This window comes from Miniopterus natalensis, chromosome 10 (genome assembly GCF_054644295.1).
Source record: "Miniopterus natalensis isolate mMinNat1 chromosome 10, mMinNat1.hap1, whole genome shotgun sequence".
NCBI classification, from domain to species: Eukaryota; Metazoa; Chordata; class Mammalia; order Chiroptera; family Miniopteridae; genus Miniopterus; species Miniopterus natalensis.
In genome coordinates this window covers 15,921,170-16,040,086 of record NC_142090.1, presented here as the reverse complement: position 1 = coordinate 16,040,086, position 118,917 = coordinate 15,921,170, and the positions used below count along the sequence as shown (strand labels likewise).

General features: G+C 44.7%; 3 protein-coding genes and 1 non-coding gene across 6 annotated transcripts; 2 read left to right on the top strand and 2 right to left on the bottom strand.

The window, feature by feature from the left end:
- Positions 1-18,070: 18,070 nt before the first annotated feature.
- On the top strand, positions 18,071-37,601 carry CPA5 (carboxypeptidase A5). Its single transcript, XM_016213402.2, has 11 exons — positions 18,071-18,186; positions 19,368-19,449; positions 20,505-20,639; positions 28,160-28,258; positions 29,455-29,556; positions 31,291-31,392; positions 31,744-31,854; positions 32,273-32,363; positions 35,570-35,769; positions 36,057-36,141; positions 36,597-37,601. The coding sequence occupies exons 1-11, from the start codon at positions 18,071-18,073 to the stop codon at positions 36,785-36,787; spliced, it is 1,314 nt and encodes a 437-aa protein (XP_016068888.2). The 3' UTR covers positions 36,788-37,601.
- Positions 37,602-46,663: 9,062 nt separating this feature from the next.
- On the top strand, positions 46,664-53,225 carry CPA1 (carboxypeptidase A1). Its single transcript, XM_016213319.2, has 10 exons — positions 46,664-46,746; positions 47,199-47,280; positions 47,724-47,957; positions 48,195-48,296; positions 48,798-48,899; positions 49,094-49,204; positions 49,896-49,986; positions 50,095-50,294; positions 51,285-51,369; positions 52,979-53,225. Exons 1-10 carry the CDS (start codon positions 46,682-46,684, stop codon positions 53,164-53,166), a joined length of 1,260 nt encoding a protein of 419 aa, XP_016068805.2. The 5' UTR covers positions 46,664-46,681; the 3' UTR covers positions 53,167-53,225.
- A 7,154-nt stretch (positions 53,226-60,379) lies between these two features.
- CEP41 (centrosomal protein 41) lies at positions 60,380-103,098 on the bottom strand. Of its 3 annotated transcripts, XM_016213391.2 has the most exons (11): positions 103,014-103,098; positions 91,718-91,781; positions 79,012-79,059; positions 74,805-74,866; positions 73,766-73,835; positions 67,891-68,035; positions 66,086-66,237; positions 65,614-65,681; positions 64,270-64,384; positions 63,442-63,657; positions 60,380-62,829 (listed from the first exon to the last, which is right to left on the bottom strand). In XM_016213391.2, exons 1-11 carry the CDS (start codon positions 103,044-103,046, stop codon positions 62,681-62,683), a joined length of 1,122 nt encoding a protein of 373 aa, XP_016068877.1. In that variant the 5' UTR covers positions 103,047-103,098; the 3' UTR covers positions 60,380-62,680. The 3 variants fall into 3 exon arrangements, with proteins under 3 accessions (XP_016068877.1, XP_087677144.1, XP_087677143.1); XM_087821018.1 differs by lacking the exon at positions 91,718-91,781 and having other exon boundaries at positions 103,014-103,034; XM_087821017.1 differs by lacking the exons at positions 91,718-91,781; positions 103,014-103,098 and adding an exon at positions 79,293-79,347.
- LOC148092193 (U6 spliceosomal RNA) lies at positions 86,624-86,730 on the bottom strand. Its single transcript, XR_015715234.1, has one exon. It is a non-coding gene; the product is annotated as a U6 spliceosomal RNA (small nuclear RNA).
- Positions 103,099-118,917: the final 15,819 nt, after the last annotated feature.

Sequence of the window (118,917 nt, the reverse complement as noted above, 5' to 3'; positions counted from 1 at the left end):
TGCACTTATAGACAGGAGATACATATGACAATGTTCCTAGCAACACTGTTCATAATGCAAAAACCTAAAAATGACTCAAAAGTCCACCAATGGGAGAATGGGCGAATAACATATGGTATTTTCACATACTGAAATACTATACGACAGTCAAAATTTAGTACAATTTTTCTAGAAAGCTCCAAATAACTTAAAAAATGTATATACATACTTTTAAGGAAGACATACAAAATTTGATAAACTATATAAAAAGGGAAGTGAACCTGGCCGGGTGTGGCTCAGCGATCTAGACGATCGCGGTTCGATTCCCGGTCAGGGCACATGCCCGGGTTGTGGGCTTGATCCCCAGTCGGGGGCATGCAGGAGGCAGCCGATCAATGACTCTCTCATCATTGACATTTCTCTCTCTCTCCCCCTCTCCCTTCCTCTCTCTGAAATCAGTAAAGATATATTAAAAAAATTTTTTTAAAAAGGGGAAGCACAAAAAAAAAATAAATAAAAATAAAAAGCGGAAGCAAGATGTAGGAGAAGCGCCCAGAAGACCCCTTTGCCTGGTCAAGCGCACGGAGCCCTAGTTGCTATGAGTGTGGGCTGCCAGCAGCTCCAGGCTCCGTGCACCTCTGGAGAACTGCCCTCAGCCACACGGGGCTGCCTCACCCAGGCGGCTCTGCACCTGCTTTCTCTGTGTCACCTCCCCAAAGGTCGGTCAATGACTGACTCAGGGGTAGAAGGAGCTAGCCTTTTACCTTCAGGTGCGTCAGCGCTTCAGTGCAATGTGAGCTCCAGAGCTCTGAATCCAGTCTCCAGCTGATTCTACATCCTTGCCTAGCTTTTTCCCTGCACCACCCTGCTTCCCAAACTCCCCTTCTTTCTTTTTAAAATTTTACTCTTGTTTAAAATATTACAGATGTCCCTTTTTCTCCCCAATGACCCGTTCCACCCCGTTCCTTCCCCCTCCCCAGTCCCTCTCCCCACCATTGTCCCTGTCCTTGGGTTGTGCATATATGCATGTAAACTCTTTGGTTACTCTCTCCCCCTCCACCCACCCGCCCTCCTCCATCCCTCTGACATTCGTCAGTCTCATCTATGCTTCCATGTCACTGAATCTATTCTGTTCATAGTTTATTAAGTTCTTTAGGTTCCACATATAAGCGAGATCATGTGATGTTTGTCTTTCTCTCCAAACTCCCCTTCTTCTGAGCACTCCTTCCACAAATCACCTAAACGAGAATCCCATCATCTCAGGCTCTGCTTCTAGGGAAATGGACTTAAGACAATAAAAAACAAAAGACCACCCTGGCCGGTTTGGCTCAGTGGTTGGAGTGTCGGCCTTGCAGGCTGAAGGGTCCCGGGTTTGATTCCAGTCAAGGGCACGTGCCTTGGTTACTGGCTCAATCCCCATCTTGGGAGGCAATCAATCGAGATGTTTTTCTCTCTCTGTCTCTCCCCCTCCCTTCCACTCTTTCTAAAAAATCAACGGGAAAAAATATCTTCAAGTGAAGATTAAAAACAAAAAAGAAACAAAGAACCTAGGATTCTGAATGATGATTACCTCAGATGAGGACAGGGAGGGGGGATGAGACGGGGATCAGGGCCCTATGGTTAGATGAAGGACCCTCGCTTTTGTTTCAGGTTCTGTTCTTTCAGATTTTTATTACATGATTAAAAAAGCCCTAATTAAATAGCTAAATAAATAACAAAAGAGGGCTATGCAGGGATCAACGATGAGTGTGCCATTAACCAAGGATTATGATTAATCTATTTCTATGGACCTGAAATCCAATTTTAAGAATGTTTATAAAAATGCAAATTTTCACACAAAAAGGTGTTACTATTAAACAGGCCTTTATTGTGTGTCTAGTGTGTGCCAGGGACAGTTTTAAATGCTGGCAATGCAATGGCAAAAAAAGAAGACAAAATCTCTTCTTGCATGGAATTTCATTGTAGTTGGAGAGACAGGAAATACTCAAGTAAACAAATTAAAAAATTTAATTTGGATGATGAGAGCTGCTTTACATAAAAGAAAACTGGCAGCTATAAGGAGAGTGATGGGCGGTGGTGGGGCCTCTAGGTTGGGGAAGTTAGAAAAGATGGCATTTGGGCTTGTATTATAAAATTGTTCTTAATTTTCTTTGTATTTTTTATACTTCCCCAAACCACGTGGAGAAGGTGGGCTCGATGTTATTATCCACACTTTACAGGTGGAAAATTTCAAGAGCAATACGTTTCTTGCCCAAGACAAATAATATGTTCTATTTTCTAAGTGAAGGCCCCACTGAAAAAGAGAAAACCTGAGCCATCAACATTCATGGACATGACTTTTTCTGAAATGCACTGAAGTTCAAAAGGCTTTTGTATGAAATCAGTCTCTGGGATTTTCCCCTATTAAGGACACCAGGGAGCACTGAGTATAGGAAAAAGTATTTTGAATTCTCTCTCTCTCTCTTTTTTTTGCAGTTCTGGGGAGGGGGTTTGCTGAGCTATCTCCAGGCCTTATACCCAGTCCTGATGGGACCAAAAGAAGACCTTTGTGAAGTAGCCGAGGGTGAAGGATGTGGTCCCTGCTAGGTGTCATCCATGTGCCGCCCACTTAAAACGGGAGCCATTCATTGAACTGCCAGCCTACTGAACGGCAGATCGCACCCACTTCTGTTTTGGGGTTACAGATGGTGAGCAGAGCGGAGTAGCCCAACTCCTCTACTTAACCATGTGACCTTGGACTATGAAGTAACCTCTGGGAGCCCCAGTTCCTCATCTTTAAAATGAGAATGATGATATCTGCAATGGCTTACCGAGAGAATTTAGTAAGCTACTATGCTCAGCACCGTGCCTGGCAGTAGAAGCACTCAGCACATGTTAGCTGCAATTATTATTCTCACCGAATAGTGGACATTCGTTTATGGATGAGGTCAGTGGCATTTCCCATAACGGAAAGACTTATTTTTTAAAAATTTTTTGTGAAAGAAGGTAGCTTCCTAGAACAGCTCCAATATTGTAACTGGGTAATGCTTTCAAATTTTATGTTCTTTATATTTGCTTTTGAGTTCAAGTAATAAAAATTATGATTTTAAAAATTAAAAATAAGAATAAAAACTTTTCGTGAGACTTAATGACAAAGATCTCAACAGTTCCTAGAAAATCACTAGTGGGATGTTAAGTCATTTTTATTCTTTGGGTTTGGAAATATTGGGGTTCTTTCTCTGGGAGCTTTCCCATGTTAAACAGCAATGGATGCCCTTTACCGGAGTAATACAAAGACTCATTGCCCCAAACCTTCCCAGGTCCAGAGTCCAAACACAATTGTGTCAGGTCCGTGGGGTCATCTTTGATTTTTACAGGTGCCGGGAAGGCCCTGCTGTGTCTATGTGGGTGAACTTGGGGGCACTTTCCAGCTCTGGAATGTCCTGTGTAGCTCGCACTCCTTCACTATATGAAGACCAACTATGAAGAATCATTTTTCTCATCGCCCTTATCTTTCTGTTTGATGGATTCTGGAATTTCGCCAAAGCAGACAGCTTGTAAAAAGAAATTCTCCCCACCATTTGTACTGAGTCTTAAATCATGAACACCAGCTGTTTCTTGTATTTGAAGTAAAGCTCCAGGTGTATTGGGGGCATCCAGAGAGCACAGGCAGTTTCCCCCTCCTCTGGAATATATGGGTATTGGGGTTCAGCTGGGCAACTGGCTCCTTTAATGCAGAAAGTGAATCGCATCATTTTCTGTATTTCCTACAAGGCCAAGCTCAGCCACTAGTAAATATTTGTTGGTTCAACTTGCTGCAGGGCAGCAAATTAACAGTTGCGTAAGCCATACTCTTAACAAGTTAGGGCAGCAAGTGCTTTTCCAACAAGTATTATCAGGGGATTTCTGGAAAACAGATTGGAATGTATGTCCCTAAATTCTAAGAGAGGCAGAGCATAAATTAAACCTTCAGAGATAAGGAAGGCTTGATATTTGTTCAATTGCTTGCATTTTTGTGATGATTTATAGTTTTAAAATCCTTTTATGGATATTGGATAATTAAATTATCACAGCCACCTGAAGATATATGCAGACTAAGGAATCAGTGTCTTAAAGAGAAGTGATGCGCCCGAGCCGAGCGCACACGGATGGAAAGGGGGAAGCTGAGGCTCAGGACCGGCCCTGCAGAGGCCACCATTTCCTGGGCCTGGATTTTGAACTCGAACGCCTTTACAATGCAGCGTCCCTCCAGATCCTCTGCTTTCGCAGCCCTGTATTATTTGCCTGGCTTGGAAGCCTTTGAGCTTCCAGTTTTGCAGTGATGAGAGGGAATTCGGGGAGGAAACAGGAGCCAGGTCACCCTCTGGCTGCCAGCGCTGGCTGATGTCCCCACCAGCTGAGGGGCATTGTAGGATTCTTATGGGTTCGCACCCTCTTGCGCCTGGGCCTGAGATCATCATCTAGGGATAATCTGGGACAGTGTTTTAATTATTTTGATACATTCAGAATCAGACCAAAGACACTATTTCTATCCTTTGGGGACTCTATGCCCTTTCGTGGGGATGAGATAACCCGCAGAAGCACAACCCCCCCACTGTTAACTATTAGCCTCTCGAAACCTTGGTTGGCAAAATGTTCACTTCTCTCAACAGACAAATAGATATATTCTGTTTGCGTATTTAAACAGCTTGGCCTAACCTTAGAAAACCATTAACCCAGGTTTTGAGCTTGTAATTCCCTCAAGGACAGAGCCAAGGGTTTGTTGACTTTGGATCCCCAGCCCTGAGCAAGTGCTGATACCCCCTAATGGCGCATCACGCGGCCACTGAGTGAGCAGCTGCAGGGGTGCTGCTTTCCCACCTGGTCCAAAAGGAGCCCAGTGCCTTCCTCCCACTGAGCTAACTGGCCGAGGCGGTCTCCTTCCCCAGCTGCGAGCACCTTGCCCTGGAATTGTTTTCTTCTAATGGACGTGAGAAACACAGAGGTCAGGGAAAGCAAAGACCTTCTGCTCCAATTTCAGCAAATCTGGATTAGAAAGCTCAAGATGCCAGGCCCTGCGATGACCTGTCTCATCAGTGTGAAATGGTGTTTCTAAAACGCTTCCAGATGCAGCTGGTGGTGGACAGGTATTAACTTGTTTAGGAGGCATGTCAACGAGGGCATCAGGTCTTCCTCCCTCTTCTCCTCCCTCCCGCTCTAGGGACATCAATAGGATTAATATTTAACAGGCATGTTTCTCAATATCCTCTGGGCTCCTTGGTGCCTGGCAGGAGGTCTAGGAGCCTTCCAATTACTTTGGAAAACAAATACAGGACTTGTGGAGCCAGAAAGATATCCATTCAAACTGAAAAGTGGACAAATTGCTACGCTGGGGAAGACCTGGCAATGACTAGCACTGGCCCTGGAAGAGGGAGCTCCCCTCCAACTTGTGCCAGGGCGACAGGGTGGGAGGCTACAGGTGCCAGCTCTGCAGTCTCACAGGCCAAGGTAGCATGGCCTTTGGGATTTAGCCAGGAGGAGGTCGGGAGGAGGTGGTCCAGAGATGATTTCCCTTGGTTCCAATAGAAGGAGAAGCAGTAAGAAGTTGATTGGTGTTTTTCTGAGTTGCTCACACCTGACAGAGCTTTTGGCTCCAGCAATATCAGGATCTTACTTTTTATTTCCCTGACACTTGGATCCACATTTGTGGACACTCCCCCCACTGCTACCATCATCAACATTTGAGCCACGTAAGATTCAGAATAAAGTTGTTGCTTAGAACTTAATGGCCCTGGGTTCTAAGTCTCTGTTTTTCAACACCGTGAAATGTCTCTCCAATTTCCTATGATCTCAAAACTCGGGGTCCCAGGAGAGGATGAGCTTCACTCTTAGCAAGAACCGTCTTCCAGAGTCAGGGTGCCTTCTCCTTTCATACCTGATAAATTCCTGAACGTGTATGTTTATAAAGCCTGAACTATGAAGTCTAGCAGTGGACACAGATTGTCATGAGAAGTGTATTCCCAGTGGGCCAGAACCTTCTTACTCAAAGTGGAGTGAAAACATCAGGCTATACCAGAGAGCTTGTCAGAAACAGAATCTCTGGCCTTGCTCCGGACCTAACGAATCAGAATCTGCACTTAACATGATTCCCAGGTAATTCATGTGCCCAGCAAAGTTTGGGAAACAACGAGCTAATATATATAAACTAATTACACCTTACCTCATTACCTTAAAGACAGGTTCTCCACCCTGGCTATACATTAGAATCACCTGGGGGCTTTTGCAAACTATTGACGCTTGGCTTCCATCCCAGACCAATTAAAACAGAATCTCTGGACATTGGTTTTGTAAAGATCTGCTCAGGTGGTGTTAATGGACAGCCAAGGCCGAGAACCATTGTTTTAAACCCAATTTCCAGTGCTTTTTCCCCCAATGTTTTATACATTGGTTGGAGACAATGCTCCATGGACCTCTTCCATTTCTGCACATCCAGATTATTCCAGATTATTTTTTTCACAGATGTAGAACAACAAATAGCCCAGAAAGACAGAGATAATGTTTCCCTCTGGAGTGAAGGGCAGATTTATTTACTGTCCAGTATAATAAAAATAACCATCATATTCAAACTGCAGAAAAATACAGAGAAAATCTTGAAAGAAGCCAGAGGTGGGGAAAGACCACCTTACTTCTAGAGAAGCAAGAATTAGACTTGTAGAGGACTTCTTGTCAGAAACCATGCAAGCAAGAAGAGAGTGGAGGGAAACAGGATGTCCCAAGAAACATGTTCACACACTTGAGTGGCTGATAGCCCAACTGATGTTTCTTTCTTTTCAGCCAGACTAAGCTTTGAACAAAGGAAACTCATCCTAAAATGCTACTGGAAGTCTGAAAATGCAGTTGAAGTACAAACACTGCCTTAATAATTATTCAAAGTGTGTATACATTTTTTGGGGGGGACACAGAGTATTGCAAAAAATGTATATACACTTTAACAGTTGATAACTCACTTAATTTTCACTCCTTTTCAGGTTTAAGTGACTTGAAATAATGAGTGAAGCCATTCTAAGCTTTGAACAAAGAAAATTTATCCATTAGACTTTTTGATGAGGTTACATAAAAAATAAAGCTTATAGTACACAACCGGCAACAGTCAACGAATTGAAGGAGCACAAATCCCAAATGAAATGATTCTAATGTTCACGATTCCATTGCTTCGAGTTACCAGCAGTGCCCGGACCAGAACTGCCATCAGTCTGAAAACAGGCGTTAACCAAAAAAAAAAATTATTCATTTCTGTAGATTCTTTTAAATTTTGAAAAGGAACTGTATGTTAATAAACACTGACTTTATAATCATTCAAAGTGCGTATACATTTTTGGGGACACCCTATATTTAAAGAATTGGAAAAAAAACCCACCAACCTAGAATTCTTATCCTATGAGATCATTCTTTGAGGAAAGGAGAAAAGCTTTCTCAGACAAACAAAAAGCAAGGGAATTCATCACAAGCATAAAAAAGACATGCTCTTTAGAGAGTAGAAAAATTATATAGGTCAGAAATTTGTATCTACATAAAGAACGGGAAGGAGAAGAGATAAATGAAGGTAAAATAAAATATTTTATTTTTCTTATTCCTAACTAATCTAAAAGATAGTATTTAAGTAATAATAGTAACATTGCATTGTGTGATTATAGCTTATGGAGAAGTGAGATATATTTCAGCAATGTCATAAGGGATAGGCAGACGGATTGAGAAAACTCTGCTATAAAACTACTGAGGTAGTGACACAGTGTTATTTGAAGGTGGACATAGTTAAAAGTGTATATGGCAAACTCTAGGGCAATTACTAAAATAATTTTTTAAAAGTGTACTTCATATGCCAAGAGAGAAGATAAAATGTAATTGTAGGAAATGTTCAATTAAAACCAGAGAAGGCAGGAACCAAAGAAACAAAGAACAGGTATAATCAATAGAAAACAGTAACAAACACAGTAGATATTACTCTAAGTATATCAGTGATACATTTAAATGTGAATGGTCTAAATACACAAGTAAAAAACAGAGATTGTCAGACTAGACAAAGACACAAGAACTAACTATTAAGTTGTTTACAAGAAACCCACTTTATAAATATAAAGATTCAGATATGTTAAAAGAGAAGGGATGGAGCAAGCTACTCCATGCTAACACTAGTCAAAAAGAAAATTGTGGTAGCTAGCCTACTTTCAGATGAAACAGATGTCAGAAAAAGGGAAATTATTAGGGATAGCAACGGGCCCTATATAACAATGAAGGATTAATTCTCCAGGCTGATATAACAATTCTCAACATGTACACACTTAACGACAGTGTCACAACGCATGAGGCAAGAACTGACAGAAATGCAAGGAGAAACAGACAAATCTACTATCTGGTTGGAGACTTTAACACCCTTCTTTCAGTAATTTATAGGTCAAGCAGTCAGAAAATCAGTAAGAATATAGTTGGCCTGAGCAGCACCATCAATCAACTTGATCTAATTGACATTTATGGAACACTCCATCCAACCGCAGTGGGAGACTTCTCAAGCTCTCAGGGACCTTTCACTAAGGTTGACCACATCCTGGGCAAACAACAACAAACAAACAAACACCCCCCCAAACAGAACAACAAAACACCTAACAAATTTAAAAGGATGGAAATCATAGAAGGTTTCGGGTTCCTACACGCAGGGTTCCTCTCCTGCATGTTGACCTATTGCCCACGCAGGTGTCACCTGCCCTTCTCTGTGGACAGTGGGGCGCAGGGAACTGGCACAGATGCTGATATTGCCATTAGTAATAAAGTCCTTTGACTGTGACCCAGGAGTTTTGTGTCTTCTGCTGGTATCCATGAAGCTGTGGCAAGCTAATTTGTTACCTTGAAGTCAGGGTCAACTCTTCGACCTTTCAGAGTTCTTGACAACATCTTTTATAGTTTTCTTCTTTTTTGGGCCAGATCAATAACTAGTTACCTGGATTGATCCAAGGAATCTCCAAATGAGGCTAACTACTTGCTTCCAGAATGTTTATTTCCATCTTTATCTCAGTTGCATCAAATTTATCTCAATTGTTTAATCATGTGCACTAACAATTTTGGTTTTTCATTTTTACAAAATGTGGGGGAAAATGCACAGACACTGCTGCTTAGATGAAATCAAGGAAGTTCAGGAGTTAAATTGTCAGGCATTCCCCCCCGCCCAACTTCCACTGTTGCACAGAGTCTTGGTGTCCTATAAGAGACTGAGTTCGGCATAAACAGGTAATGTGACAATGTAATCAATGTACTTCAAGAAGGGCCTGAAGTAAACAGGGATCCTGCAGGACATACTCTTAAAATTCTTTTTTTCATTTTCTTTCTTTTATTTTTAATCCTTACCTGAGGATATTTTTTTTCATTGCTTTCCAGAGAGAGTGGAAAGGAGTGGGGTGGGGTGGGGGTGGGGGGTAAGGGGAAGAGAGAGAGAGAGAGAGAAACATTGATGTGAGAGACACATTGATCAGTTGCCTCCCGCATGTACCCCAACCGGAGCCTGGGGTCGAGCCTACAACCGAGGTATGTGCCCTTGGCCGGGATCAAACCCACTGAGCCAAACAGGCCAGGGCCATAGTCTTAAAATTCTTGGTCCCAAGGATCTGCCATGGGGAAGCTGGTTCTGACTCTACGTGACAAAAAGGAGCAGCAAAGTTTCAAAGTCCCAACCAGACATGGGCTTCCAAAGGCAGGACCTTGCTCATAGCAGTGCTTAAGTAGCTTTTTTTTTCTTCCCATAATACATTGTTGTTAAGGTTGGTAAAATTCTCCAGTATCTGTCAACATTGGTTTAAATAAATTTTAATTTAAAAAGTCAGATTCTGTGGCCCAGCACTGTGTACGAGAAGAGGCACCTGGATAGACAAAGGCATGACAATGCCCAGCTTTTCAAAATCAGTTGGTGCCAGATCATCAGGCCAGGTTTCTTCACGTTTTTTCCTCCTGCACCCCCACAATTAAAAAAATTTTAGCATGTCACACCCAGCACATGCAATTACGTATTTATAAATTCTGTATAAATATCATTGTACTCACATTAGGTATTTTATAAAACACAAACAAAACCTGAAATCAGAAGGATGAGGTGAACATATACAGTAGCAGTCTTAAGAATTCTTCCTTTATGCCTCCTAGGAGCGAATGCCTCACTCTGGAGATCACGGGATTTGACTGAAGCATGCTTCTAACCCCTGTCTCCCATTTCCCTTGAGCTCTCTAATAGTTTCTAGTAGTTTCATTCACCTGCCTCTTCAACTAGACCAAGGGTAGGCAAACTAGAGCCTACAGGCCAAGTCTAGCGTCCACCTATTTTTGTACAGCCTGAAAGCTAAGGCTGACTTTTATATTTTTCAATGTAAGAAAGACTATTCAGTGAGAACTCTTGCTCTAGCTTACCTCATGGACCCCCAAAGCCTAAAATATTTCCTATCTGGCCCTTTCCAGAAAGAATTTGCTGGCCCCTGGGTCACCTTTGTGTCTGGGTCACCTTTGCTTTTCCTCCAGCAGGGACTTCCCAGGGACCTCCCAGAGCTGTACAGGGCAGGCCCTGGGAGCAGCCACAGCCCTGGGCCTGTAGGCACCCTTCCTCCAAAGAGTAAGAAGTGGCCTCCTTGGTGGTGGCTGCCGACCCTCTGCCTCACTGGGAGCAGGCTCGTGGACTGTGGTTGTGGGCACCTCACAGAGTAGTGGTCCTGGGTAGCCAGACCCTCGGCCACAGGGTAGTGAGAGCTATGGGCTGAGAGCCAGGGCATGTCCCTGGGCAAACCCTCTTCTTTTCAGGGACTGGGTGGAGGTGGGCTGGAGCTGGGGCTCCCTTAGGAGGACCAGCTGGGCAGGGGGTGGGTTGCAGTTGAAAGGAGGTCAGCTGGGTGCTTAGGTGGAGGTAGCCACGTGGCAGAGGGTGACCTAAGAGCCTGTCATCAACTGCTGGGCCTAGGCTTGGGGTTGGACACCTGTCCTTGGGGAGGGGAAGGCAAGATCCTGGTGTTGGTGGACTGCACTTAAAGATGATGCCACTTGAGATCTCTGGCTGTGGGTGGTGAGAATGAGGTCCAGTAACTAAAAATGAGGAGTGGGACAGAGCAAAGATTTAGGAGACAAAGGTGAAGGCCTAGGAAGCAAGAGTTTGTTCCCTAAGCTTTAGGCAGTCATTTGAATGAGTGAATCCATCAATAAGCAGGTCCTGGGCAGTGGCCTGGCTGCATGCAGGGTTCCTAGGGTCACAGAGATGAATATAGCACAGCCCCAGACCATGAGGAGTTCGTTTCATGTTAGAAGGATGCTTATACAGGCTTAGAATCTATATAATGTGTGATGGTAGAGAGGCACACAGTGTGATTAGTTGAGATGTGGTTAGTAGGGCTTCTGGGTGGGGAGAGGCTTTTGAATGATTTTGAATGAAGAAGATCTGGAAACTCTAGTCTAGAGCATCACTAACCCGCCTTTTGGTGGGTCACTGTTTTCTTGGATTTTCATTACTCTATTTCCTTTGAAAGAACCTGTTTGGCATATTTCTGGAAGGTGGGATAGCCCATATTTTTGTTAATTAAGTGACATTTTGAGTGTACCGTGGGAGCTGGCTACATTAAGAAACTGCTAAATCCTTTTGCTAATCAAAAAATCCTTTCGCACTGTGAATGCTGACACTCCTGTTTTTCTGTGTGTGTGTGTGTGTGTGCTTTAAGATTACACTTGATATATTTATTCCCATGAAGCACCCAAAGGGGACTTGTGGACATTAAACATAATTTAGTTTGGGAGTTTTATTTGCAAATATTGGAGCACCTCATGCAATCTCTGGAGACCCTCGGGGTGGTTCCCAACCAGCAGGGGGAATGAATACCTTTAATAACGAAGGGGTGCAGGGCCAGAATCAGATTTCCTGTAACCCCCTCACCCTGCTTCAGCTAACTAACTACTTCATACTTCACCTAACTCAGCTCAAATGTCACTCTCTTTCTTTGGGCTTTAATTTTTGTGTGTGGCAAAGTATATGTAATATCAACTTTACCACTTTAATCATTTTAAGTGTACGGTTTAGTGATGGTAACCACGTTTGCGCTGATGTACAACCATCAGCACCACCCATCTCCAGGACTTTTCATTTCCCCACTGAACACTAATCCTCTTATGTGAAGTGGCCTTTCTGTCTTCCCCTCTCCCCACCAGCCCCGGGCCACCACCTAGGTATTAGGTGCCACTTTTTAAACTTCCCTTTTATTTTAATCAGTTATAAGGTTAAATAGTTTAAAGAGCCATGTATTTCCGCAAGACGTGATAAAAAGCAGCAGAGTCCTGCTCCCCTTCTTCTGTGCCTTGCTCTGCAGCAATAGCCATATTGCATTCTTTAGCTTTGACATTTGCATCCAGAAACCTAGATAAGGTGTTTCCATTGCTACTTCTTGATTCCTCAGGTTTAAAATCTATTGATTTTTCACTATGAAAAATAAGAATTTAGTTTTCCCATGTTTTCATATGTTTATAGATCATTCGTGAGTCTTCTTCTGTGAAATGGCCTTTCATGTTTTCTGCCCATTAAAAAATGAATTAACAGTTGTTCTGTATGTGTCATGCGTCTTCATTGTTGACCTGTTTTTATGCGTTGTAAATATGTCCTCTCAGTTTGAGGTCTGTCTTCTTCCCTCTGTCAAGGGTCTTAAGAACAGAAGTTCTTAATTTTAATGTAGTTGATTTCATCCATTTTTTCCTTTATGGGAAACTTTATGGGTTTTTTTTTTTCTTTTGTGTCTTTTTTAGAAAAATGATTCTCTATTCCAATGTCATAAAAATATTTTCTAAATATTGTCTTCTAAGCGTGTTACAGTTTTTTGCCTTTTTAAATATTTTAATCTACCTAGAATGAATTAATTTTGGTATGTGGTGTGATAAGGATTTAATTCCATTTTTCCATATAGATCTACAACTGTCCTGGCAACATTTATTGAATTGTCTAACTACTCCACAATGATCTGCTGTGTCAAGTTGGTACAAAATAAAGTTTCCAGTATGCTTGGGTTTGTTTCTGTGTATGTTCTATTTGTCTATTTGTGCCAATACTCTACTGTATCAGTTATTACAGCTTTATAATATGCCTTGCTGTCTGGTATAGAAATATCTCCCACTTAGTTATTCAGGATTGTCTTGACTCTTCTTAGGATCTTTATGTTTACATATATGTTTTTATCAACTTCTGAAGTTTTGTGGAACTGTTGGGCTTTTGACTGGCATTACATTGACTCTCTAGATTTATTTGGGGAGAATGGATAATTTTATGACATTGAATTTTATTATCCAAAAAAAAAATAAGAGAATGTCTTTAGATTTGTTTAGAACCTTAGCATTTTTCAATAAAGTTTTGTAATTATCTTCCAGAAATGTTGCGCATTATTTGTTAGAATTATTCTAGAATATTTTTATATGTTCACTATTCTTGGGAAATTATTATGTAGTGACCCACTTATTTCTGATAATGCCTTTGCCTTGAAGTTTATTTGATATTAATAAACCTCCAGATGCTGTTTTTTGGTTAGCATTTACCTGGAATACTCTTTTTCCGTCGCTGACCAAGTTTTCCTTTGTACTTATTCTTTAAGCATATCTCTTGTGAATGCATATAGGTAGGTTTTTTAAAAACTCTATTTTGATCATTTTTGTCTTTCACTGGAGAGCTAAAAACCCTTTTACATTTAGTTCGATTGAAAATAGATTTAGGTGACTTTCTTCTTTTTATGTCCTTTTGACTTGTCCTACTTTTAAAAATTCCTTTTTAAACCTTTCTCATTTTCTTTTGCTTTATTTCCCCCCCTTTTTTGTCATTTCATCTTTATCCTTTCTACCTGCTTGGAGTCGTTTAGTTCCTATTCTAGCAATTTGAACATTGCATACTCACCAAAGTCTAGAAAATTTTCAGTATCTGCCATTTCTCCCACCAACTCAAGGACCTTAAAACACTAACTCTGATTATCCACTTGCAAATAATATGCTATTATTGTCCAGGATTTACAATCTTGGTGATAGGTGATTGGGAAGAAAATATCCCCTGAGAATTCATAACAATGAGTAAGCCCCCCGCATGAGTTTGTGATCTAAATTTGTGCTAATTATGTGATCAAAAACTAACTAACTAACAAAACAACAACAACAAAAACTCAAGCAAATAATTTAATTTAGGCTGGTCTCAGGTTGGTAATGCCCCCCAGACAACTCACAAAAGTAAGTGCAAATCCTCTCTGGAAGAATTCAACTTCAATCCAGGCCTCAAGGCTTTCTACAGATAAAGGCCCAAAGAAAATGATTGACTCCCAGATAAGTGGATAAATGACACAAGAAAACAATGTGCCAGGAGTGAGAACCAATAGAAACAATATGCAACAGAAACAGGCTTACAAAGTCTTCAGATACTGCAATGATCTGACATAAAATATAAAATAGTTATATTTTATAAATTTAAGGAAACAAACAAGGAGCTCTAAAATAGATAAGAAATTTAAGTCATTTGAGCTTGGAAAAAAATAAAATAGAACTTGTAAAAATGTATACCATATTGTGTTGACTATAAAACACAACTGACTGTAAGATGCACCAATTTTATGTGCCATCAGAAACACTGCCAACTATCATCGCAAGATGCCACTGATTATAAGATGCACTCTAATTTCAGAGATATTAAAATGTGGGGGGAAATAGTTTCAGAATTGATGAACTGTAGAAATTGAAATTTAAAATTTAGCAGATTGATTAAATTACAGATTAAACTCAGTTGATGGGAGAATCAGTTAACTGGAATAAAGAAACAAATATTTGGCCCTGGCCAGTGTGGCTCAGTGGTTAGAGTGTCAGCTCGAGCACTGAAGTTTCAGGTTTGATTCCTAGTCAAGGGCATGTATCCAGTCGGGGTGTGTTCTGGAGACAACCAATCAATGTGTCTCTCTCACATCGATGTTTCTCTCTCTATCCCCCTTCCACTGTCTCTGAAAAAACAATGGAAAAAATATCCTCGGGTGAGAATTAAAACTATATATATAAATAAATCTAAATAAAACTCAAGCAGAATAAACTCAAAGAAATATCTACCTAGACACACTGTAGTGTATCTGAAGAATACATGAAGATAAAACTGCACAACATCAAAGACAAAGAGATCTTCAAAACAACCAGGGATACGAAAAGATCACCTACTAAAAAACAGTAAATGGACCAATGATTACCTTTTGACAGTAAAAAACGGAAGCCAGAAGATGGTGGGGCATTTTCAACCTGCCCAGAGAAAAATAATAACCTAGAATTGAAACCTAGCAAAATAAAGAATTTTCAGACAAATAAAAACAGAGAACTTCACTCAAGGAATGTTTTAAAAGGCACACATCAAGCAGAAGGTAAATGATCCCAAATACCAGGTATATTCTTCTAGGAGGAAAGGGCTCAGTGAAATCTTCAGGGAGAAAATTTGCCTACCTCTCAGGTATCTGATTTATTACTATTATTATTTTAATCCTTGCCCAATGATATGTTTTCACTGATTTTTAGAGAGAGAGAGAGGAGAGGGGAGAGAGAGAAAAAACATTGATGTGAGAGAGAAGCATTTATCAGTTGCCTCCCATAAGTGCCCAGAGCAGGGATTGAACCAGCAACCTAGGTATGTGCCCTGACTGATGTTCGAACCTGCAACCTTTTGGACAATGCCCAACCAACTGAGCCACCTGGCCAGGGCTCAGGTGTCTTATTTATACTCCTTTTTGGGATCTGCAGTCTTATTTTCATGCAACTGAGTGATACATTAAAAAAATTATTTAAAATACCTTATCCTGCATTTTAGTTTCATTTGAGCAGGAGTGTTTAGGTATCTATCGAATCCACCCACCTGCAGGAGATAAAAGTATTCCGTCAAAACTTCTTCAGGGAAACTCTCCCTGTCTCTTCAGTTTTTATGGAATCCATGTCACCTGTCCTCTCGGCACATTGGACCTTCCCCTTGCAGCACATATACCAGCTACATGTTTCTATTTATTTGTATATGCTTTACATTAATTTTCTACTTACCCCATTAGAAGTCAAAGGGCCAGGTTTGTATCACTATTTCATTCCTAGATCTTAGCTAGTCCCTGGCACATAGTAGGTATTCAGTAGACATTTATTGAATAAATGATGAAATGAGTAATTAATTTTGAGGGAGACGACAATATTAGGTATTAGAGCAAACACTGCTATGAGTCTCTGCTTCAAATCCAGCCATTGGAGGCAGTGTTTTCGGGCTGGTGAATTCCTGTAGAACTGTGCTGTGAATACGTAGCCATTACCACCTGTGGCTACTACAATGAACTAAAATAAATAAAATAAAAAATTCAGTGGCTAGTGGCTAGTGGCTATCCTATTGGACAGTGAAGACTTAGAACATTTCCATTATCACAGCAAGTTCTACTGGAAGTGGTCATAGAATTCTGAATGCTTAGCTGCCCCCCTCTCTCTCTTTCTCTCTCGCTCTTGCTCTCTCTCCCCCCAGCCCCAAACCAAGCACAGGGATAGATGTCTTAGCCTCAGTGTCTTAAAAGGATGCTTTTGAACAAGAAGACGCTGGGTACTTTGGGTGACTAGCACCATCCCCACTTTTTTCTTTGAACTATTGTTTACTAAGACATTCTTTTATTCCTATTTCTCCTAACCCTGCATGTTACTCGGGTGGAAAGCGTAATTGCTTTCTTTTTAGGTCCTTTCAACCCTCGGCTAATGCTTCTCTCTGAGAGTTCCCAAGGCCGGGGTTCTAGGAGAGTTTGGCGTGTCTGAGCGGCTGACCCACGAAATAATGGAGTAGGTACAGCGGGGTGTGGGAGCGGGGCGTTCTGTCTAGAAAAGAGCTCCCTTCTCTGCACACAGGGCCAGCTCATTGGCCATTCTGGGAAGGTACGGCTGGGGAGGGGGGCTTCTGAGAATCGCCGGTGACAGCTAAGTGGCCTTTTGTTGACATCCTCTGCTGAGCAACTTGGCTGGGGCTAGTCTCTGCCTCCCCCCGCCTCCTGCGGCTTGTCCGTTAGACTCGTGTACCATTCAGGCAGCACCTTGCAGCCTCTGCTTCCAACACGACTGCTTTGTGCGCCCGCCTCAGCTTTATTCCTGCCACTGCCAGACCATAAAGGGGGCTGCGCCGGGCTTTAGCAGGCCCGAGAAATGGACTCTGCCCTCTGTTGAGAACTATAATAATGATTGCAGGGACCTTCCTGGCCAGCAGAAAACTCCCTGCCTCCCCCAGCATAATGGGGACCACCTGAAGGCCGAGAAGAGGGACTCTTCCCTGAATTCCTTCCCGCACGATAGATTTCCTTTGTTCCCCTCTCCGTTCCCTTCTTCCCCTTCTCCGTTGCAATCGGGGTACTGACCTAAGATGCAGCTGTGACTAAGAGTTAAGGCCTTTGACATAATAATACATTCCATTTTGAAGGCTTTGCTGAGCCAATTCACCCAAGTTGTTTCTTTTAACCCCCCCTCCCACAACCTGTGAGGTAGGGTGTCATTAAACCCATTTGACTGATGAGTAAACTGAGATTTAGACAGAATAGGTGAATTGCCCCAGATGTTTTAGACAGGAAGTGAGCACCAGTTCTTTGTCTCTAAGCCCAGCGTTCTTTCTATGGCTTTCACACCCTTCTGTGTAACAAGGGTATGGCCCAGGGAAGGTGTGAGCGGGCGAGGAGGGAGAGGAGAGCAAAAAGGAAAGAATTAAATGAGGAAGGAGGAAAGGCCTGATTCCCGTGGGTCTCTGGTTACTCTTATCTTTCTTCCAAGATTTGATGTTTACAAGATGCTGGCCCAGTAAACTTCCAGGGAAGAGAGAAAGCTAAGGGCCTTGTCTTCCTCTCTCTCTCTTTCCTTTCCCCTTACCAGGAGAGGATGTGCCTAGAAGTGGGGAGGGGGGGCCCTAGCGCTCCCAAAGCCAGGGCGTGGGAGTCACACACTGGGCCTCCCCAGGGAGACCTAACCCCATGGCTATTCTCAGGCCGGGCCTGCCGGCCTTTAGGTGCTGTGCTGTCCTGAGGCCCTGGCCATGCCTGTGCGTGAGGCAAGCCCCTGAAGCCCGCCTGGAGAAAGAAGCATGCAGGGCACCCTCGGAGGAGGCTTGGGTCCTGGGCTGTGTGCTGTGGACAGACTGACGCTCCTGGGCTGTAGCTTCATCCTGGCAACAGCTTTGGGCCAAATGAATTTCACAGGGTGAGTGGCTGCTCCGTAGCAGAAGGGAGGGCTGCCAGGAGCTCGGGACCTGGGTGTCCCATTGGGGAGGTGGCTATCCTGCTGGGACCTGATCAAGGCGTAGAGAGTCAGGACTTCGGTTCTCATCCTGAACCCACTTCTAGCTCTGTAATCTCCCACTCCCATGCTCCAGGGTAGGACACAGCTGTATTGTTGTCCCTCCCAAACCCAGAATTCTTAACCTAGTGTTCTTGGGTAAGCTTTTAGGGCTCTAAGAACCCTCTGATATCATACATAAATTTTTTGTGTATGTATTTATTTATTTATGTTGTTGTTGTTAATCCTTACCCGAAGATATTTTTTTCCATTTGTTTTTTTTTTTTAGAGAGAGTGGAAGGGGGGGGAGAGAAAGAGAGAGAGACATCAATAGGAGAGACATATCCTGCACAACCCCAGCAGAGCCTGGGATCAAACCTGTAACCCAGGTATGTGCCCTTGATCTGGAATTGAACCCACGACCCTTGGGTATGCAGGCCGACGCTCTAACCACTGAACACACCGGCTGTGTATGTATTTCTTTTCTGGAGGAAGGGTTCATAGCTTTCCTGATTCTTAAAGAAGTTAATAACCCCCCAAAAGACTACTCACCCCACCACAGATGGATGTAGTATTATACTCCTTTAAATAACAAGCACCAGTATTATGCACCAGGCCAGTCAGGACATGGTTTCTCAGCCTCCCAAAGATCCCGCAGTAGAGGGACAGACCATGACCCTGGGTCAGTTGCATGAAGAACACTTGGGGCTGTCACCTGTCCCCATAATCCCAGTATCTGTTCCTTTCTCCCTTTCATTCCTCTTGCTCTTGCACCTTTCTCTGTCCCCCACATTCCTTCCCCGTCTTTCTCTCCCTGTCTTGTCCTTGGGTTCATTAGTAACACTGACAGGTTTTATTTAGTCCACTGGGTGGTCTGTTCTCGGGGCTGGAGAGATTGCTGGCCCCAGGGCGAGGGCTTGCATGCCTCCCAGAGCTACAAGTCCTTCTGCTCAGTCCTTCGGCCTCCCCGTGACCAGGTGCCTCCCAGCCTTCCTACCAGGTCCCCTCAGCCTGGTGTCTTCTCCACGCTGCCTCCTCCAAGCAGCACAGCCTTCCAGGAATCTGTGACTCAGCAGCTCCCTCTGCCCCTCCCTGTGTCTTTCCAGAGACCAGGTTCTTCGAGTCCTGGCTAAAAATGAGAAGCAGCTTTCACTTCTCAGGGATCTGGAGGGCATGAAGCCCCAGAAGGTGAGGACTCCTCAGGGCTTGGAGACACGTTTTCCCCTCTTCACAGTGGCTTGCACCTTTGGCAATCTGTCCTGCTCTCCCCCTCCCCAAACCTGCTCTCTGATGGCTGTGCCAAAGATCACACAACTGTGGAAAAATCAGCTGTGGCTCCTCTTCAGGAAAGGTTGGGAACATTTGCCCAGAAGGCTGGGCAGCTCTTGCTGGCTTTCCCCTCTGTCCTGGATGGGGGGCTGCTGAGGGGACCCTGTCAGGGCTGCTCTGAAAACAGCTGAAATGTCCTGAGGCCACAGGGGGCAGGGGACACATGTGTCTCTGGGTGGGATGCCATGCAGCACGCAGACTGGACACATCTGTTTGCCAATTGAAAGGACTGGAAGGGCTTGGCTTGGCAAACCTGTGTTTTATTTGGGTTCGTCCCTGTCAGCCTGAGCGTTTGTTTCCAAGAACATTTGTCCTCTGCAAGTATTCCACAGTGGAAAACATTTCCTTCAACTATTATAATAGAAGGATTTTGTTTGAGGGCTGTTGAAACAACCAGATATTTCTGGATGTGGCCCAGAGTCCTTGTTCCTATTTGCAGGAGTGTCCCCATCAACCAGCTCTCAGAGTCCTTAGAGTAATTCTCTCCATTTTATAAAGTCAAAAACGGACGTAACATTCGGACGACCTGGGACTGACTCTAGGTTAGGCCGCTCCTACTTCATTAGGTTTGTGGGCAGCGATGTCTCTGTCTTCTGACCAGGGTTCTTGTCCATGTTAATGTCCCACACGAGGAGCTGTCTCACTTTCAGCAACCGTTTTGGGTCCTTTGGATCTGGGCAAAGTTGCAGTGTGAGCCTGGGTGATGAAAGAGCCCCAAATTAGGGACGGAAACTCAATGCCTTGGGGATTTTTTGTTTTTGTCCATCTGTCTGCTTTGCCTTAGGGTTTCCATTATGGAACTGGGGCCCCTTTATCTCTGTAAGAGAAGATCACCTGCTTTTCCAGGGCGCCTACAGGGTTGTGTGTAACCACATGACATAAACGCACCCCCATTTCTTTCCTCTGTGGACAAGGTGGACTTCTGGCGTCGCCCGGCCAGGCCCGGCCTCCCTGTGGACGTGAGAATTCCTTTCTCTGAATTGACAGACGTCAAAGCTTACCTGGAGTCTCATGGCCTTGCTTACAGCATCATGATCCAGGACATCCAGGTGAGGTCCTGCCCAGCGCTGTCTTTCTAGTGTGGGCTTGACATGGAGAAAAAAGATCCAGGGCTAAAAGTGGAGGAGGGAGACGGGAGGAAATAGCTCGGGCTTTTTAAAGGCACCATGGGGAGGCAGCTTTGGAGAGAGCTCCCTTTGCTTTCTGACTGCTCCCTCCTGCCCTGGTTGTGTCTCCGCCATCCATACCAGGGAATTCCTTCATTCCAGAGAAGGCCCCCCCACCCCCCCCAGGGCTCTCATTACTAGGTCCCTCTCCCAGGCAGGATTATCCCAGAGGAGCAGCTTTGGCAGAAGTGGGTACAGACCCACCCTTGGGGTCAGGAGAGGGGAGACTTCATCTTGGGCACCTCTTCTCCCCATGCCCCCTGGTTCTGCCCCTTACAGCATCTTTTCTGAACACTGTGGGGTTCTAGTTCAATTGTTTTGTCTTCAAGGAGATTCCCAGGACCCTCCTTCCCCCAGCGCTTTTGGGGGCACCCCTCTGCAGATGCTGTGCTGCACCCACAGAGGTTCTCTCCCAGCCACGCTGTGCTGCAGCTAATCCCCCCTCCGCCCGAGTGTGGGAACACGGAGCCTCCTGCCGCGCACACACTTGACACCACATGCCAGGGGATAAACGCATTAGGCTGCATTCCTTTCCCAGGCAAGCGCAGGGCTGGGGCACTTAGGTCCATTCAAAGACTTTCATCCTCACCAGGCACATCTGTTTCCCGCTCAACATGTGGGGGGTGGGCTATTTCTCTAATTAAATCCCCACAAACAAAAATGGGGAAACTCCCACAGACAAGAGAGGCCACCACATCAAAGGGAACGGCGCTCCGCTCTCATTGTAGCCCAGGCCTGCATTTTGAAGTTTGCATTTCCCTGCCTTCTCCATCCTGGAAACCCCGCAGCATTTGGCAAACAGATATGAAGAGGTCTCTAAAAAGTTTCTGTTGATTTCTGCACGTCAGGAATAGCTCCAGAGGCACCTCCGAGCCTCCCCCTGGCTCCTTTGAAGCTGGTCGTCTTCACCTCGCAGCCGGTCCTCCCCCCTAGTCCCCAGCTCCGGAATCTCTAGAGGTGGGGGCTGGAGGGGGGGGGGGCGCTTTTTAATCTTTTTCAGTAAAATGCCTGAACTCTCAGCCCTAACCCAGCCAGGCAGGATTTTCACCAACTCGCTCTGTCTGCAACCCATCAAGCTCTGATTGTCAGGTTTGAGATCAGATTTTGGCTTAGAGGGAGCTGGGGGTGGGGGAGCCGCGGTGTGGAGTTGATTTGTGGTGGTGATGGGGAAAGGTGTCCAGGAGGAGGAAAGCTCAGAGGCGCTAACAGGAGGGGAAGGGCTTTGCACCACTCAGGTTTCTGGCCCCCAGTCTGATGTTGCAGCTATTAACGCACAGGCCTGATTTCTCCGTCTTCTGGATCTCCTGGGCTCCGGTTTTCGGCTTAGTGTTTCCTGCACAGTGGGCCCTCAGCAACTGTCCGCCCAGTTACTCTATGAGCAGGGCAGGAAGAAGATGCCCAGAGAGACCCCTCTTCCCCTGAGGCCTCCCAGGCCCAGGATCATGCCCCTTACCCAGCACCTACTCTAGGACCTGCCCCCTAGCTGGGGCCTAATAAACGTTAGTTGAATTAGTGGATGTGAGAGGGAAGGACAGAAGGGATGCTTGCTGGACGTACTGGGCCGAGCTGGGCGTGAAAAGTCAGGGGTTGGCTTTCACTCGAGCCAGAGGCGCCGGAGAGTTTTGAGGAGGGAGGTCCCCCCCCCCAATGCCCCCATGATCAGAAGAGGTGGGTTCATTCATTCTGCACACAGATAGATGCCTACTGTGTGCTGGGTATCAGGCAAGGGGCTGGAAACCCAACGATGAGAACTGGGGCTGTATCCAGGGGAGCTGAGTGCCGTGGGGGCGGGGAGCCGAGGGAGTGCATCGGTGATTACAATGGGGTGGGTGAGTGCACCGAGGGAGTGGAGCAGGTTGCTATGGGAGCGAGTACAAGAGGCCCCAAGTCGCTCTGAAAAGGCGGTAATTACGGTGTGGCTGAAGAGCAGAAAGGGGGGCCTGGGAGGGGAAGGGGGCCCCAGATTGGCGATGAGGCCGAGCCAGATCACAAAGGGCATCCTCGGTGGGGTGAAGAGGTCAAGATTTTATCCCGAAAACCGTGGGGGAGCCGGTGGAGGTCTCTGACATGATCAGATTGGCGTTGAAGAAAAATCCCTCTGCCTGACAATGTTGTGCTGGGGACAGGAGCAGGGAGAGGCTGGCGGGAGGGAAGGCGGTGAGGAAATTGCAGTGGGCCAGGCAAGAAACGATCTGATTCCGAGTGAGCGCTATTTGCATTTAATTTTCCTCACCTCCTCGCTCTTTTCAGCCCTTTGGTGGTGGTGGTTGTTTTTCCTGTAGGATGAGTCACGGTGGAGAAGCTTCACTTGAGCAATCAGCTCTGTGGATTTTAATGGCTTTTTTTCTGATTACAAAATTAATAAATATTCATGCAAGGTAATTTGGAAAATAGGGAAAAAGCACAAAGGAGAAAACAAAAATCACCCATGCTCTGAGCATCAAGAGCAAAATACAATTTAGTGTAAATATTGCTTCACCAATTTCCCCCTCTCTACGGAATCACTCCCATTAGCATACAAATATAGAGTTATTTCTCCCATCCTAAAAAAAAAAAATCCTCCTTAGATCTATTTCTCCCACCTCCAGCTATCACCCCATCTCCCCGCTTCCTGTAGAGCAGACCTGGAAATCTGCACTCGCCTGGGTTAGCCCAGCGTACTGGCTGCTCCATCGCGTGTTGTTTTCCTGTTTCCCAGCTCTGTCCTTTGACCTTTCCTCTGTCCCCTCATCCAGGATCAGTATTGGGTACCTTCAGCCTCCTGAATATTCCCATATTTACAGCTCCAGCCACTCATAGATCTGTCCTGAACTCCAGACTCATACACTTTGCTGGACATCTCAGACCTCACAGGTCCAAACTCAACTTCCCAGGCTCCCCCCCCCGCCCCCCCCAAAAAAACAACCTCTCCACAGCCTTCCTCATCTCAAGAAATGGCAACACCAGACAAGAAACTTGGAGTCATGCTTGACTCCTTTCTCACATCCCATAGCCAATCCATCAGCAAACCCCATCAGCTCTCCTGTCCAAATACGTTTTCCCACAGCCTGTGCTACCACCTGGGCCAACACTCCATCAGCCCTCACCTGGATTATTCCAGTAGTTTTTGAACCGCTTTCCCGGGTCCCACCCTTGCCTCCTTATTGCCTAGTCTTAAAACAGCAATCAGAGGGGTCCTTTAAAAATATGCAAGTCTGATCATATCACTCCTCTGTTTAAAACCCTCAATGCCATCCCAGCTCAGAGTAAAAACCAAGCCCTTAATGGCTGTAAGGCTCTACATCATCTATGTCCCGCCCGCATCGCTGACTATTTTTCCCTTGCTCACTCAGCTTCAGACACCTGGGCCTCCTTGCTGTTCCTCAAACTCGCCCTTTCCTGCCTCAGGGTCCTTGACTAGATTCGCACCCCAGGGCCTTTGCACATGCTGGTCCTTAGAGCTGGAATGCTGTTTCTGCAGACATCCGCATGGCTCATTCCCTCGCTGCTTTCAAAACCTTACCCACGTCACCTTTCCACCTTACTTTGAATTGTACCCTTCTTCACACTCCCCCTGACCCACCCTCCTCCCTCTGCACACCTCTCTCCTCGACACTCACTGCCTTCTAATAGCCTATATAATTTACCTTTTTATCTTGTTTATCGTCTGTCTCCCTTACCAGACTATAAACTCCACGAGGGCAGGCAGTTTTGTTTTGATGGCTGCCATATCTTTAGTGCTCAACAAACACTTGTTTGGAAGGGATTCACCAGTGGAAATGCTGTTGGCTGGGGTGGGAGCGGGGGAAGCTCTAAAGAGGTGAGGACAGGCAGGAAAAGGCAAGGGAAGGAGAGTCTGGCTGCACCACAGGGACAGGGACAGAAGAAGGACTGGCCCCTCTGCTGGTCCTTGGCAGGAGCAAGTGCTCACTGATTCACCCAAGTGACCATTCATGCGGACGATCTGCCATCCCAAGCCCTACACACACCACTCCCCTCTGGAGGCATCCAGATTTTCTGGTCACGCCTCACAATGACTGTTCCATCACAGAGTCCTGGAGTCACCCCAAGGCTTACTACTGTTGTCCCGTCATTGTCACGCTCGTCATCATCATATCTAGTATTTACTACATGTTGGGCAACGTGCTAAGCATTTTACATGTATTAACCGTTCTAATTTTCACGAGAGCACGAGCTAAAGTATGTGATAACATGACCCCCGTATTATGAAGACACGGAGAAATTAGTAATTTGCCCAAGTTAGTGACAGCGTCGGGATTTCATCTGGGACAGTTGGCTCCAGGCCTGGCACCCTTTACTGTCGTGCCATCTGCCTCCTCAGAGGTTGTCGTCATCGTTCGTGTGGCGTTTTAAGTTTGCCTTTCGGGCAGCGATGCCAGAGTTTTGCTTCGATCTGTCGGGGGGTCCATTCTAACCCCCCCAACCTATGCCCCCTCCCATGTAGGCATGGACTGTAGTTGCCACCGGCCTTTAGCTGCTGTTGCAAGCCTTAGGCCTGGAAGAGAAGGCCGGGGACCAGCTCCTGTGCCCCGCCCGTGCTGTTTCCAAGAGCTGTGTCCCTTTTACGTCTGTGGTTGGAGTTCCCCTGCCCAGTGAGCTCCCTCGGGTGTCAACTCTCTTTTGGGGGCCCTCAGTCTCCTCCCCTCCCTCTTCCGGGAGGTGCTGTTCTTTGCTTAATGTCGCCAGCCTTCCCTACTCCTGTCATAAATTAATTCACACCGAGGTATTACTTTCCCTGGCAGGTTATGGCTTCCAGGGGGCAAATGGCTGACGTCTGAGGTTTTTGCTTTCCGTTTCTCCTCGGAGAAGCCTGACAGGGCTGTAATTAGGCATTCCTGGGCCTGTGGCAAGACCGCATTCTTGGTTCTCCCAGCCCCTTCCCTCAGCCCTGGGAGGGGAGCAAACATCTGTGTGGGTTTCGGGCCAGGGGAGATTAATGTTCCTGGAATTGGGGCCCAGCTGTGAGGGCTGAGCGTTCCCAGTTTGTAAGCGGGTGTCACAGCCATTCACGGGGCTGTGAGGGTGTTTGGAAAGATATTTGCAGTTTGGTGCCGACTTCCCATTTGCCTCCAAGCTGTTGTGCGGAACAAAGGACAGCCTTATGGGAGCTGTCTTCCTGCGGGGGTCCCTGGGCCCCTGGGCCTCTCTTCCCAGCTTCTCTTCCCTGCCCTGCACCTTCCCCCAGCGCCTCAGCCCCCCACCAGTCCGCAGGAAGTTAGACTTACGGGCCCTTTAACTTCACTCTGGTGGGGCCAGGGCAGGGATGGATGGGCCCTGACTCTGGGTGCTGGCCGGGCCTGCTCTGTCCCCTGCAGCTGCTCACCACAGCTGGCAGTGCCCAGCTCAGAGACGGGCACACATCGGTCATGGGGGGGGGGGCTGCTGAGATTTCCGTTGGTTTCCTGGGCAGAAGACAGATTCCTTTTGTTAGAGTTTCCCAGGCTGGTGCTTGTGCCAGTGAGGACCAGGGCTCCTCCGGCCATCCTTAACTCAGCCCGCAGCCCAGCTCTGCCCCAGGGGGACCGTCCTCAGCCCTGCCGGTTCTACCAGAAAACACTGCAAGTACAGCGGCCTTGCGTGTAGCCGGTGCTCAGCGAGAAAGTAAAAGGAGCCCCAAACATGGATTTCCAGTCCTACCCTAGCCCCTGTGAACCTGAGCAGGATTGCGAGTGAGCAGTGCCTGGTGTGCGGCAGGTGGGCGTGGGGGGGCTCGCTTCCAGCCCTGGGACTGCAGGCTCCGTGCTGTATTTTCACCCCTAGGGTGTTTTGTTTTAGTTTTAGTATTATTTATTCATTTAGAAGATTTTACTCATTGGAGTTGTATAAGGACGTTGCCAAAATGTAAAAGCAGAGAGAAGGGAAAAAATGTGTCAAGTCATAATCCTCTATCCTAACAGGCATTGTTAGCATTTTGGTCTATTTTTTGGCATTCTAGTGTCCTTGGCTCAGGGTGTTGCTCTTTTGTTATTTTAAAACACTTTTTAATTGCAGAATAATAGGATGGGCTTTTCACCTGTTGTTAACATTTTAAATATTTGCTTGCCCTTGCCCTCTGAGTATACACATACGCACACAGGCACGCAGATATATCTATATACACACATACGTATATATCTATGTGTGTATATCTGTGTCTACATCTGCATCTGTATCTATATCTGTATCTATATCTATATGTAGGTATAATTATTGTTAGTTTTGATAGCTAGCTAGCCTTACGGAATCCAAGGCTAGGAACTGGGATATATGGTTTATTATCTCAACTCTGCCCTTTGTTAATTTTGCCATTAAATCCCTCCAACTCTTTAATCTGCTCTGTCTAAAACATGAATAATTAATTCTTGCCCTGTCATCTGGTCATCTGACCAGATCAAATGGTATAATGAATGAGGTTAAAGGTGACAGGTCATCCAAAAGGCTCTGGCTGAAGCAAGGCACCATCAAGACTTACTTGTGAGCTGCAAACCAGGGTAACTTTGGGCTGAGGTCCTGTTTTCCCAGTGCCCTTCATGGCACTTCCCACGCTGCAGGGTTAGTGCTGAATCCTAGGCTGCCTTGGTCCCTGGATGCCAATGTAAGGGTATATAGGCGTGGGGTGAAGGGCACCTGCCCCCCTCACTGAGTCCCAATATGGGAAAAATGTTCCAGCATGATGTGGGAGGTCAACCCAAGCCAGACACTGAACTGCCCTCTCTGTGGTCAGTGGGAAGTACCACATGAGGATTGAGGGCCAAATCCACATTGACGCCCAAGGGCATTGGTTTTGGGTCACCTATGCTGTGCTTAAGGGGCAGTTAAGGTGGTGAGTGAAAGTCTGTTGCTACTTTAATAATAATGATCTGGATTGGCTTTCCAAATGGCTTGGACACCAATTGTCTAGGCCACTTCCTGGGGGTAGAGTGGATATTGTGGGTCGGGGAGCCCTTTGTTCCCTCGGGGGGTCAGGGTTCATGGCTCAGCACGGGCCTTAACTCAACAGAGTGTTCACAGAGGGCAAAAGCAATGTTGGCAGTAGACCATGAGCATCTTTTCCAAAACACTTTCGTATCCATGATTACATTTTATCCTATGAGACGGGCAGGGCAGATATTGCTGTCCCAATTATCAAGCTGAGGAAACCAAAGCTAAGGTTCCACAGCAAGTTAGTAGCAGTGGCAGACTTAGAACATGGCTCTCCAACTCCTTGCCCTGTGCTCGTTTGGGAAATGGCATCATGAATGCCAGCTTGTCAAGCAGAAGAATCCCCCAGAAACCCAGCAGCTCCTCTTGTCTTGCAGCTCATGCTCCCTGTGGCTCATTCTCCCGTGTTGATGCTGTCCTTGTGCATCCACATCGGCCGGGTTCAGAAGAGGCGTCCTGTCCCAGCTCACTCCTTCCCTTCCAACATGTGCTCCTTCACTTAGGTGCTGCTGGATCAGGAGAGAGAAGCCATGGCGACATCCCGCCGGCTGGAGCGCAGCACCAGCAGCTTCAGTTACTCTTCTTACCACACCCTGGAGGAGGTAGGTATTCTCGGTTAAGCTCTGGCCTCTGTTTTCCCTTTGGGTCCTCAGCGTCTCCAGACTCAAGCAGAGACCAGTGAAGGACTCTGGGGTCTATGGGAGACTGTGAACTGACACTTGGGGAGTATGCAGCAAACATTGGGTGAAGGTCTGTTAGGTAGACAGTCACCTTCAGAGATCCAGAAGCCAGGATTCAGATCCAGGGGACCGGGGTTCAGCAGTCAGCCCATGGCAGGTACGAGGCCAGGGTAATGAGTCTACTAGGTGGAACACTAAAGCAGGATCCATCATTGGCCAGGACGGAGCAGGTAGAGACATTTTCACATCTAACGCTTTGGCTAGTGGTCCAGGGGTCTTGACGTCTCCACGACCACTCCTGGTGTTAAGTGGCCCCAGCTGTGGGTACTAGAGTGTAGAAAGGGCAGGAATCCAGGCACATTGGAGAGCCATTTTGTAGAACAAACAGAGTTACCTTTAGCTGGAGAAAATTCATGATCATGGTTATAGCTGGTTAGGGCAGGCACGAACGATTGTGACTTGTTTATAAAGGACAATATGCATGGAGAGTCCAGGGAGAAACAAGGCACAGTTCCCAGTTCCATGAGAAGGGTGGGACATTGGTATTGTCCACTGCATTATATCACCTTCACCCTTCCCATTTCGCAAGGCCTGCAACAGAGGATCCATTTTCTTTCACAAATTTAATTCAATAATATGTATTGAAAGAATAAGAGAATGAATTAATATAGTCCATCAACATTTACTGATGTCAGAGATAAATAACGCTGCTTTCAAGTGGCTTAGAATCTAAAAGGAGCAAGAAGACTAAAAATGACACTACGAGGTCTACGAGATCTGTCAAATGTATTGAATGGGAGCAAGAGAAACTTTCCTTTTGAGTGAGCCTTGCAGGCCAACCCTGGGCACTGAGTAGGCTCAGCACATGCTGTTCTTCCAAGCAAAGTCTTAGCTCTGCATGGTGGTGAGACACCTGGGAATCCAGGCCAACCACAGCTTGTTGCCTTAAGCCTAGAGGTTGTCTGCTTGTAGTTTTCGATCTGGGTTCCTTCAGATCCTCATGGGAGGTGGGAAAGCATTAAGGAGGGTGGGATGGGAGAAGGAGTCTATTCAGAGAGGTCCTGGGGCTCACCCTCTCCTTGCTTAACTGCCGGTCTGATAAACTTCATTCCTTTCAGATATATAGCTGGATTGACAGCTTCGTAACTGAGCACGCAGATATTGTCTCAAAAATTCAGATTGGCCTCAGCTTTGAAAATCGGCCCATTCTTGTCTTGAAGGTAAAAGCTAGCAGCGTTGACCGCTAGACTCTACAGTGAGAGCCTCTGGCACAAGATTGAGCTCATGTAGAGTCGTGGCTGGATGGGAGGTTTTTATTTATTTATATTTTTAATCCTCACCTGAGGATATGTTCATTGCCTTTAGAAAGAGGGGGAAGGGAGAGAGAGAGGAGAAAAAACATCGATGTGAGAGAAGCATCAATCGGTTCCCTCCCCCATGTGCCTGGACCGGGAATTGAACTCGCAACTCTTCCGTGCCCTGGACAATGCTCGGACCCACTGAGCCACACCGGCCTAGGCTGGGTGATAGTTGTAGGGAGAGAAAAGATGTGTATACTCCTGTCCTGAGGTGATCCATAAACTTTGGGATTGTGGTAATCAGGGACCCACCCTTATAGGCATGGACAGGTGACAGCGTTGTGGCCTGGCATGTCCTGGGTCAGGAAGTAGGTGGGAGGGTTGCTACCGAGATGGACTGTCACAGCGTCAGTCACCACCCTGGACTTGGGGTATGAGTGGGGGTGAGTCAGCATTCTTCCAGTTTTCTCAGTTACTTCATCTGTTAGATGGCGAGAGAGATACCTGGAGGCCTCATTTACAAATGACTGAGGTCACCTGGTTCCCAGCCCTTCACGAGGACCACTGGAAACAGAGTTTGGGCAAACTTAGCAGTGGCAGTGCCCTGGGTCATGAAGGAGGCAGGATAGAGTGTGGGACCAAAGGGAAAACAATTCTTAGTTGTGCCCCAAAGGGCACTCAGGAGTGGGGACCATGCAGGACATTTGACATCCAGCCCTCAGAGAAGACAGGCACTGCTGCTCTCTGCAGTGCCCTGGGGGACTCTTCTGAGGGCCAAGTGATCTGCCAAACTTGGGACCTGACTTCCCCTGTCCCTTTCCCCCAGGGGCCATCTGTGCTCCTCCCTCCCTCCCTTCCTTCTTTCTTTCCTTCTTCCCTCCTTCCCTTCCTTCTTCCCTCCTTCCCTTCCTTCTTCCCTCCTTCCCTTCTCTCTTCCCTCCTTCCCTTTTTCCTTCCTTCCTTCCTTCCTTCCTTCCTTCCTTCCTTCCTTCCTTCCTTCCTTCCTTCCTTCCTTCCTTCCTTCCTTCCTTCCTTCCTTCCTTCCTTCCTTCCTTCCTTCCTTCCTTCCTTCCTCTCTCTCTCTCTCTCTCTCTCTCTCTCTCTCTCTCTCTCTCTCTCTCTCTCTTTCTTTCTTTCTTTCTTTCTTTCTTTCTTTCTTTCTTTCTTTCTTTCTTTCTTTCTTTCTTTCTTTCTTTCTTTCTTTTTCTTTCTTCTGAGACCTTACTACTCAAACTGTGGTCCTTGCAGCCGCAGCTGCAGCATTCCCAGGAGTTTGTTAGAAATGCCCAACCTCAGAGTCCTCCCCAGACCTACTGAATCAGAATCTGCATTTTAGTAAGATCCCCAGGGGGACTCTTGTGCCCTTTAAAGTTTGAGAAGCACTAGAAATATCTAAGATGCTTACAAACCTGGGAAATTCTGTGCTTCGGGCTGGATCACTTTGCTCTCCAGGACCACTACTGTGTTGCCAGGGCTCCAACATGTGTGCACTTCGTGGGCTCATGCATAGGAACCTGCACATACAGCCCCCCTCTTGGGCATCTAGGGCCACCCCAGGCAGTGAGGTTACATCTGGGGCCTCCTTCCAGGAAGCCCAGGGACAGCCCTGTAGCTGTCTCGATTCAAACTTGTATGGGTCCCTGTGCTTTTCCGCAGTTCAGCACTGGAGGTTGTCAGCGCCAGGCCATCTGGATAGATGCTGGAATTCACTCCCGGGAGTGGATCACCCATGCCACCGGCATCTGGACTGCCAAGCAGGTCAGCATGGACGATGGGGGCTGGGGCAGGGGGCGGGGGCTGCTTGACTATTTAAGGGCACCTCCAGATGAAATATTATACTTGGTTTTTTTAAACTCAGGGTGCTCTCTACCCTCCTGCCCTTTGGAACAGCTGCCAGCTGGTCTCCTGCAGCACAGAGCTCACATCTAGCCTCTGCCTTTTAGTTGCTTAAAATCCAAGCCTTTGTTTCTGTACAAAGGATGCACCTAACGGCCTGATGTTCCCTCTGCCTGCAGCCACTGGCTGTGCAAACGTCCTGTTCACCTTGGAGGAGAGCCCAGTGGGGCCTCCCGTCCCTCAACCTGTTCCCACTGTTTTTTTTTCTTGCAGATTGTCAGTGAATACGGCAAAGATGGCATCCTGACAGACGTACTGAAAGCCATGGACATCTTCCTAGAGATCGTCTCCAACCCTGATGGCTTTGCTTTTACCCACAGCATGGTGAGGGCACTTGGGAGGGAGGCGGTCAGGGGCCAGGGTCAGCTCTGGGGGGATGGAGGAGAGGTCCCTTCGGCTCTGGGGAGCTGGGCTGAGGTTCCCTGGGGGCCGGCCCCTTGGGTTCCTGAGGCAGGTGGGCTGCTCAGTTCTGAAGCTGCAGCTTTTGTCCCCTGACCTCCCTCTTGCTGCCCCTCTTGCTGGCAGCCTGTGCTCAGGCCTCTGCCCACACCCTGGCGTTAACTGCAAGGATTCTGATCTGCACCCTTGGCCCTGTCCCATGCCAGCCTCCTCCTGCCCTAGAGATTCCTTCCCTTTGCCCCTCCCTGTCCTGCCAGGCCCTCTTTCTTAGGCCAGGCTGTCAGGGGCTCCCAGCCCTGGGAACGGGCTCAGTAATGAGGTCATCTGTCCTGGGCTTTCTCAGAATCGCCTGTGGAGGAAGAACAAGTCCAACCGAACGGGCATCTCCTGCATTGGTGTGGACCTGAACAGGAACTGGAGGTCAGGCTTTGGAGGTATGGCAGTTGGCCGGACCTGGGGGCAGGCTGGAGAAGGACGTGTCCCTTGACACGTCTCCCGCACGGTCAGGTTATGTTGACTCTTAACCTGGGAGGCTAGGTAGTTAGCTCAGGGAGGTGAGTCATGGCCAGGAACGGGCACGTGCGGGGATAGGGTGCACACGCGTGTGAAATGCACGTTCGTTCAGCCTTCCTGAGAAACATGGAAGCAGCGTCTCGCACGGGGACTGCCTGCCAGGGTCAAATCTGAAATACGGCCGAGAAGGGCTTAAGGAGGTGATCTTGCTGGCTGTTTCCAACCCAGAGTTTCCGATGCCTCGGAAAGGCCTCAAGCCCTTCCTTGGAGGGGGCGGGCCACAAGAAAATGCCTCCAAACTCATTTCCTGAGAGCTGTGACCTGAGAGTTGCCCTCCAGGGAGGGCAGAGCCATACTTCACATATAGAATAAGCCAATTCCTTATCCTCTCCAGCGCTTGAGCTTGGTTTTTAATTTTTCACCCAATTACTTTGTAACCCTGGGCTGATGGGTGGGGTTATCGCCGGGCTGTGGGATCCAGGGAGGGGTGGGCAGCTTCCCCCCCAGTTCCTGGGTGTTCTTCAGATGATCTCCTTTACCACGCCAGGGGCGTGGGACTAGATGAGGAAACCGAGGCCTCCAGAAAGCCCAGAGACAAGTATGTGGACCTGGGAACGCAGCACCCTAATGGGTGGGATGCTGGGTCTTGAGAGGACAGTGTTCAGAGGAGAGGCTCTCATGGGCACAGCCCGTGGCACCCACACTACGCTGGGGGATCGGGGTTTGGCTCCACAGGAGACAGTGCCATTGCTGTTGAAAAGATCCACAGATGGGTGGCTAACCCATGAGATAGAATATTCTAGGTCTGGATGCCCATCCCTTTGAAAATTTGGCTTCTTTCAGTCTGCTCTCATTGAAAAATAAGGACAGCTCTGAAGCATGCAGAGGAGCCCCCCAGTCCACAATGTGGGGGTTTCCTGAGATTCTGAGGCTGTGTGTGTAACCACCTGTGTAAGGGAACACAACTGTGTAAAATTAGCCATTTCCACCTCCAAATGGCCAGACACCTTCCCCAGTGGTCATCCATGCGGCCCCTCAGAACTGGCTGAAGCGAGTACCCACAGACCCTGAGACAGACTGGCTGGTAGAAAGACAAATTACTTCTTAAAGAAAATAACGTTTGTTGTTTCACCACTGGAAAAAAAATCAATATATACACAATGTAAAAAATATATATATATGGGGGGGGGGGAAAGCCCAGAGGGGACAAAAAGCTCCCATAATCCCACTACCCAAAGATTACTGCTTTTAATAATTTACCATGTCCTTCCAGAGATTTCCCCATGCTACAAATTACATTTTTAGAGAAGGAAAAATAAATAGCTAATGAATCCATTAGCAGGTACTTGTGAAACAGGCAGGCTCAGAGGGCTTTGTGAGCGGCAGAGAAAGGCAGGCAGCTAATTCCCATTTGGTCAGGGGAAGATTAGTTTATTCTGCTTAGCTCAAACCAGAACTAATGGCCTGAAGTGTTCCTCCATATTTGGGCAAAGCCACCTGGTCGTTGGCAGGGGAACGGCTTTCCGAGCGTGGGCTGCAAACGCAGACAAAGCTTTCAGCCTCCCCCGCTCTGCTCATCTGTTGCTATTTGTCATTCATCAAGTGTAGCAGGTGCAGGAGCTCCTGGCAGACACAACAATCAGGGCCACTGTTAGCTGGGCTCAGCCAGCCCACAGGATGGCTCCTCATTCTCTCTCTCCCTGGGGCACATCCCCTGCTGACCTGGGTCCCCACACCAGGTGAGGACCTGCACACCAAGAGGGGATGTGCTTCCGGTGACAGAATTGCCCCCTGGCCAGGAATAACATGCCTGGGTTGGTGACTCAGGCGGGAAGATTTTTGTTTATGGTTTTATTATTGCTTTGATTTAATTGCTGCACATTGAGTAATCTATAGAGCATCCCTCCCGCCTGCACCGCCCTCACCTGCACTCTTGGGGAGGAGCGTTTGCTGCAGTCCTTAGAGCAGCACCTGAACTGGTCCTTGGGCCGGCCCCCAGCTCTCCAGCCAGCCCACTGTGCTGGGGATCGAAGGGGGTGCTCTGGCACCCTCAGGAAGCTTCAGAAATTGGGGTGACCCCTGGCCTCTGGACCAGGTGTGTGTGCAGTCGTTTCAGGTAGGAGAAGCAAGAGGAGGAACTGGGATGGCTCTTTCCAAACGTGTTCTTAACCCACAAATCTTGACCAGTCCAGCCCACCCCTCCACAACTTGGCCCTTGAGGAGGAGAGGAAAACAGAAGAGGAGGGAAAGAGCTGGGGAGCAAAGAATCTAGGAGGAGATGGGAACAAATGAAATTTGTGAACAAAATAGAGGCATAGCTCCTCTCCTCCAATTTAGGTCCCCAAGAAGAATTTTCAAAGACTTGTTGTATCTGTGGTTCCCAGACCAGCCTCAGGCAACTATGGACATCTAGTGCCTCTTTTCCTGGCCCCCAAACCATGCTGCTCCTGGGGCTGGGGCTGGGGCTGGGGCACAGTGTGAGCAGACACTGAGTTCGAGCATTCAACTGACCCAACCCTTCCCCACGGCAGCAGAGGGTCAGCAATGAAGGGTCAGCTCAAAGGGGTCACGACTCATAGGGGAAGCTGGGGTTGAGACCTAGAGTTTCCTCTGGAGGCAACTGTGGAGGCAGGCCCACCTCTTTAATGGAACCACAGTCATGACTTAACCAAAGGACAAGCCCAGGGAGCTTCTTACAGGGCCACAGAGTTGCTGAGTAGCAGTGTGGCTACACTCCCCTGATGTATTAGATGAGGGTATGCAGTAGTAACAAATATCCTCCAAATGTCAGTGGCTCAGCACAGTAAAAGTTTGTTTTTTATGCACACTAAGTCCAATGTGGGCAGGTGACTTTCCTTGCAGATCTCTTCTGATGGTGATGGAGGGATCCAGGACACTTCTTCCATCTAGAGCTTTTTGCTTCCAACCACACAGACAGAACAGATTGTGGAGAAGTCATGCATGCCTGCTCTTAGTAGCCTTGAACTAAGGAATAGTCACAAGGCCTCAAACAAACTGCAAAGGAGGCTGGGAAATGTACAAGAATACATGGATATTTTGTGAGCATGAAGTGTCTTCCCAAAACCTGGGAATTTGACTCCTTTGGGTGGTTTTCTTTTACTTCCAGGAAATGGTTCCAATGACAACCCATGCTCAGAGACATATCGTGGACCCTACCCTCACTCGGAGCCAGAGGTGTCTGCGGTTGTGGAATTCATCACAGCCCATGGGAACATCAAGGCTCTGATCTCTATCCACAGCTACTCTCAGATGCTTATGTACCCTTATGGCCACTCGCTGGAGCCAGTTTCAAACGAGGAGGAGTTGGTGAGATTGGCCACAGAGGACTTGGGGGAGGCATCTGGCAGGCTCCCAGAGGGTTCAGGCCCTCACTCTGAAACAAGGGTCTGGACCAAGTGACCCCATGGTAGGAAGGAGGGGGGAGCTCGGTCTCATGTGTGATCAAGTCCAGAGTTCAAGGTGCTGGGCTCCCTTTTCATGAGAGCCATCTACATATTCAACTTCTAGGACTCCTAACTCCCTGCTTCTCAGCCGCTGGTGAGGGTGTGGGTGGGGGAGCCCCGGCCTCTCACCCTCTGGATGTCATCTTGCAGTACAGTCTTGCTGAGAGCGCAGTGCAGGACCTGTACCAGGTCCACGGGACCAAGTACATTTACGGCAGCATCGGCACCACCCTCTGTGAGTGAGCCTTCCCCTGGCTGCTGCTTCAGGCACCACATCTACCTGGGGTTGGGCAGGTGCAGGCTCTTGGCTGCCTGGCAGGCCTAGTTGGCCACAGGGCAGTGCCATAGGGCTAGGTGGGCTGGGCCAGAGCTGATTTCCTCACCAGGATGCCGCTTCTTTGTAGCATTCACTAGCGCACATCTCCCAGTGCCTGGCTTTCTGTGGCATTCCTGGAGGGCAAAGATCCCATGCCTAGTGGCCTCAAGGAGCTTTCTTTTTGCTGGGGCAGAGAATGGGCTGGGTGGGCAGGGTGTGGCCCAGGTTAAGGCCTGGGTTGGGAGGCTTGTTATGGTCTGGGATGGGTGGGGGTTTGGCCTCCAGGGCCCACTTTGCGCTCAGGATATTTCTGTACCCCATGGCCACACCCTGTTCTTCCATTCTGGGGCGTTTCTTTGCCCTTTTGTGTGCAGATCTGGCCAGTGGGATCACCGTGGACTGGGCCTATGACAGCGGCATCAAGTACTCCTTTAGCTTTGAGCTCCGGGACACTGGGCACTATGGCTTCCTGTTGCCGGCCACACAGATCATCCCCACGGCCCAGGAGACGTGGATCGCAATTCGGACCATCATGAGGCACACCCTGACTCACCCCTACAAGTAGCAAGACCAAGGCAGAGCAGGAGGAGTGATCCTCCTGCCCAAGGCCTGGGGCTCCTTCTGAGCCCCAAATTATACACTCTCCCCCCAAAACCCTGCCTTGACCCCTTAGAAAATAAAAGGAAGTTTCAATAGGCTTGGTGGCCTCTTGCACTGGGCCGCTGCCCCTTTGGGCTCAGCATTGAGGAGGGGACAGAGACAGCTCCGAGTGCCTCTTCTCTCCTCTTGCAATGTGCTCAGGGCCCAGAACAGAAAATTCACCCTGTGGGAGCTACTAGCATACACATTGTCCCCCTGGTGGTAGTTACATCTTAAGATGACCCCGGAGGGGACAATGCTTGATCTAAGAGTGGGTCTCCAGTGCTGGCATTTCCAGCACCTTGAGGGAGAGGTGGGCACAGAGAGGCAGCTTCTCTTCCTACTTCACTCCCCGTGCTGGGTAGGGGGCAGGGGCCCCTTTCAGACGCCCCACTCAGAAGATCCCACCCTCCCCTTATAGGAAAGTGAATGTCACTGGTTGTGACCTTCTATTCCTCGGCACCCTCACAGGCTTCCCTAGTTTCGGGAGCACAGAGTCGCAGCCAATCGGAGCCAGCACAGCAAAGCGCCACACATTCAGGGTCAAGTCCTTTCTCTGTAGTCATCCTGGTGGTTAGCTCAGGCCAGGCCACATGCTAAGGATGCACTTTATTAAGGGAGAGAAAGGGGTAATATTTTGAGCTACAAGTGAGGCGCCTTCCCCCATCCTCAGGCTTCCTTGCGCCCTGTGACTTCCCCAACCACTAGGGAGCAGAGTAAGGGGTCTGTTTGTCCTGCCCTTGGGGGAGGGCAGGTAATCCCAAGGAGCAAGAGGTCAGCTGGAGAGCTGAATGGATTTGTGTGAGTCTGAAGCAGAAAGCAAGACTTTTATTCGAAAGGGCCAGACTTTTGTTGTTGTTGCTGTAAAAGAAAAGGACTGTGGGAGCCCGTGGGTTGGTCTCTGTAGGACGCAGAGCACAGAGTTTTACTATAAATCACAGACAAAGAAGAAAGCAGGGTGAAATCAGAACAAGTCCCCCTATCCACCCAATCTGTAAAAGAGAACAGAGGTTGGACCAGTTAATGGATGGAGATCAGTGGTGATTAAAACTCTCGGTCAGACCCATTCCAATATAGCACCTGAGCAGCACATAAACAATGGTCGAGCAAGGGGCCTGGGCAGGTGCTTAGAGGCACCCATATGGCTGGGCACACCTCAGAGGAGCAGCTGTTGAGACTTCTGAGCAAAGACAGGAGAGGGTAGGGAGGCCTAGGTACAGGCAAGAAGGCCAAGCCCAGGGGAGATGCTCATGCCCAGGTCCAGAGGTGCCATGTGGGAGGCCTGAGGCAGTCAGGGTAATGAACCCCTGAAGAACCCAGATCGTCTCCAGGGGACAGACCAGCAACAGAGGAGGAGAGAATCCGAATTTGGGCATCAGTTTCCCAAAAAAGTGATTTTTTTTTTTTTTTTTTTTTTTAAAGCTGGAAGTTATGTGAGTGATGTAGAATTTCAAAGCTGCAGTTTTCTGCTATTAGTGGAAATATGAGGTCATGGGCCAAGTTAATGTAAACTACAGATAAATAAGCAAGTTATACCTGTGCACACTGGAGTCTGTGATTATAACGTTTATGCCCTCCTCATAAATATTTTTATTTCATCCTCATGGGGAGGATAGTATTGGTATTAATAATCTCATTTTTCAGATAAGGAAAGCACAATTTGGAGAGGTTTTAAAAGCCATTCAAGGCCGCATGGATGGAAAGTGGTGGGAGGACATTTGAACTTGGGTTTGTCTGAAAACGAAACCAGTGTCACGAAACCACCGTTTGGCCACACCTGCAGCAGAATTCATGGGGAGCCATTTAACATGAATATTTTTGGGTTCTACCTTCAGGCTGAAACAATCTCTGGGGGTAGACTCCTCAATCCTGCATTCCTACCACCTGCCCCAGGAGTTCTGAGGTCCCTTAAGGGCTGAGGACCGCTGATCCTTGCTCTCCTGCCTCCTAGAGGGAACGTGTTTGAATCTTCCAGGGGGGAGTTGGGGCTTTGGGTCTCCCTCCCTCTACCATGGTCCATTAGGACTGAAGGTGGCTACAACAGTGGGGGGCCAGTTGTCCTCCAAAATATTCCCAAAGGGCTGCGTGGGCCCTGGACTAAAGCAGTGTGGTCTGCAGACCACAGGCATCGGCATCACCTGGAAGTTCTTTGGAAATGCAAGTTCTCGGGCCACCCCAGACCTACTGAATCAGCATCTCTGGGGATGGGACCCTGGTGATGCTAACATTGGAGAAGCATTGCCCTAGAGGAAGGAGTATCTGGACCCTCGTGGGTTTCCCAGAAACAGTGAAAATAATAAACCCTTTTTTAGCGCTTACTATGTGCCAGGCATGTTTCCAAATGCGTTACAGGATTCAACACATTGCCTCCTCACAGCTGTAAAAGGTAGGACTGTCACTGTCCCTGTCTTCAGATGAGGGAGCTCAGAGAGGATAGTGACGAAAGGGCACACAGCCACTGAGTGGCAAGCCTGGGACTGGCCTTCAGGTGAACCTGAGACATACGCCCAAAGCCCCTGAGGACAATGGGCCTGGAACTTGTTCTCACAGCCATGTTGGCAAGATCTCTGTGCAGCCAACAGCCCACAAAAATTGGGGCTGAAACTGCTTTTCATGTGCGTGCCTTCTTAAAAAGGCAATTTGCTCCTTAAAAATCCTTCAATGATTTAAAATAAAACCCACCCCAGGCGCTGCATGGCTGGCCCTGCCTACCTCTCCCTCTTGTTTCCATACCTCACTGCCCAGCTCCGTTTCACAGGCTTCCTCTCCGTTCCTCTGCTCCTTCCCAACTAGAGGCCTTCGCATGGGCTGTTCCTTCTTGTCTGAAATACCCTTCCTCAAACAGCCCACTCCTTAACCCCCGCTACAGCATCATTTCCTCACTGATCCTTCTAGGCCCACCCACTGGAAGCAGACCTTCTGTTATTCTATTTTCCAAGGCCTTATTTATTTCCTCCCCACCAATAATAATAATTGATCTCTCTGTCTATTTGCTATTGTTTGTCTGCACCACCAGTTTGAGATCTCTGAGAGGGTAGGGACGTGCCTGGGTTATTTACCCTCACTCAGTTTCATCAGGCACACAGTAGGTACTCAATGCTTGTTAAAGGATTGTTTTTCCCCCTCGGCCTAGTACAAATTAGGACTAGGTTTAGCATTAAGTGACAGAAACCCACTTTACAGTGGGTTAGCCAGATCAGGGGTTCCTTTTTGTCACAGTCACCCGAGGTGGGAAGTTTCAGGCTAGTTCAGCGACCCCTTTGTATTTGGGGACCCAGACCCCTCGGGCCGTTTCTGTTTGCCACTCTGCTACCGTTTTGGCCCCTAGTCGACCTCCAAAGTGTAACTGAATTCCAGGCAGGAAAGGCAAGGGGCAAAAAATGTGAGCCAGCTGACTCGGCCCACCCATGGATTTAAACTCCCATCTTTCTGGCTGGGACTGTGTCGGGGGGCCATGCCCGGGTGCGAGGCAGGCTGGGAGAGCTATAGCTGGGCACCTTGCTGCCCCACATGAAAACTGGAGCTCTGCTGGGAAGGGGGCCGGGAGAATGGACGGCGGGAGGCAGCCAGCAGAGCCTGCTGCAGCTGCTCCGAAGGGGCCCCCGGATCAGGCTCTCTGCTTTAGTTTATCAAGTGACTGACTGAATTATAAGCCACTGAACTCTCCAGATGAAAGGGTCCTTAAAAGCTTCTAGTCCAGCCCCCTCGTTTTGTAGTTATATAAAGTCTGGGGGCCTCTGGATCGTCCGATTTACTCAAGGTCCCACATGAACCCAGTGGCTGGAGAAATAAAGGCAGGGTCTTCCTCCCAGGACTGAGGGGTCTCCTCAGCAAGCCCCAGGCGGTGATGGTGGGGGTTTAAGTTCATCAAATAAGAGCTCGAGGCTTACACGCGCGTGCTTTAGAGATATTGCAGAATAACGCCTTTTTCATAAAACCTTAACTTTCAAAAATATGTATTTCTTAGGTATAGAATGCTAAACAGGAGTTCAGTTTTTCTACATTCAGCTTAGGGTTTTTTTTTTTCCCCTCCCAACAAACTGCTCCTTTTAGGTTTGTTTTTTCATCCTTTCACCAGTAAAATTTATGAGCATTTATTTAAAAGAAAAAAACACTGGAAAAACTGAAGGGAGAAAGAGCGATTATACATATGGAAAGCCATAAAGAACCACAGTGAATGTGCTGCGGTTATTGCTTTCTTAAAAAAACAAACCCGGCCGGCGGTGGAATGTGAAAGGGGCCCGTGTGAGGGCGGCGGGCGGAGGCCCAGGCCCATGGCCCGGGGAGTCGGTGCGGTGCACCCCCAGCCTCCCTGTCTCCCCTCTGACAGCCCCAGACAGGCCAGGGAGAAAATGACTTTACAAAAAAAAAAAATTAAAAAATTTTTTTTAATTTAAAAAAGCATCTTTATTTAAAAAAAAATAAAAAGGGCTTCTCTAGAAACATAAGAAGGCCCAGGCAGCCATTTAGCATAAGCTGAGGGAGAATCCAGCGAATGGGGCCTGTCAGTCCCACACAGTAGCGAGGCCACATCGCATCTGGAGCTGGGGGTAGGGGGCAAATAAGTGTCTTCTGGGAGGGGGTGGTGTCCTGAAGCACAACTCCAGCCTGCTGCGCCTCCGGGGGCTTTCCTTCCCTGAGTACTTGGGACAGTCCTTGGAATGAGGACTTGCTTTGCAAATCCATTCTTTCGGCTTGTCCGTCCTTGGACTCCCCGCCCCCCAGGGGTCTGGAGTTGGCCCCTTGCTCTCCCCCAACCAGCTTCCCTAAGCTCTGTGGCTCCCCATCCACCCTCCTGCCCCTCAGCTCACCTCCCCCCATTCCCCAAAGCCTAGCTAAGACCACAGGGTAACATTTCACAAAATTTTACGAGGAAATACAGAAGGCAAAAACAATGTAGAAAGCAGAACACTTCTACTGGATGCTGGTGTTGGAATTGTTTCTTGTCTTTTCGTGAGGCAGGCCCTCCCCACGGAGTTCACTCTCCATGACCCTCTGCCTGCTCCCACATCGCAGGGGAAGCCCATCCTGCCCCCCAAGTCCAAGAAAGCCCCTCCCCAGTTTCTCTCTCAGGAGCAGTAAGAAGCAAGCCTCCCCTCTCCCAGTTTTCCTTGTACACTGCGGGCCATTCCTGCTCAGTTCCTCTCTTCCAGATGTCTGTGCTGGGACTTGGGCTGGGACTTGATGTTTCCTAAAGACCCCCTGGAGCGCTTCTCTCTTCAGGTGACTCTTCCACAGAGAACTCCTGGCTCCCTTCTGGAGACAAGCACCACTGGCCACTTTAAAGTGACAGTTCTGCAGCCTCAAAGCAAACAAACCAGCAGGCTCTGGGCACTCGGCTCTGAAAGCAAAACTCAGAGAGGCCCCTGTCAGAGCTCCCTCCTCCCGGCCTCCCAGCCACCCCAAGCCCCACGACCCCCATCTGAGCCTCAGCAGGATGTGGCCCCTCTTGACCCACACTGCCCTGGGAGCACTTACCATGCGAGCCGGCTCAGGGCCCCTGGGGCTCTATTCTGATCTCCCCACAATCCTGGAAAGCCTCTCTCTGTCCCAACCGGCCTCCACAGCTGTGATTCATTTGGGGCTAAAAAAATTGCAAATGTCCTAAAATCATAAAGTGTCACAGCTGGAAGGGACCATGGAGATCATTCTGACAAACTTCCTCGTTTCACAGATGAGGAAACTGAGACAGTGCCCTGCCTGAAATCACATAGTGGGTTTGTGGGCTTTAAAGGCGTTCCTTCTTCCACTTTGCTCTCTTCTGAAGGTGGAGAATGTCTTTCTGTTGCTGCTTAGTTTTTCAGTCACGTGTGACAGAAACCAACTTGAAAGTGCTTAAGGAAAAAAAGGAATTTGTTGGCTCATCCCTAGAGCTGGGGTGGGTGTGGTTGGCAAGGGCCACCTGGATCACAGAGCCTCAGAGGAAGGGAAATGGAGGTGCTGTTATCAGAAGGAGAACAATACTGAAGGGGGAGATGGGGTGTCCCTTACAGTCCACCTCTTGGCCGCCCTAAGTTCTCAAAGGCGTTTCTTCACATACACACACTGTGCCGCACACAACCTTAAACACACTGGTCAAAGGGAGACAGCTGAAGTCTCACCCTCTGCTGGATCCAGCCAGTCTGACTGCACTGGTCTGTGCTCTCTGCAAAAATCTCCTTGGTCCACTGTCCCCTTTGGTCCCTAATATGGGCACAGGGACTTCTTCTTCCCCTTTAACAACCTATTCTCTAGGTTTTGGTTGGAGGGTCTCTAAGCATTGTCTCAGAGACTCTGTTTACCACGCTTGGGCATTCTCTGGCCACAGGGCTATCATGAGTAGTTGTCCAGGTTGTGCTCTGCACAGAGGCATTCTGCTAGGAGGACCAGGGACTGTCTGCCCAGGGGAGGGGGGGGGCCCTTTCCCCATGTCCCATAAATGTTCCCTGGGCTTAAAATTGTATTGTCTCCTGACAATACAATCACTTAAAAGCTAAATAAGTGCATCAGTTGGAATGCTTTTTACAGCAACAACAGAAACCCTGATTAGTAAAAAGGAAATGTATATTCTTTTATATTACATGGTCCTAAGGAGGGGCAACAGACTTGACAATATCCAGAGAAAGGTGTGTCTTTCTCAAGAGTGAGGATTTGTTTTCTAGAAACTTCTTCGCTGGCCTCCTCTCACATCTCATCGGTAAAACTGAGTCACATGCCCACCCCTAAACCAATCACTTGCAGAAAAGAATGGGATTCCTCAATTGTCTTAGAAGGAGCTTAGACTTAGTCCCTGCACTAGGAATGCAGTGACTTTTCTGAGGGGTGAGGCCTGCACACAGTCTGGGTTTGTTCTGCCAGGAAGAAGGGAGGGACACTGTGAACACCAGTCAGTGTGGCTATAGCAGGCCTCTGTCTGTTTGCATTCAGGCACTTGCCCGGTCACCTGTCCTTGAATCTAGATGCCAGCCTGGTGGTTTCTTTCTCATGCTAATAGGTCTTGGTTCTCCGCCTGTTCCCCCAGCTTTCAGCCTAATGGCCTTCACCTTCGCTCTTGCTATGGACCAATGTTGAGACAAGCCCATGGGACGCGAAGGCAGAGCTGTGGCCCTCTGTCCCAGGACCCGTTCTTGCAAATTGGCCTTCACCGAGAGGCAATTTTCAGCTTCCTGAGGTGCTTTGGAAAAACCTGGGGAATTAGGTTTAGTCTCCACCTGAGACCCAATTCCTCAGCTTCCTGCCAGTGAAGGCCCTAATTTGTTTACAGCATTGAATTAATCTTTTCCAGCTTTGCAAGAAAATAGATTATATGACTCTTGGATACCTTAGATTGCTGGCTAGAGGCTGCAAGAGGCCCTCTCACGGAGGCTGTGCTCTTTCCCACCCCTCCTCCCTTTTCCCATGGGCTTGTCTTTTCTGGAATTCACAGAAGGCCTAAGAACGAACCAACACCCCAAACATGTGTAGTGTACATAAAACAGAGTCAGAAATTATAGGACAGCTTTAGATTTAGACATAGAAAAATAAATATTGTTTTTATAATGCAGGCCAAAGAAGGGCTCTACAAAACCCTCTTTCCTGGTGGGGGGCGGACTGGAAATCTTGCAAAGACTGCAGGGCACTGAGGTGAGGAGAATATGAGGGCCTGCAAGACAGGCCCTGGTCAGAGGAAATTTAGAGCCTCTCTGGGGAGACAGAAATAACACTCCAGCAATGTAGGAGGAATTAGTGTGTTTGAGTTCAAGCACTGGGTCGTGTGATAAGCACCCCTCCCTTCCCTGCCTGGCAATTCCTGTCTTGAAGACACAGATGAAATGTCACCTTCTTGGTAAAGTCTTCCCCGGACCCTCCCGTGTGGACCCATAGTGCTGAGTCCAGAGCCCTCCTGGCAGTTTTCACGCCATATCACAGAAAACGCGCTGCTCAGGCCTCCTGCAGCGGAGAGAGCATCCCCGGGGAGTCTCTCGCGCGTCTAATTCTGTCTGGGCCACAGCGTCTTGTAAGACCTGTCGGCGAACCAGCACGTTAGTTGGTTACTTGTGTCCTTCCCACCAGACCATGAGCTCTCTGAGATCAGGCACCAGTCGGTGGGGAGCATGGTTGACTGGTGGCCCCACTGCCATGTTGCGATGAGGCCACACTTCCCATGGCTGTTGCCAGCTGGTGCCAGAGCAGAGCCAGCAGCAGTGCCCAGGGCTACCCCCCCCCAACCCGATCACACTGTTGGCTCGAGGATTTCACACGGGCCCCTCGAGATGCTCTCAGCGCTGTGCTGCTCTCTGAGCTCTTCCTGCCCAACCCCCCCCCTTCCCTGCTCCATTCCCAGGAGTCAGACCTGGCACCTGGGGAAGGCTCCCCCGCCTCTCCCGATCCCTCCTCTTTATCCCCCGTGGGCATTTCTCCCCATGAATCTCTGGCATGTCTAGTCTTGTCTTGGTGGCAGCTTCTTGGAGGATCCGAGGCTTAGTTGGTTCTTGCTGACTTCCCTGCTGGACCGTGATCCTTGAGATCAGGGACCAGTCTTCTGGGGCATCAGTCCACAGTGGAGCACAGCCTGCCCAGAAGGATGAATGAACACAAGGGTGAGACTTCAGAGAAGGGGCAGGCAAGCGAGAGAGAAAGAAGCCAGAGGAAGCTTCTGGGAGAAGTGGGCCTGGAGGCTGCCGGAGTGGGAAGCAAGTCTTCATGGAGGCGCAACGTCTGTGGAGGGTGGGTTTAGTGTTCTGTCATCTTCCCGGAGCTGGTGCAGGAGAGAGCTGTGGGTAAATGTCATGGGGTCACTCTGCCTTGGCATAGGAGGTTTGCCCAGGTAGGGGGTGGGATATGGAGGCAGAGGGAACAGATGGAAACCAGAAAGGGCCACCTTGGCTGTTGTCAGCTCCCAAGCCCGAGACTCTGACATAGAGCAGGGCCCTCAGATGGTGCAGGGAACCGCTGGGGGCCCCTGTGGATTAGGGTGGATTTTCCTTAAATGTCTCCGCAATGAGATCAGCATCCAGAGCCAGAGCAAATTCCTCCTTGTGAATTCCAGTTTCTCCTGTACACTGTGCAGTCCCCACGGCCTGGCCCTGGTTCTCACCACCACACTGTCTACTCAGATGACATCTGTTTACAGTTCCCATCCAGGGCAATCCTGATCCCAGAGCCCTATAGGGTGGGGGTGGAGGGAGATGCTGGCAAGAATTGGGCTCCTGCCCCAGCTGCTGCTGCTGTGGCCCGACTTCCACAAGGCCACCGAGGCTGCTAGGAGTGGGGCTGGAAAGTGCCCTTCAAGGGGCTGAAACCCAGACGGGGGTGTGCCATGCACAGGGTAGGGAGAGCCCTGGACAGAGCCAGGGTGGCCTGGAGCAGCAGGTACAGGAGCTGGACGGGGTAGAGGGTCCTGGCTTGCTCTGATACAAGAACAAACTAGCTGGCACTCAGGGATGTGGGAGAAGGGGGTGCTCGCACAAGGCCCCCTCTGGTGTGGCTACTCCAAAGTCCTGGCTCCTTCTCTACTGCCCAGGCCACCTGTGGGTGCTGGGGTTGTGGGCTCAGCACTGTGGGCTGTGGGCGAGCAGGGTTCCAGCTGGGGGCCCGAAACCCCAGCTGACCTTCAGGCCCAGGCTGGCCCTTCCTGGCCAAAGGATTGAGACCCAGCTTATCTCTCCAGCTGCCCTGTTCCCTGCCACGTTATCAGGAAGGGTGAGAAGGTATCCGAGCTCAGGACTCCCACCCTCCCTTCCCGTGGGACAGTGTCCAGGTGCAAGGGGGAGGCACAGCCAGGAGACCTCTGTCCTGGGAGAGTTTAAAAGGCCCCAGGATCTTTTCTCAGTCTCAGTTGACCTTCCCAACTGCCTTCAGCATGCGGGCGTTGCTAATTTTGAGTGCCCTGCTGGGGGCTGTCCTTGGCAAAGAGGACTTTGTGGGGTAAGGGTGTGGACAGGAGGAGGGGGTGCTCAGAGGGGAGATAGGGAGGACTCAGCCTCCAGCCACTGACTGGGGGAGATGGACAGACAGACACGCCCTGGGAGGCAGGCTGACCAGGGACCAGATCTGAGGAGGGGTCTGTCTCTCAGGACAGCCTCCTGAGCCCTGGAAATGTCTGAGCTCTGAGGAGGAATTTCTAGGAGAGGATACAGGAGGAGGTCTGGCTGGCTTTGGAGAGAGACGTAGAGTCTAAACTGGGATCGGGGACATCAGCAGTGTCCAGAAGGCTCTAAGGAGCCCAGGCCATCTATTGCTTAGACCCCTCATGTTTCCCCCTGCTCAGCCAGAGGACTGAGGGTTTCTAGGCCACCTCTGCCCTTCTCCCACCCTGGGGATTCGCATGGCCAATAGGGGCTTCTCAGACCCTCAGTCTCCCCTCCCTCTCTGCCCAGGCACCAGGTGCTCCGAATCTCTGTGCCTGATGAAGCCCAGGTCCAGAAGGTGACGGAGCTGGAGGATCTGGAGCACCTGCAGGTCAGAGGACAAAGGAGCCCTCCCTGAGGCCGGCCCCAGGGTACCTCTCAGACCAGCTGGGCCCACCCTTGGCCCCCACCGACCACTGGAGCCTGGGCTGTCTCTTCCATGCCTCCCAGAAAGGAATCATGGGACTAATCCCTGTTAGGAAGGGATTAACCCCCCACTTCCTGAATCTTGGTGCCCTTGAGCATTTGAGCAAAGGGGGGGGGGTCCCCCATTCCAGTAGCTTTCCCTCCCTTGCTGTCTCAAAGTGCTCCCCACCCCACTCTGCTTCCTGGGCCATTTCTCTGACCATACTGGACTTTGTCCTGTGCCCAGGGGTTGCCTTCACCTTCTGCCCCTAACGCCCCCAATTATAAGGGGTACTCTGGAGCCAGCGCCCCCTCCCAGGCTGGCCCTTCCCCAGCCCGCTGTGACAGGGCGGTTCTTGTCCTCCGCAGCTGGACTTCTGGCGGGGCCCTGCCCAGCCTGGCTCCCCCATCGATGTCCGAGTGCCCTTCCCCAGCCTCCAGGCCGTCAAAGTCTTCCTGGAGGCCCATGGCATCGAGTACACGGTCATGATCGAGGACGTGCAGTCGCTGCTGGACGAAGAAGAGGAGCAGATGTTTGCCTTCCAGGCCCGGGCCGCCTCCACCGACACCTTTAACTATGCCACCTACCACACCCTGGAGGAGGTGAGGGACCTCTGGGGCCAGGCCCCACGGGCACCAGGCTCTGCGTCAGGCTGGCGGAATCCGGCCAGAGCCTGGGTGTGGGTGGCACCTGCCCTGTCTCCGTGTGGCCTGGGAGGTCTGGGCCGTGGCTCTTCCATAGTGCAGGGCTCACAGCTGGCCGGTTAATGGAGCTGTTAAGGGAGGCATCTGGGCACCTGGAAGCCGTTAAAGCTGGCCTTCCACCCTCTCCCTTCTCAGATCTATGGCTTCATGGATATGCTGGTGGCTGAGCACCCACAGCTGGTCAGCAAGCTCCAGATCGGCAGCACCTTTGAAGGCCGTCCCATCTACGTGCTGAAGGTAATGGGCGCCTGCCTATGGGTGTACACGGGCACGTGTGCAAGAATGGGCGCCCACGTGTGCGTGTAGGGTGAGCCCATGGTCACAGGGAACACACTGTTTACCAACTCCCCGAGCCCACATTTGGGAAGGTCTGAATTTCCATGCTGGCCTAGGTGTGTGCATATCTGTACGCACAATTTAAACTTTTAAGTGACCCAAGTGTTTCCAATCAAGTGTCACACGTGGAAATTATCCTGGAGTTGGGGTAATCCAGATAACATGTCTTGTTTGTGATCTCCGACAGAGGAACAGGGTGGGGTCTGGAAGTCTGGCTGAATCATGTTTGCCCCAAGCTTGGGCTGAGGGTCCCCATCCAGCCCACGCCCCCAGTCCCGCCTCAGTGATGGCCCCTCAGCCTGTGATACCCAGAGAGCAGGTGGCCTCTGGCCCGGGTGCATTTCCCTTCAAGGAGGTGAGAGCAGGCCCCAGCTGGACCACCTCTCTGTTCTTCTCGCTTAGTTCAGCACTGGGGGAAAGAACCGTCCCGCCATCTGGATCGACACTGGTATCCATTCCCGGGAGTGGGTCACTCAGGCCAGCGGCATCTGGTTTGCAAAGAAGGTAAGCCTGGGGAACGGAGGGGGGCTCTGGCCCAGTGGGTCACTGGTGTCTGAGGCTCACAGAAGCCCTGGCCTCCCCTCCCCATCCTGAAACGGTGACCGCAGAGGGAGGCGGAGGGCAGGTGTCTACTGCTCTAGCAGGGTGGGTGCCTGACCTGGCCCACTCTGCCTCTCTGCCTCCAACCCCCCCACCAGATCACACAGGACTATGGCCAAAACTCTGCTTTCACCGCCATTCTTGACAAAATGGACATCTTCCTGGAGATTGTCACCAACCCTGATGGTTTTGCCTTCACCCACAGCAAGGTATACACGCCTTCTCTTCTTGGGGAAAGCAGGGTGGGTTCTGGCCCCTGAGACCAAGTCACTTGTCCTTATGCTCAAGCTCCAGAAATCAAGGGAAGGGCAAACAGACCTGCTTCCCTAGACCAGCGTTCTCAACCTCGGCATTCTTGACTTTTTGGGCAGATAATTCTTTGTGGGGGGCTGTCCTGTGCATGCCGAGTGCTTAGCACACCCTGACAAGTACTCATGAGATGCCAACAGCAACCCTCCAGTTGAGACCACCAAAATGTCTCCAGACATTGCCAAATGTCCGGGTGTGGGGGGACAAAACTGCCCCAGTGGAGACCCACTGCCCCAGTCCTTACTTCCTAGTTTTATTTTATTTTTATGGCAGGTACTTCATGCTACCAATCAAATGTATATGGGGGTGGAGGCACCTCAGGCCATTTTCACTTTCCACCAGAAGAACCTCTGGCCAAATGCCATCCATTGTCTCCTCCATTCTCCCTCAACCAAGACCCCCTTTTGGACACCTTCCTCCCTGACAACCAGTTGAAAGTGGTTTCTGATCCCGTGCTGTGTCCACACCCGAGCTCCGGATCGGGTGCTTTGTGTCGATCGAGGCCGCTCCAGCCCACACTGCTCCCTATGGGCTCTGAGCCCCAGGCTAGCGCGGTGATGGTGACTGACAAGTGTCCCCTTCCTTCCTCAGAACCGCTTGTGGCGCAAGACTCGATCCATCACAGCAGGCTCCTCCTGTGTTGGGGTGGACCCCAACCGGAACTGGGACGCCGGCTTTGGGAGTAAGGCCCAGTGTGCTCTGGGGAGCAGGGATGGGACCACTGGAAATGCCTTCCCACCCACCTTTGTCGCTGTAAGGAATGCCAACGACCCCCTCTCTCCTCCCGCAGAGGCCGGAGCCAGCAGCAACCCCTGCTCGGAGACTTACCATGGCAAGTTTGCCAATTCCGAAAAGGAGGTCAAGTCCATCGTGGACTTTGTGAAGAACCATGGGAACATCAAGGCCTTCATCTCCATCCACAGCTACTCCCAGCTCCTCCTCTATCCCTATGGCTATACCACAGAACCAGCCCGCGACCAGGCTGAGCTGGTATGTGCTCGCCCCCGCTTGCCCTCCTCTCCCAAAGGCAGCTTTGGGCAGGCCTAGGGCTTTGTCCATCAGATCTGCTTAAGGCACGAGCGCCTGCATGATTTTTAACGCTCTGTTCCTCCCTGGGCCCCCGGTGGCCTGGGAAGACTGGCAAGATAAACTAGCCTTACTTTTTTTTTTTTTAAATATATCTTTATTGATTTCAGAGAGAGGAAAGGAGAGGGAGAGAGAGAGAGAGATAGAAACATCAATGATGAGAGAGTCATTGATCGAGCCCGCAACCCGGGCATGTGCCCTGACTGGGAATCAAACCCCGATCGCCTGGATCCTAGGTTGACGCTCAACTGCTGATCCACGCCTGGCCGGGCACTTTTTTTTTTAAATCTTCCCCTGAGGATATTTTTTTCCATTGCTTTTCAGAGAGAATGGAAGGGAGGAAGGAGGGAGAGCGAGAGAGAGGGACACTGATGTGAGGGAGACACATCGATTGGTTGCCTTCCACATGTGCCCCAACCGGGCCGGGGATGGAACCTGCAACCGAGGTACATGCCCTTGACGGGAAATCGAACCTGCGACCCTTGGGTCCACAGGCTGGTGCTCTAACCACTGAGCCAAACCAGCCAAGGCAGACTAGCCTTACTTTCTGTCTGGGAAACCGAGGCACAGAGTGGTTGAGTCACTTCTGTCACATGACAGAGAGGAGGGGCTCGCTTACACCTCAAGTTCACACTTGGGGCTGCAGGATGACCAAAAGGCAGCGAAGTGCCAGCCGGACATCCTGCAGGGTCGGAGGATCACGGGCCTTTGAGCTGGGGAAGGAGCTGGCCCTCCACACCCTAGCAGGCCCAGTGTTCTCCGCTGGGGACCTGCTTCTGTATGGTGCATGTTCCTGGGTCACCCTGTCAGCCCCTGGGCTCCCCTGGCCCTGCTGTTCTGGGGGCCTGGTGTTGCTGGCCATGACAGGTTTGTCTTGCTTGGCGTTTTCTCCAGGATCAGCTGGCCAAATCTGCTGTGACGGCCCTGGCCTCCCTGTATGGGACCAAGTTCAAGTACGGCAGCATCATCAAAGCAATTTGTAAGTGGGTGCATGGTCTCTGTGGGTGACCTCAGTTGGTCAAGGGTGCCCAGGTCCGGGGACATGGGCAAGGAGAATGGCCCTTGACCCTGCCTGGTAACTGCTGCTCAGTGGGCAGTGCTGCCCTTTCTCTGCCGTTTTTGATACCTTCAAAGAAACATAGCAGTTCCTCTGGGAACTCTTGTCCTCCTCTTGTCTTGGGCTTAAGTCCAGCTTCATGCACGGAGAAGGTGGAGAGTTCTGCTGGCATTTGTAGATCACCAAGAAATTCAACTTGAAAAGTCCTTCTTCTGCAATGCCTTTCAATTGGAGAATATATTCTTTTTCCCAAACTTACTTATATATGCAGTGCCCGTGGGAGGAACACTGGTACACAGAGTGAAATCAAGTCAGCAAATGTTTACTGAGCACCTACTATGCACTAGGCCTTGTTTTACATGCTTGGGAATAAAATGAGCGTAGATAAAAAAATTTACATTCTAGCCAGGGAGACTGTCAATGACCATGAGTAAGTGATACTGTGTGTTAGGTGATAAATGCTAGGGAGTAAAAGGAAAACTAGAACAGGGTGAGGGGACTCAGGAATCTGGGGGTGGGCGTGGGCGGGGGGTTAAGGGGAGGACTCATTGAATGAGAGTGAAATTTGGACAAGTGTTGAAGGAAATAAGGGAGAGAGCCAAGAGACTATCTATCTAGCGAAGAGTTTCCAGACAGAGGAACCTTCTAGAACAAAGGCCCTACCACGTGGTTTGGCCCAGTGTTGGGGGAATAGCAGGAATAGCACAGAGGCCCTAGTGGCTACAGCCGAGTGAGAGCAGAGTTGCAGACAGGTGGGGTGCAGGCACATCTGTGGGGCCCTGAAGAAATGCACCAAGTTTACCAGCTGACAGGAGGTGGGAGCACTGAGAAAGCAGGGGACAGGGTCAGAGGGGGAGGGGTGGGGAGGCTGCGGCTCGCCCTTCTCACATACTTCCTGCCCAGGCGCTGGGTCGCAGTCTTCCCCAGGGCTGGCCTTGCTTTCAGACTCCAGGCCTTCTCTGGGAACTGTTTCAACCCTCAGTCGAAGGTTTTTGCTTCATTCAATGTTGTCAAGTTAAATTCTGATATGCAGCCGCCTCCCTCTTCCCTGCCCAATTCGAAAGCAGCTTCCTAACTGCTTGGTAACTGCAAATCGGGGCCAAGTTTCTTCTGGAGAGACAGACAAGGAATTTTTGCTTTGACTCTGGCCCTTTGCACTCTCCCCAGCAGACCACAGCCCCGGGGGACAAATCCTGGCTACCCAAGTGGGTAACTCTGGTCTATTTGGAGGCTTGACCAAAGTGGCTCCTGGAGGACTCAGGTGGTTTTCAGTGGGGCTTTTGCAATGGCAGGAACTTCCTCACATCCCCCAGGGAGAGGAGAACCATTGCTGGTCCACCTCCCTGGGCTTCTTGGGCTGAGAACCTTCAGGGGAGCTACTTGGGAGGAAGCCGGGCTGCCTGGCCAACAGCAGGCACTGCGTAGACGCTGACTCCAGTCAACACTGCAGAGGCTTTGGACCATCAGCTGGGCCCAGGGAAATGCTTCAGTGTGACTGACCTTTGCTCTCCCGTTTCTGTCCCTGCCCCAGACCGAGCCAGTGGTGGCACCATTGACTGGACCTACAACCAGGGCATCAAGTACTCCTACACCTTCGAGCTCCGTGACACTGGGCGCTACGGCTTCCTGCTGCCAGCCTCCCAGATCATCCCCACGGCCCAGGAGACCTGGCTGGCTCTCCAGACCATCATGGAGCACACTCTGAATCACCCCTACTGAACCGGCCCTTCGGTTCTCTCTTCTTTAGCCTCTCTGGCAACCAAATAAAGTTTGAGTGTACACGGAACAGAATCTTGGGACATGCATGTGGGAACACATGTGGTGCGCCTGCTTTTTCAAGCTGGGGCAGGAGTGATTTAGTTCCTGCAGGCCTCACTGCAAATGTGTGGGTGGTTGGACTAGATGACCCCTAAATCCCCCCGCATTCCAAGGTCCTGTGAAGTTGTATCCAAGTGGCATCTGTTTTAATTAGACCACCCTGAGCTCAGCTCGTCAGTGGGGTGATTTGTTCATACCTTAGTGGCAAGCAGCAGTCACAGCTGCTAACCAAATGCCTGGCACCCTGCTGTGGTGAGGAATTCCGCTAGTACAATAGTCTAGCCGGTTGGATCCATTCATCTACAACAGCAGTAACTTTTAGTATGAAATAGAATAATTGGTGGCCACTGCAGTCCCAAAGAGATGTTGCAGCCAGGCAAGGCAAATTTCTGTCAAGCAAATACGGCCTCCCACTCCTGAATGAAATTGGAAGAGAGCAATTAGTTTAAATGGAATCGTTTTCTGAAGATGAAGGACACCAATCCCAGGACATTTTATTAACTAGTTTATCATGCAGACTTTGCCTTTAGGGATGGAAGTAGTTTTCTTTACCTTTGCACTTCCTTTCCAGGATCTTTCCGTCCACTGTCTCCGCTCCCTTCTCCCGTCCCACCCACGACCACTCCTTAACATTTGCAAAATTTCTCAAACACAAGGCTCTCCTCTTCCTACCCTCCAGAGCCTAGAATTTGCCTTCCCTCCTTTGGCTTGGTGATTCTGATGGCTGACATATCACATTAGAGGCCAGCACAACAATATATAGGATATCTCAGCTTTTTTCAAAGCAAGAATCTACCTTGTTTTTTCCAGATCTCTTAAAATGTGTTTGACTGTAGAGCAGTGAGTTACTCCCACATCCTAACTGAAGCCGATGCCTCAAGTAGCCATAATTTCTACCCACCTAAGATGGACTTCTTTCTAAAGAAGTCATTGGGAAGTGGGTGGGGATGGATTGGTAGCTCCCCAAGCAGAGAAGGGGGTGGGGATGGCAGCTCTTCCTGTATCAGTCAGGTTGGCATGTCACAATGCACGCAGCTCCATTGACTAAAAGTCTTGTCTTTTCCACATAAAATGACCTGAGGATCAAATGCTTATTTATTTATTTACTTATTTATTTATTTAAAGGGAACTTTAGGTAATTTTCATCTTGAAGTTTTCTTATTTTAATATATATATTTGCTGCCAAACATTCTAAAAAATAAAAGTAATAAAGCTGACTATACATACACTATACATAAACTTATATGAGACATGATAAAATAGTGTTTTGGTTTTTATAGAAACATGACCTAAAGATTTTAAAACACTTCCTTCAAGTTATTTTTGGGGAAACATTTCCTTTTAATCTATGAAGATAAGTTGAAACCCACTTTAATGGTGCAATTTGGTGAAGTAAAAGGCTGATCTTGTTTTTTGTTTAATAAAGACTGATAAGTGAAAAAATACTGTTAGCAAGAAATTATATCATTTTACAAAACTGGATTACTTAGATTTCAAGAGGTCAAACTGCTTAATTTAAAACTGTGCTCCCTGATAGTAGGAAGCACTCCGTTTGACATTCAAGCTCCAAAACCATCAATAGTACTTGACATACAGATGTCCAATATATATTTGTTGAATGAATGTTCTCTACACTTACTAACGAGCTCATGACTTTCATAATCTGTATATTATAGGCTTGCAAGTTATTTTGAATTCCCCACGGTGTAGTTTAGAAAGTAAGGCTCTGAGCAGTTAAGAGTCAAGAAAGTGGGAAAAAAACAAGGAATGAAGCACTCGGATGAAAATTCCACAAGGGCAGGGTCTGCATCGTTTTCGTCAACCCTTAGTCCCTACTGGTTGGCCAAGTACATGGCACACAGTAGGCACTTAACACACGCGTGCTAAATGGAGACATAGAAGTCATTAATACTTTTCTTTTGTATTTTCAATGTAGGAAGAGCATTAGTTTTGTTTGCAGATACATATTTTAAAAAATCTATTGGTGAAAATTTTTATTTTATAAATAAAAACAAAAGCTAAAAGAAGCAATAATTTTAGAAAGTATTGTAGCATATACGAAAAAGTATTAATAACCTTGAGCTCTTATAAGTAAAAGGGGTTCAAAAAATAGACTAATATTTCAAAAGAAAAATAGGCAATTCCCAAAAGAACACAAAAAGCCAATAAATGTATGAAAGATACCGGTCCTCTGAGTAATCTTTTTGCATACTTAAAACCCCCCAATACGTCATTTTTCTCTCATCAGATTGACAAAGAATAAAACAGCAACAAGGCTGTGAAGAAATAAGACCCGTCACATCCTACTGGTGGGAGGATACATTCACACCAGCTTCCTGGAGGGCGATTTGGCAATGTGCATGAAAGTTTTCAGTGCATGGCCCCTTTGACCCAGAAAGTCCACTTGGAAGAATTTATTTTATTAAAATATTCAGATAAGTTCAAATATATGTATGTACATGGCTGCAATAGTAAAAATTTAAGTAAAAAGAATCTAAGTAGATACCAGTATTGATGCCGATATGACAGGTTTACACATGGAGTGTCCTGTAGCCATCGAGGTCTATGTGGACAGGGGAAAATGGCCACAATATCCTAAGTGAATGAAGCTGGCTGTATGAAGGAAATGTTCTAAAACAGGATTGTGGATGGTTGCACAACTCTGTAGATTTACTATAACACTAAATTGTATATCGTAAGTGGGTAGTGGTGGTGGTTTTCCTCTTTATACTTTTCTGAATTTCTTGCAATGAACTTTAATAATGGGGGTAGGGGAGTTGTCTCAAAAACCTGTGGGTAAATTTATCTAGTATCAACTTATTATCAACATCAAACATCTGAATAGTCATCTAAATTTGAGCCCAGCCCTGGCCTGTGTGGCTCAGTGGTGTCGGCCCGTGGACTGAAGGGTCATGGGTTCTATTCCTGGTTGGGCACACGCCTGGGTTGCATGTTTGATCTCTGGCTCCAGTCAGGCAACCAATCGATATGTCTCTCTCACATCAATGTTTCTCTCTCTCTCCCATTCTCTAAAAATCAATGGAGCCCTGGCTAGTTTGGCTCCGTGGTCAGAGCGTTGGCCCACAGATGGAAGGGTCCTGGGTTCGATTTCGGCCAAGGGCACGTACCTCGGTTGCAGGCTCGATCCCTGGCCCCGGTTGGGGCTCATGAGGGAGGCAACCAGTCGATGTGTCTCTCTCACATCATTGTTTCTCTCTCTCTCTCTCTCTCTCTCTCTCTCTCTCTCTCCCCCTCCCATTCTCTCTGAAAAGCAATGGAATATATTAAAAAAAAAAAAAAAATCAATGGAAACAATATCCTTGGGTGAGGATTAACAAAAAAATAAAATAAATTCAAGCCCAGATTCTTTTCTATAATTTGTCATTTCTTCTGCTCTGGCCTCATATTTCACCATCAATTGCCCAGAACAATGCAGTTGTCTTGTCTTTGGAAAAACTTACACTCCAGATAGAGCTAGAAGTAGCAGTGTTTCCACCAAGGCGGGGTACTCATGCCCCCAGGTGGGGACCATTCCCTGAGCGCTCTGCCGTAGCTCAGAGGAAACTTCCCAAGAGCCCTTTCTGCTCAGATTCTGCTCCCCTATCAACCTGGGGAGTTGACTGTGCTGACTGACTATACCAATTCTCCAGGGCTTCTCAAAAAACCTTATTTTTCAATGAACTCACTTTACCTTTTTCTTAGCCCATTATATATGGCCTGTGAGCCACTGGCGGTCCATGAGAACCCCTAGGGTGGTCTCCTGAATTAATGCTCAGATACGCACATGTAGCTTTCTGGCTCTGGCCTGAAGTTAAAATTGAAATGTCATTGAATACAATCCAGAGATGACCTCACTGGTCCCTCATCCAGCACAGGCTATCATCATCTCAGCAATTGTTCCGCAAGGGTGAGTGGGACTAGGTGGATGTGAAGGTGCGGGCGGACTCTTGCTGCGAGGACTCTGAGGACAGAAACCTCATTCTGTGAACACACTGAGACCCAGATGCTACTTTCAGGAAACTGATATGACCAACTCCACCATTCAAATTGGCCGGATGAAGGAAGAGCTCCAAGAAAACAGCACGGGACACCCGTGAACCCTGAAAAACTGTCGAAGGGTAAGGAATCCTCCCCGAAGCTTTCAGCATCCGCATTACATTGGGGACTCAAACTGTGAGCATGATCTAACAGCCCCAGAGCTGGGACTGCCCAATGTTTCTTGCCAACTGAAAGAAGAAAAACGAAGGCTTCTGCTTCACCCCAGCAGCGGAGTTCAGCTGCGCTGCAGGAGTGGCGTGGAAGGCCCGCTGACACCCACGAGGCGCACAGGGTTGCCGCTGCTTCCTCCCCCCCAGGGCTGCGGCCACGAGCCAATTCACGTAATTTCTGTCTCGGCCTAAATCAGAAACATTACCGCAAAGGAGAGAAAAGACCAGACACAAATCATATCAATATGGTTTATTGAACGAACAGCTCAGCCTCTCGGGAAAACAGCCTACTTTTTTTTCCTACAATTTAATGAAAAGTTTGTAACTCATTCCTGAAGTGACACCTCAGTAGATGTTCACTAAGAAACGGAACAAGCCCCAGAAACACTGGAACACCTGTGTTCAGGACAGGTCCCCAGACACGGCGGAAATATGGAAATACACAGCCCAGGAGCAGATGTCAGCCCCTGAGCTTCCAGCGCCTCTTGCGCAGCAGAGGCGGCCAGCTTCCTGTGGAGTCTCAGGGGGGGAGCGGGGAGGCCAACGGCCGAGGGAAAGTTACATTTCTGTTGGTCAATTGGAGCATCGCCGAGGGAGGGCATGGCTGTGCCCAGCTGATCGAACTTGCTTTGGAGCCACAGTTCTCAAGTTGGATCCTGGCTTCTTCACCGTCCAGCTCAGTGACTCAGGGAGAGTTGCTTAATTTCCACTAGGCCCTCAGTCTCCTCACCTGAAAATGATGGTGCTTACCTCGTAGGACTGCTGTGAGAATTAACTGTGTCAAAACATACAACAAAGAGTCTGGAAATGCTGCCTAACACGGAGTCAGCGCTCCTTAAATATCTGCTAATATAAATTATCTGGACATCTTCAAGATTTAAAACAAAGGAGAAAAATAACCCACTCTCGGCTGGGGATGGAGTGTGACCTGTATTTGGTGAATGCTGAAAGCTACCTCCAGCCTCAGAGGGCCGTGGAAACAGCCTGGCGGACAGCAGACAGCCGGGGCAATAATGAGGCCCCTAACGGCCCCCGGGGCCTCCTGCAGAGGGGAATCTAAAGACCTCAGGGTTGTGAATGCCTCTCCACAAAAGCAGGAGGTAACACAAGGGGATAAAAGAGAAAGCGCTTTCAGCGAGTCCAGAATGGCAGACCCGCACTGAGGAGCCCACAATGGGCATCGCAGCCCAGACTGCAGTCCTGACAGGGTCAATTCACTGAGTCACACACCCTTTTTAAGGGCCACTGTCATATAGTTGGCGATTTTCACCCTCTAGGAGCTTATAGTCCAAATAAAATTTCAAATAATTAAAAAAATGTAGCCCACCAGGTAATAACATTTGATGAGTGACCTCTGATGGCCCACATTTTGCCATGTGCCTCAGGATGTTACACACGTGAGGAGAATCTGCTGCATTTAAGAACAAAGAGGGTCAGCATCAGAGAGCGAGGCCGTCAGGAGCGTGGCACGAGCAACGCAGCTTTGCAAGCACACATAAAACCCGGCCCCGAGTCCCATTCTGTCAGCATTCAACGATGAGAAATTGCTGTTACATATTTTATGCTACAATTGACCTGTGTACCAATTTAAGAACACGACAACAGACAATTTCAATAATTACTACAATTGTGGGAAAGCATTGCTAGCGAAATGTGTTATGAGCACTTTGCAAGCACAGCGTGTCTTATTTACTGTGTGTGTTTTTTTTATGGGGAAAATATATTTGTTAATCAAAAAAGTAATTGAACTGCATGTAAGCATGTCATCATGCTCACATAATCAAACTGATGAATCAGAATCCGTGTTTCTGTTGTTTGAGAGAAAAAAAAAGGAAAAGTATTATGGGAGTTACATCTTGGAAAGAATTGTGAAGAAAATAAGGCGCATTAAAGACACTGAGAACATTCTGGAACTGGGGAAAGAAAGGTTCTTAGTGATTATCTTCAGAGCAGAGCAAGGAGGGAGGCATGGATTTAAATCCAGGTGGACAGAAATTAATTACCTCCCTTAAAAAAGTCAGATAGCGTAAAAGACAGAATCTATAACCCATATATAACATGACAGAAAACAAAACCAAACAAGAAAAATTACCTACATATTTCTTCCTAGTCTAGGATTCTGATTTCACTTCTATTCCAGAAGGGAATTAGAGAAAAGAAGGTTTCTGTGTTGCACTGTGTTCTTGGTGAGTAGTCTAAAGTCTTAAGAATTTCTGCCTGGTCTCAACAGCACCATAGGAAAAATCCCTCAGCAACTAATGAGCATTATTTGTTCTCTTTTCATTCTGATTTACACCACATCCGATGTGATTGTGCAGGTTCTGGTTTTCCACTCGAGGTAAAAAATAAAATGACTTTAAGGTCGTTCGAATCATTCTTTACCTTTCAGTAGATTAAATCTGACATTATTACAACCCAAGATCATTCTTTTTGTTTTTGAATGAGTAATGTAGCCCCCCCACTTCTTGCCTCCTTGCCTCTCCCCTTCCTTCCCTCCTTTCTTTCTTAAATACGTACCCCTTCAGAGCACTGAAAGTATTATTTAGACTTGGGCCATTGCCGCTGTGCAGATGGAGCTGTAGCTGTACATTGATAAAGTGCCTTCCATTTGGGGGGGGTCACAAGGCAAGGGCGTCTCGTCAACCCCTGAAACGCTGTCAAGAAAGTCCTGCTGCAATGTGTTTAAGGTGGCAATTAGTCCCTGCTGAGCATGAGACCGAAGGTCCCTTGCCCTAACTGGAATGATTTCCTGATTTATTTACACAAGGAATATACGCCTTCCTGGGACATGCAGCAAAAAGAGGTCCTCTTTCAAATCACCCCAGTCTCACGTGGCTCCCTCAACTCATCTCACCAGAGGAAGAGAGAGGTTGGCAGATCTCAGCATATTAACGGCAAACAGCAAATTAATAACTATGTACTTTAATCTTCAACATTCGTAACTGTACAAAGTATCACTGATCACTTAAATAATACATGTCAGTTAATCTAGTGAAGAAATGAGTAAAGTCAAACATTCGAAGCAATACCTTGAGCATATAAAAACTGCGAGCGACATTTAACGCCTGTAGTGCAGAGTCAGGTCTTTGAGGCGTAGTTACTTAAAATCCTTACCAACAGGGCAAAGCACTATGCAGAATGATACATAAATACACTCAACCTGCCAGAATGCTCAGCTAAATGCACAACAATTCTAACAGGTTCGGTGAACCTGACTTTCCACATATATACAGTAGTTCCCAGCACTTGAATGTCATTTGGTGATGGGGAAACAGAATAGGAAGAAAGGGGGACGACGTAGCTTTTACACTCAAAATAGAATCGAGTGGGGGAACCTAAACTCCTGACTAGTCAACTTTAAAATGGCATAACCAGAACTTTGTTGCAGAGAAAACTTTTTTTTTTTTTTTCTTAAAAATGTATATGTGTCAAAAATGGCTGAAAATCTTGTCCATGCTAGGGGAAAGTTGAGTGTGGAAAAATTTGCATTTAAAAAAATTTATGTTGTAAAGAAAATAAAAAGCCAGAGCATTTTGGCATTAGCAAAAGGCTGAACTAAGTTCTCAGGCAATAAATTTATGGGGAAACATGACAGGCTCCTCATTAAAGCTATGTGTACGTTGGCTGAATTTTATACAAGATTCTTGAATCTTGTGGAAAACCGGGCACGGCTTCACATCTGAACAATGTCGCTGGTTTGTTTGATTTTTAAAGCATCGGAAAATGCTGTACTTTGGAAATCGAGTGGAGAGAAATAAACATACTAAAACAGAACCGGGCGGAATCTGAAAGTTATTTTTCCATATTCTCTATGAGATATTTATTACCTTTACTTCTCTTACAAACACAGCCCCCCACGCTAGAAATACTGTGGTACGTTTTTTTTTGATGGCGAGAAAATAGTGCCGTTAAGGCAAATCTTACGCAGCAGCAGTAACCACCTAAGGATAGGCAATTTTCAGTTGGCTTTTCAGAAGCTGGTTGCCATGACAAAAAGCACAATTTATTCCTCAGTTCCTTATCACAGCTACAGATCACAGACCATAAAAATTAACAAGGCTCTTTTCCCTTTCCTGATGATTTCAGAGTTCCTCATCCTTACCTGAGGTCTTTTGTTCCCCCAATTAAATGGAATGAATGTCAGTCATCTAGCAATTCAATTAATGCTGATTCAAAATTCTGGCCCAAACCAGAATCTATAATCACAACCTCCTAATCACAGCTCAGTCATGAGAATGAAAAGTAAGTAGGAAATTGCACTAATTACTCAATTAGACTAATACTGTATTTTAAGCAAGGGCTTAAGGGGCTGTCAGTTCCGACAAAGGACCCTGGAGTCGTCCTCACCTGTGTGCCCTTGGCGGCCCACCCGAAGCTGATGTTTTCAAGTGGCCAGAATTTCTGCCCATCTAAGGTGGATGGACCCGAGCTGGGGAGTGGAAATTCATAACTGATACGCCAATGAGGGGCAGCTCCAGGGGGCTTCAAAGGCTCTCAGCAGCCCTGTAGAGGACTCTCGGTGCGGGCCGTGCCCTGTGGGAGGCAGCTGAGCGCCTATCAACACTGCTGGCTCCGGGAATCGCGCAGTGAGGAGGAAGGTTCAGGAAGCGTGAGCGCTGCTTTACTGAACCTTAAAATTGAGTGATGCTTGCGGGTACCAAACTCACGACAGAGCCTGCTTCCAGTGCTGGGAAGAGCGCCTCAGCCAGTGGGCCCACTCGGGGTGGGGGTGGGGAGGCTGAAAGCCAAGAATCACTGGCACCCCCAGGCCAGCTTCTCAGGCTGCAAAGCCTACCTGAAGAACCTTCATGAAATCAAGAACGTGAGTGAAAAAGAACTGGTTGGGAGGAACACATCAGATATAACTGAAGTATTTACAAAACAACGCAGGATATAGACCAAAACAAGCTGCACCTTATTAGAACACATTAAAGCCCCCAAATGAGACTTTCTTCTGACTCTGTTTCAGAGACGTAAATATTCTATGGATATCACGCAGACACTAGAGCCTGATCTGCCTCTGGTTGTGTCCAAACCCTTCCCGAGCTGGATGAGGGACAGGAGCTGGAGACAGCAGGAGGGAAGGGGCCTATTGCACATGCCATGCGTGGTCTTTCCTCTGCACCAGTTTCTGAAAATGACTGACTGGGGAACTGCTCAGGGGTTCCGAAAGGAGAGAAAACATTTATTTGAGTAAGACAAAGTCTTTACTTCCAGGGTTTGCCTTGCAGGTGGCCGCTGCCTTGTGAGCGGGGGTTCTGGTGGCCGGCGGGGGCCCCGGTGGGCAGGTTCTGACTGCTGCGGGCGCCTGGAACCTTGGAGTCTCTTCCGGAGGCATTGACTTGGCTCAGCCGGCCTGGAGGGAGCAAGGAAGCGGGAGCGGAGCTGCAAGAGTGATCTCGGGGACAATCTGCCAAGTACACTGTTAAATTAATGAAGTCTTACGCTACAACCACTTTTAAGCTAATAAAGGCCTATTCAGCATTTACTTAAGGCTAAAAACCTATTGTTTATCCTTGCCATCAACTTAAGGTGGGGAAAAGGGATGAAAGGAAGCCCTAATAGCTTTTCTTTCTTCGTCTCCATTGTTCCCAGCCAACTTGGCCTCTCCCACCTTCCTTCTTGTTAGAGAAGGGGGCATAGAAGAGGAAGCAGCGTGCAAAGGAAAGGCCAGAGTGGTTTTGATGTGCCTAGAAGCAGCGGAAGGGAATGAAAACTTTCCAAGGACTCTGAATGCCTTAGCTTAGCCTCCCAACTCTGCCTGGAGTGCACTTCGATAGACTCTCTTCTATGTCTGTGCACAATGCCTAATTCTTGTCACAATCTGGGATCACCTCCACTTGCCCCCCTCCCTGCAGAGCACCTGCAACCCCAAACACAAATATTTTAAGACTTTGAATATATTATAAGCGATCATAAATCTCAAGCTCTACAGAAAGCATTCTCTCTACAGGTCAAAGTGTCTTACTGGGATGGTCTGCAGGACCCTGATCCTCTTCCAGGTAATATTCTATTTTTTTTAGGTCTTCTGGGGTAAATCTCCATTTATTCTCTGCTGGTGGGGGTGGCACTTTGGGGCTGGATCGTTTCCGGGCAGAACCAGGAGGAAGGGCTTGCTGGCAAGATGCTGGCAGGGAACCCGTAATCAGTCCTTCTGGGAATTTCTGAGCTAAGACTTTTAAACCTAGGTGTGGAAGATCATAGAAAAAGCAGCGTTAACGTTGCGAGGCCAGGGCAAAACCTGAAAAGGAGACTGCGTGTCTCCTAATCTCTGGTCTCCAAGGCGAGGCCAACACAAAGACGGGAAATCTCTCCTAACTGCTTCACGATTAAGAAAATTACACCAGAAAATGTCGCTTGTTATGTGGGATTCTGAGAATTCCACCAGAAATCCTTCTGCTTAAGTCTTCAGCATCAAGGCTTTCTCACCGAGCCCTGACGCAAGTCAGTATTTCAGGAATTTGAAACATGCGCTGATAAAGCTAACGGATGTTTCTGAGAGCGCGGCCTCCTCGCAGCCGTGCTCTCTCTCCCCGAAACACAGGCAGCCCTCGTTCCACTGCGCTTTGCTGCACTTCACAGATTTCTTTTCTTTTCTTTTTTTTTTACAAATTGAAGGCCAGACCCTCCACCAGCAAAAAGATTACGACTCGCTTTGCAGCGATACTTGCTCTGCGGTGGTGGTGGTCTGGGTACCTCCAAGGTACGCCTGCACTGAGCTCTGGCCACTCTGCGGATAAAGGCGGCAAAGTGGGGCTGCAGGACGAACGGCCTGGGAGCACCCGGGCCCGCTCACCTCCGGAAAGCATGAAGAGGTTCTCGAAGCCCCGCTCGCACATGGTGGTGGCCGCCTGGCTCGCCAGCCTCTCGTCGTCGTCATACAGAATGATGATCTTGCCGTGGGCATTTTTCTGAGTTAGCCGGGTTAAGGTCTGACCACACCGAGTTAATACTCCTAGGCTGTAGGAAACCTCCAAGGCACAAACAGCTGTCAAAGTTCACCTTTCTCAGTTCAGGGGAACATCAGACGACCCCTCTCTTTACCCATCACACTGGCAATTACTAGATTTCTTCCTGTCATGGAAACCACACGCGCTGGTATTCTTCTCTTTTAATGAACTAATATTACCGTGGTCCAAGACAGCACTGGGTACACTGTACACCCTTCAGCTCTGTTATCATCACAACCCTGGAAAGCATTACAAGCTCTACTTTACAGGCCAGGAAACAGAAAAACTTTTATGTTCAATATGTTCTAATGCAGCTTTGTTTATAATAGTAAAAAAATGAGAATCACGTAAAAGTACAATAGAGAGGAAAAGTTTAGTAAATTATAATAAATCTGAAGACATTTACACTGTATCAAAAATGGAGTTTATATAGAGTGTGTGTTAGTATGGCAAAATACATTGTAATATCAACTGGTGTAAAGCAAGATATATACAGTATGACTTCTACTTTGTTAAAACATACATAGAAGATGGTCTGGAATAAAATATACAAAAAATGTAATAAAGAGTTGTTCAAATGGGTGATTAGCAAAGATTGCAATTTTCTTTCTCACATATTTTGGTATTTAAATTATTTTCTACTTGTATGATTTTTATGAACAAAAAATTATAAGAAGAGAAAAGTTAAAATAGAAGGAAGAAAACTTACTTTGTAAGTTTTACTTGGGAAAGCTTCTAGGGGAAAAAAGTCTTAGGACTATCTCTTTTTCTAAAAGGATTTTCAGAGAAAGAGGAAGAGAGGGAAAGAGAGCGAGAAACACCGATGTGAGAGCGAAACATCCATTGGCTGCCTCCTGCACGTCCCCACCGGGGATCGAGCCCGCAACCTTTCCGTACATGGGACGACATTCAACCAACGGAGCCACTCCAACCAGGGCAGGACTAACTCTTAATGGGTCATAATCTTTAACCTGATGTTCTCTGGCCCAGTGCAGTGTGGCTTGGAAGCATCTGCCCTCATGGTCAGCATACTCAGTAACAGCTAAGAATCCAAATTCTAAAGTATGCTAAGTAAGCTAATTATCATCAAAAGTCCTTCACAGAGTTTTCCTACCAGGAGCGTGATTCGTGATGTCTGATTCTTACAATCCTCGTCATCACCCAACTCCGTAAAATGCAACAAAGGATACATATTCAAGAATATCATTTGAATACGGGTTCATTGTTCTAGACAGAGTTGCAATTGGGTAACTGTAAGCTGTAAAGAAAGGAAAATTAGGAAGTTTGCAGCTCACCTCGTACAACTTGGCCCTGCTCCCCAGTTGGTTTAAAGTCGAACTAAGAGTTAAAAGAAATATATTTTCAAAATCAACAAGCCATAAACCTAAATACTTTTGTGAAAGAAAAGAAACAGGACACTATAAACAAAATATGAAGCTTCACTTGACTGTTTCTGATGTTTAGCACTGGGCCCCTGAGCCATCTGAGGTCACCAGCCTGTCTCAGAGCATTATGGTAAAGCCAACTCACAGGTTTCCATAATGGATCAGGCTAACACATGGTTCCTTAACTGCTGACCATGGGATGTGGTCCAGGAGGCCGGGATGCGAGAATGGGCTGTGTTCTTGGGAGTGAGGCACTACAAAGCCGCCTCTCTCTTACCTCCAACAATGTGGCACTGCTGGTAAGAGTCTCTATCGCGCACATCTAGCAGCAGGAAGGGGCAGTCGGGATAAGGCTTGTCTTTGGTGTTGGGCTCTGCTTTCTTCACTAGCCCTTTGTCTAGATCCAGTTCCCCAACACCACTGATGACGCTGCAAGGGGAAAAGTAGGTCAGCAGACACTAGTCAGGGGTTGGTGGCTTAAAGGTCAACTGTGTTTCTTCAGAACAGCGAGAGAGTGCTCAGTGTCTTTTCAAAAGACACTTCAAAGAAAAAGGAAAATGGATACAGTTTCTCAGTTCTGCCTCTGAATATAAGACCCTACGGATTCCTATTCTATCTCACTGGACCCCAAAGGGAGGACTCACAGGTCCACACTCACCTTCAGACAATGTATGTTGGGTCATTAGCGTGGCTGAGGGGTAGGAACTGTAGGGCGCATGCTGCCTCCAGCAACCAAGGCAGCATTCAGAGAAAGGAAGAGGGGAACAATTAATCCACTGGAATTTTGAGGGGCACAAGGAAGCAGAGCAAAGGGGGAAAGGACAGGCGGATAGGACAGGCTAAATGAAGGCGTTTCTATGTGTATTATATGTAATGGAAAGTGACAATAATGTTTTAATTTTTCATATGGCAACCTATCCAATATGGGTTTTGAACCTTAATGTTTTCAGTAGTTACCTGTACTTACTTCCATTTTATAAGTTACCATGTTGAGGTTGAAAAGAGGCTTTTAGATTTGGTGACACTCATACAATCAGACACTGGAAAAGCTAGGATTAAAATGAGGGAGTTTACCACTGACAGCTCTATTCTAAGGTTCATAAAATCACTAAAATTGGTCATCATATTAATATTACAGGCAAAATGTGGTTAAAACATGAACCAAAGGAATAAGAAGAGTAGTTGTTATGAACAAAAATGGCTCTATTAGAAGATGCTTACTTTCCCAGGCAAATATGAAGACATATCAGCCAAACCACAGATTGGCATATAGTACCGTTCCTCCCCCATCACAGCAAATCAAATCCTGCATTTAAATCTGATAAACATTAGAACTACAGGCCATGTAGTACATATTTCATTGAACCAAAGGAAAAGGAACTCTATCCTCAGTGGAAGTCTCGTTGGCCTATCTTGTTTTGAATGTAATTTTAGAGTCCTTGCGCAAGAACAGTTATAAAAATAATAATAGTGGTACAGATGATAGCAATTCTTTCACTAGCTGAACTGTTTTACTAGTAGAAGGGATGGGTATGTGTCGAAAATTAGCACTGCCCTGTCACCAGCTGTTAGTGTTTGTGAGAAAGTGTTGCGTCACAGTGTATGGAATAAGACCAGGCACGTGCAGCTGGAGAATCGACCCAGGGGCTGCCCTCACTTTTATTTACACCTGTTTAATGCCAGAGCATATGTGCGCCAATCTATTTTCCTTCTGACTCTAGTCAGGGTGATTATAAGGGGCAGCAGACAGAAAAGGCGGAGAAAGTCATACTCTCTGAGTCAAAAGACAGTAGTGGCAAGGCTAGGTCCTAACGGCAAACGTGCACACAGGAGGGTGGGGAGCAGTGGAAGCAAGGTGTGAAAATGAGTGCTCTCCCATCAGTAGGGTCTTACGTTAACTGGAGGAAAATGCTGTGAAAAGATCCAGGAGGTGGCATTTCCATAAAGAGAAAGTAGAAGGCTGGGGGAAATGTGGGACTTCACCACTGCCAATCTGTTTCGAAGGTAATTAAGTCACTGAAATCGGGCCCTGGCCTAATATGAAGGTAGGATGCAGTGAAAGCACGAATCCGATTAGAGTACCTCTGGAGCGTCGAGCGACTGGAGTCCCCTGCTCCCACGCTATTTATGAACTGGACAGGGCTCGGCGACTGCTCCCCAGGGCTCCCCTTCCCATTGGTCCTGGCAGTGACTTCAGCATCAGGGTCCGAAGTCGCAGAATCATTATCTAAAATTTGCAAATGAAGAAATAAGTACAGTTAACTGTAGAATCTGAATTGACTTGTCAGGCGGCGCCACTGAAATTAAGTCAAGAATTAACTCACATCACCTTACTTAAATTGTTCTATAAATTCTAGTATATAGGTTCTCAAAATGCTGCCTGTGGCCCTTGGCTGGTGGGGCTCAGTGGTTAGAGTGGCGCAAAGGATCGAGGGTTCGAGTCCCCGTCAGGGGCACACACCTGGGTTGTGGGTTCTATACCCCTGGCTCCGGTCGGGGTGCTTGTGGGAGGCAACCGATCGATGTGTCTCTCTCACATCGATGTTTCTCTTTCTCTCTTCCTTACTCCCTTCTACTCTCTCTAAAAATCAATGAAAAAATATCCTCTGGTGAGGAATAAAAACAAACAAACAAAGTTGTCTGGGGACCGCAGGGGTCCCCAAGGCCCTTTCAGGGGATCTGCCAGGTAAAAATTGTTTTCATAATAATGCTAAGACCTTATTTATCTCTCTTTACTGCATTGATATTTGCCCTGCTGGTGCAAATGAAATGGTGGATAAAACCGCTAGTGCCGTAGCAAGAACCAGGTAATGGCATTAAGTTTTCTCAGTAATCATTCTATTTTCACCAACCCACAATCACAGTTAATGTGGCAGTCTCAGTAAAAAACGCCCCTGATCACGCAGTAATAATGAATAATTTTATTAAATCTCACCCTTACATACACACCTTTCTAATATTCTGTGTGATAAAATGGGGAACTGCATACGGTCAGTTAGCTACATACCCCAGTGCCATGGCTCTCTCAAGGAAAAGCATTAGTCTGATTATTGCTGCTTTGCCAAGAACACCATTTTTACTTGAAAGAAAAACTGAGAAAAACTATGGTTACTTAAACTTGTGCATTCGGCAGACATTTTCCAAAAAAATGATCTAAGTAAAAAGTGAATTTGTCATTGCAAGGAAAATAATTGATGGCATTTGCTGCAATGATTACATTTTGAATAAAAATCATAATTTTGGAAGCTATGTGCCATCAGCAGCTTGACTGTTTCCCATACTTAATGCCTTTTCTGATAAGATAGGCAGTGAGATTGATAAATGTGATTTTTTTTGATATTGTGTAATGAAATTTGTCAACATTGGGAAGATCTTCATAACTCAGCGAACCAGTAATTTTTGCACGACCAGGGCATGATGTTATAAAATCATACATGGATAAAAGATTCATTCAAAGCGCAAGACAGATCGATGGGTTTTAATGTAACAGAGTCTGTAAAGTTCATTAATATGGTTTCAGGTTCTACATTACAACTAACCTTTAGGAAACTATCAGTTGTCGTATCAAAGAAAAATATTTGCAATAACTGAAAGGGCTATTAAAACACTCCACCCTTTACAACTACAGGTCTGTGTGTGGCCAGATTTTCTTCATAAGCTTCAACCCAAAGAGCATATTGCAACACAGTGATACAGAAGATAGGAGAATCAGCTGTTTTCTATTAAATCAGACATTAATGGGATTTACCAAAAAAAAGTAAAACAATTCCATCCTCAGTAAATTTTTTGTTGTTTTAGAAATATAACTATTTTGCATAAAAATGTTATTTATGTTTGTAATAGGTTTAGTGTTATTTTTAAGTGAAATAGTAAGTAAATATTTTTTAAGTTTTCAGTTTAAAATATTAATAGGTATAATTTACATAAACCAAAACTCTTTGAGGTCCTCAATCATTTTTATAGTGTAGAGGGAGACTGATACCAAAAGTCTGAGAATTTGCTGTTCTAACCAGTATAATTAAACAAGAAATAGAAATGAGGTCTTAATTTGGATATGACATAATATACTGAGCAACTTCAAGAGAATCCTGTAAGAATAAGGAAAATAAATTGTGGTTAGTTAAAAAAATAAGTACTAACAAACAAAATACTTTTCCTATATACCAATTAGAAAATAATATGAAGATCTCCTTTACAGTAACAATTACAGATACACAATATGCTCTCCTCGAAAATAAACCTATTAAAAAATGTAAAGGTCCTTTATAGGTCTTATAAAAGTTTACTTAGGGATATTAAAGACCTGAATGAAGAAAGTGACATACATTGAATATTCCTGACTTGTGACTAAAAGTTAAACGATGTTAATCTTTTCCAGATTTAATTTTTAACCTTAATACAAATCTCAATGGGATTTTTAAAAAAGTTTAAAAGGATTTTAACTATAAGGAGAACAAAAAAAAAATTCTACATACATATATAAAAACTTAGAGAACCTGACTCATCAAATAGTAACATATATTGAAAAGGTACATGACCAAAGTAATGCAGAGCTACAATCAGCACAACAGAGACCACAGAGACAAATCCTGGAACATACATGAAAAGCTAATGCTTTTCCAAGATGGCATCACAGATCAGTTGACAAACGAAGAACGACTGAAAAAATGCTGTTGGAATCTGTCAACTATCTAGAAAAATCACATTTAGATAACCTCCTCACATCATATACCAAAATATAAGGTGTCCCCCCAAAATGTATATGCACTTTGAATGATTATAAAGCGTTTATTAACACACAGTTCATTGTCAAAATTTAAAAGAAGCCACAGAAATAGATAATTTTTTTTGTCAACGCTTGTTTTCAAACTGATAACTGTTCTGGTCCAGGCACTGTTGATAACTCAAAGCAATGGAATCGCAAACATCAAGAATCATTTCGTTTGGTATTTGTGTGCCCTTAATTCATCAACTGTTGATGGTTTTGTACCGTAAACTTTCTTTTATGTATCCCCAGAAAAAAAAGTCTAGTGGCACTTTAGGATAAATTTTCTTTGTTCAAAGCTTAGAATGGCTTCACCCATTATTTCAAATCACTTAAACCTGAAAAGGAGTGAAAATTAAGTGAGTTATCAGCTGTTAAGGTGTGCATACATTTTTTGAGACACCCTATATATAACAGATGAATTGATATTAAAAAAACCCCACAAAAACAACAAGCAAGCTAATAGAAGAAAATAGAGGTAAATAATTTATCTTATTTTAGAATTTATGAATCTAAGCAATAAAACAAAACAAAACATGAAAGGCTAATAGATTTAATCATGTAAAATGCAAACTTCATATATGTCAAAAACCAACACAAAGAAAATTAAAAGGTGAATAATTAGGAAAAAATATTGTAACATATACGGATGAAAAAAGGTTAATACACTTAATTTACAGAGTTTTAAAAAAGTTAACTAGCTCTTTAAGTGAAAAAAGGATCATGTGTAAAAGGTAAAAATGCAAACAAGATAAATTAATGTGGAAAGGAAGCTGCCTTCCGATTCCAGCCCCACGGCCCTCAGGCCTCCTCCCCCGAGGGAACCAGCTTCACATATTTATGTCTCCTTCCAGAAATAAAACAACTACATACTTCTGCATATATTTTATTTCCTCCCCTTTTTATGTGCCTAGGAGTATGCCGTTCATACTGCTCTATGCTTTGGTTTCTGTTTTGTTGTTTTATTTTTACTTAATAATACAGCTTGGAAATTGTTCCAAATCATCAAGTAAAGATTTTTCTCATTTATTTCCAAGGCTATATTGGTTTCTAAAGTAAAAGATATCATAATTATATAGCGCTTTCATAAATCAGTAAGCAAAAGATGAACATTCCATTAGGAAAAAAAATGGGAAAGGACCTGTAATGTCCTCAAAAGCAGAAATGTGTATGACCAATAAACACACACACACACACACACATACACAAAGCTCACTCTCATTATCAGAGACATTCAAAATAAAACTATTACATACCATTCTTCATCTATCAAACTGGCAAATGTTTACAAAAATGATAATTATTCAGCATTGGCTAGGATGGGGAGGAATATGTCTTCTCATTCACTCGGTGGGAATGCAGAGGGGTAGGACCACTCAGGAGAGAACGTGGAATCAGTACTGAGTGTCTCACAGTGGTCCTACCCCTTGTCCATCTGCAGCGATTTATCACCAGGAAATAATCAGAACCACACAAACACTTATGTATTTACATTGCAGCATTATTTTATAAAAGTGAAAAGTTAGAAAAACTATAGTGCCCCAGCAATAGGAGAATAATTAAATAAATTAGGTATGCCCAAAGGGTAGGCATTATGTGGCCACACGACCTTTACACTGAAGCTCTGGAAGTCTGTTTAATGACCAAGGAGAGTACGCATGATAAAATGTTAACTGGAAACAGCATAATATAAAACTACATACAAAGAGTATGGATTTGGGTGGGAGTTAGATAGGGGGAAAACAGGTCAAAATGTTAACAGGGGTTATTAGTTATTTTAATTTTCTTCTTTATATATTTTTTGTAGTTTTCTAATTTTTAAACATATACTTTTAAGTCAGGAAAAAACAATAAACATTATAAAAGGAGATTTTGTAATCCTTCAAAGATAGCCAATATGCAAACAGATACAATCTGTTCTACAGGCATTCCTGAGTGAGTTATTATTCTGTGTAGAGCACTAGAAAAACACTAATATTACTCACACATTATGGTGTCCTATTTTACAAGAGCCTATTTTGCTGTGCAAATTCATCTCAGAAGAGAAAATTGCATGAGCCCATATGTCCTGGCGCTGCAATCTCTATAATGAATTAAAAGACCCAATCCAGGTACTTGTATAACCAGGTTAAAATTGGGAGTATTTGTGTGAGGAGACTCAATTATCTCTGTTACAAAGAGCCCTTCTTTCTGCTGTGTGAGAGGCATCTGTCAGAGATAAATTCCTGCCTTTTCCAGATTCCCTTTATCCTCGCTAACAAAAACAAGCCCAGGGAAATGACAGTCGAGTTGCACAAACCCAGTGTTCAGACTTCCTGAGAAACTTGTCTTGAAATCAGAAGTCAAATTCCTGGCCTACATCAGCCCTGACAAAGCACATTGTCCTTCAACCAACAGCCGCACGTCGAGCGGGGAGAGCGGCGGGATACAGTGAAGACCTTAGCTCTGTGCGTTCCTTTTACAAGGTGCAACCGAGAGCTGGGATTGCGGCTCGGGGTTCAAGAGGGGAGACCTGGAGCCTTGCTGTGTGGCCGTGTCCCCTACCAGGCACCTGTTCCTCCCTCAGACACACACCGGGAGCTTCCTCTCCCTGCCCTCCGCTCAGCTTTCTACCCTGGGGCCTCTGCTCGGCCGGGAGCAGCCTCGCGGGTCTAGTCCAAAAGCCCGAAGCGAGTCTGCCTGTTTCCAAGGGGAAGCTCCCTTCCCTTCCTCAGAACCCCCGCAGCCACGGCCCGGCTGCTGCGGGGACACAGACTCGTGTCCCAGGCCGCTCCTCGCTGGCTGCCTCTCCTTCAGCGAGTCACTGAACCCTGGGCCTGGGCTTCTCACCTGTCAGGAGTGAGCTTCGTTCTAGGGTTTTTAGACTGGGCTCTATGCACCTTGGTAGTCTCACAGCAGCCAATTCTGGGGCCTGTGCATACACAGAAAACACTAAAAATATTTGCTGAAAAAAGTAATTAGTATATTAAACACAGTGAAAACTCCAAATGCTAGATAGAGCCAGAACCACTCAGGTGGCTTTTTTGAAGAAATAAGAATTAACAAAGTACCAGATAGCATTTCTCAGGGAGTAACAATCTAATGACAGACAGGTACATCAAAGTCCCAAGCCGCTGGGACACAGCAGCAGAGGGCGAGTACCTCAGTTGAACGGTCAACCTGCCACATTCCCGAAGCCTCGATTCTCATTACCTTCTAGCCTTTGGATCTCCTCAGCTGTCACTTCCAGTGTTTGATCAGACAAGGAAGCAACTTGGATGACCTGAGAGAAAAAGGAATGAAATGTGTAGATGTGTGTATGTTTGTTTGTCTTTAAACAGAGGCAAACCTGTCTTTTACAAAAGACAGGGAACATCAAAGATCTCTTGTCTTAAGAAACTGTCAGTGTCCTCAACTAGAGACTAAATCTCAGGTCCCCTTACTTTGGGAGTGGTAATTACACTGCAGATGATCATTCCAGAAGAAAAGGCTCATTTAAAACATTACACAATAAGCTTAAAAGGCCAAAAGGATAATTTAGGACAAGAAACATGAGTAAGAGTCTAAAACTGCATCCATATATATTCTAGTCCCAACATAACATGTTATTTCTTGAAAATGCAATACTTACAATAACAGAATTGTATCAGCAATTCTTCACGCAAGGAAGAAATAAATGTAATTATGAGCATATTGATTATAACACTGTGTACCTACACATAGTTTTTAAAGTACTTTTTACAAGTAAGCTCATAAGACCCAAGATCCATCTTGAGTTACATCAATGGAACTCTTGCTTGGGCACTCTTGGTCCGTAACTTTCAAACGAAAGAAGTGACTTTCCCAAAGTAACAAAATAGCCCAAGAAAGACTTGGAAAAAGAACTCATTTAGAGAAGGGCAATCACCCGGTTTACACAGAGAAAAATGTCCAAATAATCCCAAGTCCAGAACTCTAGGTTCTAAATATTAAATTAAATGGACAAGATAAAAACCTAAACTACAAATCTGATGATTTAAAAGTAGAATGTACATTTTACTTTTTAAAATTCTTACCAAAGAAAAGAGAAAACTTTCACATCATCCTTGAATGAATGCACACCTCATATACCAATTAATTCTCCCACACGTGAAATATAAAGAATCATAAGAAATCCCTCTGCAAATATTACCTAGAGTCAAATTCAGAGAAACTCACACAGAGCAGCACAAATGAGACAAACTTTACTCCTAAAGAAGATCATTAAACTTACCAGCTGGGCAAAGGTTGTAACTTTTAGTCTCTTGAAAAGCTCATCTTTTTTGTATCTATAATCTGAAAAGCAGGAAAGGACAAATATTTTTCTAGGTTTCTTTTGCCTTCTTAGAGGTATTCATTCTTTCTAATCATCAAGTTATATGGTATATTTCTCAAGTTATTTATATGTGTTCGCATACATTACCTCATTTGATCCTCATGATAGCCTCAAAATTAAAAGTGGCCAGTATTATATCATCTCTTCACTTCCCCCCCTTTGCTTGGGCCAGTAGAAAGCCTATAGTTGAATATATAAGCCACCTCTTTGTGTCTAGAGACTTTATCCCCTGCCTTCATTTTACTAGCCTACCATTTTCCTTTTACTATGCTCTCTCTACTTTGGCCATATTGTACCACCTTTCTGTAAGCCGCTTTAAATCCTTTTCAGAACACGGGGAAATAATTCTGCATTTTATAAACAAGGACAGAGACCCAGAAGCTGAGTGGCCCCAGTCAAACAGCTGGTAAGACACTTAGGCCCTACCAGTCTAACCCTTGACTGAAAAGATAACAACTATATTCCTGAGGTTACAAACTGTGCTAAACACACAGGACAACACTTCCTTCCCCCTGGCGTACAATGCTGGGTGCAAAGTTATGACTGGTCGTGATCATCTTTTGTGTCAAATTCTCTTCAACTCCACTTTAATGAAAAGCAATCTATTCAGTTTTGCAAGATGAAAAAGTTCTGGAGATCTACTGTACAACAATGTGAATATACTTAACACTACTGAACTGTAGACACTTAAAAATGGTTAAGATAGTAACCTTTATGGTATGTGTTTTTTACAATTAAAAAGAAATTAACCTAAAACATCAATATTGATTCAGTGCTTTCTTTAAAGTTCTGAGACATAACTTCTCCAACAAGGGTCCTTCTGTAATTGTGTTAATAATTCTTCATATCACATTAAACAGTTTTTAAAAAAATCAGCCACTCTCACTTGACCTAGTCTCTGTCCCATAGAGGCATGCTGAAAGGTAGCTACCTTAAACTTTTCTGAAAATGACTGCCAATTCTGAAGTTTTCAGCACGAACCCCCTCCCACTCTTACCCGTTATACCTCTTCTAGGTTTTCATATTGGAGCCCATGGCTCCTTAAAGACTGTCATTATTTCAGAATTACTAAAGGTTAGCTGGGTAATTACTGTGGCCTTCACAGCATACACGTCTCGTAAGCCAAGACTCCTAGCAACAAAGGAAAGGATTAAGGTATTTTAAGACTGTTTACCTGGTGCACTTATCATTTCTATGAATTTTCCAAAAAACCAGCACAGGCTGGAGAGTTATTTCAGAGGATAATGTTTGCTTGATTTACCAACACCTTAGGACTCAGAGTCAGGAAATAAATATTACCTTAAAAACTAGCCTTTGTAAATATATCAATACTCCTTCTTACAGGAAATTAAAGATTCTCTGTTCTAAAATGTCTTAAAGAGAGTAATCTGGCAAATAACTGACCATTACTTCTAGAAAATTCTTAGAACAGCTTCTTCTGGATACAACAAGGTAACAAGCCTAGATGCAAAGGAATTTCTAAAGCCCGCCAGGATGCAGACCCAAAAGGCTGGGCACAAGCTATAAAAAGTACAAATGAATCACCACCAACCTGTCCACCAAAAGTCATTTATTTAAATTAAAATGGCAATAAATCAGCCAATGAAAACAGTCAATAGCTTTCAAGTAGTTTGCACTGTGCCATTTATCCATTGATATTCCTTTGGTATAGTTACATAGTTTGAAATACTTCTCCAATTCTTCACATTCTAAGTACAAATGTACACATTAAAATCCCCTTTAACTAAGTAGAAATTACCTCAAACAAAAAACCAGCTCAGCTATATTCTAATGATTGACATTTCTAGTGTCCTCTCCCAAGCACTAGAAATCCCACTGCACATTTGAGCCTGAACTCTACATACCTGGTTCTGGTTTAGAAGGGCAGCCATCATTAGGACTCTCTGACATTATTACTCAGAGATAAAAAAGATCAAACTAGAACGTTGTATAGTAAGTTTTAAAGTTTATAGAAAAGGATGGCTTGGAAAGCTCTGTCAGTCTGTCCTTGCAAGGGCGAACAGAGCCTTAAGAATGGAGCTTCTGCTCCTGTCACTTCTCCCAACTCCGCGATGGAGACAATTAACCCTAGTTTCAGATAAGCTATCAAGTTTTGCTTCTCCAGTGAGTCTGGAGTCTCAGTCTGTCTCTCTCGAGTTACTGGAAGGACAGAGACCTAACTATCTAGGATGTTTCACACTGGGTCCAACTAGTGTCATCTCACCACCAGAAGCCGAGAATAGGCTTTGTAAATGGTCAATAGACACAGTGTCTGTTTTCCCCAGGCAGAGTTGAAAGAATATTCAGATTACAAAGGAATTCTGCGTTTTCAGGGTTCTGTTAAAACACGTTATTAGCAAAGGGAAGTTGGGTTCACAGTGGAAGACAAATCGAAGGAAGTAACAGAACGAGGTTTGTGATTTCACAGAAAGACATGGCATCTAAGGTAACCGGAGAGAAACGAGGGGTCTAGGGTGTCCTAAACAAGGCAATGTTCTCCTCCCGTTGACCCGAGAGAACACCTACAACAGAAAGTGGGAAAAGAGAAGGCAACAGCGTCCAAAGTGTAGATCCTAAACCAGAATCTGCAGTAATTCTAGTCAGGCAATCAGCACAAAGTGTGTGAAACCAGGTGAGAGGAACCTCCTGTCTTACTAAAAGGAAGCCCACAGCTTGTAAAGAGGAAAGCATTTTCAAGGACTCTATTCCAGAGGTATTTCTTTGGGGAGATAAGCTCCATTTAAAGTTTAGATATTAAAGAAACCACACTGTGCTTTTAAGAAATGTTATAAACAGGGTTTCAGCAATCTGGGTGGAATGAAACATTTCTAGGGGACAAATTTCGGCGCGGACATGTGAGTTTTTATACTCAGCTACAAATGGGCAGGAGGTGAAACAGACTCCACACTGAATTCAAAGCAGGCCGGCCGAATTTCCCTGCCATGGATGAACTAAGGACGACAGTTGTACAGCCCAGGTGAGTAAACAAGACCTTTTTTATAGTTTAAAATTTTAATATATCCTTAAAATATATGCTTATATAACATAAAATGCAATATAATGTATAAAATAGAATAGAATAAGAAGAAAAGGCTACTGTGACATTACACACTAGAAAACAAATTTCTACAGCATGAGCCCTTATAGCTCAACGAGGCAAACAGCAGAGTCAGCAGAAAGCTGCTCCAGAGCCCACATCTATTATCTGGGGTTTCTCAGCAATTCAAAAGGAACAGAAACATTATCATTTAAATTAAAAGGCCTGCTGCGTAAAAACAAAGTTCTTGTGAATTCTGGATTTGTAGTAATCTCTTCCCAGAAGATGTATATACCAGAGCCAGCTTCTGAACTGGTGCCTGAGTCCCTCTTTACTAGCATTAGCTAATGCTCCCCTAGCACTGTGCTCTGAAGATATAAGCAAATCCGTCTTAGAAAATAGATGTTTCTGCTGCTGCTTTAATTCTGGCCTTGATGTGTACATTTTACATCTGTTTTGGACACAGACTGAAAAATTATGATTTTGTGCAAGAGCAATACACTCAATGACTAGTAGCATATCTTTGCAGAAGATTAGTTTTTAAAAAGAATGTGCATGAAATATGATTTTTAATTAAAAGAAAGCAGGCTGCAATGAATTTATAACATATAACATCACTTTAAGAATAAGCTCTTTCTCACATCTCTAAGGCTTTCATGAGTACTGTCTAATTTATACTCAAAAGAATGTTATGAAATAAGATATTATTACTCCTACCTCAGGTATAGAGAAAATAAGAAAATAAGAAAGATTAAGTACCTTGAAAAAGGCCATGAAGACTGTGGCACAATGAAATTAGCAGCTCGGGTTCTCACTGCTCCTTCTACGTCCCAGCATTCACATCTCCTACGGGGTCTAAGTCAGGCACAGTTTGGCCCACGAGCCACAATCCTAGCAGCTGACCAGGATGGTACAGTGTTTCCCACGTCTTTCTAGCCACCTGCCGGGCTCAGTGGGCTCCCGTAACTCTCCGTGTGTCTGCTACAGAGTGTGGTTAGGGTTGTAATAACCAACTTACAGAACTACTACAGGGTTGCATTATGCCAACCCGTCAATAGTGGTACTCACTTTTTTTGATCTCTTCTAGCTTCTCAATGTATTTAGTCATACTGTTACCTAAAAAGAGAACAAGGATTTTAGATATGCTTTTAATGGAAGGAAATTAGTAACACTGTGAAAACAGAATGGAGTACAAGTATTCTCTAAGCCTTCCTATCCTGTTCTTACAGAATTACAGGAGGCAAATGGGCCACACATACTAATAATCTTTTTTGGATTATAAAGCATCACTAAAAGACAAGGAATCGTGTGAAATGCTTTGGTCAAATGCAGTAAGTTGGGGTGCATACCCAATAAGCATTAATAAGTCCCAGGCAGTACAGATAACTTTATGTAATTTTTTTCCTTTAAGTCAAGGCTGTCCTCCTTTTGTCCCCCCATAATCTTTTTGTGGGAAAGATACACAGAGGAAGAGAAAGAAAGCAGCAGTGATCTTCAAATGTCTAAAATGTGCCGTTGTGGCTGCCCAAGCAACCCTTTCTCTCCACTTAGTCTTGTGGTTTCCCTCTTTCCTAAACTTGGCCTCCACTATTCATGCTGATGTTGCAGCCTGAACTAGACCACACAGTCTGCACACCAGGATTCACTGTGGATTTGATTTGCTGAGAAATAGCAGCAGATTCCCACACTGTGCAGAGTCCCCAGCCTGCATGTTTTATAGCCTGGTTCTACAATACTAGGCTCCAGCCAATGTAGGTTGGAGAGTTTTCGTACATTAAAACTGGGCCAGGATCGTTCTGGTTTCTGAATGAACTACAGTCTAGTTCTCAAGCCAGGGGTGATTTTTACTGCACATGCTTTAATTTGATTCAAGTCAACACAGCAAGCTCTATCTGGCACCTACGAGCTATTGCAAAGAGGGAAAACATTCAAAATAATTTCTCACTTCTAAAACTGTGCTCCTAACTTTTAAGCCTTGAGGAAGAGCTAGTCAGATTCAGTCCCAACTCCAGATAAAAGAAATGCTTTCAATTAATGGCACGAACTGCTGTTTGTAAGGATTATTCTGAAATTTTCTTCATGTTTAAGTCAGCAGCAGAGAAAAAAAAGTCTTACTCTAAAACCCAAAACACATTTTCAAAAACAACTCATGTCATTTGTTATTATTACACCTTTACCATGAATTCATCATGGAATAAAATTCCACTGAATTAAAAAATTTTTTTTTCATCTTAAGACACATACTCTCTGGGATGGGACTCAGTGTGCAGTCCTAGAGCCAGACTCTATCTCTTCCAGAAAGCTCAGAGACATAACTGCCTGAGCCTTCTCAAAGGAGATACTGAGGATGTCTCAGAACAGGTCCACATAGCACCAAAGACTAGGATTAAAACCAAATATGATCTTTCCTAGGTTCTTCAGGCTGGAACAGACTCGAGATGCGACCAGATCTCCAGAGTGGAAACCATGAATCCTTCCCAGGCAATACCCCTCTCCCTGCAACTCTGAACTCAGGTGGGAGCTCGGTGTGGTCAGCACAGTAGGGGTAGAAAACAGCACCCCCAGTCTTACTCTGAAACTATTTTCCAGAACGGTGTTGGGTCACATGTGCCCGAGTCCCGGCAGCCGCGTGTTGACAGGGCCGTTTCTCTGGGCCAGGGCAGTGCAGCCAGCCAGCCACAGGGCCAGCGCACAGCTACATGAACGCAGTGGCCCCGTTAGGCTCCCAGGCGCACGGAAACACCCTGCTTCTCTAGTTGTGCGGTGTAAAAACCCGGATTCACTGTGAGGTGCATATGCAGGGCGTGCGGCTTCCTTCACAGAAGCAGGGGGAAGCAGCTCATGCTCTAAGCCCCCCGAGGCACACTGCATGGGAAACGACAGCCAACCTTATTACACAGTCTTCATTATTAAAGCCCTGCACTTCCACTAACAAAGGGTCTCAGGTCCATTTCTCAGTCAGTTATCAGCATTTTCAGAGTGTTTACACCGCCATTCATCTCTGCACAGCAGCGCCTCACAAGCTGTCAGTCCTACTGTGTGTTTTTCCTGCTAGAGGAGAAGGCAGGGAAACAGTCTTCTGCACAGGTAGGCAAATAGTTGGCCAAATTAAGAACACATCTAAGAGGGCTATTGTAAGAAGCTGTTTGCACTAAAGATATTCATTCTATCCAAGTAGAAAGAAAGAAAGAAAATGGTGGAATTCTGCATTGTCCCGACTGGAGAAATGAGACAGTAGGACGGCTGACTCATCGACACAAAATTCCCTAAAAGTGATCTGAGAACGCGTGCAAAGTAGTACTCTACCCCACTTCATATAATGCTTATATCTTAACTAAGCAGCTTATTGTACCAGATCTAATTTCATCTGAAAATAGTTTTTTGGCTACCTTTTAAAGAGACCAGGAATGAAACAATTCTATAATTGACTCACTTATAAACACATCTTTGTTTTATACAAAAGGAGCCTAAAGGACTATCAGCAAACCAGTTTTTAAAAAAATTAAAATTACACATTATTGCGAGATAGACTTCCTAGACCAGGCTTTGATTTTTAAAAAAGTCAGTGGCTCCCCATTGCTTACTGGCTAAAATTTAAACTCCTTGCTCTAGAGCTGAGGGCACCGTCTTACCTACCTCTTCCCTCTTGCCTTAACTACCAAACTTGACAAGATCTCTGCTAGCCTTGGGTTCTTGAATGTGTCGCTTTGTCCATGTAATCATAATAGTTCACCCAGCTTGGGGTGACCTGTTCGTCCCCTGAACCTCCACAGCGCCTGGCTTACCAGTCATAGGCATTTATCATTTTACTCCCTTATTTGTGTGCAAGTCTTATCTACCTTATTACTGGGAAAGCCCGAGGCTATTTACACACACACACACACACACACACACACACACACACACACACACAGAATATCTTCATCTCTTCCACTGTCTAGCACAGGAGGCACTAACAAATATTTGCTCAATAAAATATACTATGAAGATCTGCTATCTGAAGAATCCTCCTAATGAGTTATTTTTATAATGCAAATAATCGTACCCCAATTTGGTTTGAGTTTCTGTACATCTGATTTCCTTTAAATGTACAACCTGATTTATATGCAGTACACGTTATATGCTACCTATCCGACCCATCTTGTTTCAGGAGTCAGGCAACCTAGAAATGTATAAGGTGGCATTTAGTTTCTATGTAGTATATAACTTAAGTTGCAGCAAAAGATATATTTTAAAAGTTTTACAATTTGAATCAAGGGAAAGAGACAACCCAACTATATCAATAGTGTTATGCAAAGATAGAGCACAGCCCATGAGCTGAATGACTCATTCAGTAGATTTTTCCTTTCTTTTCCTATAATTTAATAACATTATTTGTACTAAGCCAGTAAGAAAAGCAAGTGATTTTGAGCAGCAGTAATCTAACGTAAGATTTATAAGGCACGGACTTGGTTGCTAAGAGACAACTCCATTGCTTTATTTTTCTTCAATATTCCCCTCCTCTATGGAGAAGTTCTTTTGGCTCAGAAGGAGCAGAAAGCGTGAAAAGAGGCACAGTGGTCCTTTGTTAATCTCAATAAGTTATACGAGTGTATAGTGCTTTCTGGTTTGTAAAAGGCTTTCACATACGTTTCTTCCTTTGACATAAGAAACAGAATTAAATACTGAAAAAAATGAAGAGTACCTAGTCTGTAATGAGTTTGACTGCTAAAGATCAAGGCTATTAGCAAAAAATTCAGGAAAAGTAAAGACTAAAGAAAAAAGAAACTACAAGTTTGTGTAGAGATAATAAAAGGTGAATTAAAAAAAAAAATAAGGCCAGAACACACTGAGTGGAGCAAATCTACAGAATTTTAGAAAGCTAAAGAAATTTGAAATTAGACTGAAAATAGAGTGAAATGAGAGGATAATACAAGCAATGAAAGAGGGCAGGAGACTAACAAAGGGAGGGCCCTGGGGTTTGGAAAGTGTTCCTTAATCAGCCCGTGGTGCTACAGAACAGAAGCCCAGAGAGGGTGCTTGAGAATACACGAGAACCCTGCAGTGGACACTGAACAAAACGCCACCAGGGATTTCATCAGAAGCATAATCCATTCATGGCACAGTCTGGCAATGCTGGGGAGCTGGTAAGATACACCCAGGCACCTATGGAACAAAAGAAATAGTTGAAGTTCAAAGTAATTCTGATATTTCTAGCCACGGCTATACACTGGTGTTTGAGTTTATAAGAGACGTAGAATCAGAAGTAGAGAATTAAAAAACAGTCTTTATCCAGGAAGAAGGTATCAGTCTTTGAAGAACTCAGTAGAAGGTGATTTGGGCGAAGACAGCAGATACTACGAAATTCTTGATTTCTTGTGATTAACTCTGAATTACTCACTGCTTGGTAAGCAAAGATTAAAGACCTATCTATTTAGCCTAGAAATGAGAAACACTCACTCATTCCTGTGCTTATTTCTACTGCTCTGATGGCAGAGCTGAAAAACATCCCACAGATGGGAACTCTTTACTCTCACTTGGGCCATAAGGTCATTCTTGTGTTTTCTTAACCAGGACTACTCACCCTTTTCACCTTATGGCACACATATAAGTGTTACTATCTGGACAGAACACAGGTTTGCATTGTCTCAGGCTCTGATGGCTACCCAGAGGGCTGAAGGGATCTGCATATCTTGGCATATAACACACAGGCTATTATACCGAATACACAGGGAGGTAAGTCATAAAAATGAATAAAAAAAAATTAAAATCCAATCTTTCCCCTAAATTGTCTTTAAAATAATTTAATTTGAAACAACAAAAGAAACTGAAAACTAGGATAAGATTTCTCTCCCACAGTGACTTTAAAATAAACTTTCAGTTTTAAGCAATGAAGCACACTTTGACCCTGCCAAAGTGATTAAGAACCAGTTTGGGAGACATTTACTTCCAGGGAGATGAGGTAGATGTATTTTTCCCTACTCCTCCAGCTAAGTACAACAAAAACCCTGGACGACCCACAACATGGGAGAAAATATTTGCAAATCGTATTTCTGATAAGGGTTTAGAATCCAGAGAATATAAAAGAACTCTTATAACTCAACAATAAAGAGAAAAATGACCCACAATTAAAAAACCAGGCCAATGGTTTGAATAGCCACTTCTCCATAGGAGATATACAAATGCTAATAAGCACATGAAAAGGTGCTCAACATCACTGGTCATTAGGAAAATGCCAATCAAAACCACAATGAGATACCACTTCACACCTACAACCGTGACTATAATAAAAATGATGGGCTGTAAAAAAGATTGTTGAGGATGTGGAGAAGATAGAGCCCTCCTGCATTGCGGATACGTTGGAAAACAGTTTGGCAGTTCCTCAAAAAATTAAACACAGAGTTAACATATGACCAATTATTCAACTCTTAGGTATATAACCAAGAGAACTGAAAGCATATGTTCACACAAAAACTTGTACACTAATGTTTATGGCAGCATTATGGCCAAAAAGTGTAAATGAACCAAATGTCCATTAACTGATGAGTGGATAAACAAAATGTGGAATACCTACACAAAGGAATACTATTTGGTAATAGAAAGGTCTAAAGCACGGATACATACTACAACAACACTGATCCTTGAAAACCTTATGCTAAGTGAAAGAAGCCAGGCACGAAAGACCACTACTGCATGATTCCATTTACAGGAAATGTTCAGTACAGGTAAAGTCATAGATCCTGAAAGTAGATTAGAGGTTACCAGGGACTGGTAAAAGGAAGGAATGGAAAGTGATTGTTATTGGGTAAGGGGTTTCTTTATGGGGTGATAAAAATGTTCTGCAATTAGATAGTGGTGATGTTTTCACAACCATGTGAATGTACTAAAAAATTCTGAATTGTACATTTTAATGGGTAAATTTTATGGTATGTAAATATATATCAATTTAAGAAAATAACACACCAATTAGAAAAAAAGATTGAATTAAAAATACAAAACAAAAATCCTGGACATCATATATTAAAAAAAAACATAAGAAGACTCTGAGAGGTGGAGAGGGGCAGACAACTGGCCAGGGACCTCAGGAACCAAGGAATAGTTAAGTTACCTAGGTTTTTGTTTGTTTTTTGCCTCATATACCCTGACTTGGAGCTGAAGAAGCTAGCAACCTAGAAATAACAATAAGTAGACAAAAAAATCCCCAACAAAAGCCTACTGTCTCCAGTCAAAGAACCAGGAAAGGAGCAACCTAGCAAGACAGAAGACCATCAGACTGTAACTGCCTTATTCCAGTTAAGCCCCACATAAAAAGTGTGGCCCCACTTGCCAACAAAGGCCAAGTGAGAAGCCTTAATTTCCATCCTTGCTGAGCCATGATGAGATGCCATCAAGGTACCAGAAAGAAGGAAGAGGGTGGAGCTGAAAAAGTACTAAAATATATATAATGGCTGAAAACTTCCCAAATCTGGTAAGTGACATAAACCTACAGATTTATACAGACGCTGAGCAAATGCCAAACAGGACAAACCCAAAGAAACCCAAACCAAGACACATCATAATTAAACTTCTGAAAACTGGAAAAAAAAAAAAAATCTTGACAGCACTAAGAGAAAGAAATGACACCTTATTATCTATATGGAAAAAACAGTTCGAATAACAGCAAATTTCTCATCAGAAATCATGGCAGCCAAGAGGAAACAGCACAATACTTTTCAAGTGCTGAAAGAAAAGAACTGCCAACCCAGAGAAAAATATCCTTCAGGAATGAAGGGAAATAAAGATATTCTCATATGAAGGAAAAATAAGAGAATCTGTCACTGGTTAAAGAAAGAAAGTCTAAAGGAAGTTCTCTAGTTAGAAATGGAAAGAAAAAAAAAGATGGAGCCTCAGAACATTAGAAAGAAGAAAGAATGCTGTAATCAAAAGTATGGGTATATACATTCTTTTCAAATGCCCACTGAACATAAACAAAGATAGACCATATCCTGCATAATAAAATGAACATCAATACATTTTTAAAAACTGAAATATACAGAGTGCATCCTTTAACCACAAGGGAATCAAACTGGAAATCAATAACAGAAATTTAACAGGAAAATCTCCAAACACTTGCAAACTAAACAATACTTCTAAATAATTCATGGGCCAAAGAGGAAGTCTTAGGAAAATAAAAAGATACATTGAACTGAATGAAAAAGAAAATATATCAAGATTTGTGGGAGTCACTTAAGCAGTACAGAGAGAAATTTATAGCACTAACTGCATGGATTAAAAAAAGAGGAAAAGTCTTAAATCAATAATCTAAGCTCCCACCTCAAGAATCTAGAAACAGAAGAGCAAAAATAAACCCAAAGTAAGCAGAAGGAAGGAAATAATAAAGATGAAAGCAAAAATCAATGAAATTTAAAACAGAAAAGCAATAGAGAAAATTGATGAAACCAACAACTGGTTCCTTGAAAGGGTCAATCAAATGGACAAATCTGTAGTGAAGAAAAAAAAAGAGGGAGAGAAAAGACACAAATTACCAATATCAGGAATGAAACGGGCATCAGGCACTACAGGCATCAGAAGGGTAATGAGGGAACGCTAAAAACAACTCTACACACATAATTTGAAAGCTTGGGTAAATGTACTAATTCCTCAAAAAACACAAATTACCACAACTCAGCCAATTATGAAACAAATAATTAGACTTTACTTTTTAAATATGAAGCACTTCATGAATTTGTGTGTCATCCTTGTGCAGGGGCCAGGCTAATCTTCTCTGTATCATTCCAATTTTAGTATACGTGCTACCAAAGTGAATACCAAATAATTTGATTTTTTAAATTAAATTTATTGGGGTGACAATGGTTAATATGAACATGTAAGTTTCAGGTGTGGGTTTCTGTTACGAGATCTGTATGTTGCTGTGTGCCCACCACCCAAAGTCAAATCTCCCGTCACCATATATTAGGACCCCACTCACCCTCCACCCCCTTCCCTACAGTTTGTGTCCATGAGTAAAACAAATAATTTTGATATCCCCATAACTATTAAAAAATTGAATTCAAAATTTAAACACTCTCAAAAAGGAAATCTCTAGGCTCAGATGGCTTTACTGGAGAGTTCTTCTAAATGTTTAAGAAAGAATTAATACCAATAATACACAACTCTTTCAGGAAAAAGAACAGGAGAAAACACTTCCCAACTGAGTTTATGAGGCCAGTATTATCCTGATACAAAAACCAGACAAAGACAAATAAAACAAAATAAAAAAACTATAAACCAATGTCCTTCATGAATGCAGACACAAAAACCTTTAAATAATAACAGAATTTAACAATACACAACAAGAATTATATACCATGACTAACTGAGGTTTATTCCATGGATAAAAAACTAGTACAATATTTGAAAATCCACTATATTAACAAGTTAAGGAAAAAAAACCCCACGATTATATTAACTGATGCAGTAAAAGCATTTAATAAAATTCAACAGTCACTCATGATAGAAACTCTCAGAAAAACAGTAATAGGAGAAAACTTCCTCAACCTGATGTAGCTAACATTATACTTAATGATGAAAGACTAAATACTTTCCCCCTAAAGCTGGGAAAGGAAAAGGATGTTCACTCTCTTCACTTTTATTTGACATAGTTCTGGAAGTTCTAGCCAGTGTGATAAGGCAATAAAAGAAAAGAAAAAGCATACAGACTGGAAAGGAAGAAATAAAACTGTCCCTTTTTGTAGATGACATGATTGTCTACATAGGAAAGTGCAAGATCTACACCCCCCTAAAAAACCCCCAAAGTGTCTCCTGTACCTAAAAAAGTGAGTTTAGCAAGGACCAGGATACAAAATAAACACAAAAAGAAACTGTATTTCTACACACTAGCAATAAACACACAGATACCAAAATTTAAAATATAGCACCACTTACAACTGCTCAAAAAATTAAATACTTAGGTGTAAATGTAACAGAACATGTACAGGACTTATATCCTGAAAACTATACAATGCTGATGAAATAAATCAAAGAAGATCTAAATAAATGGTTAAACATAGTATATTAATGAACTGGAAGACTCAACACAGTAAGATGTCAATTCTCCCCAAATGGATACACAGGTTTAATGCTACTAAAAAAATCATAGTAATATTATTATAGATGTAAATAAGATTATTCTAAAATTTACATGGAAAAGCAAAGGAATTAGGGTAGCTAAAATAATTTTGGAAAGAAAAATAAAGTGGGAGTAATCAGTAACCAAGTTTAACTATCTAATTTACTATATAGCTACAGTACTCAAGATTGTGTGGTGCTGGCAGGGGGACAGACACACAGGTCAATGGAACAGAATGGAGAACCCGAAATAGATGCACATAAATATGTCCTACTGGTTTCTGACAAAGGTGAACACGCAATTCAATGGAGGAAAGGTCATCTTTTTAACAAATGGTGCTAGAGCAATTGAACATCCATAGCAAAGCATTAATCTCAATCTAAGCTGCACATCTTACACAGAAATTACCTCAAAATGTATCATGGGCTTAAATGTAAAACTTTAAGCTAAAAAACTTCTAGAAAAAAGCATGATAGGAGATCTTTGGGATCTAGGCTAGGCAAAAAGTTCTCAGACCTGACAATAAAGTATGACCCGTATAAGGAAACATTAAAACTGGATTTTACCAAAATTAAAAACTTTTGCTTTTTGAAAGACCCTGCTAGGGGGATGAAAAGACAGACGACAGAACGGGAGAAAATATTTGCAAACCCTGTAGCCAACGAAGGACTAGTACTAGGGTATATAAGGAACATTTAAAACTCAACAATTAAAAAGCAAAAAATTCAGTTAGAACATGGGCAAAAGACAGGAACAGACATTTCACTGAAGAAGATATACAGGTGGCAAATAAGCACATGAGAGATGCTCAACACCACTAGCCATATGGAAATGCAGATCACAACTATAATGATGTGCCACTACCGATCTATCAGAATGGCTAATAACAAACGGCCACACCACCAAATAAGTGCTGGCGAGGAGGTGGAGAAACTGGATCACTCATGCATTGCTGGTGGGGATATAAAATGGTCCAGCCACTCTGGAAAACAGTGTCGCAGTTTCTTTAAAAACATACAACTCTAACTACCATACGATGCAGCAATTGTACTTCTGAGCGTTTATCCCAGAGAAATGAAGACTTACAGTCACACAAAAATCTGTGCCCAAATGTATACAGCAACTTTATTTGTAACAGTCAAAAAGTGGAGGCAGCCCGGCCGGCGTGGCTCAGCGGTTGAGTGTCGGCTTAGGATCCAGGCGATCTGGGTTCGATTCCCGGTCAGGGCACATGCCCGGGTTGCGGGCTGCAGCTGATCAATGACTCTCTCATCCAATGATGTTTCTCTCTCTCCCTCTCCTTTCCTCTCTCTGAAATCAATAAAGATATATTTAAAAAAAAAACACGTGGAGGCAGCCCAGATGTCCTTCAACAGGCAACTGGCTATGCTGTATTATACCGTGGCGTAACTACTCAGTAATAAAAAGGAACAAACTACTAATACACGCAAAAACTTGGATGGATCTCCAGAGAATTATGCTGAGCAAAACAGCCAATCCAAAAAGTCACATACTGTATGATTCCATTTATATAGCATTTATGAAATTACAAAATTATAGAAATGGAGAACAGATTAGTGGTTGCTGGAGTTAGGGGCGAGGTGAGGGTGGAAAGTGGATGTGGCTTTAAAAGAGCAGCATGAGGGATCCTTGTGGTGATGGAAATGTCCTGCATCTAGACTGACTGCATCAATGTCAATATTCTGGTTGTGATTTTGCAGTAACATTTTGCAAGATGTTACCATGGGAAGCTGGGTAAAGGATGCATGAAATCTCTGTTTCATTTCTTACAATTCCATGTGAATCTATAATTACCTCAAAATAAAAAGTTTAATTAGCAAAACACCAGCTTAAAAATCTCAGGATACCCTGGCTCCACGGTTAGAGCATTGGTCCCTCGCAGGTTTGATTCTCGGTCAAGGGCACATACCTGGGTTGCAGGTTCAATCCCCGCCCCCCTTGGGGCGCATGCAGGAGGCAACCAGTCAGTGTGTCTCTCTCACATGATGTTCCCCCCGCCCCCTTACACTCTCTCTAAAAATCAATGGAAAAACTATCCTTGGGTAAGGATTCACACACACATACACACACACACACACACACAGAGTTTCACGATATAAAGGATATAGATAATTACTATGTATTATAAAAAGAAGATATAAGTATCTCAATTAAAAAATCTAAAATTAATTTCAGGTACCATTATATTGACTGAAACTTTGGTTATGAATTGAGAAGTTGAAGAGAAATAAATGGGTTTTCATTCACCAATCCCAATTCAATTTCTAAGAGACAAAAATATGAAGCTATAGACAAATCTATATATTTGGAAAAAACCCTCAGCTCTTAAAAAATTTTAATTTTAAGGTTGCAAAAGAAATGCATTCCTTCATAGTAGTCTTTAAAATGTTATTTGGATAGCTCAGAGAAAATATGGCAGTTGGCATCCCTCACAGAATAGTTTATTCTAGAAGGGTGGGTCACAGTTGTCATTAAGGGGGACATAGGTAGAGTTGGACGAGTTGAAGGCGTTTGTGGTAGATGAGGATGGAGAAAAATGAGGACAGTACACAGGACTGAGAGACGGTACACAGGACTTTGTGCCAGGTCTCCAACAGCGACTTTCTAATCCTGCATACAAATCCTTGTTCTCTCCCCTTTACTGAATTTCAAGTAAACCACATAATCTCTGTGCCACAATTTCTTCCTTCTCAATAACAGATAGTATTTTCTACCACCCATCAAACAGGATATTTGCAAGGAAACATCTGTACAGCAGGAAATGTTTGAAAGAAAGATCCCCAGAAATTGTATCTGCAAATGGGTTCATTTAAAGCATGTAAGTCTATTTTATATGAGGAAACATGGATAGTGAGAGATAATGATTTTGAAGGAGACTGGAGAAAGACAAAGACAAAATGTACGAGATTTCAACAAAGTTGACATCCCAATTTATTTTCTCAGTTGTCTTCAGGTTACTGGTGGAATGAATGTTCAGTATTACTAAAGGCACGCAGTACCCCAATCTACTAGCGAAATCATCTTTAGGATGGATTTTCCACAGCAGGCCTTAAAAGTTTGGAAAAACTAAACAAATAAACAACCAAAATCTCACAGGGCTGCAAATCCACCAGGGGCCTGTGAAAAATGTTAACAGCATGGAAATAAGCAGTAATGCACTCAAATTTCATTCTACCTGGATTGCAGCACTAATTTAATTTTGCCTGGTATTTCAGTTACTCATTCAAGTCTGTCTGCCTCCACTGGAATCTAAGCTCTTTGATTGCAAAAATCACGATTCACACTCATCTTTATAGTTCCATAGGTCATAACTTTGCACGTAGCTGGAACTCTGAAAATACCAAATTAAAAAACGTACACAAGTATAATCTATTACTCCCAGTTTAAAGAAATACACTTGAGGTGTCCCCAAATAGAAGTTGACTACCTGGTATTTTTTAGCCTCAGCCCTGCAACTTCTTGAACAATGTTTTCATCAATTTCTCAATTTATAATAAGCTAATTATGTGAATGGAAATTTTAACTGACAATCTGAAAAACAGGTTTCAAAGACAAGTCCCTGAGCCCAGAAAGACATCAAACAAGACAGTGAGAAACTTTTAGCTGCCTGTCAATAATTAGCTATTGCATTTTTTAAAAAGTTTTAATTTTCTAATCTTTACTCACCAGTGTCCAGTCTTGACTTGACATGCTGATACTTTGGGTTTTGTGGTATCCTTTTGGTCAGATACTAAAAAAAAATTTAAAATTCACAATAAATTGGGTTAATCTAAAGATAAGGGTGGCAAAGTGGGGAAGAGTCAGAAAGTCAAAAAATAGAACAAATGCTAAAATTTCATCGAATTTAAAGATGCAAAGAGTTCAAGAGGTCCAACAAACCCTTCAAAATAGGATTATTTGCTACAGCATCTCTACAGGTTAAGATTGCTGTCTAGTTTCTGTCAAAACATTTCCATATTTTGTCAAAACAATCTCATAGTTGTATGTAAAATAAAGACTAGGAAAAAAGCTCTTAAAAATTACTTCCGACATTGAGCCAAAATTGGTCCCTAATTTCCATCCAGTTTACTGTTGCAACCCAGAATAAGCCACCCGCCTCTGCCTCAAAAAATCAGTTAAAATAAGTAAAGGCAGCTCTCTTGTTCTTTTTAATTTTACTCTTTGTATGATGGTTTGCATTCCATCTCCTCTGGAGATCCTCTAGATTTTACCCACATCTCTTCTAAAAAAGTAGTACACCGACCCAGACCTGCGCACAGCGCCCAGATGTCGCCAGGCCAGGACCCAGTCTGGCAGGCCTCTCCCGCTGCTTGCCTGGAGTCTGAGGCTCCACAGATGTCACTACGATGGCATCTGCTTTCAGTGCAGCTGGGGCACATCACGGGCTCAGGGGGGGTGGTTTATGGTCAGCAAAAATGCCTATCTCGGGTCTTCCTTCTCCTGTATTCTGACAGTGAACTCTGAATCCAAGCTCAGGACATTTACCCATATTAAATTTTAGTGGCATTTTCAAAAGCCATTAAGTGAGGAAAGGCTGATAATAAAGACATTACAAAATACAGCTTTCTTGCTCGGGCTTTTTTCTGGCCTGCAAGTATGAAAACCATATGTTCAGTCCCAGGTAGCTGTGCAATATGAAATCAAAACTGGGTAATACCTTTCCAGCTTCATCTTCTGCCACTCACCCCCACGTTCCCAAGCTGAAGGTGCCTGAATTGTCCCCAAAATATGCCATAGTCATTCAGGCCTCCAGTCTTAGCAAATGTCTTTCTAGAAAGCCTTTTCTCAGCTTGGCCTTGGACAAAACTTCACTTTCTCTATAAGCTGTCCCAGGTGGAATCCAGCACTTTCTTTTTTCCCTGGCTCCAGAATATGGACACCCTGTGCCACTGTTCACACCTCCACCTTCTTTCCTGGTCTAGGATTTCCCTGAAGGCGGGGACAGTAACTTACTTAAATTTGTATTCACCCAGGACTTAATATTCAATCAAGAAGTGAATATCTAGGTTGAGGACTGTATTACAGCAACTACTCGGTAGTTCCTAAGACGAGAACATCAAAATTTAAAACCTGTCTCACTTGCCCTTGAAAATGGAGGTAACTACAGCATTTAGTTAATGACTCACAACTACCATCTGCAATTTTAATACCTAAAAAGAAAGAAAAACAAAAATCTCAAAATAAAAAGATCGGTCCTTTACTATTATTAAGAAATTCATTGAGCCTAGCTGGCATGGCTCAGCGGTTGAGCATGGACCTAGGATCAAGGAGATGGAGGTTCGATTCTGGGTCAGGGCACATGCCTGGGTTGTGGGCTCGGTCCCCAGTAGGGGGCCTGCAGGAGGCAGCCGATCAATGACTCTCTCTCGTCATTGATGTTTCTCTCTCTCTCTCCCTCTCCCTTCCTCTCTCTGAAATCAATAAAAACATATTAAAAAACACACAAAAACTCATTGACATTACCTATGTTTTTCCTTTCACACTAGGTAAAAGGATGCTTAGCGTTGGTCCTCAGATGTGTTTGTGGGACCCCTTAGCTATTTTATCCTGAAAGAAAGGTTTCTCCATCTGATCAGTCACCAGCTGTCTAGAAGAGAAAGGGACTCTACTGCCAATCTCAACTCCTTCCTAGATGAAGATGGAGAAGAGTCTTAAGTGAAAGAATATATTCAGACTAAAAAGGGGGACATTAGCGTGAGTTCCCAGAGGAAGACAATATCACAGCAAAAAAAACCCCCAAATCCAAAAGCAAACAAAAAAAACAGGGAAAACATGTGTCAGGTAAACTGAGTCAAGAAAAGCTAATACTAGAACTCAGTTATCTCAGGCTAGAAATTTTCTTTCTTTTTTTCTATTTTGCTCTCGGTTTTTTTATAATTTCTATATGCTATTTCCTGTTTTTACTTTTATTTTGTTTTTCCCATAGTTGCCTAGCAAAGCTTCTTCTGAAAAATTCCAGGCTAGTCTCTGCTGAACCAAGGGGATTTGTCCCTACCTAAGCCAACATTGCTAAGAAGTGAGGGTGCCTCCGGGGACCAGGTGTGGTGGCAGCAGAGTGATGGGGGGGTGCGGACAGCTGCAGTCGCTGAGCCCTCCCGCCCCCGGTTTTCCCTTACATACACTAATGAGAAATCCATATGCTGCAGTAGGAAAATGCAGCGTTTCTTTCCCATTTTTCCATTTTGGTCCAATTTCTTGTTCCTGACTTTCTAGTACTAACCGCAAAGGAAAATTATTTGTGCTCACTCTAAGCAGAGCACTGTAGGTTTTATGGAACTGCCATACTTTTTTCATTAAAATTCTTGCTTTGGGGTGACTGTTTCTTGACCTACTGACCAACTGGCTTTTTTTCAATTACATAAACAGGATGGGATGGTGGAATGTGAGAGAGCTGGAAAAGAAGCCGTTTCAAGGAAAACCATTCATTCGACAAAGCCTTATTGGGCACCAACCATTCATTCAGTCGACATGCACTGCACTGGGTGCCGTCTAGGAGTCAAGCACTGCTGGGGACCCAGACGTGAAAAAGACAGTCTTTGCCGTCCAGCTCTCCGTGATGCTGGAAAGAAAGGCAAGTGAACAGATGCCACACTGCCCGACAAACAAGCAGAGGGGGCAACAGGAGTGTGTAAGATTGGCCCCTAATCCAGACCGGAGTCAAGAGCTGTTTCCTGAGGGTGAAATCTGAGGGCTGAGCTAGTTAGTTAGCTAAGGGAGTAGTGGGTGGGAGCTTTAGGGTAGACACAAAGCAGACAAAACTTATGGCCCTCTTTGAGGGCAACCGTAGGGTGCCATATGGGGTAAATGAGGTTGGAGAGACAGACAAGGGCAGATCATAAAGGGGGCTGTATCCATTCTAAGAAACCAGGATTTTATCCTGTGGATAACTGGTTCTCAAACAAGGGCAATTTTTCTCCCCCTGCCCCAGGGACAACTGTCAATGTCTGGAGAAATCTTAGGTTGTCAGAACTGGGTGGTGGGTGGGCTACTGGCATCTAGTAAGCAGAGGCCAGGGATGCTGCTAAATATCCTACAATGACAGGAAAGTCCTCACAACAAAAAATCAGCTGGCCCAACATGTCAACAGTGCTAAAGCTGAAAACCCTAGTGTAGATGATGGGAAGTCACTGAAGACAGTGTGAGGAGGAGTGATAAGATTATATTTCGGTTTTAGAAAGATCACTCTGGCAGCACTCTGGAGAACCAATAGGATCACAGTCAAGAATGGACACACAAGAATCAGTTAAGAGGTGGTTGTGCTAAGAGGATTTATGGTGCTAAGGAAGTAGCAGTAGAGATGGCAAGGAAGAGAAAATTTCAAGAAATCTTTAAGATATAGAATCAAGATGACTTAAAACTGACTAGTGTAACGGGGAGGGCAGTGATACCATTTCCCCAAAAAGGAACTTAGGGAGGAAGCAGATATTAAAAACATGCTGTGTTCTATTTGGAGCGTGTTGAGTATGAGGCATCTGTGGGTTATCCAAAATGCAAGTGGTGAGCTGGCTATTTGGGTCTGGAGATCAGGAGAGATCTGGGCTAGAAAAAACAAGATTTGGGGGTTGTCAGCATACAGGCAGCAGGGGAAGCCATTGGAAGGGACAAATCACTGTCGGAGAGTATGCAGCCTAAGAAAACCCCACCATTTAAAGTCACGTGGAGAAAAGTGTCATGGATGAGACTCACAGAGACCAGAAGAAAGTGGGTCATGAAAAGTAAAAGCAGAGTTTCAGGAAAAAGGGAGTGGCCAACAGTGATGTGGGCGGTGGACACAGACAATAGTGTGGTGAAGGCTGGGGCGGGGGGTGAGTGCAGAGTGGAAGGGGTCAATGGTGCAAAAAAGGGAACATCTGTAATACTTTCAATGATAAAGATAAATTAAAAAAAAAAAAAAAAAGAATGCACATCGAATAAGAGAACAATGGAAAAGTGAATTTGAACTGAGTAAAGCAGGACATTGCTGACGACCCTGGTGAAGCTGGTTACAGTAAGCCGACAGGAGAAGCAAAGACAGCAGGTTGGGTATATGAGAGGGCAGGTAGGAAAGGACAGTAGCCAGGTGGTGTTTTTTTTCTCCCCTTGATACTTGCTAAGGAATAGTTTTTATTATTGTGTTTTGGAAAAAAGAAAAGATCTGAGGATGTTTATAGGCTAATGAACTAGATAGGAAAGGTTGAAAATGAGGCAGGGAGGTATGGAAACAGGGAGAGGATGAGGCCCAGAGCCCAGGTGGAAGGGTCAGCTTTGAATTTACTACATTTAAGATAAAGATATAAGATAGGTGGTCATGATAAAGCTTTCATTAGGAGAGAGAAGTTGAGAAAGCTCATGTCTGTGGTATGATTACAGGTTCTTTGAGGGCAATCAAAAATGCCTTCGAGAGTTTACATTCTAGGAGGGTCAAAAGATAACATCCTGCCTTAGCCAGTTTGGCTCAGTGGTTAGAACGTCGGCCCTTGAACTGAAGGGTCCCAGGTTCAGTTCTGGCCAACGGCACGAATCTCAGTTGCAGGCTCAACCCCCGGCACTAATCGGGATGCGTGTGGGAGGCAACCAATCCATGTGTCTCTCTCGCATCAATGTTTCTCTCTCTCTCCCTCTCTCTCTTCCACTCTCTCTGAAAAGCAATGGAAAAAATATCCTAGGGTGAGGATTTAAAAAAAAAAAAAGATAATATCCTGACTACCCACCCCATCCTAGCTACTTAACTCCTATTCAGCTTTCAAGATGCAGCACAAACATATCTTCCAGGAAGACTCCTCTGGAGGTCCCAGGCAGGGAGAAATTTTCCAGATCTGGACTGTCACAGCACTCCTCACTTCCTGTGCTTGGAAAAGGGGCTCTACCTTATAGATCTCTGGAGCTGCTGCGAGGCTTGCCTTAGTGTGACAGCCGAATGGGAGGATGGTTCTGAGGCCTGAGCAACACGTAGTGCGTGCTAGTGCCACACGAGCAGCACAAACATCGGGGGCTCCAGGAACGCGAGACAAAGAAAGAGCTCACACACCGGGGTTGAAAAGGGTGAACTCATCTAAGAAATGGCTCTGGAACTGGGTTTTAAGGGTTGAACTCCTATGGATAAAAAGACAGGGGGAAAGGATGGAGAAAGTATTCCATGTGGAGAAAATTTTAATAGCAAAGCATCTTTAAAAGCATGTGTAAAGAAGGGCAAATTTGCTGCTCTATTTGCTGGAGAAGGTCCAAGAACAGCAACAATAACAAAGGTAATTGCTGCTGACATTTACTGAGCACTTAACCATGTTGTCGGGCACTCCCTAAGCACTTGACCTCCACTATCTCATTTAATCTTCATAACCACCTGTGAGGTACATATTATTTTCCTCATCTTACATATTAGGAAACAGAAGCATAGAGGGGTGGAGTGACTTACCGAGGTTACTGAGCTGGTAGAGTGGTGGAGCGTGGATTTAAACTGGGTAGTCTGCCTCTAGAGCTTGCATTTCTTAAACACTCTACTGCTGCCTCATTCTGGCAAGTGTTCTGAATAAGGGGTCCACTGATGGGTTTTGGGAGCTCCATGAGTCCTATGACACAGTATGCAAATTTTTGAATATATGTGTATTTTTCTGGGGAAAGGGTCCTTGGCTTTCACCAAATTTTCAAAGGAGTTTATAACCCAAAGAGGGTTAATAACCACAGGTGGATGGAATCCTGTGGCGTAAGGTTGGACATGGATAAGACGACTCCAAGTGGAGGACCCTGAATGGACTAGAACCTGAAGACAATGGAAGGCACTAAAAATACTGAGCTGTGAGCCACACAATCAAAAGAGTATTTTGGCAGATTACTAGCATATGCAAGTAAGACTGGGTTTTGTGGATACATGGATATTAAAGAAGAAGGGAGAAAATGGGAAGTTGACAATGGGATTTCTCTGAAAGAAAATCACCAAAAATGAGTGAGATTGTCTGAATCATAAATTATTCAAAAATGAATGAGCTTTTCTGACTTCCCACCTCTCTTAATATGGAACTCACAAGGTTGTTCGAATTTCAACATATATAATAAGATTTACACTTAAAAGGTTTTAAAAAATTCCAATATACATTTTGTTCAGAAGTTTTCTACTTATCTCCTTCACAGAGAGGAAGTCCATAAAGTGAAGGGAGTGGGTGTCAATTTTAAAGACAGCCTCATTTAAGGCAATCTCACATTTAAAATAGGTCTTTGAAAGGAGAACTTTTTTCTTACTGGAAGTTTTAATCTGGTCCAATTCAACTGATCTCAAATAACAACCTTGACCCATGTTCGCATATACAGCAGCCCCTCCTACTTTGCCAGCAGCTACCACTTGTGATATATTGTTTTTTTCAAGATGACACACAGATCATTCCTCTGTCAGCCACTTTAAACACTGTGTTGCCCAGGATTCTGTCTTGTCAATCTATAGCTTCTTTGTGGGACAAACACTTAGGTTTAATTCCATTTCTATGCTTCTGATTTTTAAATGGTGAACTCTAGCCTTGACATCTCCCAGCTCAGACATATATTCATTTACTCATTCAACAGATATTTAAGGAACAACTATTGTGTGCCATGCAGTGGGGCAATGCAGACAAGGTCCCTATCTTATGTTCCTGTAAGTGTGCCAAAAATAAACAAGCAAATAAAATAATTACCAGTAGACCATGATCTACTGGCTGAAGATAGCAGACTGAACAAGTGCATCTAATTTCACTTTCTTTCAAAACCTCACTAAAACCTCATTGAAAGAATATTATTTTAAGGACATAATGCTCAAAAAACAGAGAGCATGGGAAAAGTGATAGCAATAGATTTCTGAAATCTAGAAAGCACAACAACAGGTGAAAATGACTTGATGGACTCAAGAAAGTCAAAGGGAGAGTCAAAAACAATTCTTAAAAGCTTAGGAATCGACAACCTCAAGCACCTCCAAAGAAGGGCATAAAAGGAGTAGCTGAAATAAGGAAGAATGGATGGAGACTAATTGAGAAGCAACTGGATCTCCAAAACCTTCTCCTCTCTGTGCCATGGGGTGATTGCCTCTCTCCACCATGGTGCATATCTATAGATTTATTCCCTGTAAAGGGTTTCTGGACTGGGAGGTCTCCAGACATAGATAGGGAAAGGTAGAGATATCATTACTGAAAACAGGGGTTTTAAGTAAGTGATGCACACTAGTGTTGAGATTTAGCCCCTAGCCGTAATTCCTTCAGGAATTCGACCAGGCTTTTACTCTCAGGAGAGTGGGGTGCTCTGAGGAAAATGACCAGCCTGAAAGAAAAGAGATGAAGGGAGGGAACATTGGGAGAGGGAGTCCCCAAATCGTGGTTCAGTAAGATCTTCCTATAATTAAGCTCATCATCACCAAGCCCCTCCGAAACAGATGAAGATCCCAATCACATTTTTAAGTCTCCTACAGTAAAACATAAATTAACAATTTAGGAATAGCCCTAGCTGGTTTGGCTCAGTGGTATAAAAGAAGTCTGAGAACATGCTATAGACTGAATTGTGTCCCCCAAAATTCATACATTGAAACCCCAATCTCTAATGTAACTGTACTTGGAGATAGGGTCTTTAGGAGGTGATTAAGTTAAATGAGGTCATATAGGTGGAGCACAAGTCCAATAGGATGTGTTCTTATAAAAAGAGACATTAAAGAGCCTGCTCCTTTTCCACATGTGCACACAGCAAGAAGAGGTCACATGAGCACATCTGTAAGCCAGGAGAGAGCTCTCACCAGAAACCAAATAGGCCAGAACTTTGATTTTAACCTTCCCAGCCTCCCAAACTATGAGAAAAAAATTTCTGTTGTGCACACCACTCATCTATGGTATTTTGTTATGGCAGCTCAAGTTTACTAATATAAACATCTCCAACAAAACAAATAGGAAAATAGCAATATGGTGGACACTGAGACTATGCCAGGGGACAAATATTTTAAAACACTATTAGAGAAATGAAAACACACATCCACACAAAAACTTGTTCAGTCATGTGCCACTTAACAAGGATACGTTCTGAGAAATTAGGCAATTTCATCATTGTGCAAACATTCATAGTCTACTACATACCTAGGCTATATGGTATGGAGTACAGACATTATCGTATATACTGTTTCTAAAAAAACTAAATGTAAGCTTATCATACAACCCAGCAACTATACTCCTGGCCATCTGTCGTAGAGAAATGAAAATTTTAATATCACACAAAGCACTGTACCCAAAAGTTCACATCTTTATTTGTAATATCCCAGAACTGAAAGCAACCAAATATCCTACAGTAGTTGAATGGTTAAATAACCGGTTATACATCCATACCACAGAATAGTAATCAGCAATAAAAAGGAATGAACTATTGCTACAGGCAACAACTTGGATGCATCTCAAGAACATTATTCTAGTGGGAAAAAGCCAATCTCAAAAGGTCACATACTGCTTGATTCTATTTATGTAATATTCTCAAAATTACAAATTGCAGAAACAGAGAACACACCAGTGGTTGTCAGGGGTTAGGATAATGAAGGGGAGAAAGCGGAGGTGACCAGGAAGGGGAAGTATAAGGGAGATATTGTAGTGATGAAAGAGTTTTCTATCTCGATTGCAAAATCTACACACGTACAAATCTTGATTGTATTAAATCTACACATATGATTAAAAGGCCTAGAACTATACACACACTGTACAAATGCCAATTTTCTAGTTTGATATTGTACTGTACTTATGTAAAATATAATCATTGTGGGAAACTGGGTGAAGGGCATATGGGATGACTTTGTACTATTTTTGCAAATTCCTGTGACTGTATTTATTTCAAAATAAAAGTTTTTAAAAAGGACATCAGAGTCCAAAAGAGAGCTCTTAAGAATTAAAAACATTATGGCAGAAATGAAAAACTCAACTGAAGGACTGGAAGATAAAGTTAAACAAATCTCCCAAAGAGAGTAAAGACAAAGATGTGGTTAGCCAAAGAAAATAGATGCATGGCCCCTGGGCACAGACAAGAGTGTGGTGAGGTCACCGGAGGGGGAGGGGCTGGGTAGAGGTGGGCAAAGAGGGGGGAAATGGGGGACATTGTAATAGAGTTAACAACAATAACAACAAAAAAAGAGATTAAATTTTAAAAAATTAGAGAACCAGTCATATAGAAGCAACAACAGAATAATGAATTCAAGAAAGAGAAGATGGAGAAAATGGGAGGGGGAAAGTCAACAACAAAATAATTCAAGAAAATTTTACTGAGCAGAAAGACATGAGTTTCTGGTACCCAACAATATGGGTGAAAATAGACTCAGAGCAAGGAATACCTTTGTGAAAGGTCGTAACACTGGGGACAAAGAGAAGATTCTACAAGCTTCCAGAAAGCACAAATCAAGTCCGGTACACAGGAACAGAATGTTTTTGGATTCCTCCACAGCAACACTGGACGCTAGACGACCACAACACAGTGTTTTCAAAACGCTGAAGATTTCCAACCAACAGTTCTATACTCAACCAAACTTTCAGGCAAATAAATGTGAAGGTAGAGCAGTAACATTTTTAGACATGCCTAACATTTTAGGCTTAAATAAAAATTTTTATTTCTTATGTACTCTTTCTCAGGAAGCTGTGTTCCACTAAAACAAGCTGGACATCTTCATTTAGGACACCAATGTACAATCACACATCCCTGCTCCTCCCTGCGATCCTATTTCACCTCTATTCCTACCTCACTCCTATGGCATCGGCACCAATGAGCAGCCCAAGCTGGGAACCCTGTGATCCATCCCTCTCTCATTTCTCAAAGCTAATGACCGTCTTGACTTTACCCCCTAAATATTTCTCAATTCTGTCCCTCCTTCTGTGGCCGACTCTATAACATCATAACCACCCAACCAATTTCCCTATGCCTAGTCTTGGGCCCCTCAAGTCCATTCTCCACAATGTGTCTCAACCACGTGCCTAAAAATGCAAATCTGATCGCGTGACTCTTAAATCTCCTCGAAAGCTTCTTGAATTCTGGCCGGCAGACAAGATAAAAATGTGGGCGTCTGCCTGCCACTCTCCAGCCCGCCTCCCCGGCCTCCAGGGGGGGAGATCATCATCCCTCGTGGCCTAAGCTCGGCCTCACAACTTCAACACAGTCTGCAACTCCTGCTCAGCAGAAAGGCCAGGAATTTCAGCAAGGCACAGAAGGCCCTTCCCGGCTTGACTCCCGCTGCGCTCCCGTCTGGCACCCCCTTAGCTTGACTCCTGCTGGCCTATCTTCCCCGGCTCATGCCCCCTCCCCATTTCAGGCCACCCCCAGGACCCTGCTCTCGCTGAGTGCAGTCCTCTCTCTCCCAAGTGTCCTCTGGACATCTTGTTCCCCAATCACGGGGCCTTCGAATTCGGTGTACAAGCCTCCCTCCCTAGACTGAACTTATTAATGGACAAAGGCCTTGACTTACTCTCTTTGTATCTCTAGCACCTCCTCCGAGGTCCGATAAACACTAGTTGAGATGGAATGAACACAAATGCAGCGGGGGCGCCAGGGGTGAAACGGACAACACAGTAAAAGGTCCTCCGGGGAGGGGGTAAACCTAATGTCACATTCAACGTCCTTCCCTAACGGCTTGGCCGGTTGATTGCTGCTCTTTCTGGGCCCCTCATACATGATGGCTGCTTTTGATTTTGTTCCTTTAGTGTTCGGGGCTTCCGTCGGATGTCACTTATGTTTTGTATCTGCCGTTCCTAGACGGCAAGCCCTTTGAGGGAAGGGGCTGTGTCTTTATGCACTTTGCTCCTCTCGGAGGCAAATACAGCAGGCACGGGAGGGCTGGGGGCCGAAGCTCCGCGCCCCAGGCCCGCCCCGCCTCCCTTCTCCCTCCAGACCCCTCCTCACTCGGGCCGCTTCCCGCCTTCCGGGCGGCGGAAGTCACCGGCTGCGCTTCCCTGCCCACGTGGAGCCTTTTCCGGTGCGCCCGCCCCCTCCGCCTCTCCGATCCGGACCTGGCCCTCACCTCAGGATTCCCAATGTGCCTCCGGACAGACATATTTGCTCCAACCGACCACGTTCAGGGTTCTAGCCGGTTGCCTCTAACCCTAACTTCCTACCCCCCCATCTCCGCTCGGCCGCCTCCCTACAACCTCTTCTCCGATTGGCTTGCCTTCCCCCGGCCAGCCAATGGAGGCCCCGCTTACTAACCCTTTGCAGGGTCAGTGTAGAGCGAGACTCCGCTCAATGGTTGCCAAGGGCAACGCGGGACGCCGGCTGCGGAGGCCTTTTGTGCTGCCCGCTGGGCCCCACCCGCTCCAGCGTTCGCGCGGGAAGAGGGCCGCGGGGGAGGGGCGGGCTGGCGCCCGCACGTGGGCGGCTGCGCAGATCCCGGGTGCGGGGGGAGCCCGAGAATGGGGAGGAGGTGGTGGCGGTGGAACGGGAAACAAGTCTAGCAAATGTGGGAGAACAAATACTGCACGGGGCTCCCACCCACACACCACCACAACCACCCCCGTGAAGGCCGTTTCCAACGTCTCAACTACTTCTTCCACCGTAGGGAACAGATAAGGGACAGGATTGTTCAGCAGGGGTGGGAATCCGCAGCTTATTATTTTCAGGTTAAGTTAATATGCAAATTATGCAAAATATCGTGTAAATACAGTAATTAGTGTTGCTTTAAAAGCTTTTAGGTAGCTAGAGAACCGCAGCCTTAATTGCAAAGTACACACGCCATTCTGTGATTCATGATTCATTTAACAAATATTTAATAAGCACCTTATGAGAAACGCTGCAGAAGGTTTAGTGGAGGATGGGAGGATGACTAAAAACCAATCCCGTTGTCATGGAAACCATTGTGACTCCTGCCATCAGCCACCACCTGTTCTTATTCCAGATCTGAAAATTAAGTCCTAGCACCTTTACGAAACAATCACACACAGTTTGACTTGGCTCGAAAATGTCCCACCAAATCCATCAAAATTATTGTTTCCTTTTACGTGGGAGGAACAACACAGTAACCCTTTGTTCTTTGCTCTAAGTTGTTTTTCCAGGGACGGAGAAAGGTTCCTCGGAGCTGTTCATATTCCTGGCTCCCTGCTTGAGAATAACAGATACATGGGAGCGGTTTCAGGGTCTGTGCAGATGACCGTTCAGCATGGCCTCGCAGGTCCTGTCTCTCAGTCACTCCAGCATCCCACCCTCAGGGCCACAGCTTGAATGGTGCTGTCACTCACAGATGGCTGACCCTAGGATCTGACGCTGGCCACATCTGTCTCTTGCACTTTCAAGCTACTTTTACTGAGTTTTGTCTGAACTTCCCTAGTGTTCTCCAGTCCGTCAACCTCTCTAAAATCCCCCGTTTCTCACCCCTTCACTAGAATAAGGAAGAGTTTAAGGGGCTGCAAAAAATTGGAAGGGGAGAGGTGGGGAGGATATTTACCTAGAACCTTTTGCACAGCAAGCAGAAACTTCTAGACGCATTACTACTTAGAATGTAAGCTTATCTTATCCAGTGCACTGTGAGGGTAGGGCGATGATAGAAATTATGAGCAGAATAAACGGGAAAAGAAAGAAGGGAGGAAGATAGTAAGGGACTAAACTAAGAGGTGGCGAGGAGCAGAAAAGAGACTTGAAGACATTTCTTGGTAAAATTAAGTTACTGTATACATGAGAAGAGGTAAGGGATGCAAAGAATGGGATGGCTATAATTTGTCTAACTTGGGGGACTGAAAAGATGAGTGATAATTCATTAATCAAGCTCAAGAAAAAGGGAACATACATGGAGATTACAGAAATGTGGATTCTCAGGTCCATCTGTCAGAGGTGCCCACTCTATGTGCCTAGGGTGGAGTTTAGGAATCTGGAATTTAAATACATGCCCCCCTCACCCCTTGGTTCTGATGTATAGAGTCCAAGGGCAACACCTTGAGAGACTGTGCCCTGGAAAAACCTCCAATTCCTTTACATTTTGCCTTGGAATCCTTGGAAAGCTTAGAGCTATAAATCAAAAGGCTTTTAGCATCGTGAGTTTCTTTTTAGGATTCCCTTTGGGTCCTGCTATAGCAAAAATGCATCAAAATTAAAGCAAGTTGCTTACTCTAAATATGAAAAGCAGTAAATGGCACAAAAAGATAATTCATAGAAGAAAAACATTCGATAAACATACGAAGAAATGTCCAACTAATAATGAAAGAAACACAAAACCAAACAGCTAGGTCCCATTTTTCAACTAACAAATGGACAAAGGGTTTTTGTTTTCTCTCTTTTTTAATGATAATGTTCAGTGCCACGCTTATACATCGTTAATGTGAGTAAAAAGAAGTGTGACCATTTTGAAAAGTAATTTGAAAGTGAGTGTGGAGAAACTCTCAAATCTTAATAGCCTGAGAACTCCTCCTAAGGAAATAATGAGAGAGATGCACAAAGATTACAGCCACAGATATTTACTGGAATTGTATTTAAAGTGATAAAAAATTGAAACCACCACACTGATCATCAGTTGAAAATGATTAAAATAAATGACGACATACCCATAAAATGTAATATTATTGAACAATATTAAAAAGTATGTTTTGAGGAATAATTAAGGCAATGGAGAACTGTTCCTGATAGAGTAAAAGGAAGAGCTGGAAACAGTTTTTAATTTAATATAAACCTGATGGGGGAGAAAAAAGTATCCATTAAAAAATTGTTTTAAAAATATTTAAAATGTAAACCATCCTGGGTTATGGAATATGGATATTTGTTTTACTTTTTACAGTTTTGTGTGTTTTGCAGGTTTTCTTCAGTGACTATGAATTAATTTTATACCTTAATAAAAACATTCACCCTCTAAGAAACAAAAAACCTCATTCTTTCTTCAGTCTGAAAATTGTCTGTGGCATTTGTCTGCGCTCATTTAGACCGGAGCTGAATTCTGGGTAATTCCGCTATTTGAAGTGCAGTTTGCTCCTTCTTGGCAGTAAAAGACTCTTCAAGCACTTGAGTAAGATCCTTGCAATCAGAGTTGTAATTGCTAAGAGGTTCGAGCTTTGTTTGTAAGAGAAGAAGTTCTGATTCTTTTCTTTAAAAGTTCCTACTTCCACTGATTAATCTTGGTTTTCATGAAGTTAGAAGTGCTCTTGTGAACTTCCTTTGCTTGATGTCTCCTTTTTAACCCTGTGTGCGTCCCAAAAGCCTTTAGTTTCTGCAGAGTTGGTGGGAGAGCCAGGTAGGTAGGTAGGTGTGACTGGTTTAAGGAGAGTGTTTTAGGTGCTCCTGTGCTTGGTCAGTGGGTATGTGGGTGTCAAGCAGTCTGGCCCTCTTCTGAGCCTAAAACCCTTTGGATGGACCCCCTTCATTCAGAATCCATCTTCTTGTCCAGCACACACCACCCAATTAGCTCCCCATGCCTTCACCCTCAGCTCTCAGCCTGGCTTCCTGATCAGAGCCCAGCACCCTGCCCTCAGACCTGTCTCAAGAGGTTGCTTCTAGAATATGGGCCTTGGCCCTCTTCCTTGGCTCCGTTTACCTTCATTCCGTAAATGACATACACTTTCAGATGCTTAAGGAAACAATTCTGCCCAATTCATTCCAGTCCTGGGGTCCTTCCTCTGTGCCCCAGAAATGGAACAGCAGTGGAGGCAGTGAATCCACAGATCCACAAGCTCCACCCTGTGATAAAGTTCCTGTAGTTCCGATAACAGTTTGGTGTCATTCTCCCTGGTGGTGGAATGTGCCCGAGGAAGGAGCACACTAGCCTCTGAGTGGAGGGCTGACCACTCAGGACAGAGTGGTCTGTCTCCCACTTAGGCCAGAGTTGAAGTTGAAGGACATGGCCTGAGCCCAAAGGCCTCAACCATCCCTGCAGCCTCTCCCAGGTATCTCCCAGGATTTCTTTGGGACTGTCACAAGTTACATTGCTTTCTGGTAAAACAAAGAAATAGCATTCAGGTTGCTTACTTGATTCGGTTGCTACTCTCACGTATGCAGTTCTGCAGCCACATTTGAGAGCCACATGGGGCTCCTAGCTGTGGTAGGAAAGGCCTATGATGACCCCTCCCAGGAGATCAAAGATCTCCTTCACCACCTGTGATGGAGCCCAGGCCATTCAGTCATCACATGCCACATTCTGCTTCTGGCATAGAACAATGTTCTATCACAGACCCAGTTTCAAGGGGACAATGAGTAGCCCACCGGGGTCTCAGATGGTCTGCCCCGTGGGAATGGAAGAGGAATCAGTGTCGGGAGGTGACTGTGTCACTCTGGGCCCACTGGACAGCTGAAAAGCCTGTGCCCCACGAAAAGGCCAGTAAATGTGGTTCAAGTGTGTCAGATGTTCACTTTTCTCAAAATAATCTAGAGATGTAGGTTTTCATGTGAAATCTGCAAGCCACTAATTTGCAACCCTTGTGCTAAACTCTGCAAATACTGTATCATTCCTGTCCGTGGAGATCGCACCCGTTGTAAAAACAGTGGGAGCTCTGCTTCCATTTAGGACGCAGAAAGCTGCAAGGGATATCACTCCCATCCTTCCAGTAAGAAAAAATGAATAATCTAAAAATCATACGTTTTCTTGAATCCTTTAGAGAGCTGAGATCGCAAGATAATCACATAACCAAATTCCAAAAAGTGTCAAGCCCTACTGAGGAGAGGGGAGATGCACAAACTGTTTCACATTTGGCAGAGCTCCGAAGAAAAGGTGACTACCATAGAAATGGGTAAGAAAATATCAGCTAAAATTTTCACTAATTCCTAAAGACGGAGTTTGGGTTAGTGAATCAGTTTAGAATAACTGGGAGCCTATGGTGGTTAATTTTCTGAGTCAACTTGGCTAGGCATGGTACCCAGATATTTAGTTTAACACTATTCTAGATGTTTCTGTGAAGGTATTTTTAAAATAAGAGTAATATTTAAATCAGTAGACTGTGAATAAAGCAGATTATCCTCTATCATGTGGGTAGGATTCATCCAATCAGTTGAAGACTTTAGAGAAAAAGACTGAGGTTCCCCAGAGAGGGCAGAATCTTGATAGCAGACTGCGTTTAGACTTGAGCTGCAACATCAACTCTTCCCTGGGTCTCCAGCCTGCTGGCCTACCCTGCAAATTTTGGACTTGCCAGCCTCCATAATTGCATGAGCCAGTTCTTTAAAATAAATCACTAGATAGGTAGATATGTGTACCTATATCTATAAACATTGGTTTTGTTTCTCTGGAGAACCTTGACTAACACAGAGTCCCAGACACAAGGGGAGTTTATGTTCACTAGTGAGTTCTTCTCCATGGGTGTTCACTAGTGCTCAAAAGAAAGATTAGGGGTAGGAGGCCAGGGAGAGCCCCCTCTCTGGTGGTATAGGTTTGTAGGAGGTGCCTAGCTACTCCTGGGGACAGATATAAGTCACCACCTATATCATCTGGCCCTTCTCTTATTAAAACAAAAAAGTCTCAAGCCACTAAGGGTCACTGGGGAAGGGGTAGATGCAAAACCTATCTATCTTGGGGAAGGCAGGAAACTGTTGTTCTCACTCCCAGAAACCCAGAAAACATCTATTGTTTCAGGGGGAAGAATAGAAACAAAAACTATTTGCTCTGGTGAAAGGGGCATGGGGTAGAAAGGTCATGAAAACATCTTGGGTCCAAGAACCTGCACCAATATAAAGCAGAGGCAGACTACTACTGGAACAGAACCAGGTACCTCTCTTCTGCCCAAGGCCCATCAAAGATACAAGACAGAGTTTGGTTATCATGAGGGAAGTGAGGGGAGGAAGGTAGAAACATGGAGATGGGCCCACTCCTCAGACCCAGATACACAGGCCTTGCTCAAGAATAAAGCTGGACAGGAGAATCAGGACTACCACCTGCCTCCACCACAGCCTAGCAACAAGCAACAAAGCAAGATTGGGGAGGAAACCCCATTTGGTGGTGCAAGTGTGCAGGTACTTCTGAATGCCAACAACAGAGCAGGAATACTGAGAAAAGCCATCCAGGACCCCATTCCTCACACTCAACACAAGGTAGTGGCACTCACTACACGCAGGGTACTGAGAGTAACAGCTAAAATCAGCTCAACTACTGACTAGAGTAACTCAACCCCCCCCAATAATAGCCTAGCAGAAGAAGAGGCATGACTGTTTCCAGGCAGAAATACTATTTGCTTCAGTCTCCATTGGCTTCTACTCAGAATGTCCAGCATTTGCTAAAAAATTATGACAATAAAGAAAGAAGAGAAAAATCAGAGGGTTGGGGGAGGCTTATTAAGAGAAAAAGCAATTAACAGAACCAGATCTCAGTAGTAAGCAGCTATCAGATAAGAACTTCTAAATAACTACGACTAATATATTAAAAGATCTAGTGAAAAGATATGGACGAACATGTGCGGTATTTTGGCAGATAGATGGGAAACTATAAAAAGGAAAGGTGATTTTAAAAATATAATATCAAAGAAAAATCCCTGTAATTAGGATCATCAGCAGAATAGCTTCTGCTAATGAAAGTATCTGTGAAATTGGAGATAGTACATTAGAAATGATCCAAAATGAAACCCAAAGAGAAAAAGCTGGGGGAAAAGGGTACAGAAGATAGAATTTTTAAACTGGGGGAACATATCAAGGAGAAGATAGAGAATGGGGCAGAAGAAACATTTAAAGACATAATGACTGAGCCTGGCCGCTGTGGTGCAGTTGGTTGAGCATCGCCCCATGGACCAAGAGGTTGCCGGTTCAGTTCCCGGTCAGGAATCAGGCCTGGGTTTCAGGCTCGATCCCCAGTGGGGGCATGCAGGAGGCAGCTGATCAGTGTTTCTAGCTCTCTCTCCCTCTCTCAAATCAATAAAAACATATTAAAATTTATATATAATGACCAAGAATTTTCCAAAATTAATGAATGACAACAAGCTACAGATTCAAGAAGTTCAGAGAACCTCAAACAGCAGAAATGTAACCAAAATCAACATAAAACATACCTATACACTCATCATAGTCAATTTGCTGAAAACCAAAGATTTCTCTCTTTTGAGAAAACCTCAAAAGCAGGCAAAAAAGAAATATTACACACAAAAGAAGAAAAGTAAAATCACAGCAAACTTTTTGTAAATAACTATACAAAACAGAAGGCAATGGAGGGACCCTTTTTAAGTGTGGAAAGGAAAAAAAAGTCACCCTAGAATTCCATTGTCAGTGTAAGTATCTTTTTAAAATGATGATTATATAAGTTTTTTCCCCCCAGATAAACAAAAACTGAAGGAATTCATTGCCAATAAACACACATCACATAAAAGAAGTTCTTTGGCAGAAAGAGTCTGATAGTAGTGGAGGTTTTGACATACACAAATGAAGAGCAATGGAAATGATAAAATGAGGGCAAATATTAAAGACATTTTCTTTTTTTCTTTTTGCTGTCTTTAAAAGGGAATTTGCTGTCTCAGTACAAATAGTAATAATGTGTTATGGAATTTATAACATGTGGAATTAAAGCCCATGACAACAATAACACAAAAGGTAGGAGAGAAAATTGAGGGGTACTATTGTAAAGTTTTTAAACTGTACATGAAGTGGGAAGTTATTTCAAGATAGACTATAATAAATTTAGTATGTATATTATAAACCCTAGAGCAACCACTTTTTAAAAAGAGTCATAACTAATAACTCAATAGTGGACATAAAATGAATTAATTAAAAATACTCAGTTATTCCAAAGAAGACAGAAAAAAAAAAAAAAAGACTGAATAGGAAAAATAGAAAATGAATAGCAAGATGTTCAGAATAAATCAGACCATGTTAATAGTTAAATATAAATGGTCTAAACCAGGGGTGTAAATTATGGCTCTCAGCTCAAATCTAGCCTGAAGTCTGTTTTCATAAAATAAGTTTTATTGAAATAGAATCATTATGTATACACATGAAACTAAGATAACATTATATATCAATTATGTCTCAATTTTAGAAAAAAAAATAAGAAGAAAGAAGAGTGAAGAAGCATCCAGTTGAGTCTCAATCAATGGAAAGAATTGTGAAAATAATAAAATAGTTGTTTAAAGCTAAAAAAAAGTTTTAGTGGAACATAGACCCATTGATTGATCAATTGTCTATGGTTTCTCTCTTACTACAGTGGCAGAACCGAGCAGTTGCAACAGAGACTGGATGACTTTGCCAGCTTAAAATGTTTACTGTCTGTCCCTTTACAGAAAACATTTGCCAACATCTGGTATAAAAATCTCAATTAAAAGGCAAAGGTTGGCCCAGCCGGTGTGGATCAGCGGTTGAGCCTCGACCTAGGATCAAGGAGATTGAGGTTTGATTCCTGGTCGGGGCACATGCCCGGGTTGCGGGCTCCATCCCCAGTCAGGGGGTGCAGGAGGCAGCCGATCAATGACCCTCTCTCCTACTCCCTTCCTCTCTCTGAAATCAATAAAGATATATTTTTTAAAAAGGCAAAGATTGTCAGATTGGATAAAGAAAACCAACTCTTTGTTATCTATAAGAAATATACTTTAAATAAAATGCTGATTGGTTAAAAGTAAATGAATGTAAAAAACTGCAACCACTAAATGAAAGGAAGCTGAACGTGCCCTGGCTGGTGTGGCTCAGTTGGTTGGGCATCACATCCCATGCACAGAAAGGCCGCGGGTTCGATTCCTGGTCAGGGCACATGCCAGGGTTGCAGGCTCGATCTCCAGTGGGGGTGCATGCGGGAGGCAACCGAGGATGCTTCTCTCTCACATAGATGCTTCTCTCTCTCCTTCTCCCTTCCTCTTTCTCTCTCTAAGAATCGATTTTTAAAATATGGCATTGGGAAAACTGGATATATACATATGAAATAATGAAGTCGAACTTTATACTGTATACAAAAATGAACTCAAAGTAGATCAAAACCTAAATGTAAGAGATAAAACCATAAGACTCTTAGAAGAAACATAGAGGGAAATCTTCATGACATTGGAATTGGCAATTATTTTTTTGTTTTGTAATTATCAAGGCAATTTATTAATAATATAATCTCTCCAGAAAAGCTCATAGTCCAAAGCAAATTAGAAAAAACAATTACAATATTCAAATATGTCTACATTTCCAAAAAGCAGTAATTCTCCTAATTCATGCATTTATGCTTCATTTACCCCAGAGTTCTATAGTCATCCGCTGGGTCTCTCCCCACACAATTTGTTTGCTTACCCTTTTTTTTTCTTTTAAATCCTTACCCCAGGATATTTTTTCCATTGCTTTTCAGAGAGTGTGGAAGGGGGAGAGAGAGAGAGAGAGACACACACACACATCGATGTGAGAGAGACACATCCATTGGTTGCCTCCTGCAATAGACGTACGTGCCCTTGGCAAGAATCGAACCCTGGACCCTTCAGTCCACGGGCTGACGCTCTAACCACTGAGCCAAACTGGCCAGGGCTGCTTACTCTTGATCATTTTATAAAATCTGATGTTTTATAGTTGCTTTTGCTCACAACCCTCAGCTGACCAAATACCATTTTTTAAACATGTGGAAGTTCCTTACCCAAAGACCAGAACTAAGAGCAGAGATGACAAACATCTTGACAACTATGTATAAACAGTCTCCATGATTACATTATAAATCACTTGAATTTTAAGCCTAAGCTACAACTTTTGATACACCCCGTGGGAAGGTTGGAGAGAAAGGAAACTAGGAAACTGAAATTTTATGGCCTGTATGAAGAATATATTATGGTTTAAATTTGGCAATGCATTATTTCCCTGCCCCAGGGAATTGGCTATTTGGTCCTGGTGTACAGCAAATCGGCTGTCTGGAAACAGGCCTGATCTGAAGTGAAAGGCCATTGCCAATGGCGGGGTTCATGGAGTTGGAGGGTCCAGACAGAGGCACAAAGCTGTCCTCATAGCTGGAAAATCCATGCCCGGTGCTGGGGAGACAGCAGAGCTGCTGTCTGGGTTTGAAGGAAGAGGGCTTCGGGGTACAGTGCCCGGGGAAGTGGCTGAGGTCTGTGCATGGTGCTGCTGGGATGTGACACGGCTGCAATGACGGTCAGCCATCAAGTTCCTTTGTGGACCAGCACAGAAAGTTCAGCACAAAAGTTCACCGTCACCAAGCCCTCAGGGGCATCTACGGGTCAGACCACATGTTCATTTCCAACTGCATTTCTTAACATGAGACTATCTCCGCACATGTGTGCAAATACGTAATTTATGTATGTGCTTTCATGGCAAACTCACCCAGAACAGGAATTCAGAAATCACACTAACGATGCTAACAAACCTATGTGGATAGTGAATGTTATTAATCAACATAAGAATGAACTGACGTAAGAGTTGCAGGTCTCATATTTGCAAAGCACCTAAGTATTAGTGCAATAGTATATTTGCAAGTGCCAGAGAATGCAATCTTTTATAATCCAAAATAATTTCATCTTATTTATCCCATTCACCTGCATGTGCCAACAAACAGCAGCTTTATCAAAGCTGCCCTCCCGCAATTACTACCGCACTTAGCACCCGTTGAAAGAACTTCAGTGAATTTCACACCGAAGTACAAATGGAGAGGGAAAATATTAACAAAAGAAAAGCAAATTGCATATTTCTTAGGATCATTGTTTGGTTTCATTGTTTTGTGTTGTTTTCAAATACTGAAATAGGATCATATTCCAACTCAATTTATCCAGAGAGATTCAGATATGTCTCAGAAAAAACCATGTTTCTGAAATATGTCTGGTACATTCAGGACAACCTGGTGTAATGTCATTAACATCCGAACAGCCACAGTGTCACCGTGGCTTCCTTAGAATCAGCAGCAGGGAAAGCTACCGGGAGTTGCATTAAACACCTGGGCCCCTTTCCTCTGGTCCCGGTGGAATAGCGGGGGGCTGGTACGGGGTCTCCAACAGCTGGTGTGTTGGCAAGGTGGGCCTGGCAATGGGAGGGAATCCCCCCAATGAGATGGTTGAAAGCCATCAGTTGATTGACCCCAGCTAGCTTCCTCCACCTTGCACGGCAATTGCTAAACGAGGCCTGTCCTCGCCTCCGCCTCGGTGAGCTTGGCCCCCTGTGCCAGCTCCCCCCTGGTGTAAACATCAGGGTGGTGGGTCCCTCAAAAGCCAGCTCCAGTTCTTCAAGCTGCTCTGCTGCCAAGGGGGTTGGGCTCCTGCGCTGTTGCCTCCTGGGAGGCAAACTGGGTTCAGAGCCAGTGTCAGAGCCTTCATCCGACCGGGGGGCTGAGGCTTCAATGGAGAAAAAGCAGAGCAGGCCGTCCTGAAATGTGCAGACTTAAAAAAGTTGTATTAGCTTGACTTTGTGGAAAAAAATATAAGGCAGCCTTCTCGGAGCCTGCCGTCACTTCTCTAAAGAACCAGCCTGAAGTAAGTGTCATGTCAACTAAGTCGGCTCAAAGAGCAGGAGAATGTGATCTAAATAAACCCCTAGGAGCCGACATCCTGCTCGGCCATTATTTCTTAAATGTAACACCAAAAGCTCAGGCAACACCAACAAAAATAATAAATTGGACTTCATCAAAATTAAAAACGTTTGTGTTTTGAAGGACGCTATTAAGAGAATGGAAAGATAACCTGCAGAATGGAAGAAAATATTTGCAAATCATATACTGTATCTGATCTGGAATTGATATCCAGAGTATATAAAGAACTCCTAGAACTCAACAACTAAAAAAACCCCAATTCGAACAATTTGCGAAAGACTTGAATAATCATTTTTCCAAAGAAGATACATAAATGGCCAATAAGCCCACGAATAGGTGCTTATTAGAGAAATTCAAATCAAAACTACAGTGAGCTACCACTTCACACACAGTAGAATGGCTGTTATGTCAAAACAGTAACAACCGCTCCCAGGAACAAAGTATTGGTGAGAATGTGGGGAAACTGGAAGCCTGTGCACTGCTGGGAGGCATGCAAATGGTGCAATGTTGTGGAAAACAGTAGAGTGGTTCCTCAAAAACATAAACCTAGAATTACCACTCCTGGGTATATATCCATGAGAAATGAAAACAGGGACTCAGATATCTGTACACCAACATCCATAGCAGCATTATTCGGGCTAGCTAAAAAGTGTAAATAACCCGTGTTCATCAAGTGATGAATGGATAAACAAAATATGGGTACCTACATACTTAGAAACGTTTAAAATAGTAAACTTGGCGTTGTGTATATATTACCACAATAAAAACAAAACAAAAGCTGGACTGGCTGTATTAATTTTAGACAAAGTAGACTTTAGAACTCTTCAGTGATTCTCCATAGTGCCCAGTACGGTGCCTGGAGTATGCTATGCACACAAATATTTGTCAAATGCATCAAGCTCCGTGACAGTGCTCACGAAGGCACAAGAAAGACCAAAACAACAGAAATCTACGGCTTTATCACACTGGCCATTTCAACTTTTCCCCCCCTGCTGTCTAGTGTATCAGAACCTGGGGTAGAATGGTGAGGTAGCCCCCAAACTGATAAATATATATTATCCTGTGATTGTTAAACTAGTGAAACCTACACACAATAGATGTGATAAATGTCTGCTAATGTCATCCTAAGAAACAGGATGTAGCAGTGCCTGGAAATTTAATCAAGGCATGACGGAATGTGGAGGAAAGCTGTAACCAAATCAATGGCCTTAACAGCTGAAGAAAGAATATGTGAGCAGGGGAGGGGGGCGGTCTGTAGGGAGCGCTGAAAAGTGGAGCCAAGGAACAAACATTTGTCATTATGTCTCCAGCCCTGTCAAGGGAAAGAGTTGTTTTTTGACCATTGACACAAATATGCAGTCCACCCTATATCCCTATGGATGCCACAGAGCTCATCCAATTCCCTCCCTTTGTTCTGATTTCATGCTCACAAACAACCTCTTGATTATAATTTGGCTTTCCATGTAGATTTTCCAACAGGAGAGAATGCGCTGACCAGTCAACATGAACATCTGGTCCATTTGGCAAGGAGTGTCCTCTTTGTATATGAATGCATTTGTGTTCTGGTTTATACATCAGTCAGTTCTGCACCCCAGGGGCTGCCGAGGTGCTGGTTCCCCCCAGCATGGGCTGAGGAAAGAGTAGCACGAGTCAGCCACAGCTCCTCGAGCCCGTCTTGCTTTGGACTTACCTCTTCTTTGTAGAAGAAAGGGCCTTGGACCTGCGATTGGTGCTGTCGTGAGGGTCTTTTCCCAGGACTTACTTTCCTTTTCAGAAACCTGGCCTCTGCTGTTGATACAGTTCTCATCTTCCCATACCATGACTCCTTGCTGATGTGTTTATTTACCTTAGTAATCGGGTCCAGAGGTCAGGGATTAAAAACAGTACTTTCCGAGAACAAGGCTGGAGTTGAGATGAGCGTGGCAGGGGCTGGGGTTCCATCAGAATGGAAGGAGGAGGCGACCAGCCTCTACCTGGTTGAGTGACTTGCTGAGATGGTTGCTTGGGCGATTTCTGTAGGCCCCAAGGCCTCAACTATTGACTTTGGTAGTCCTCTGAGTATGCTGTGGGGTGCTTTGTCTTAATGGGCTGTTTTGAGTTCTAGGAAAAGTTAGGGGTTAAGTGAATTGGAATGGATCAACGCTGGGCTGGACAAAAGCCTTGAGTACATTTTTCAGGCTGAAAGAAAGATCCGTAGAAAATACAGGGAAGGAGGGTGGGGTTGGTGAAACCCTACTTTAATTTTTAAAAACCCTGAAAATTTGTAATTAAATAAAAGGAATTAAGCAGTTATTCTCCCTTTCTAGTAAGAACTGTGTCTCAGGGTAAGCAAATAGCCCTAGCTGATGAGGAAAACCCTGCCAGAAGAAGACCAGCAAATAAATGTAGAAAGAATTATACAATGAGAAAAAACAGTCATTTGGAAACCAGTAAAAATATCTCTGCAGACAAAGTGCTTCAGCTGGTGTTAAAAAGCTGTTTGGTGAGTGGCTGTTGGGGAGCTGATACTTGCATAGTGCCAAAGCCACACATCGTGGATAGCTTTCCAGTGGCCGGGGCTCAATCTTAGCGTTTCTAAGAGAGAGTCAACCAGATATTATGTATCCTCTGATGTGACCCAATATAAGATAGCCTATGATATGCTCTAGCCAAATATATTTAACTCGAATATATAGTTTAGATATAACTTTTGTTTTATAGGGAAAACAGGAGACGGAGGAAGCAACCAAATTCAGAGGGTAGCACATTCTGCAAGACAACTGATCTGGCCTCTTCAATAGTCAGTGTTACCGAAAAGGGGGAAACAAACAAACAAGACAAAACAAAACCAAGCTCTAGAAACAGAGGGCAAAGGGATGGTTGCCAGAGAGGAAGGGGGTGGGGAGGGTGTGAAAAGGTGAAGGGGAATATAGTCAACAGTATTATATAGATGAGTTTGCACAGTGATAGGCGATTACTAGAATTAGTGGAGTGATCCCATTGTAAGGTATAAAAATGTCGAATCACTATACTGTACACCTGAAACCAATATAACTAATATAAGATTGTATACCAATTATATTTAAATTAAAAAAGAGACTTAAGCCCTGGCTGGGTAGCTCAGTTGGTTAGAGCATCATCCTGATGCTCCAAGGTCTTGGGTTTGGTCCCTGATCGGGGCACATACAGGAATCAAACAATGAATGCATAAATAAGTGGAACAACAAATGGGTGTTTCTCTCTCTCTCTCTTTTCCTTTTTCTCTAAAATCAATCAATCAATAAAAATTTTAAAAAGAAACTACTTAAGGTATATCAAAACAAAATGTATACTAGACTTAATGTGGTGATCACATTTTAAGGTACATAAATGTAAAATCACCATGTTGTACATCTGAAACAAATAGATTATTGTATGTCAGCTATACTTTAATTTTTTTTAAAAAAAGGAAGGAAAAAAACAAACAAGAACCCCCTGCCCAACAACAACAACAGAAAGCAAGATGTAATGTGTATGATCCTGGACTGGACACTGATTTGGGTAAAATAGTTGTAAAGAACATTTTTTTTTTTAAACAAATGGAGAAATTTGAATATGAATAATTAGATGAATGAAACTTATAGAAATGGCAAAGTGACTAAAAAAAGAAGGTTTCAAAGAGTATATTTAGTAATATGTCATTTTGGTTAAAACATTACATCTTGCATATAACCATAGAAAGACCCAAAAAGGCATGAATGTATTATTACATACCATAAAATTTATCCTTTTAGAGTGTACAATTCAGAGGATTTGAACAGAGTTACAAGGTTGTGCCACTATCATCACTATATGGTTCCAAAACACTTCCATCACCCCAAAAAGAAGCCCTATATCCATTAGTAGTCACTCCCTATGTTCCCTTTTTCCCACCCCTGGCAAGCAATAACCTACTTTCCGTCTCTGGGTGTGCCTATTATGAGTATGGCATATACACGGAGTCACACCCTATCTGGCCTTTGTGTCTAGCTTCGCTCACTTGACATAATGTGTTCAGAGTTCATCCATATTTTGCACATGCGCCAGTGCTTCATCTCTCTTTATGACTGAATAGTATTGCATTGTGTGGATGCACCACATTTTGCTTATCTGTTCATCAGTTGATGAATACTTGGGGTGTTTTAACCTTTTGGCTGTTATGAATGATGCTGCGATGAACATCGGTGTACATGTTTTTGTGTGAACATACCTTCAACGCTTTTTTATATATACCTAGGAGTAGAATTGTTGGTCATATGGTAACTTTGCTTAACTTTTTGAGGAACGGCTGAACTGTTTTCCAAAATGGCCTTACGGTTTTACATTACCACCAGAACGTAGGAGGGTTCTAATTACCCCACATCCTTGCCAAAGCTAGTTATTGTGCATGTTTTTATTACTATTATTAGAGTTATCCTACTGTGTATGAGGTGGTAGCTCATTGTGGTTTTGACTTGCATTTCCCTGGTAGCTAATGATGTTGAGCCCCTTTTCATGTGCTTGCTGGTCATCTGTAAATCTTCATAGAGATGTCTATCGAGTCCCTTGCCAATTTAAAAAT

What these genes read in the sequence shown, in the direction of transcription:
- CEP41 (XM_016213391.2), bottom strand. Translation starts at nt 103,046, where the DNA reads ATGTCTGTCCGGAGGCACATTGGGAATCCTGAG. An exon ending in GCTAGAAGAGATCAAAAAAA is followed by an intron (nt 74,867 to 79,011) that starts GTGAGTACCACT and finishes CCTGCTTTTCAG; the next exon opens with ATTATAGATACAAAAAAGAT. An exon ending in CCTCTTCATGCTTTCCGGAG is followed by an intron (nt 63,658 to 64,269) that starts GTGAGCGGGCCC and finishes TTCCACACCTAG; the next exon opens with GTTTAAAAGTCTTAGCTCAG.
- CPA1 (XM_016213319.2), top strand. Translation starts at nt 46,682, where the DNA reads ATGCGGGCGTTGCTAATTTTGAGTGCCCTGCTGGGGGCTGTCCTTGGC. An exon ending in CCTACCACACCCTGGAGGAG is followed by an intron (nt 47,958 to 48,194) that starts GTGAGGGACCTC and finishes CTCCCTTCTCAG; the next exon opens with ATCTATGGCTTCATGGATAT. An exon ending in CAGCATCATCAAAGCAATTT is followed by an intron (nt 51,370 to 52,978) that starts GTAAGTGGGTGC and finishes TCCCTGCCCCAG; the next exon opens with ACCGAGCCAGTGGTGGCACC.
- CPA5 (XM_016213402.2), top strand. Translation starts at nt 18,071, where the DNA reads ATGCAGGGCACCCTCGGAGGAGGCTTGGGTCCTGGGCTGTGTGCTGTG. An exon ending in GGCCAAATGAATTTCACAGG is followed by an intron (nt 18,187 to 19,367) that starts GTGAGTGGCTGC and finishes GTGTCTTTCCAG; the next exon opens with AGACCAGGTTCTTCGAGTCC. An exon ending in CAGCATCGGCACCACCCTCT is followed by an intron (nt 36,142 to 36,596) that starts GTGAGTGAGCCT and finishes TTTTGTGTGCAG; the next exon opens with ATCTGGCCAGTGGGATCACC.